The sequence below is a fragment of the Eublepharis macularius genome, chromosome 3 (genome assembly GCF_028583425.1).
Source record: "Eublepharis macularius isolate TG4126 chromosome 3, MPM_Emac_v1.0, whole genome shotgun sequence".
NCBI classification, from domain to species: domain Eukaryota; kingdom Metazoa; phylum Chordata; class Lepidosauria; order Squamata; family Eublepharidae; genus Eublepharis; species Eublepharis macularius.
In genome coordinates this window covers 158,581,114-158,725,292 of record NC_072792.1, presented here as the reverse complement: position 1 = coordinate 158,725,292, position 144,179 = coordinate 158,581,114, and the positions used below count along the sequence as shown (strand labels likewise).

The 144,179-nt window shown below is 42.9% G+C and overlaps 2 protein-coding genes across 2 annotated transcripts; one reads left to right on the top strand and one right to left on the bottom strand.

Moving 5' to 3' along the window:
* Positions 1-31,807: 31,807 nt before the first annotated feature.
* Positions 31,808-119,421, top strand: RNF17 (ring finger protein 17). The gene is made up of 34 exons (XM_054974446.1): positions 31,808-31,908; positions 33,081-33,252; positions 35,921-35,997; positions 37,536-37,610; positions 38,669-38,943; positions 41,252-41,320; positions 42,223-42,378; positions 42,794-42,983; positions 43,584-43,755; positions 45,943-46,133; positions 46,739-46,877; positions 48,986-49,139; positions 52,887-53,002; positions 53,555-53,675; positions 54,404-54,524; positions 58,224-58,352; positions 65,171-65,389; positions 68,272-68,422; positions 68,888-69,006; positions 69,420-69,510; positions 77,416-77,425; positions 81,036-81,135; positions 89,704-90,002; positions 93,817-93,980; positions 96,133-96,252; positions 105,010-105,090; positions 105,943-106,071; positions 112,281-112,337; positions 112,808-112,924; positions 113,989-114,148; positions 115,181-115,316; positions 115,901-116,090; positions 117,508-117,608; positions 119,342-119,421. The coding sequence occupies exons 1-33, from the start codon at positions 31,808-31,810 to the stop codon at positions 117,601-117,603; spliced, it is 4,497 nt and encodes a 1,498-aa protein (XP_054830421.1). The 3' UTR covers positions 117,604-117,608; positions 119,342-119,421.
* A 1,282-nt stretch (positions 119,422-120,703) lies between these two features.
* Positions 120,704-143,928, bottom strand: CENPJ (centromere protein J). The gene is made up of 17 exons (XM_054974069.1): positions 143,852-143,928; positions 142,871-143,354; positions 141,208-141,334; positions 139,250-139,513; positions 137,457-137,595; positions 137,128-137,233; positions 134,991-136,557; positions 133,525-133,654; positions 132,286-132,451; positions 130,517-130,753; positions 127,299-127,398; positions 125,349-125,458; positions 124,304-124,408; positions 123,158-123,298; positions 122,988-123,072; positions 122,525-122,645; positions 120,704-120,999 (listed from the first exon to the last, which is right to left on the bottom strand). Exons 2-17 carry the CDS (start codon positions 143,279-143,281, stop codon positions 120,789-120,791), a joined length of 4,020 nt encoding a protein of 1,339 aa, XP_054830044.1. The 5' UTR covers positions 143,282-143,354; positions 143,852-143,928; the 3' UTR covers positions 120,704-120,788.
* Between the last annotated feature and the right edge of the window lie 251 nt (positions 143,929-144,179).

The window sequence follows — 144,179 nt, the reverse complement described above, 5'->3', positions numbered from 1 at the left end:
GATCTCCCAGAATTACAACTGGTCTCCAGGCCACAGAGATCAGTTTACCTGGAGAAAATGGCTACTTTGGGGGTTGGACTCTATGGAATTATGGCATGCCAAGGTCCTTTCCCTCCCCAAACCCCACTTTCTCCAGGTTTCACCCCCCAGAGCTCCAGGAATTTCCCGACTTGGAGCTGGCAAGCCTAATAGCAAAAGGAAGAAAACCGTCCACCCACAGACAAGGGAGGGATCTTGAGGAAATATGAAGAAAAGTATGACCATATAACTTAACCAAAAGAAAAAAGTCTTCAAGAAGCTTGAAAATGGGCCAGAAGAAGCAAACATAGAGAGCCACTATGGTGCAGTCCTAAACAAGGCAACACTCTTCTGTCCACTGAAATAAAGTCAGTAAGCTAAGAAGTGTATAACTCTGCAATTACATCACTTAAAGGGAGAAGAGAGGAAGAAATCAAGCATTCTCTATAGGGATGCCAGTCCCCTGTTGGGGGCAGGGGATCCCCCACTCCCACCCTCAACCCCCACTTATCTGGCCGGTGGGGGGAACACGCCTCCCAGGGCATGCTCCCGGGCAGCACGGTGTGCTCCTGCGCACTGCAGCAGCCCAATTCAGCCCGAATAGGGACACCACGGAAGGTGGGAGCGCTTCGCAGCAGCCCAATCCAGCCCCAATTCAGGCCAACTTGGGCCACTGCAGAGCACAGCAGTGCTCCTGTGCTCCACAGCGGCCTGATTCAGGCCTGAATCGGGCCAAATTGGGTCCGATTCAGCCCCCCTGTGGAGCACAGGAGTGCTCCCAGGGTAGCATGTGGCCTGCGCACATGCACCTGTGCTCTGCACAAGAAAAGGATATCAAAAGGTAGGTGCCAAGCCTCCAACCTCCTACCCAGATGGCTGGGGGACCTGGCAACCCTAATTCTCAAGCCCCTTGAACATGCTTGAGAAGGAGAACTGGAGGTATTGATGGGATCAAGGGGGGGGAGAATTTCTAAATTGTTTTTCCTCCTGCAATTCCTCACTGACGCTCACCTTATAAAACTAAATAACAGCAATTTAAAGATCATCTAACAGTATAAACAATACAGTCAGATCAAGGTAAACCCAAGCACATACACGGTAAGCATATAATTTTTAACACATTAGCATAGGTACACAGAAATACTGGCAGTGAAGCACAGAAGAGGTTAGTAGCCATGTACATTCATACGCTTGAAGAAAGTAAAGGATATAATTTGCAAACTCTAGTATATTAATAAAACTATAGATGCAGCTAAACTGCTAGCTTTTGTTCACTTGTTGAAGATCCTAGTACTACCTGGGTACCGGACTGTGTACACCCATAATTTCAAGAAATGACAATGAGTACTATGAGGCACACACACACAAATTTAATACATTTCTATGCTGCCTTTCCTCCCAACTCAGGGTCCCCAAGGTGGTGGTGTGAACATTAAAACATTTCAAATGTTAAACATTTCAGGCACTAAAACATTCCAGACATTAAAACAATGTTTAAAACACAAATATATATAAATAACTTAAAGCAATTAAATAAAACATATAAACACATATGGATAGACAAACAGGGAGAGCTAATAAGAGCTAGTGAGTGAATGCTAAACAAAACAACGTCTTCACCCACTGGCAGAAGAAAACGATAGGGGGAGACAGATGAATCTCCCTTAAGGAGGAGTTCCAAAGTTTCAGTGCCACAACTGAGAAAGCCCTTTCTTGGGGAGCTGGCTACCCTTTCAGCTTCAGATAACAGTGACACCCCAAGCAGGGGCTCTGATAGTATTGCCAGCCTTCTCTACCTGAAAAGCAGGGGGTGGTAGACAGGTACGGGGCCCTGACTCATCTTCCTCACATTTTCACTATGTTTGGGGCTAATTTGGCCCCGCTGAGACTCCGTAGCTTCTGGTTTTCAACCGGAAGTGATGTCATCAGTACCTCTGGAGTGCACATGGCATTTTGCCACATGCTTTGATGGCTCCCAGGCTGCCTTCCCCTCACCATCTAGGTAAGCGAGGCCAGGAGGCAAAAGGTGGAGGACGGGAATTCCCCACCCCCACCAGGGGGCTGGCATCCTGAGGCTCTGAAGATGACTATATCAATTGGATAGATTCTTATGGGGGTAGGTGGTCTGTAAGGTGTACTGATTTTAAGTGGTATAGGGCTTTAAAAGTCAATACCAGTACTTTGTATTGAGGCTGAAAGTGGGATAAGGGGTTGAATGAGGTATATCCTTTGTCCACTTCAAAGGCTATGCTGGGACCTTAGGCTTGCCAACCTCCAGGTGAACACACTGACACATGAAGCAGCCTTATAATGAATCAGACCTTTTGGTCCACTGAGATCAGTATTGCCTACTTGGACTGGCAGCAGCTCTTTAGGGTCTTAGGCAGAGATCTTTCACATCATGTACTAACTGGTCCCTCCAACTAGAGATCCTGGGGATTGAAGCTGGGGCCTTCTGCACACCAACCAAATGGTCTACCACTGAGCCTCCCAAGGTGGAGCCTAGAGATCTCCTGGAATTACAACTGATCTCCAGACTAGAAGGCCAGGGCAGCTTCAGAGGGTGGACTCTATGGCATTATATCCTGTTGAGGCCACTCCCCTACTCAAACCTCACCCTCCCCAGGCTCCACCTCCAAAATCTTCAGGGATTTCCCAAGGCAACCGTAGGGGACCTGAGCAGACAAAAACTGTGTGGGACGGGTGCTTTAGTAAGAAGGAGCAAAAAAGCTGCGCGGATTTAATGCCGAGTTTGCAAGCAACTGCAAGGGAGAAGACTGACTCTCTACAGTACTGACACAGCTAGCCATCTTAGCGACTTAGTGGATTGAGAACCTGGGCCAAACAGCCAAGTGATCTATACACACTTTTCTGTTTGTTTGTTTTTTTTTGGAAAAGTTTGTATTAGGTGAGTACAAATTACAGATAAAGTTTTTATTTAAAAACCTAAATATCAATTTTCCCCCACCCTTTCCCTCCCCCCTTTTTCTCGGACTTCCAACAGCTTTCCAACCCATATCTTATTCTATTACTTACTTATCTATTCCCTTTATATATTATTATCCCATATTTCCTTAATAAACTAAATAATATCCATTAAAATCAAATCTATTCAAAACTTAAACTTAGCAATACTTAAAACTTCACTTTAAATGGTAAAGATTCCTATCTCTAATAATTCCCCCAATTAATAACTTTCAAATTGCCATAATTTCCCCTTCACGTCCCACTTTTTCTCCAAATACTCCTTCAATCTCCCCCAGTCATTGAAAAATTCTTCAGAATTCTGGTCTCTCAGCCTTCTTGTCATTTTGTCCATTTCTGCCATGTACAGCAACTTTTGTATCCACTCTCCAATAGATGGTGTTTCTTGCACTTTCCATTTCTGCGCATATAGTATTCTTGCCGCTGTTGTCATATAAAATAACAGTGTAGGAACATCTTCCATATTCAAGTTCAGTAGCAGGAGTTCTGGGTTCTTTATTATTGAAATCTGCAAAATCTCATTTATTGTTTCTAAAATATATCCCCAGTACTGCCTAGCAACCTCACAAGTCCACCACATGTGATACAATGATCCTTCATGACTTTTACATTTCCAACACTTATCAGACATCTTAGCATTTCCATAAGCTATTTTTTTTGGTGTCAAATACCACCTATATATCATCTTAAAAACATTTTCCTTAATACTGGTACAGGTTGAAATCTTCAAAGTATTTTTCCACAAATACTCCCATGCCTCCATTGCTATGTCTCTTTGACAATTTATAGCCCACTTCACCATCTGGACTTTAACAGTTTCAGCCTCTGTATACCACTTCAAAAGAATTTTATAAATTTTTGAAATTTTCTTCTTGCTTTCTTGTAGTATAGCTTCTTCCAGTTCTGAGTCTTTCCATTTAATTCCATCTTTTGAACGATCCGAGTTATATAAGTCCTTTATCTGCCTATATTGAAATCATCCATAACAAAAAGCTAGCTCTTCTTCTGTTTTAATTCTTATCATATTTTGTTCCTGGATAAGAATCTTTTTATAGGACAGACATTGGTCTCTATTATAAATAGCTCTCGGGTCGATAGTTTCAAATGGTACCACCCACGAGGGGATACCCTCACCCAAATGACTTTTATATTTTTTCCAGATTGTGAAGAGACTTCTTCTAACATAATGATGCAGAAACATAGAATCAGCTTTCAATTTATCGTGCCACAAGTAGGCATGCCATCCAAACAATTTTTTATAGCCTTCCAAAGTTAGTAGCTTACAATTCTCCAGTGACATCCAATCTTTAAGCCAAACCAAACAAACTGCTTCATAATATAATCTGATATTCGGCAATTGCAGTCCGCCTCTCTCTTTGGCATCACACAAAACTTTCATTTTTACTCCAAGTTTCTTGCCTGCCCATACAAAATCGGAAATCTTCCTCTGCCACTTTTCAAATTGCTTACTGTCTCTGATAATTGGAATTGTTTGTAATAAAAACATAATCCGTGGTAACATATTCATCTTGACTACCGCTATTCTTCCCAGCCATGACAGATTTAATTTATTCCATTTAATCAAGTCTCTATCAATCTGCTGCCATAGCTTTTCATAATTATTCTTGAACAAGTCAATATTCTTCGCTGTAAGCTCAATTCCTAAATATTTTACTTTATGCGTTACTTCACAATTTGTAATTTCCATCATTTCTTGTTGCTTTTGTTTGGTCATATTCTTACATAATATCTTTGACTTTCTCTTGTTGACATAAAATCCAGCCAGATCTCCGAATTCCTTTATTTTGTCTAGCAGCTTTGGCATATTTTGTATTGGATCCTCGACAATAACCATCACATCATCCGCAAAAGCTCTAACTTTGTAGGTAAAATCTGTAATCTTTATGCCTCTTATAGCATCATCCTCTCGAATCTGAATCAATAGCATTTCCAAAATCAAGACAAACAACAATGGAGATAATGGGCAACCCTGCCTTGTACCCTTTCTGATTTCCAGTTTTTTAGTTAAATCATTGTTGACTACAATTGCTGCACATTGGTCTTTATAAATCGCTCTTACCGCTTCAATAAAACCTTTTCCCATTTGCAGTTTCTCCATTGTGGCGAACATAAAACTCCAATTTAGATTATCAAAAGCTTTCTCTGCGTCTACAAAAAAGAAACCAACTTCTTTTTCACAGTGTTTGTCATAATATTCTATCGCATTTAAAACAGTTCTCAATTTGTCTTTGATTTGCCTATTTGGAAGGAAACCTGCTTGTTCTTCTGCAATAAATTCCACAAGCCCTTCCTTTAATCTCTCCGCCAAAATTTTTGCAAAAATTTTATAATCATTATTCAGCAACAAAATAGGTCGATAATTTTTAACATTACATAAGTCCTGGTCTTCCTTTGGTATCAATGATATAATGGCCTCATTCCAAGATTCTGGAACCTTTTGTCCTCTTAAAATTTCATTCATTACCACCTTCAAAAAGGGTACCAATTCATTTGCCAATGATTTATAAAATTTAGCCGTAATTCCATCTGGACCTGGTGCCTTACCTAATTTAGTCGACTGAATAGCTTCTTTTATCTCTGTCTCTGTAATTTCTGCATTCAGCTTTTCCTTCCATTTTTCTGATATCAATGGTAATTTAATTTTATCTAAATATTGTTCAATAGCATCCAAATTAACTTCTTTCCTTTGATAGTTTTGCATAAAATTTAAAAAAATTTAAAAGTGTGTATACACACTTTTCTGTTTATGCCATTTGCCTCTGTGTTCCTTCCGTCTCTTTTGGAGGTTGGAAAGGTTGCAATGAACATGCATCGTATGTCTATTTGTATACATGTACACTTGGGTCCTACATATATTGGTGCATGTCCACAAACCAGCGCTCAGTCTAGGGCTGCCAGGCCTCTGCCTGCAACCTTTGGGAGATTTCTGTGAAAATACTGGCAAAGAGGAAGAAAAAGAGAGCAATGCAAAGGGCAGAGGAGGCTGTTACGGAGACTCATTTCTGAGTCTTGACTCACAAGTTAGGAAATGCTGGTCTACAGATCTTGTCCATTTACTGGGGTACCTCTCTGAACCATTTCTTACAGCACAGCCCTATTGCATATGTGTTCTGTGCCATAAAGTAAACAGGAGACTTTTTATATAAGATTACTCTTAAATGAGTTTATGCTCAGTTTACTTGGCAAATTCAAACAGCGAGTAATTTCTGGTTAACCAAAGTTTAGATAATATAGGGGTTTACTGTACCATGTATTCACCGTGATGTACCTATTTATTTTGTGTTGTTCAAAAGCAAAATTTTCCTAACTTGGAAGGGGCGGGGGATGCATTAAACACTCTTTTGCTTGCTTTGGTAAGAGTATGTTTTCTTTCTCAATAACTATGCATTGTTTGTGATAAAGAGAACAATATACCAAATCCAGAAAATAAGATGTCAGATCACATTTATAAATATAAAGTAACATTTCAGCCATCCATTCAATCTAATGGTAACACCATTTTTTAAAAAAACCCTGACAATATTAGCCCTGTTGTTATTATACATTTTTTATTACTACCTCGCATAAAGAGAGAGTGTGCTACCTACCTGTGAACCTCTCAACATACATGGGCCCATTTTGTGTGACTAGAACAATGTGCGTATTTTTTAGTTTTGGTACATGCAAAAGTATACCCTAAAAAATCTTTGTTTCCCATCATGTGTACTGAGGTTGGAAACTACTTTGTCCTGTTCGCAAAAAATGGTGAACATATATACCAATTAAAGTTGCCATTTGCCTGCTCATAGCTGGCAAACCCCACTAGCATTCGCCACCCCCCACTGGTGCTCAATGGAGTGGCAGCGGAAATGGGGGGGACAGTGTTATGCAATGCGGTGATGTCACTTCTGGCTGGAATGGAGTTGTGCAGTGCTCTAGGAATTTCCCCAACCTCTCTGTCTTTTTACCATAAAGACTGGGTAAAATCCTAGAATGACACAGTGATGTTGCTTGTGGGTTTCTAACTGGAAGGTATGTAACAGCATTGCACACCACCATTTTGCCAGTTTCCAACCCCTAAATGCTCCTACCACTGTTACAGCAGGGCTGGCAACCCCACATAGCACAATCTCCCCGTATGCATGGTTGGATCACCAAAATCATAACGACTGTACAAGGCTAATACTATAAACTCAGAGGGAATCAGAAAACATTTTGTCCCCACCCAGCCAACATATATCTGCACTGCTGCATAGGCAAATGTCAACATGAGTACATTCTGGGGCTAAGAACCAGATGTGCCATGTGCATGATTATAAAGCTTAATGTGACCACTGGGGGCCGGGGGAAATCCCCAGCCCCAATGTATTTATGCTTTGTCACACACAGACAAATCAATTATCTAATAATATTTATCTTAAATTTATTTATTTTTAGAATTTCCAGTCTACATTACAATCTATTAGATTTAAAAAGTACCTTCTGACTCAGGTGGAGGATTCTTCTCTGAAGAGAAAGAGCTGGACTTCTTTAGGCACCTTTCTTTGAATTAAAAATCAGGGGAGTATTCAAATACAAGAAAAAAGAAACAGACACGGAATTTAAAACATGCACACTCAGTTTAAAAACAGTACATCAGTGAAAATGTATAAACTTCTGGTGTCTTCCAACTTTGGGTTTTTATGCAAAAAAAGGATGCACAGCTGTATGGTGTGGATGTCCTTAATAGTATTTTATAAGTATAAGCAGCAGTTCTGATGTGGCCTTACCATCTGTGGGATAGCTTTTTGAATGCTTACACTGGATGTATAAATGTGAACTTTTTTTGCATCTGTATGTGTCATCCACAGAACTCCCTCAGATTAGCTCACAAGTTATAGCAAATTCTTGGACAATTCAGATTCAAGCGCTTGTCTTCCAATAAATTACATGGGTAAGCCATTTTATAAAACATCTACACCTTGATAGGAATCTTTCCCACAAAATTATTATTATCATTATTGTTGTTGTTGTTATTAAATCTTATATTCCACTCTCCTCACTTACATGGGCACAGAGCAGATAACAACCATGAATAAAATCACATATAAGACCATAAATAAAAAATATACAAATTGGTAAACATCTCTTGACGACAGACCCACATTACCCAGCCCCAAACCAGACATCTTACGGGAGAGGGGGATGGAGAATTAAAGATAATCAACTGGTGGAAAAACCCAGGGTGGGGGGGGCACAGTACCCCCTCCCCAACAGGAGAATGGCAGGAAGAATTAGAGGTTGCTTTGAATAATGTACTGTTTTTAAAAGGACACCTATTTTTTAAAGTAAAATGAACAAACATTGCAACTAACACAGCGCCAACAATACAGCATGGATGCTTAACAGAGACAAGACCAACAAATTACTGGGAAGTGTTAACAGGTATTACCTATTGGGCCACAAACCTGACTATAGCTGTACCATGCTGCCATCTTGAGGCTGAAGTCTTCAACAGCCTCTTTAGATACTTCCCAATATGCTCCTAAAGGCTGGTTGTAACAGTCCTAAGAACACTTACCTGGAAGTAACAAAGTAATGAGACTTACTGCATGGCACACGAGGTATTTATAAGGGTTGCCAGGCTGCAGCCTGTAACCTCTAGGAGCACTTTGAGGTAAGGTGTGCTGGTATCACGTCCAGCGAAAACCAGAAGTGACATCATGATGTCAGGGGAAGAGGCTGTAGGATTGGCAAAACTCTATGGTTTAACCACAGAGTTCTACCAAATCCTAGATCCTCCCTCCCCAACATCATGATGTCACTTGTTTCACTGGAAGTCATGTCAGTGCGCCATCATGATGCAGGCATGCACCCCCCCCAATTTGTTTCCACTGGCCTTTCAAGCACCGGAGGACAATGAACAGATTTGCCAGGAGGTCTCCCCTCTCCCACTATACTGGGAGACCCGACAAGCCTATGTATTTGTTAGCTTTGTGAGGTAAACAAAAACAACGGGAGCAATCCTAAGCACGTCTATTCAGAAGTAAGCCCCATGTTATTGAATGGGGCTTACAGGAAAGCGTTCTTAGAATTGCACTTAAAAGACAAGGATGGCTCTAGGGGATGACCCCAAGAAAAGAACAGAGGAGTACAGCTGAAGGGCCCAGGTGGATGCTCCCAGAGACAGCTGAGGTTGTGGAAGAGGTTTCTAGCACTCAAGAGCAAAGGCAAAGGGCAGCATTCTCCAGGCAGATCAAGCCCAGAAGAATATTCTGTTCACAGCCCATCACCAACAAACACACAGCCCACCACCTCCCATTTCTTTTTGAAATTTGGTTTAGCCTGGATGCAATGATCCATACAGCTAGTCTTGTATGCCCAAGGCAGTTTTGAAATGGTGTTTCCCAAATAGCAGCCTTTCTGCTTCCATTCTCCATTGCAAATCTTGTCTCAGAAACAATTATAACAAATAAATTCAAAGGGGAAAAAAATGGAAAGGCCCAGTAGGCATATCCAAGTTCTTGAGAATCCTGTCCAAAAGTAACTTTTTGGATACTGGTCATTAGAAAAAATGATTCCATGTGCACAGCTTGCATAGTGAAGCATACTTCTTATAAAATTTAAGAAAACAAAAAGAGAGAGGAAAGTTGCAGTTGGACAAACACCCACTTAAGGCAACCATCCAACTGGGGTTGGCACAAATGGAGTAATGTGCAAATAAATTCACTTCCATGCAAGCTATATGTATGCAGCAGTAAAGATACATGCTTCATGTGATTTGGCAGAAAATCTGCTTTACCCTGACCATAGATGCAATAAAAGGGAAACATTGTCACACAGGAATGGATTCACCACCACATCTCCCAATGTGTAAGTCAGCTTGAAAAATCAGCCGTGGTGATGGTGGTAGTGAATACAGAAGGATGCCCCACTGGAGGACTGAATCCAGCGGCCAGCTCCATTCTGTGACAAACAAAACGTGGCCTCAATCTCACTCCAGAAACTATTGGGGGGGGGGGGCTGGATTGGACTGAAGCTGGAGTGTTGGTGTGGGAATTTTAACAATACACATACCAGGCAAAGTTGTTTCTGTTTTTAAAGAACGAGTAAGGGGACAGTAAAGTATGTAGCTCATTAACGTTTATATAGAAAGTAGACACATGCATACTAAATATTCAGTTGAGCTTTACAGAATCCAACCTTGTTTGAAAATCTATAGGGACTGCCGGGTTTTCCAACATTAGGCAACAGTTGAGGTGGCAAATAGGGTGATAAGTATGCTAAATAATGTATTAAAACCCAGAATGTACTTGGTGGTAAGTGCTTGAGTCATATAAGGTTATATTTAAATACAGGGAGAAGGACTTTCTGGGTTTTATGTTATTGTTTAATTTATAGCTCGCCCTCCCCACGAGCGGGCTCAAGGCGGGTTACAGCAAAAGATAAAATTACAGAAAATAGAACAATAAAATCACAAACTCATTCATCACAAGCATAATTTCCAGAATCCTAGATGGGGCCCCCTTCCCTTCCCTGCACATCAGACACATAAGGGTGGAGGTGTGAGTTAATAAACTCTAACTCCTCATGCATGGGAGGGGCGGGGGCAGATGATCATATGGCTCTCTGCTGGTAGGAGACCGGCAGGGAGGCTGATTAGATGGAACCAGTGCTGGCCTCAACCATATGCTTGGTGGAACATCTTAGTTTTACACGCCTGGCGAAAAGATACAAGATGTTGGCAGGCCCGAGTGTCTTCCAACAGAGAGTTTTGCCAGGTCAGGGCCAGGACAGAGAATGCCCTGGGCCAGGGACCACCAGTAGGTGTTTACCTGCAGATCTAAGCGCTCTCCTGGGTACATACGGGGAGAGGTGGTCCCTCAGGTATGCTGGTCCCAGTCCATTTAGGGCTTTATAGGTCAAGATCAAAACCTTGAACCTGATCTAGAACTCCACGGGCAGCCAGTGTAGCTACTGCAGAGTTGGAGTCACATGTGCCCTGAATGGAATTCTCATCAGGACACGTGCAGCAGCATTCTAGACCCGCTGCAATTATATGCATATACAGCCAGAACTATAAAAATTGTCTACACCTGGTACAAATTTGTTACTTGGTCTTTCTCACCTTCCCACCCCATTTCCGTCTCATAAGTCCTGAAAGAAAACTTATTATCTCTGCAACGGCATAAATACTGTATCAAATCGGCTTTCCACTTGGGCCACAGATCCCTGAAACCTGGCAAAGCGGGCTTATTGTTCCTCCCTATGTCTGGGTTCTGGTTAAAACAACAATACATAGTATCGCTTTATAGTTATAGCTGACTTATGACAAGCCCTGGCAGGGTTTTCACAGCAACAGAGGTGATTTGTCATTGCCTGCCTCTGCAACCCCGGTCTTCGTTGGAGATCTCCCATTCAATTACTAACCAAGGCCAACCTTGCTTAGCTTCTAAGATCTGATGAGATCAGGCTCACCTGGGCTATACAGGTGAGGGCACAGCTTTATTAGGGCCACTCAAAGTTTATCCTCACTGGAAAAATAGCCTTTTATTTTAGCTTTTGGTACATTTTGAAACCTGTTTTGCATTCTGCACCATTTTATCTAATTAGGGTTGCAACACATTCTATATATATACAAACTAGACTAAGGACTTCCCCAATTATATCATGAACTTTCTTTTTCTCTCCCTCTTTTTTTTTTTGTTTGAACTGAACATCTATATATTAGTTCTAACAGTTGGGGGACGGGTACTTCTTTTATGTACCAAAGCAATTATCTGCTATAGCTAGACTTTTTGCATGTTTATCTTTGGACTCTAATTGACCCTGTTAGTTTGCAATAGAACAGCAGGATTTTAATCCCGTGGCGCCTTAGAAACCACCAAGATTTTCGGGGTGTGAGCTTTTTTTAAAAGTCAAACTTTTTTCTTCCTCTAACTGTTGATCCCAACTAGATTTACATAAACACCCATTTGCTTTGTCCGTATCAGGAGTCAGGACTGGTAATCACTAGCGTTGACATTTAATATCTAATTAAAAAAAATCACAATTCATGTATGACAGTTTTACTACAACAACTATGAACCCCAAAACTGAAAAGCCATTCAATACTAACTCAAACAAGGAAAACCCAACAGCGTTCCTTACTAATGAAGCGTTCTAGAGATCGCGAAAGATTTACACGCTTTTTGCGCTAGGTTGGTTTCGTCTGTAATAAAGAGAGACGATACGCCTTTTGGTTTTCGAGTTGCCTTTGGACCAACCCGGCGACCTCGTTTATTTATTTTGAAAATAAAACCTTCGCAAACTCCCACCTCTTCCATTCGGCACGACTCAAGGCAAGAGCCCTTCTCATTGGCGGAAGAGCACGACTCAGACACGCGAGAGCAAAGACACGCTAACGTGGAGAGGGAGGCGTGTTAGCGGGGTAACTAGCTAGACGGGCTGTTTGTGCTGCGTTCGCCAGTGCGAAGGCGCAACTGCAGCCATGGCTTCGCTTTGGAGCGCGGCACCCAATAGAGGGTGCAGGCGTCGGCGGGAAGTTGCATTTCAGCGGTGTCGGCAGCGTGGAGTGCCAATCCGGCGGGCGCCAGCAGAGGCTTCTGCGGGTGAGAATTAACGCGTTGGTTCGCCCGGGAAGTTCCCTTACAAGCAAGCGGGGGGAGGGGCGGGTAATTGTATTTATTTACGTTACTTATTTTCTGGGGTGACGTTTAAAGTCCCCGCACCGCCCTTTCCACTGCTTACACTGACATAAGTCCTGCTGAGGTCGACAAGAGTGCCTAGGGGTAGGAGTCTAAGGGTGCGCATTGCGCTCGGTAAGTAGATACGGGTAGGGCAGCGCTGTTTCTTGACAATAAGCCCAGCGGACCGTGCTTTGTCGCTTCGGGGGGAAATTTCAGGTTTGCTTTGGAGTAAACTTGTATGGGCTCTGGCTGCAAAGTTCCAGCCCTGTGCACGCCTGGCTGCCGGCCTCTGCACGTGTTTTTTTCTCCCACGCAAACGAGCGCATGTGGCGTTGTAGCCTAAGATTACGCACGCTTATTTGAGCCCAATAACACCTTAAAGCAAGACCAACTAGATTCCCAACGTATGAGCTTTCAAGAGGCGACGCTGAGGAAGGGAGCTCAGACTCTCGAAATGTTATACCTTGGCAATCTAGTTCGCCTTTAAGGCGGTACTGGCCCCGGGTCTCTTTTGGAAGTATACCTAAACTTCTGCAAGGCATTGCATTTCTGCAAGGCAAACCCAGTGTATCTTGAATAGGATCCAGTGTCCTGCCGTCTGTGGGTGGAAGCGACTCTACCCCTAGGCGTTGCCCCTATGAGTTTAGGCTGCAGTCTTAATACGCGGTTTCCTGGAAAGTCTCATTGGAATAAAATGGGGACTTCCTTCTGAGTAGACTTGCCTAGGCTTGCACCCTAAACGGCCCTGGGGCAGTCTCCGAAATCAGCGCGTGTAGGACTGTGACTGGCCTCCCCCTGCCCCCCTCCCCGTTCGGATTCCGCTGCAGGCGACTATGGGTGGCTGGAGGTTGCCCGTATCCTTCCTCGTGGTGAGAAGAAGGGAAGAGCGTCGCCTGCCGTCTGGTTCCATACACCGTCCTAAATTGGCGGCGGAAAGAAAAGTCCATTTTTCTGGCCCCACCCCGTCCGCCTGCCCCGCGCCCTTCAGCTTTGCGCCTCAGTAGATCGCCCGGAAGCGACGTCATTTGTGAGGGGCCGGTAGCCATCTTGTCAGTTGAGTTCTCATTGAAAGGGGTCTTTTGGAGCTTTTCAAATTGGCACAGGAGGAAAGGACTCTGGTTGTAAATTGCTCAGGGTTGGAGACCTCATTCCACCCACCCTGTCCAACGTCTTTGTCACCTTCAAAGTTAAGAATTTCCTCCCCCACTTTGGTTTTGGCACATTTTTTTTCATTCTTAAGATGCTATAAAAATACAGAAATGTAGTTAGGTCCTGGTCTGTTAAATGATTATTTGTAATTTTTTTTCAGTGCAGTGTAATTCTTGAAAGGGGGGGGGCGTTATTTTTGTCTGTTTAACATGAGAGATCTGTTTGTACTCTTTCATTCTCCGCAACATTTATGACATTTTTACCCTGAGCTTTTGCCAAGGAATATATCCTCATATGAATAGGCCAAGCTAATGTGATGGGCCCAAGGTCACCCAATGAGCTGCATTGACTACTGGGGATTGGGGCCCAAGTTATACTAGTGAAACATCTTAACCGTTATATGATATTGGCTCTCAAAGTTGAGAGGACAGCATAACCCTATTTTGTGCATGCTACCTAGAATTGCGTCCCACTGACTCTTGTATACGCAAGTAAGTTTGCAAAAGATTGCGTCCTCAACATTTTGGCGTTACTCAGTGGAACACATGGACTGTGTTGGGGGATTGTCAGGCACTTTAGGAGTGCAAAGTTTTTTCAAAAACCGAGATTACTTTTTTCCTTTCAAAAGCATCAAAACCAGCCAGAATCCTAGAACTGCTTTTTATAGAATAATTAAAATCATTTTAAAATGGTGTGCAGCCCTACTGCTGTGTGGTACGTAGCACACTCAACACTTTACAATATTTAATATTAACTTATTCTTTGCCTTTTAGATGAGGATTTTGAAAACTGCAGCAGCGTCAGTCAAAATGACACCATTTCAAAAGTAATTGAATAGCTTTCTATAAAGATACATACAATATTCTTTTTTTAATTTATGTATGTTATTTGTAGTCTACCATACTTGCTGAGATTTTCCTTCCCAAGTAAATGGGGGTATATTTAGACCCCAGAAATCATGAGGGGAAATTGGTTTACCCATTTAAAACTTCCTACAGACACCAAATGTCTGCTATGCTTTCTTCCCAATGAACTGCAGTGCCCTGAAGTCCCTCTTTTCCTTCCCCATAGTCCTTCTTTAAGTTTAAAGTTTATCAACACAATAAGGGGTGTCATTCTGATCCCAATAGATTTGTCTTGAAACAAAGTACTATGCATAATCATATTTGGGGCTTCTGGTGACCCCGACAAATACTGAAAAGTGATTTAGAACTGTTTTCGTGTATAGCTAGATGGACCAACACCTATTATCTCCATTTTATAGGAAGGTGAAGCAAATAGTGAAAACTAAAATTTCTCTCCATAATTTATATCTCTAGATATTTGTTGCGCAAAAATACTACACTTTTGGATTCAGGGATTTACACCACTTTTGAATTTGGGTATTGAAAATACCCCACAGGGAAAACCCATATTTGCAACCTGAATTGTATATATAGTAGGAGTGGAGCAGGTAAAAGCCCTGTGTCTGTGCTCTATCAAAGCATCTCTTAAGTCCTATAGCCACATGGAAAAGCTCAAATTGAACTGTATTGCAATTTTGGGAAATGGGGTCGTTTGGTTCCCTGCAACACAAGCCTGGGCATGTTTGCAGGCATCCTTTTAATATCTTCACATTTTACAGATCTGAAGGAACCTTTCAGCCTGGAACTTTAGATGACCCCTGGTCATCAGTTCACTGAACTGATAATTTCCCTTTGTTGTTCAGGAAGAGCTGTTAATTGTAAGAATCCAGCAGGTGCAGACTGAGGGCAGGTTACAAGAAGGCTAGCAGAATGAATGCAGATATTTTCTCTTCGTTTTGTTAACCCTTTAACTGGTAGGAATGGAATCCTCCTTTCTATTGCAAGGGTCTGTTATGTTCCTTTTTTTCTTGTCTGTATCGTAGACTTTAAAAATGGTGGAAACAATTTGACCCAAATTCCATTTGTGGGGTTATTATATTTTAATCTGGGGATAAATGGACTGGGAATATATTGATATAATAGGTTGCAGTCCATCTTGGAAAACCAAGTTCAGCCTTCTAATTTTGGAAGCGTATACTATTTTGGAAGCGTATACAGCAAGGTCAAAACATTTCCATTTCCATAGATCCAGTAGCTGCAGCAAAGCTACCTAGTTCAGGTAGCCCTTTCCTGTAGTAGTCAAGCAGATTTACATCTTCAGAAAAACAGGAACAAGCATTAGAACTCATTATCCCACAGTGGTTATTCAGGGATGTGACATAGGCACATTTGCCCCTCACCCAGCGGCAGGCGGCAGTCACCCAGTTTCAGTATAGTAACAGTTAAAACTGGTTGCTGGGTTAAACATAAACAGTTTTACAGATTCCCAAGATCCAGAAGAGTTAGCTGTGTTAGTCTGTATTAGCTAAATAGTAAAGAGTCCAGTGGCACCTTTAAGACTAACCAACTTTACTGTAGCATAAGCTTTACTGATGCATCTGATGAAGAGAACTGTGGTTCTCAAAAGCTTATGCTACAGTAAAGTTGTAGTCTTAAAGGTGCTACTGGACTCTTTACAGATTCCCAACTGTCTTATGCTAAATAGTAGGGTCCGTTTGATCTCATTTATGATTCTGTGGGGTTTTTCAATGAGGGGTCTTTGACCCTGATTATGAATTTTACTCTTGCTTGTCTTGCATTGCTCAAAAAAGTTATTGAGTCCTGATTTTTTTTCTTAGTAGCTAATGCCATGATTGAGAGAGATCAGGTTTACTTTATTTTATGCTGTAACACGGCACCATTTTGACCCCTATTCCACAGCAGTGTTGTCAAGGGTTTTTTCCTTGGGAGAGATCTATTGTAAAAGAAGTATTAAAAAGTTGTATTAAAAAGTTGTAGGAAGGCTAAATGTATGGGACAAAAAGACTGGTATTGTGAGACCAATCCACCAAGTCTAAATACAAGTATTCTGACATGCTTAAAGTTATCATTTCTTCTTTTGATAAACTTGCCTCTCTGTAGGGTAGTGAAATGTAGCCCATTTTTATACAAGATCTGGGTTCCTGCATGTTTAGAGGGACTCTCCAGGTAGACAAACATTACTTGGTAGTTTTTTTAAAAAACTCATTGAGTAGTTGGATAGAGTGTTGCCTGTATGCTCAATCTTCTATATCTGTGTTAATAGCTAAAAGACTTCTTTTTTAAAAAATAAAAAAAACAGATTTGAAGGTTCCTAGGTAGCCAGGCTCGGCTCTCCATATACCCGCTGTGGTTACAGGTCCCATGTTCTATTGCTTTGAATATATTAAAACAAGCTGTATGTATCGAAGTAGCAAGCCTTAAACTGATTATGAAACACTCAGAAGAGCAGAGAGCGTGAAGGTTATATAGAAGGTACTGCTTTGTTTTGTAATGAGCGTAATTAATAAACCTTTTCATGTAAAAAGATGTTTTGGAAATTCTGTTAACTTGTAGCATTTCTCCCACAGTCCTTAAATAGAAATGAACTTTGGAATGTTTTCCACTAACTACATTTGTCAAATAAAGCCTATCTAATCATCTGAACATTTTGGAGTTGCAATCCTAATAAAGAGGCCAGTAATTTTTATTGTGAAAATGCTTGACTATGAACACTGCTTTTCCAATTTTTAACAGCCAGCTGTAGACATTGAAAAAAACCTTCGCCCTTGGAATTTGCAAAGATTTAAAAGGTATTTAAATTTATTTTGCTCATTAGAGGGATGAGAGTTCACATGTGGGTTAGAACTTTCTGTTCACCTGTTACTGGTAGCTGTTCTTATACACAGGCTGAATTAAAGTTCTCATTTTCATCCTTCAGGTTTTAGAGTTCTTGTTTACATGAAAATCCAATAGAAGCTTGCTCAGCTGCATACACTGAAGTACCTGTTCAGTTTTGATTGCTGTAGAAGCAATGAAAAGGGTATTTTAAGGTCGCTGTAGTTAGTACAAGTCCTCCTTGTGTGCCAGAGTTACAGTCATCACTATTAACTTGTGATGCTAATCAGCATAAAAGTATAATATCACTAAAAACTTGAAAGGGAGAAAAAGTTTGGGTATAATTGATAGGGAGGTTTTTTTGAAAGAGAATACATTCTTTAAATTGACTGCTTTCTTTAAAAAAATTACTTGATAGGGTTCCTTATCAAAACATCAGTGAAAAGAGGAAGCAGACACCTGACTGGGAGTTTGTTCGCACGTTAATCTTGAAAGTTACTGCAGCGAACATGGTATGTATGTTTTTGCTTTTGTCTCTGCTTAGAACAGCATTTGTGCTCATAGTACAGCTAGAAAATACTGAGTTTGTTCTCATTGGGTTTTGGCATAGATAATTGCAACACATTTAATAACAAAAATTTGACAGATTCTGCTTTTCTTGTAGAGTGGCGGTGAAGAGCATGAGTTGAGACAACCGTGGGTCATACCTTGCCTCAGCTATGAATCCTTGGGAGTGGCCTTAAGCAAGGCAGTGTCTAGAGATGTGAAGGCCCCAGGGGACTTTGAGGGAGTGGTTTTTCCTGAGAGTTTCAGTTTTTCTTATGGAAATTTTTGGAAATGTTGGGGAGCCTGTTCCCCCCCCCCCAAAAAAACAACAACTTGGAACCAGCCTTGGATCTTCTATTATACTGTTGTAAGAATTACCGAGAGATTGCGTGAAATGCTTGGGGCGCTCTAGACACCTACAAAGATCCTCACATTGAGGACAGTGTGATGTAATGGTAATCCTTGCTCTGCTATGGAAGCTTGCTGGATTCTCAGTCACATGATGTCAGCCTCACCTATCTCACATAGTTGTTGTGAGGATAAAAATGGAGGAAAATGATGTAAGCTGCTCCCCACTGGAGGAAAAGACAGGGTATAAACAGGCAAGGTTTTAAACAGAGTAAATAAAATCGTTGTCTTATTAGTGTTTAATGGATACATGAGGTTTCTGGAGATATTTCTTGCCTCATTTATTAAAGCATACACCATTTTTTCCTTTTGGATCAAGATGGGTGTCTTGAGCTTTAAGCTTCTCTCTGGCTTACTTGCATCATGGTCAGAGCTTAGTTGAAGAAAGCTAACTGGGTGAGCTGAGAAGCCATCTTTTCAGGACTCAATGAATCATGTGGCAACTCAAGAGCCAGTCAGGGTTGAGCTGTTAATGAGTGTTTCAGCTGTGTGAAAATCTAGGGAGTGAACATAGTTTCTCTGAGAATAGTCTCCCAAGGTTGAGTCTCTGGAGAGCTCAGAGCCTGCTCCACAGGTGGTGTTAATCAGCCCAGCAACTATATATCTGAGGTAGGCCACAACCTGACAACACTTGCCATTCTGAACCTAAGACCACCCATCTTTATCAAAGGCCTAGTTTTGGGCTAACAGTTTCCTTTCAGTAGGTTTAATATTCTTGTTTTTAATCCACTTGCCTAAACTGGGTAGAGGAGGCAAACACAAGTTTTAAATAGTAATCCAGTCCCATTTCTTTTAATATAACTGTGATCAGATCAATATGACATAGTGATGATTATTTGTTCAAGTTGGAGCTTAAGGTGCTGTTGCTCGTGGAAGAGGGACTTCACAACTTCTTGCAGACTCAGACTACGTACCTTGTACTACATACTATACTTTTTCTCATGTGTTCTCTGTCGTGGGTCCATCTGCATTGAAAGGGACTCCTTATCTAAATTTTGGCAAGCTGTCTGCTGATCCATGCTTTTAACTTAATATAATATGTTCTACATGAGGTTTTCCTTGAAGATCCTCTGGAAGCCCTCCTGAATAATTCAGTTTTGCAGAAAGCCAGGAGAGTGGGAGCTTTTCTCACCTGCTCTGGCAGGCCATTCCATAAGGTGGGGGCTACCACAAAGAAAGTGCATCCATAGGCAGCTGTTGATTTTTTCCCACCAACTGCAGGGTTGGGAAAACTGCGAGGGGACTGCAGAAGTCCCTGTTCAGATGTTCTGTGGGTGGAGCATAGGAGGCGAGGTCGTCCTGCAGATACGAGAGGCCAAGGCCACGAAGTGCTTTGTGATAGTCAGAATCTTGAATTGAGCATAGTAACTGAGGGGTAGCCAGTGGAGTGACTGCAGAATGGGAGAAGGCAGCTGCTAATTTATTGACTGCAGCTCAGAGTTTTGAACTTAACCACTTTGATTATTTGTAGTCTACTGGGTTGCCTGTTTGCTTCTGGGTTGGATTTAAGGTGCTGTTTCTTAGTCATAATGCCTTGCATGGCTTGGGTTCAACATGCCCGAAGGACGGTTTCTCCTGGCATGAGTCTGTGTGCCCACCTAGATCATTTCAGGGCTTTCTCTTAAGGGTCCCATCCCTGAAGTCTGTTAGATCTGCCAGGGCTCAAACAAATTTGTTCCTGGCTATGGCACCTGTTTGTTGGAACAGCCTTCAAGGGGAGATGAGGATTTCCACTTTGGCCAACTTCTGAGGCACTGTAAAGTCTTTGTTTTGGGAGGCATTTGAATGTGACTGAACCAAGTATGGGGCCAAGATTCTCAAAGCTATTTTCTGTCTTGTGTTGTATTGATAATATTTTAATACTTTTTTGTGTTGTGGCATTAGCAAATCATGAATTGTTGCTTACCCTAATTTGCTTTAATTTGACTTTGCCTCTTTGTTTTCCTTCCGTTAGGTATTGGTGTATGGTTAGGTCCCAGGGATATGGTGCAGGATATATAAATTGTGCTGAAGCAAAGAAAGTATAGGTTTGTTTGTTGCCTGTATGGGAAACATCAGAAGCCTTTGCTGGCTTTGAGTTCCAGATCTGATAGGTGGGGAAGAAGGGATATAAATGTAATAAACCAGTCTTGCAGTATGTCAGAAACAACTTAGTACAGATGAATAGTTTATTGAACTACAGCACATCTTGATAGGGTTCTTATTTTTAAATAGCATTGTATTAACTTTGCTGATACCCTTTTGACTTATTTCCGCAGGACCGAAGAACTTCACAAGAAATAGACAGAGCTTTGGAAGTAGCCAAAAATAATCTTGAGCATTTAAAGACTGCAGAAGAGGTAGGCCAGCAAATTTGTATTTGCATTTCTTTTCCATTGAAGACCTTTCCCAGAAATCCTTTCTCTAGCAATAATAGCAAGTGACCATAATGCGTTGGTATGCCCAGAGTTGTGCAGCAGATGGTAGTTGTGCCAGCTACTATGCTATTTTTTGCTAGTCCAAATGTACTAGGATGCACAAAGTGGAAGAAACAAAACATTGGCCAAACTAGCTAAGGTAACTCCAACTGCTAATAGTTTACCTTTTTGACACATTTCAAATTGTTTCTCAGTTTTTAGTTACCATGGCCTATGTAACGGCTGACTGCTACAGGGCTTAATGTTCTATTTATATTGCACTTCTTGGGCTGAAAGGATTTTTTTAGTAGCTAAAGATACTGCCTGCAGTATGTGGGCAGCCATAAAGAAAAACTGGTTAGCAAAACCTGTCTTGAGCCATTGATCCAGCTGGATAGTTTGCTGGTATACTATGAGGCTTCAGTCAGTGCTGCATTTATTGTTTCCTTGTTGTAGGACGACACCAATGGTGCCACCCTAAGCAGAGTTACTCTTCTAAACCCATTTACTTCAATGGAGTTAAATAGGTGGAGCTCAATTTAGGATGATACTGAGTCACTCTGTATCTGGGAAATGGAAGCACAAATATTTCAGATGTTCAAAACAGGAAGTGGATCTGTAGGGTAGGATTGTTGCTACGTGCTAACCATAAGAGAAGCATATATTCTTGGTTGGCAAAAAGTTTGTTCGTCTTCGTTCTTCTGTTCAGCCCCACATTGGGAACTGTGCATGTGTAGGCCTGCATCGGAGAGAGATTTCTAGCTCTAAAAACCTTGATGGGGGCGCTCTGTCAGCGACACGCATGCATGGAAGTTTCTCGTCCGAACGCTGTGCCATTTAACAGAGCACCCCCGTAGTCCCTCATTTCTCTCTTCACTGCCGGTGAGAGAGGCCTTCTTGCTCTTTCTCCTTGCTCTGTTTACCTTGATAGTTGTTAGTAGAGATGGGCACAGACTGGGAAAATGGCATGGATTGTTGGTCCGTGGTCCGTTGATTTTCATGGACCATGGTCCACGGACCAACCTGGTTCATGGACCAGTTCGTCAGTCTGTGGTCCATCACTCCCAGTGGCCCTGGCTCCGCCCCCTTGGCACTCAGAGAGCCCAAACTCAGAGAGAATCTCCAGCAGCCTCTCCTCTGGCCACCCTCCAAGTTTCGTCAAGATTGCATTTTGGATGTCTCAAGTTACAAGCCCCCAAAACGGCCTCCCCCCAGGAAACTTCCAGTACATACTAGGAGTTGCAAATGTCAATTGACTTGCTTTGGCTAGCAGCACCAAAAAGTTGTAATGAAAACATGGGATGGAGTAGGAGAACCTTTCTCTGAGAATGGAAGGTCAGCCCGCGCAGTGGAATGATGCTTCCTGGGAGCACAAAACCTGCTCTGGGGCTGGAATGGGGAGAGAGAAAAGTACTCTTTGAGGGGACAGTCAAGAGATGTTTTGGGGGTGACAGCAGGAGGAAGACTCTTTGAAAGGACACGAGGACAGAGACAATCTAGGAGAAGAGGTTAAATCTGTGGGGAGGGAGTGGGTTTCTTTGGGCAGACGAGACTTATCCCTGGACAGGACAGGACAGGACAGGCGATCCTGGGGGGAATAGAAGGAGTGTCTCCTGGGGGGAGTAGAAATCTCCCCATCGGGCTGCCCGAGGGGAGGCTGGAAGCGCTGATACTGGGAGGGAGAACAAGCGTCACGAGGAGGCAAATCTGGGCATGGGGAGACTAAAACGCAGGACTCTGGTGGGGGGGGGGGACATCTTGAGGGGACACACATGGAAAGGAGGATGAAAGTGAGGATTCGGTAGGGTACAGACCAAAATTGGCAGGAGGCAGAATTGGACATCTAGGCATTGGCAGGTCTGCATTGCAAGTTGGGATTGCATTCCATAATGAGGACCTCCTTCAACCGAGCAAGCCAGAATACTGTGAGGAGAAATGGAGGCTGCACTGGTGGGGGGCAGGGCAGGGGCTGCCTCTAGGAGCAAGAGGCCTGTAGAAGACTTTTGAGACGGGGAGCAACCTGTGCATTGCAACCAGATAACCACCAGAGCAGTCACCCTTTCCCATCCTAAGAGGGAGCGGGTCATAGAGGAAACCCGTGTGGAAGTGGTGCCCGCAAGGGGAAGAAAAAGTTGACCTGTTGCCCCAGTGGCAATGGGATCCTGAACCGGTGGTGCGGGGAGCCCACAACACCTCCCCTAAGATGAGTGCAGCCTCCTTCTAGGGCCGGGAGCCTTTTTTAAAAAACACTTTTCATTTAATACTTTTCCAAATACTTATACAAACCACAATTCGAACATCTTATTAACAAGATCACTTAGTAAAGTACCAAAGCTGACTATGTTATGACTGGGTGCGGCCTCCTCCTGGGGGAGGGAGATTTCTTCCCCCCTATTCTGTGGCACCCCTCCCTATGCTTGGGGGACAGGAATGCAATATATGGATAGCCTCCCCAGGGTCAGGGAGACTAAGTCCCCAAGATGGGGAGTGACTGGACGAGTTCGTGTGAAAGCCACCTCAGCAACAGGAGGCCATGTAGTGATTCTAAGGCCCCTTGTGGGAATGGAAGGGATGCCTTCCCCACCATGGGGGAAGGAGACTTATGCTCCCCTATTTGGAAGGAGCCCATTTGGGTGGTTGCCGATGAATCTCACCTCACCGACGTGGTGTGCCGGATGGGAAGGTGCCTGCTTGCTTGGGTTGGGGGCAGGGCTCTGACCTTCATAAAGATCGACCGCCACCTGCTGTCCTACCAGTCAATGGACCTTGAGGATTGAAGATTCAGTTTCCCTCAAATGCAAGTTAACTTCAGCCCCCCCCCCACACAACTGTCTTGTTGAACAGAACACCGTACTGCATTGACCTACTTCAAAGGATTGTTGTGAGGATAAAATGGAGAAGAGTTGCGGTCATACCACCACAGAGAAATCTCCTGCACGTGGTTTCTCCAGTCTAAGCAAGGGAAAGCTCAGCTGACAAACGGGTGGCCAGTACTCTGTGGATGATTCATGCTATTTTAGGTCCCCTTGCTGGGGTGGAAGGGAAACCTTCCTCATATTCGGGGAGAGTGATTCTAAGTTCCCTCGGGGGGGGCACCTCCCCCCAAGGGAATGCGACTTCAAGGAAAGGTCGGTGACGGTCACCAACAAAAGACACCTTGCCAATGGGGTAGCTGTGAGAAAGGAGGAGGTTGGTGGTGTCATGATGAAACGTCGTCATGAGCGGAAGACAGTGAAAAAGAAGCAGCCAAAGAGGGAGGCCTATGGGATGTTGTTGAAGAGAAAGCAGTTCTTGGGTGCGCGTACACCCAAGAACTGCTGGCCCACAGTCCCTCCATCTTTCTGAACTTTGCATTCATCTTCTTTGTGTGTGTGTAGCTTTTCACATAAGCTGTCCAGCTCCTGGGAAGACTGCACTCTTATCTAAGATGGCTCACCACAGCGACCTTGGGACAGCTCCTTCCTACTCTCCCACTGACTATGCCCAGCTGGTCGGGCACCGAGGGTGGGGGGCTTACAGAGAGGGACTGAAACCTTGTAGCAAACATTCCATATGTCATTCTCAACAAGAGCCCTATGTACAGCCAGATGCTTTTATTGCTTCTGTGTGTAACCTGTGGACGTATATACGCTGTAGTGATTTCTCATTAAAAAACCTTGATTCAAGAGAGCTTGGATTTCTTGCTGCCAGGGGGGAGTCAGCTCCAACGTATCCTGTTCTCCATAGACTGACAGGCAAGGACAGGAAACAGAAGGGGACGTCTGTGAAAGTACTCAACCACATCCTCATTGCTGTGGAGACTTGGATGCACAGTTCCCGGCCCAAGAGCATCCCTCACATGACCAGGTGCAGCGGTGACAGGAGACCACCCCCTCTAGGGATGAGTGGCGGCAGCAATCTGCCTAACACAGCTCTCCAACAGAGAGGGATGGGAGGCACGGAAGCCTGTGAGGAGAAGCCCACTGAGGTGGAAATCAAACCTAGGCTGCAAGCCTTCGGAGCCCAGACTAGAACCCACCTCGCCGAACATGGTGTCAGCGAGGGAATGAAACGTTTGCCTGGGGGGAAGGCAGCCGACATGGTTAACCTTAACACTGGGGGAAGGAAGCAGACTTGGGCTCCCCTATTCTGAAGGTTACCTTGAAGGATGGGAGCCTTGAAGGAAACTTGGGCTCCCGTATTCGGAAGGGAGCCTTGAGGGAAGCTTGGGCACCCCTGTTCCTTGGGCGGTCCATGGCAAAACTCACCTCCCCAACTTGGCGCCATGGTTGAAAGGCCCCGGGGGGGGGGGGGGTTGCATTAATAAAAGGCCAGTGCTCACTAATCCGCAGCACTTGATGGGCTCCTGTAAGTGTGGATGTGTTGCCCCTATACCCGCCTTCTGATGGGGGGCTGGCCATCACATTGGTGAGGTAGATTTTGCTGGTGGAAGTCTCCATCTCACAGGCCCTGGAAGGTGCCTTCTCATGCCTGGGGGAAGGAGAGTTTGGTGCTGGGCACTGAGGAAACCGACCTCGGCAACGTGACAGAAGATGCCTTCTCCACCGTCGGGGAAGGAGGTTAGAAAGCCCCGGGGGGAGGGCTTGCCTTGACAAGGCCAGTGCTCCCCAACCTGCAGCACTTCCTGTCACTGGGGGTAATGGGCTCCTTTAGTGGGGGTGGAGGCCCCCAACACACCCCTTTCTTCCGCCGGGCCTTTGGCTGAGTGCCAGTGGGTGTCCTCCTCCTTCCATCTAAGACCACTTCTTCTGGGGCTGCCCTCAGCCATTTGCTATGCCCGTATACAGACTCCCAATATTTGTCTAAATAGCCTGCTCCTGGACCATTTTAAAGATTTTCTAAAAATTATTGTTGATTTTGTTTTTGTGATTTTAATGTATTTTTAATGTTGTTAGCCACCCTGAGCCCATTTGTGGGGAGGGCGGGGTATAAATCGAATTAAATAAATAAATAATAAATCTGATTGGGAAGCAGCCACTGTGTCTGTGAGGTGGGTTTTGACAGTAACCCACTTTTCCTGGACACACCACTTGGTGAAAGGGTTAATGTTGAGCTAATGCGGAGCCAGTGTGCATGAGGTTGCACTTTCAGGGATGTACCTCTTGGACCCCAGAACCTACCACCACAACAAGGTGGCCAACCTAGAAGTCTTCCCCCGGCAGACCCAAGGGCAGCGCTGAAATTGCTCCTGCTCTGCAAGTACTACTGTGGCAGACCATCTCTACAATGCAGTGGAACTGCCTGCAATGTTCCCCTACCCCACCTTGGGGGAAAGTGATTCCTCCTTGGGGGCATGGGATCCGGTTGGGGGGTAGCCAGCTGGGTGTGGGCCATTGTTGACTACGGTCTAATTCCATTCCCTGTATGACTGCATCCCAATCCAAGACATATTTACTCAGAAGTAAGTTGCACCACACTAGACAGGATGCATTTCCCAGCAAGTGTGATCCAGAATGCAAGTGGCATCCTATTACCATCTGTGATTCTAGTCTGAAGTGCTTCAAGGCTTCATTCCTGAATTGACTTCACAGGATACTAAACTTGGGGTACAGTATGTTTTGTCCCCATAGCAATAGGGGAACAGTAAGAGCCACGACTCTGACCATAAGATCCCAGAAAATTGGTGCCCAGAGCCAAGTGGGAGTCCTGAGAGGGGGGGTTAAGAGCCATTGCCTGCCACAGGAACACCTCCGCAGGTGGGAGAGGTGCACAAAGCATGTATAACCCCCCCCCCAAGAAATTTTAAAAGGGAGGAACAAGTCAGGAACCCTCAGATATCCCCACCGATATCTGTCCCCAACAGTCACTTTGGGCAGAACCAAGCTCTGGGGCCTAGCCAAGCATCTTTCAATGGCAAGGGGCAGTCGCTCCAAAAAGGAAGCCCTCCAGCCTCCTGCGCAGCAAAACCCACCTCAGCAACACGACAGAAAACACCAATGTGTGTTCCCATCAGTCTCCGTGGCAGCGCCAACCTCTCAGGCCAAGCCTGACATGTCTTTCAGTGGCGAAGTACAGTCGCTCAAAATAAATTTTCACGCTTTCCGTGCACCAAAACCCACCTCAGCAGCATGATGGAAAAGGGAAGGAATGGATGCCTCCTCTCCCCCACCCCCCCAACTTTGGGGAAGGCAACCTTAATTCCCCGCTCAGGGAGGTCTTCTTATCTCACCAAAAACACAATTTAGACCTAAGGAAGCTCCACCTATAGAGAGGTGTACAACAGCAGGACCACTGTTGGAATGACAGCCTTCCAACAGCAAGAAATTCAGCACCCTAACCCACAGAGTGGCCACAAGGGGATGTGCCTGGGGCCGCACTTTCGGGGATGTACCTGTTGGTCCCCAGGTGGCCAACCTGGAAGCCTTCTCGTTCAGCACCCAAGCTTAGTGCTGAGGTTGCTCTGGCTCTGCAACTACTGCTGGAGCAGACCGCTCCACAACAGGGTGGTCCCGGTTGGGGTCTGACTGACTTTTAAACAGAACAGCTCTCAGGCAAGGACGCTTGCCTTGCACCCAGAGAGACTGAATGCAGCTCAGAGAATGGAATGGAGCAGAGCCTTAGGATGGCCCACCACCTCAGAAGCAAACAGACTTCAACCCTGAAACTGGTGTAGGTCAGAGCCAGTATATAACTATTGAAATTAGATGCATAAATTAGATGCAGAGAGGCTTGCCCTCCATGCATCTGACGAAGAGAACTGTGATTCTCGAAAGCTTATGCTACAATAAAGTTGGTTAGTCTTAAAGGTGCTACTGGACTCTTTTTGATTTTACTATTGAAATTATAACTGTACAATTCCATAATGACTCTACAATTTTATGTTGTGTACAGGAATGAAATTTGTCAGTGGAAAGGTTTGAAAAAAAAATATATGGAAAATATATTTTCCTTAAAAAAAAAAAAATCCTATACGGGCCCACTGCCCAAGAAGCAAATAAGAATGGTAAGACATTTTTTTTTAAACAGAACAAGCCTCAGCTGAGGAAGCTTGCCTTGCACCCAGGGATACTGTGACTGTAACTCAAGAGACTGGAATGGAGCACAGCCCTAGGCTGGCCCACCGCCCCCAAAGCAAAGAAGAATGGAAAGAAAAAAATTTTAAACAGAAGATTGGGCCCCCTTAAGATGAAACAATATAACTAAGCTTGCTCCCCAGTCCTCGCTGTAGCACAAACCCCAAACTTTCCTCTCACGCTGCACAATCCAAAAAACTCCAGCAGTGAGCAGTTCCTCGCTTGGTAACTGCAAGCTGGAATGGTCTGTATGGCCCCTTCCAACTCTATGATTTTCCATGTTGTCATTACTAAAATCTAGTATCAAAATGCTCGGTTACGATACTGTCTGTCAATCAGGTCACTGCCAAGTAATAAAAAAAGAGTAGGGAGATACTGAAACTTCTGTGTATTGTCGAAGGCTTTCACGGCCGGAGAACGATGGTTGTTGGGGGTTTTCCGGGCTGTATTGCCGTGGTCTTGGCATTGTAGTTCCTGACGTTTCGCCAGCAGCTGTGGCTGGCATCTTCAGAGGTGTAGCACCAAAAGACAGAGATCTCTCAGTGTCACAGTGTGGAAAAGATGTAGGTCATTTGTATCTACTCAGGAGGGGTGGGGTTGAGCTGAGTCATCCTGTAAGAGTTTCCCAGGGTGTGGAATGCTAATGGCGGGAGGCTTCACTGTATCCTGAGGAGGTTCTTTTGCATATGGATTGGTGCTTGATGTGCTAATCTTCTCTGCAGGGCTATTGTCGGGTGTGGAGTGTTTTGTTGGCCTGGTGTTTTTCAGAACTGGAGCCCATGCTCTGTTCATTCTTAAGGTTTCTTCTTTCCTGTTGAAGTTTTGCTTATGCTTGTGAATTTCAATGGCTTCCCTGTGCAGTCTGACAAAGTAGTTGGAAGTGTTGTCCAGTATTTTGGTGTCCTGGAATAAGATACTGTGCCCTGTTTGAGTTAGGCTATGTTCAGCCACTGCTGATTTTTCAGGCTGTCCAAGTCTGCAGTGTCTTTCATGTTCTTTTATTCTTGTCTGGATGCTACGCTTTGTGGTCCCGATGTAAACTTGTCCACAGCTGCAGGGTATACGGTATACTCCTGCAGAGGTGAGGGGGTCTCTGCTGTCTTTTGCTGATCGTAGCATCTGTTGTATTTTTCGGGTGGGTCTGAATACTGCTTGAAGGTTATGCTTTTCCATAAGCTTTCCCATCTGATCAGTAATTCCTTTGATATATGGCAAAAACACTTTTCCTGTAGGTGACTGTTTTTCCTTGGTTGTTTGATTCATCCTGGGTTTGATTGCTCTTCGGATTTCATTTCTGGAGTAGCCATTTGCCTGAAGTGCGTGGTTTAGATGATTAATTTCCTCATTGAGAAAGCGCGGCTCACATATCCGTCTTGCACGATCCACTAATGTTTTCATTATGCCTCTTTTCTGTCGGGGGTGGTGATTGGAGTTTTTGTGCAAGTACCGATCAGTGTGAGTTGGTTTCCTGTAGACCTTGTGACCTAACTGAGAGTTTGCTTTGCGGATGACCAAGGTATCCAGGAATGAGAGTTTTCCCTCACTTTCTTTCTCCATTGTGAATTGTATGTTCAGGTGGATGTTGTTGAGATGATTCAAAAACTCCATCAATTCTTCCTCCCCATGGCTCCAAATGATGAATGTATCATCCACAAACCGGAACCATACACTGGGTTTGTGGGGTGCTGATTCTAGAGCTGTTTTTTCAAAATGTTCCATGTAGAAGTTTGCTATAACTGGGCTGAGTGGGCTCCCCATGGCCACCCCATCCATCTGTTCATAGAATTCGTTGTCCCATTGGAAGTAACTGGTTGTCAGACAATGATGGAATAAGGCTGTTACATCCTCTGGGAAAATCTGATTAATCAGTGCAATAGTGTCTTTTACTGGAACCTTGGTAAACAGGGATACAACATCAAAACTGACAAGTATGTCTTGTGGATTGAGTTTCAGAGAACTGATTTTGTTGATGAAATCTGCTGAATCTTTGATGTAAGACGAGGTTTTCCCGATGTGGTCCTGCAGGAGATCTGCCAGATGTCTAGCTAATTCATATGTCGGTGAACCAATGGCACTCACAATGGGTCGGAATGGGACTGAATCTTTATGTATTTTGGGGAGTCCATATAGTCTAGGTGGCTGTGCTTCAGTCTTGCATAGTTTTCTGTCCATTGTTGCCATTGGTTCACCGACATATGAATTAGCTAGACATCTGGCAGATCTCCTGCAGGACCACATCGGGAAAACCTCGTCTTACATCAAAGATTCAGCAGATTTCATCAACAAAATCAGTTCTCTGAAACTCAATCCACAAGACATACTTGTCAGTTTTGATGTTGTATCCCTGTTTACCAAGGTTCCAGTAAAAGACACTATTGCACTGATTAATCAGATTTTCCCAGAGGATGTAACAGCCTTATTCCATCATTGTCTGACAACCAGTTACTTCCAATGGGACAACGAATTCTATGAACAGATGGATGGGGTGGCCATGGGGAGCCCACTCAGCCCAGTTATAGCAAACTTCTACATGGAACATTTTGAAAAAACAGCTCTAGAATCAGCACCCCACAAACCCAGTGTATGGTTCCGGTTTGTGGATGATACATTCATCATTTGGAGCCATGGGGAGGAAGAATTGATGGAGTTTTTGAATCATCTCAACAACATCCACCTGAACATACAATTCACAATGGAGAAAGAAAGTGAGGGAAAACTCTCATTCCTGGATACCTTGGTCATCCGCAAAGCAAACTCTCAGTTAGGTCACAAGGTCTACAGGAAACCAACTCACACTGATCGGTACTTGCACAAAAACTCCAATCACCACCCCCGACAGAAAAGAGGCATAATGAAAACATTAGTGGATCGTGCAAGACGGATATGTGAGCCGCGCTTTCTCAATGAGGAAATTAATCATCTAAACCACGCACTTCAGGCAAATGGCTACTCCAGAAATGAAATCCGAAGAGCAATCAAACCCAGGATGAATCAAACAACCAAGGAAAAACAGTCACCTACAGGAAAAGTGTTTTTGCCATATATCAAAGGAATTACTGATCAGATGGGAAAGCTTATGGAAAAGCATAACCTTCAAGCAGTATTCAGACCCACCCGAAAAATACAACAGATGCTACGATCAGCAAAAGACAGCAGAGACCCCCTCACCTCTGCAGGAGTATACCGTATACCCTGCAGCTGTGGACAAGTTTACATCGGGACCACAAAGCGTAGCATCCAGACAAGAATAAAAGAACATGAAAGACACTGCAGACTTGGACAGCCTGAAAAATCAGCAGTGGCTGAACATAGCCTAACTCAAACAGGGCACAGTATCTTATTCCAGGACACCAAAATACTGGACAACACTTCCAACTACTTTGTCAGACTGCACAGGGAAGCCATTGAAATTCACAAGCATAAGCAAAACTTCAACAGGAAAGAAGAAACCTTAAGAATGAACAGAGCATGGGCTCCAGTTCTGAAAAACACCAGGCCAACAAAACACTCCACACCCGACAATAGCCCTGCAGAGAAGATTAGCACATCAAGCACCAATCCATATGCAAAAGAACCTCCTCAGGATACAGTGAAGCCTCCCGCCATTAGCATTCCACACCCTGGGAAACTCTTACAGGATGACTCAGCTCAACCCCACCCCTCCTGAGTAGATACAAATGACCTACATCTTTTCCACACTGTGACACTGAGAGATCTCTGTCTTCTGGTGCTACACCTCTGAAGATGCCAGCCACAGCTGCTGGCGAAACGTCAGGAACTACAATGCCAAGACCACGGCAATACAGCCCGGAAAACCCCCAACAACCATGAAACTTCTGTGCTTTTATCACTGATTCTAAATCTCAGTATTAAACAGTTCTGCTGATCAGTAAGAGTACATATTGTAGATCTGGCTTAAATCAATTGTTTCTCCAAAAATATAGATGCTTGAACAACTGGTTACTGAAGCAAAGCAAGAAGAAGGCAAGACTGCACATATTATTGATACCATGTTTACAGACTTGATTGCTGCACTGAATTCAAGGTAAAATGATTTATTTTTTTTAAAAAAAATTTGGAGTTATATGTAGTTGTATGGCTTCATTTCTGTTATAAATATAGTGAAATGCCTGTCTGCCTTTATGATGTATGGTACATGACAGAGGGTCTGTATCTAGTAGGAACTCTTGAAAGGCCCAAGAAGAATGTCTTATATGACAGGTGTGCTATGTGCTCCACACCTTATAATATTTGTCAGTAGAGGCCTAGCCTTCAGCTGTGGGGATTAGACTTCTTATTTCTACCATAACAATGATCCTGTCCAGCTTTTATACCCAGAGAAGTGAAATGGTAGGCATTGATTTTTTTAAAAGGTATAAAAACCTCCATTTTGTAACTTGGTACTTCTCTCTTCTTTTTCTTTCCTTTCTGATGTTTACGTATTACTGTTTCTAGCATTCTCTTCGCTTTCTGGTTTGAAACATATGAGCAAATCTTGAGCATTTTATAAAGGAATCAGCTTATTTTAAAGGACTTCCTTCTATAAATGCAGTTAGAGTCACTTTGGTATAGTGGTTAAGAGTGGCAGGACTCTAATCTGGAGAACTGGGTTTGATTCCCCACTCCTCCACTTGAAGCCAGCTGAGTGACCTTGGGTCAGTCACAGCTCTTCCAGACCTCTCTCAGCCCCCCACGTCACGGGGTGATAGTTGTGGGGATAATAATAACGTACTTTGTAAACAACTCTGAATGGGTGTTAAGTTGGCCTGAAGGGAGGTATATAAATCAAATGTTTTTATTGTTGTTGTACATATGTGGTACTTGTAATGTACATACAGTGTATATCTACTTCCACACACACTGAATAGCATACTTGCAAATAATTGCTAAAGTGGTTTGAAAATGGATTCTCGTGTTTCACTCACATCCAGTCGCAAAGTGAGTTGAAAGTGCGTTATTCAGTGTTTTTGAAAGCAGTTGGCAGTGTGTGCCATTGTACACACGCTAAATTGTTTTGGGATCAGTTGCTTGTTTTGAGGACTGTAATTATTGGTTGGTAGAAAAAGGAAATTCCTGTAGGCTGTGAAAGTTAATAATGTAGTTGGCTTTTGTTGGTCGAAAGCAATCAAAATGTTTAGTCTTTGTGTAATGTCATAACCTGTTTTGCATTACATGGCCAGCTTTTTCAGAAGCTGCATCTTTTTCATTTCTAATTAGGAAAAGGAAATTACAGACAGAGTTGGTAGTGAACACCAGTAACTACATAACTGATGTACATAAAGTTCAGGTGTCTGTTATACAGAAGAAAAGCAGCTTGGATGCAGCCATAAAGACAGCAGGAGGGTTGAAAGCAAAGCAGCCTTTTAAAAGTTGCCATAGTTTAAATCAGGTAAGCAACATTTTAAATTCTTCCACTCAGCTTCCTTTTGGATGTTTTCTCTGTTCTCTCTTTTAAAAAATTCTCCATCTGTAATATTCAAACAAATTACTGCAGGCTTCCTAAGAGTCCTTTCCTTCTATCTTCCTTTTGTATAGAGCTACCTATTTGAAGTAATTTTTCAAGGAAATTAGTTGGTGGTGGAAAGTGCAGTCAAGTTGCAGGTGACTTATGGCAAACCCTTAGGGTTTTATAGGGACTGAAGTCAGTTCCTTAATGTAACTTGCAAGTTTATGAAATATTAATACAGTCATTTCTCTTTAAAACCAGGAAAGTGAGGAAAGAAGGGTGTGATCTTCCCGGAGTCGAGGGCAAGACTAGGCAATGGATCAGAAGAGCTTGGGATAGGAGCAAAGCACCAGGAATTCTGTCTTAGTGAGGAACAAGCCAAGGGTCAGAGCCATGGGGGAGATTTCTCCACATATGTTGCTCTACTTGTCATGCAGACAAAAAGAGGCTGTAGGCACGGTATCACTGCTTTCTATGCAGCAGCGGCACCAGGGTTTTCGGCGGACCAGGCGCCCGCCCATGCACGCACATGCACCGGCCTGCGTGATGACGTCATGTGTGATACCATCACGGGCGTGCACGTGCCGCCGGCCCAATTGCTGCGGTGGGTGGCTGGGATGGCACGCAGGTGGCCTCCCAGCTCTCCCACTCGGTTGCCCTGCGCCACCACAGACTCCTGCCCACAGCTGCTGTGCCTGGCCAGGGGCATGTGCTGGCAGTGGCAGCAGCGCAGGGCGGGAGGGCTAGGAGGCTGCAGCTCTGTGGTGTGTGCTCCCACCCACCCCGCACCTCCTCCAGCACCCCCTCTGGCATCCCGCACACTGAGGCCACTGTCTACCTGGCCTCAATGGGCACGCCGGCTCTGTTTCTACGTAGCAATGCTAGCAAAAAGCAGTAACCAATAGCAGTTCTATCAGAGTTTGCTACTTAGTAGGAAGAATCTTGTGATCCAACTAGGACTGTCAATTCCAGGTGAAATTCATTGTGATTTGGGAGGTGGAGCTAGGGGAGTATGGGGATTGAAGAATGCTCAGCTGAGATCTGATGCCTCCAAAGCAGCCATTTTCTCCAGGTGAATGCATTGCTGTAGACTGGGGATCAGTTGCAATTCCAAGGGAACTCCAGCTGCCACCTGGAGGTTGGCAGCTCTAGTCCCAACTCATAGGTTGAAGACTACTGAGAGTCAAGCCACAAGAGACAAATTACACGAGGACATGCACGTGAAGAGAGTCGCAAGATTACCTGGGAAGCTGTTTTAAAAGAGATCCGAAGGCTTTGTTGATTTCTTCTCTCTACAGAGCCAGGGAAGATGGCTCCTCAGAGGGTTTATTAATTTCCTCTGCCTCAGGAAGGCTCTGTCAGTTTCACCTCCCCTTCTAGGAGGCAAATTGGAAATTAACAAACGCTCTGAGGAGCCATCTTCCCTGGCTTTGTAGAGAGGGGAAATTGTGACAAAGCCTTCTGATCTCTTTTTAAACTCAGCTTCCCGGCATTTGTGACTCCCTTTACATGTATGTATGTTCTCATGTAAGTCATCTCTTGTAGCTTGGCTCTCAATTAGGGTACAAGTGATGCAAAAGCCAGTGCAGACTAGTCGCCTTATTGTAGCTCAAGGTTTTGGACTAGGAAGAGGCCATGGCATTTGCTTTACACACAGAAGATTCCAGGTTCATTCCTCAGCGCCTCCAGCTAAAAGGATGAGACATTGGGTGATATGAAACACACCCGCAGATCCATTGTCAGAGTAGACGGTGCTGACCTTGTGAGATCAATGGCTGATGCTGTATAAGAGAGCTTCGTGTATGTTCACTGGGAACTGGTGGGGTCTGGGTTCAAGTCACTCAGCCCGAAGATTGCAAAGTGATCTTGGTACAGCCATGAATTCTAGGCTTGACTGATCTCAAGGGGTTATTGTGGGGATAAAATTGAGGAGGAGCTATATACACCACCTGGATCTCGTTGAGGGAAGGGGCAGGATAAAAATGCACAGGTTAATACTAGAAGCCACATACAACACTTTAAAATGCAGTTCAAAACAAAACAATACTATTATTACTATCTTGATGACTGGGGATAACCTAGCAGAATATTTGCCAAAAGCAGTAGCACAGAGGTACCATAATAAAGTAAATAGTTTGCAAGAAGTCAATATATATTATATAGCTCCATGGACATTTGAAACTTGCGCCTCAAGTGTTGTTTCAGCTTTACTAAGAACTTGAGTAACAAGCATGGTTCCCCCAAGTAGGTTATTTGTATTTATTTATTGTGCATAACTAATTAAAAATAGTTTTAGGTGGGTAGCTGTGTTGGTCTGTAGTAGAACATCAGGATTTGAGTCCAGTGGCACCTTTAGAGGCCAACAAGGTTTTCAGTGCGTAAGCTGTTGAGAGTCAGAGCTCCCTTCTTCAGACATGTATTTGTCTTGAAAGCTTTACACTCTCAAAATCTTTAAGGTCTCTAAGGTGCCTCTGGACTTAAATCCTATAATTCAAGAGAAAATCACTATAATTTTGGATTAGATTTTGTTAGCTTTCCATCACTACAAGTCAAGTTCTTTTTCCACCACAAATTGCTATTTGTACTTTAAATTGGGATTTTTTGATTCCAGGTTCTTTGCAATTTAAAAATGACAATTGAGGATGAAATTTCAAAATTGGATAATCTGAAAAAAAGAACACTTCCCAGGTAAATACTGGAACGTTGGCTGCTTTAGGAAATTAATATTTGTGTTTTTAAAATAAAAGTGTATTAAATCACTAAGAATAATGAAGTTCTTGTAGGTAAGATGGAGGTGATGCTGCCTGGGCCTTTAAAGGGGGTTGTGCTTTCTCCCATTGACAGCGTGCTGCTGTTATTGAAAGACTTTTACAGGAGCTTGGAAGTCTTGCTAGTCCCTGGGCTCCTGTCCATGATGACAAAAAAAATGCTTTTTTCCAGCTACGTCTGGTTAAGAAGCTGGGTCCCTGTGTGCAGACAACTGAACAGGATGCGCTGATTCATACTTCCGTAACCTTGAGGCTATATTACTGCAATGCACTCTTTGTGGGGCTTCCCTCAAAGATGGTCCAGAAACTAGAGTTGTTACAAAATATGGCAACCCATATGTTACCTGGTGGGACTGTGGGACTGTTAACTCATGTTACAAGGTCGTTTCCTTGGCTGTTAACTAGTTTCCAGGTCCAGTTTAAGATGCTGGTGCATACTGGTGCAAAGCAGTGCATGAGCTGGGGTCCACAGACGTGAAGGACCACTTCTCCTTACACATTCCTGTGTGGTTTCATTTTCCACAGCAGGGTGTGCTATCAGTACCCCCCCTCTTTTTTTTGGGCTCAAGCCTTTTCGGTGGCTGCCCCATGCCTCTGGAAGAGCCTCCAAGAGGAGGTCGGGGTTTCTGGTAAAGCTGCTAAACAGAGCCATTCCAGAGAGCTTTGGGGTAGTCTGAGTCTGGACACCGGGGGAAGAACACCTGTGGGCAGATGGCATAAGGTGACTTTTAGGCTGGTTTAAATGTTTTTATATCTGTTGTTTAAAATAAAATTTCTGCTAAAAAAAAAAAGTAACTTGAATTTATTTAGACCAAAAACTTCAACTGTTTGTAGTTCTAAAAGCTTCCTGTGGTTATAAAAGTGTATCCAGACTGCCCATGATCTGCTATTATGCTTGCTCTGGTTCCAAAAAGATAAAATCATATTTCTGTTTATAGGTGTGACATACGGAGCATGGATGGAATATTCTTTACCAATATAAAAATGAGATCTTAAGTATATTGTATCAAATAGCTCTTGATCTCTTCCCCCCCCCCCCCCCCAAAACCTATTGACAGTCTTGGAAAATTCTGGAATAGCATTAGGTGGCTGTCAAGGCTCCAGCATGATGGGGATTGGCAGGAATCACCTTAATTTGCATGAGCAATATTATGGGAAGGTGCTTATTAAGAGAACCAGAGTGGTATAGTGGTTTGTGTCAGACAAGAATTTGGAGGAACCAGGTTTGATTCCTCACTCTGCTATGGAAGTTTGCTAGAACTTGAACATGTCAAACATTCTTAGCCTATCCTACTTCGCAGAGTTGTTTTGAAGATAAAAGTGGAGAAAGGGAGAATGTTGTAAGCCGCTTTGCGTCTCCATCGAGGGGAATAGTGAGGTATAAATGAAGTAAATAAAACAAATGCAGAGAATTTCAGCACCTTATAAAATGTAATCAGTATGTTTTTTCTAACCCAGATTTTACATAGATGGTGATAAAAGTACCTCCATGTTTGAAAAGATGGGGAAAATTCATTTTGATAAGACTGATATGTAAGTTCCTTTTTATCTTTGTTGTATAAGCCTTTTTAATAAGAAAACTGGTGTCTGGTGTGCTTCTGTGCAGTAACTTAAATGTGTGGCACTTCTACTCAAGCATTTTTTGGAATAAACACAAGAACAGTTAAGTGAATAATGGACTAGAAAGATGTAAACAGAAGAATATATGTTAGTCTTTAAGGTGCCACTGGGTTTTTGTTTTGCTATGGCAGACTAACATGGCTGCCCCTTTGGAATAGTTTGCTCTCAAACTGTCCACAGATTTTTATCACATGATTTTTCAGCGCAGTCAATACTTAAATCGTTTAGAAAATGTTAAGTTAGTGTTGTATAGTATTTTTTTTTTTAGAAAAAACTGGTCTTTGTTGATGTCTTAGAGCAGGGGTCCCCAACCTTTTTAGACTGCAGGCATCTTTGGAATTCTGTCACAGTGTAATGGGCAGAGCCATTCACAAAATGATTGCCATAGCTTGCTTTCACACAGCGAAGATCCTTCTGTTGTGGTGGCTGCTGCTGCCAAAGCAATATTTTTAAAAAATTGCATAGCAATCAAATCTCCAGTGACCAATTGGAAGCCTTGCCGGGTAAGAGCCCTACCAGGCCCCACCAACTTGGTGGGTGCTACAGCGCCCAGGGAGACCATGTTGGATACCCCTGGCTTCAAGTCTAAAGAAAAGGTAAAAAACTGAATATTTTGTTGTGCTTTCAGTCAGACAAATTTGAAGTAGGATTTAAGGCCATATGTGGTGCCTTCTTAACATCTGCTGCTCACACCTACATGGTTCCCAGCACAGGGCATCATTCTACTGAAGCCTAACCATAATAAGTTGATCTTTCATTAACTATTTCACCTTTCCATAATAGCTATGTATATTAATGTGCGTATGTAGCTTTTTCAAGTTTGGTGTTGTTGCATATCTTTAGGGTTCTGTTAAGAGGACGTTAAGTGTGCACCTTAAAATGCCCAAATCACTTCACTATTTCTGTAGTGCGTTTCATCCTCTATATTTTTTGTCAAGATCAGCCTTTTCTGGATACATTTCTTAATTTAGATACAGCTTTGGAGATAGTTCTTTGAAACAAAGCAGTATGGAACAAGGCGTCAAAAGTGGCACTTCACCTAGAGCAAAAACAGACCATGATCTTTTGGTTGAAACAAATGATACAGAGATCATTGCAGAAGAATATGATGTCCCTCTTGATGACAGTGGTACCCAAATCCAGAAAACAGCTCTGTTACCAACTCAGAAGTGTCTTGCTGACTTGCCTCAGACAGTATGTACACCAGATGTCATAATTGAAGAAATTATTGAAGATGATCCTGGAAGTGAGTAGCACTCTTACCATACAGCTTGCAACGTAATGGCAAGGCCAGTTTCCTTGCACTTTTAAAAAAATAGATACAGTGCCAATTCCAGGGTTGAGGAGAGAGACCATGAGTAGCCCTCTTCTGTCCACCAACAGGATAATAACAACATTCGATTTATATACCACCCTTCAGAACAACTTAACGCCCGCTCAGAGCGGTTTAAAAAGTATGTTGTTATTATCCCCACAACAAATTGACTTAACCACTGCACCAAACTGGAGCCCCCTTACGCCTTCCTTTCCACCCTCCCAGTACCTCCCATGCACCGTATTCATGCCTTTTCCTTGGCTGATGTGTGCAGCTGGTAACTGGGGCAGCCAGGAGTTCCATTGCTGTGTATCACTTGTGTGCACGTGAAGTTGGAAGTATGGGTGGTGAAGGCATGCTTGCAAGTTAATGGGCAGGAAAAGGCGCACAAACAAGTGGCAGGAAAGTGGATGGATGTGAGTCCATGATATTGAGCCCTACTAACCAGAAGCTCTGGGCCCTAGCATCCCTACCTCATGGTATACTGATACCAGCATGGTTTAATGTTCCTAATTTATAATTGCTTTCTGAAGATGCAGTCTGGCTTTTTGGTACAGTCTGCTTCTGCACTGTTTAGGGTAAGGTTTTATGTTGGCCAGTAGTTGGATACGTCATCACAAGTATAATGTACTTGAAAATAATTTCCATTGAACACACATGAAGCTGCCTTGTACTGAATTGGACTATTGGTCTGTCAGGGTTAGTCTTGTCCACTCAGACTGGCAGTAGCTCTCCAGGCTCTCAGGTGGAGAGAGGTCTTTAACATCTGCTATCTGATTCTTTTAACTGGAGACACGAAGGACTGAACCTGGAGCCTTCTGCATGCAAAGCAGACACAGTAGCAATGAGCTATGGCTCCTTCTCATTAAATAACAAGATGCACATGAAGCTTTTCATCAACTAATGAACTGTGTTCTTCCAAGCATATTCTGTATTAATGCAAATATTCGAAAAAAGTGACTACACTTTTTCAAAAACTCGCATTTCATGAAATGTTGAGTCTGTAGTGATGTGGCTGACGTGAGTGTGTTCATGCTTGTTAGGTCTCCCTCTATTTACATTGCACAAATCTTCCCAAACCGAAATCTTCCCTGTCGTTAAGTCGGCTTTATTTCACTCAGAAAGAGATGCACTGCTAGACTTTTGCATAATGCACTCAGGCGGGGTATGTGTGTATTTTTGAAGACTGGAAACTTCTGCCTGGTCCAGAATGTGGAAGCCAAGTGGCTAACAGGCTGGCCGTAGGGAACATATTTCCTAGGGTTAAAAAAGAAAATCCACACGCTCTTAAATTGAGCTCTTTCAGGCTCAATTTAACATGATGACATGGCTACTGGAGGGAAGTTTCGCTATGGTGGTGTCCCACCTATGGAATTCCTTTCTATGTAACTGCATAAAGGTACCCTGGATTGGCTAACAATTATACATTTACCTGCTAAGAAGTGAGGATCTTTTCAGTGTATCTGCCTTGTAATATGAATTACTTTTAGCTTCTTGCCAGATCTTCATGCTTCATCTACCATGTAGACCTAACTGTTTTATGGATAGATGGTTAAACTACATTAACATCTGCTAGGGTAGATGTCTCCTAATATGTTTATCCATGCATCTTTTAGTTCTGTTTAGTGTTGCTGCTACCTTTCTTTATCTGAATAATTATAGTCCTAATGCTAGCTTTGTGTTATCTCTTGTATAGTGGATTTTAGAAAGTGGGTTTGTGTACTTTTAAGTAGAAAAGTGCCTTGACCTGGATAGCCCAGGCAAGCTTGGTCTCGTCAGATCTCAAGCTAATCAGGGTTGGCCTTGGTTGGTAGTTGGATGGGCAGTCTCCAGCAAAGAACAGGGTCATAGAGACAGGCAGTGGCAAACCACCTCTGCTAATCTCTTGCCATGAAAACCTTACCAGGGGTTGCCATAAGTCAGCTATGACTTAATGGCATTCTCCACCACCCCAAGTAGAAAAGTATAGTGGAAATGTTCTAAAATACAACAAGTAATACAGGCAACACAGCAACTCTTTGAGATGTAAACTTCTCTGGATGACAGTGTTACCAGTTGCCAGGTGTTGTTTCTTGGCAGTCTTGACTCCTGGTATTTCTGAGAAACTATCTCTTGCTTTGCTATTGTGGTTTGTTGGTGGGTAGTACTTACGCCAATTGATTTGATAGCATGGGAATTATTCTATTTAATTTTGGACTGATGAGTGATGACCTCTTTTTTTAAAAAGCATGTTCTGCAGAATATCCTGAAGATACACATCAGAGGAAACTTGTCCATAAACGGCCAGTACCATTTGGAATGAAAGCAGGTATTTAATTAGCCTCGTTAAAAACTAATTACATTTTGAACACGCATAATGGTTAAGTGATAGAAATCAGCAAGGTTTGCATAATGAAAAAAAGTTACTGGGCTGGGGATCACCAGTCGGGTGCATCTTCAAGTATCAGTGTTTGAATACCTCTGACCGAGGCTGTTTCCACACACCCTTAAAGGGACAGCTCACTCATGGAAAGCTGGCAGCATCTCACTTTGTAAAATGTTTGTGGGCTGTTTGGCTTCCGTTTTTCGGCGCCTTTTTTGTGACCACAGAAAGTGCATTCCCAGAAAGGCACCAAAAAACGGGAAGCCAAACGTCCCGCAACTGTTTTGCAAATGGAGACCTCTGGATTCCTGGGGGGAAGCCACCAGCGTTTGGTGAGTGGGCCATCCCTTTAAGGGCATGTAGAAATGGCCTGAGTTTTTAAACAACGGTGATGTATGTTTGCATGTGTTCACAGAAGTAAGAAATAATTACTGTTAGAGATACAGGCTTGCTTAGATTGAACATCTCTGTTTTCCTTTTTGCTGGGAAATGTTCTAGCTGTACATACATACCTGTGAAGTTAATCGTGGATGAAGATAGCATTCGCAATAGGATGCTGTCTTTTAAAAAGCCACGTGCAGCTCCATGAAATTGAAATGAAGAATCTGCATAAGTGGTCTGAGCGTGCTGTCTGTAATAGTATAAAATTCGTCACACAGAATTTCTAGAAATAGCATTTTGGATCTGTAGTAGAACAGCTATGTAAGCTCATTCCTTAGTGTCACTTCTTCATATATTGCTACGAAAGGAAGAATTTTACATACGTGCTTGGCAGTGTTCTCTCAAACTTAAGCCTTGTTTTCAAGATGGTTTATAATAGATTTTTCAATTTGCTTTATCCTGTACAGACGCACCAGAATTGGTTTTTGTCAGTTGTGTAGTAAATCCTTGTCACTTCTATGTCCGGATGCTTTCACAAAAGAAAATGCTAGTTCATTTGGAAAAAATCCTGAAGCAGTTTTGTAATACTAAGAATACATCCCCTACAGATATCTTGGAATTAGGTAATGTCTCTTAAAAGTTTCTAAGTAACTGTTCATGTTTCAGTGCTCACTAGAAACAGTGTGATAAATTGTTCATTTCAGTATAGTCAATATTCAGTCCTGTACTAAGAAGTTTGTATTGCAGTTAAAACTGGAGCGGAAGTTAGTGAGGTGTGTCAAGTTCCAATTTTGCACGTCAGCATTTAGATGGATTCTGAAGCTAAAGCACATTTTGTGCTGAAGCATTTTAATCTCTCCATTTGCTATGCAGTAAGTAAGCTTGCCCTTTTGGATGCAGTGTCTTGTAAAATCCACAACTAGCTTTCATTCTTCAGTGCTTGAACTTTAAATATGGCAGCTGTTCAAGGAAAGCCGTGTCTTGAAAGTGCTTGATGTTTTTAATCCTTTTTTTAAAAAAAAAACCCCTTTATTTCAGGTGCAAGGGTCTTTGTTAAAAGTAAAGAGCATGGAATGTGGTGCCGTGCAACAATTATTGAACTAATTCCGAAGCAGAATACAAACGAGGGGAAACCCTGTGGTCCAACAAAATACAAAATTTGTGACGTTGCGATGATGCGTGTATTCTTTATTGACTTTGGACATTCTGAAGCATTAACTATTTCAGGGTATGAATAATTTTCTACTTCTTTAAAATTAATGCAGAGTATTTGCAGTATCACTAGATTCAGTGGGAAAACTGGGTTCCCCCTGTATGGATGACAAGGCTGGAAAACCATAGGTTGCAGTAGGAGTTTCCCCCACATGAGCAGAAAAATATAACTTTGTAAACACCCCCACCCCCCAATGGCCTGGTCAGAAAATGCTCATGCAAGGATGGGATGCTGAGAGCAGCTTTGTGTCCATTAATGGAAAAGGTGTGGATGAGAAAATCTGCCAGATGAGGTCCTGGAGGCTTGGATCTTGGAGTGTGACGGGATTTTCAAATTGTCATGTTCTCCCTCTGGGTCTCCAAAGTTGGTAACCTCTGACTAGTGTAGGCTGCTGAGAAGCAATGCCAGTTTCAAGCCTTCTACAAATTTGCAGGCATGAAGAGTGGAATAATGCATTAGTAGGTGGGTTTAAACATCGTTGATCCCACGGGCTGGAAAACGCATTGTTGCATCATATTGTTGGTATGTATGGCAGGGTGCAAGTTTATATTAAAATATATACCCTGGTGATAAAGTGAGAAATAACTTTTCCCACCCCCCCACCCCCATTCACAGGTTTGCCAGTGAAGTTGCATTGAATCCAGAGCATGCTGCTCTAGAATATGTAGTGACAGAAGACTTGTGCTCAGTCGTAAGGATACCTGATTTTCTTATAGAAGCACAACTTAGAGGTGTAAATAAGTTAGCGCTGAAGTGCTCCTTGAAGGACATTGTTCCCAAGCATTCAGTAAGTAAGAAGTATAATCTGAAAACATGTCATACCTATCAGATTTACATTGTTTTGCTTGGTGCCTCTTTGCACAAGAAGAAAAGGATTAACCGGTATATCAGATTGATGCCCAAGTATATAATTAGTTCTTTCATCAAGAGGCAGACTGGTTGTAGGTCAGAGATTTGGTCTTTCCAGTTGGTATGAATTCAAAACATTCCTCCTTGTGGTTCCTGTAGAGTAGTCCGTTCACCTAATGGTCTTCTGATCTAAAGTGAGCTAGCTAATTTACTTATGTATGGGATTACTTGGAACCTACAAAGAATAAAACAGAGTTCCTTACTTGTTCTCTGAGTGATCTGTGCAGTTATACATTCCTCTCTCTAACTCAGAACTAGTAACTCTATTACTAGAACGTATCTTTGGTTATCCTGCCTGCAAGTAGGTGGAATTGAGAACAAGGCACGAGTCATCATCTCAGTCCATGGACGGAGTGATAAGGGTGAAGATGCCAGAGTTCTTCAGTTTTTAAAAAAATTCTATTGTGCCACTTTTCAGGTCTGTGCAAGTTCTATATATGTCAGCACTGAATGCACACTCAAAAGAATAATGCTTTTAGAGCAAACAGTCCTATTTCTTGGGGGTGGTGGGGAAAATGGTTTAGATTCAATGAAGGATTACCATGGGCAAAGGGATTTGTGCTAAAGGAGCTACCTTTCTTGCCTCCCTCTCCCATTGCAGCCAAAATGGCCCCTGAAATTGAAGGCCCTCCAACATCACTGATGTTTCACTTGTCTTGTTGCACTTTGGGAGCTAGTGTGACTAAGAGATGTTGATATTGGGGTTTTAAAGATGCTTCTTTCATTTAGTATTCTGATAGACCTCTCCCCGGGGGTGTACGATTTGGGTTTCCGATTTGGGACAAATACCCGAATCGGACCCAATTTGCAAAGATTCGAGATTTCCAAAACAGCCCCAGCATGCCGGGCCTGTTTCAGAAACCTCGAATCAAAGCTTCTCAAAGCGATTTGTATTGCTTCGGGAAGCTTCGGGTCAAGGAGTTAAAATGCCTCTTTCTGTGCCACTGCGGAGCAGCAGGGAAAGGGCATTTAAACTCAAGCTTCAGCTGCTTGGTGGGGACTTCCCAGCCACGCAGGTGAAGCAAGCCGGCCAGGGTTTAAATGCTTATTTCCGTGCCGCTGTGCAGCTTCAGCTGCTTGGCAGTGACTTCCCCGCCACACAGGTGAAGCAAGCTGGTTGGGGGTTTAAACCCCCCCCCCGGCTGCTTATTTCACCTGATGGGAGGGGGAGGAGGGAACCCCCTTCTCCCCCTCCAATGGGGTGAAATAAGCAGCTGGGTGGGAAGTTAAATCTTCTACACGTTTCTTGCTGCTTGCAAGCAGCTAGAAAAGTGTAGGTTTACCTACCGCCCCGCTACTCATTCACCCGATGCTGGGGAGATGGAGGATTTCCCGTCTCCTCCATTGGGTGAAGAAGGCAGTGGCGGCCCGGCAAGTTTAAACTTGCTGCACAGCCACTCATTCACCTGATGCTGGGGACATGGAGGAATTCCCCCTTCTCCCCGCCATTAGTTGAAGGAGGCAGCGGCGGCCCAGCAAGTTTAAACTTGCCATCCTGCTTCACATTCACCTAATGTTGGCTAGACAGGGGGACCTCCCCCCTCTCCCTGGCATCGGGTGAAGAGGCGGCAGTGGCGGCGGGGCAAGTTTAAACTTGCCACACCACCTCTCACTGACCCAGTGCCGGGGAGATGAGGGAATTCCCCCCCTCTCCCCAGCATCAGGTGAAGAGGTAGCTGCAGGGGCAGGGAAGCTTCAGTGTGCTCTGAATCTTTACGGAGCATATTGAAGCGGCCCGATAAGCAATTTCCAAAGCGTCTTGCTGCTTCAGAAATTGCTTATTTCTAACTCTTTTTCCCGCTTCGTAAATTATGAATCGGGAAAACCAAATCTTTTTTTGCTGCACACCCCTATTCTTCTGAACTACTAGCTTGTCAATCTTTCATATGTATGTAATGCTTGCAGATTTGAAAGAAACAGGTTTGTTTGCTTGCTACTGTTCAAGAGAGATCTGCACACTTTCCTCCTCTATATTGAGTATGGTTGCTGTGTTCAGTTTTTCAGTTCTTCTAGCCATTGGTAGTTTGGATACCAAAAATGTGCTTTTTTTCTCTCTCTATAACAGAGCGGAGGTTGGAGTAGTACGGCAAGAACAGAATTTCTGAAAATGGTAAATAATAAAATTGTGCAAATGAGAGTGTTCAAGGAAGAGGAAGGTGTTCTTGTTGTAGATCTGATGAAACCTCCAGCTAACAAAATAAGCAGTGACATGCCAGTATCCCTCAGAGATGCATTGGTTTTTATGGATTTAGCCAGGTATGTGTCATTAAAAGCTTTGAATATTTTTCTAATCCAGGAAGGCTGTTCTGAGCACACGTAAAATAAGTATGCTCCTACTAAAAGTATCCAAATAGAGAAATGCACTGTAACCCCCAATACATTCCTTATCCTTCTAACATAATGTTACTTTAAAAGGATGCGAGGAGCGCATTCATAAATACATCTGACTTGATGCTAGCATCAGGACAGACAGACTGTGTTAAGCCTTTTTGTGTGTTCCTTTATATTCATCAGGGCAGGGTTTTTTCAGGGAAGAAATGGTTGACTAGTAGCCAAGGAGGCACCTCTGGCTCCAAGATGGTGAGGTACATTTTGCCTCTACCCTTGGCTGTGGAGCTGCTGTGGGAGAGTCAGATGGCGCGCTGCTTCCCTGTTCTGTTTCTGGTTTTTGATTCTCTGCTCTGCTTGCTACTGTTCTCTGTTTTTTTAAAATTCTCGATTATCCTAAAATGCAGTGGTATGTTGGTGGTTTCTTTTTATACTTCAAAACATTCCTGCTAGAGTTTGGTTAGACACTTCAGTTGAAGGTTGCTTTCTTCCACACCTGTCTTCAGTGTTTTAATCTTGAACTCTTTTGATAGCTTTCGCACTGAACTTGCTGACCAGTCAGAAAATTCTGTGCCACTGCAGTACTGCCCACCTGTGATGCCCGAAGAAAATACAGAAGCTGCCATTGTTGTTAGTTACGTCCATAGCCCTGGTGACTTTTACCTTCAGATAGTAAGTGTTCAATCAATTTAATCTGTTTGCTAATTCTTTTGTTCAAGTGCTTTGAAAAACTTCTTACTTGGAATGAACCTGTTATAAAAGGTAGGTGACTGTAAAGTTTGATTAATTGGACTTCTCAGTTGTATAAGGGTCCATCTTGTGGAATCAAATCCTAACTTCCAGTTCAGTAGGCTGACCTGTTTCAGGTTCTATTTGCCTTTTTAAAAATTTCTCCCAAGCTACAGAGACTACAGACACCTCTCTACTCGTGGTGTTCTGCTTTGTCAGTTCATAAGCTATCAAGTGCCTTTGCCTTGAATTCCCAAAAGTGAGGAGTTATGGAGCCTAAAACACAGTAGAACTGCAGAAATCCACTCATCCTTACTATAAAGTATAAGGACTTAAAGAAACATGGGGAAAAGCAAGTTCACAATTGCTGCCCCAGCCCAGTGAAGATCTAGAAAATTGCAGAAATACTAACAACACTTTACATTAATTTAACCAGGACAGAAATTAAGCTAAAGACCAAATTGCTTAAATGCATAAAAGAGTAAGTCATGATGAAAGGTTTCAGCGTGGCTTCTGCAAAGGGACATCCTGCCTTACCAACCAACCTCTTAACATTCTTGAGCATCAGCAAGAATGTAGAGAGGGGCAAGTTGGGCATTTTATACGTACTCCTAAAAAGTGTTTGACAAAGTGTCATGGGGTAAAAGGATGTGTTCTTTCACAGAATGGTAATTCTTTTAAAAAGAGGAAGCACAGAATGAGAATTGTTTTTTTTTGCTTTTGAGGAAGGAGAGCATTGGTGTCTCCCAGGACTTCACATTGAGATTGGTGCTGTTTTATTTATCTGTAAACAATGCGAGTGTCCCCAGAGATAGGAGAAAGAACTTTGCCTTGCTAAAGAAGCACAAGACCTTTGTGCTGTCTGTCATAGCTTTTCTCCAATTCTACCTTCTCTAGAGCTTTGGATAGATGAGTCCTCTGTGATTGCAATACCACTCCAGCAAGAATACCATGTAATCTTTAAAATTAAGAGGGTATCAGCTTTCATATGATACTTCAATTGAGATGCTATGCAGTTTGGGACTGCTGTATGGCAGCCAATGTAGTAGTCAATTTCTTGCTCAAACATTGGAATATAGACCTTCGTTCAATTCCGGATAAGGAAACTTTGGAGGTGTCACTTTCAGAGATCATTTATTGAAACAAAAGGTAATAGGAAGGTTATGCCCGTGGCCTCTAGAAAGGTATACCGTCAGTTCATCTGACCTGGATTTGGTTTTTTTGTCCCTTTTTAGAGCTTCGTTCAGTTCAGGTTTAGAGAGTCCTGTGATGCCAAGTTCCGCAGACTATTCTGAAGTAGGCCCATATTCCCATCTGGTTACCTACAGTACTGTTCTCCTGTGGCTCACAAGTCAGAGGGGAAACCCAGCAAAACTATAGCGAGCGGGTACCTTCAAAACTTCTTCCCAGCTTGGGCAGCTGTCACATCTGGTTGGTGCATGTTTCAAACCATCTGTCACTACTTGTCATCTGTGTCATTCAGTCATTATTAGACAAGATTCACCTGTGCAAGACCTCTGGAGTTTTCATCTTGTCATCTCTTGGAGGCCTACTTCCCAGATACCCAGTTTAGCTACAGATCCCAACCTGTCCATTACAAGACTGTTAGGTCTTGTTGCCACTCTTGCTATGCAACCTTATCAGCTTTGCTAACTTTTCCACCGTTCACTCTAGTCTTATACAGACCTAGTTTCACAATCTGTTAGCCACTTGATTAGATGATTGGGATGATATATCATTATGCTTTTATTTCCCCTTAAACCAGTCCTATTTGCCCGAGGATTCCCTTCAGTTAATATCCGTGGCTTGACTTAAAGGAGTAGAACAGTGATACATACATTTCTACCTCTCCCTTCCCACTAAAACTTAACTTTGGTTGCCTTGCCAGCTGATCTTCATGTGCCAAACCCATCCCCCTGCTTGGTGCCCCTTCTCTCCCCTTACCCTTCGTTTCACAGATGTAAAGGATTGCATAAGTTTGTTCTGTGCAGCAGATAGAATGCTAAACAAAATGTTAACATTCATAAGAATGAATTTTTCCAACATGATAGGTAGAAGGCCCAGAATTTGCATTTTTTCTGAAAAAGATTGAAGAGGTTTATAAAAGTGAAAGTGGAGACAACTTGGAAATCCTGTGTCCGGTTCAGGGTCAACCCTGCATCGCAAAATTTGAAGATGGAATTTGGTACAGAGCCCAAGTCATTGGTAAGTATGCTGTTTGTGTCATGTTAGAACCATTTCCAGAAAAAGAAGCTACAAAAATAGACTTTTCCCTAGTATCTGGTAGTTATGACTGAAGTGTGTATGCATTGGGTAGAAGCGCACACAACTATTTTGTAGATTTATTGCAGTTTGGCAGCTGTTGTATCATAAAATGCTCAATGTGGATGGTGGCTTAAGCTTTCCTATCTTGCCCTATTTTAGGCTGTTGTCACTAACTCTGCCTCCATGACCTAGCAGTCAGCTGGCTCCCTTCCGCCTACTCCTTGGCTCAGCACCTGAGCTAAATTCACCAAGGAGCTGGTAGTTCAGGGAAAACTTTATCTAGTTTTTGCTTTTGTTGCCCAACTGGATCAGAACAAGAGTAGCCGTCACCACTAGAGAAGTTCCAGTTACTGAAATTGTACCTATACAGTATGGTAAAACCTTGGCGTGTGTGTGTGTGTGAACGCAAGAAGTTGAGCTCCCCTCCCTATCTGTCTCCCCTTCTTCTTTCTGGATCTCCTCCTGTAGGAATGGTTCTGTCGTTGCATAGCTTAGTTGTCTGTGATCTCATATGGGCTGGAATAGTTTGAATAAGACGAGTGTCTCTGGGTGGAAATACGCGTTAAAAAGTATCTAGGGATACTCAAATGAACTTCATTTTATGTGTTCCCCCCTCCAACTTCCCATGCACTTGCTTGCATAGTCACACTTCAATTTGTTCCACATGAGTACATTCACATGATCGATACCAGTTCTTCCTCAGTTGCTAAAAGTATCCCAGGCTGTTTACAACTGCCAAATTCCCAGCGTCTCCCACCTCCCACATCCATTCATTGAAATGCAGATCTTTGACACAGTGAGGTCTCACAGCGAAAACAGCTGAATTGGAGCTCTGCCCTCCTGATTGGGCACTCTTACCCACTTGCAAATGCAATCACACAAAGGGAGCTCCTGTGAAAGCAGCATGCACGAGTGCCAAGCAAGACACAGCCTCCATGTGAATTGAAGACCACGTCATCATCATCATCATCATCATTGCGCTTATAAACCGCTCTTCTAGACAGATCAGTGCTCCACTCAGAGCAATGAACAAGTTAGTGTTATCCCCGTAGTACAGCTGGGGAGCTGGAGCTGAGAGTGGCTTACCCAAGTCCACTTACTGAGTTCATGGCAGTAGTGGGATTCAAACCAGTAGAGTGCTGATTCACAGCCAAACCACTTAATTCTGTACTTGAGCATTCCCAAGCAATTTGCAATGTGTATTTCCACTCACATTCCCCAAGGATCAAATGTTTCTTGTTTGTATTGACTTAATCTGTAGCTCACTTAAGACTGTTGTACAGGCGTAGCAATGTGGCGTACAAATTGGTCTGAATTTGTCAGTTTCCTTTTTTTGTCAGAGTGCCAGGGTTTTGTTGAAAGAACTTTGTTGGTAGAAGGGCATTGATTAAAAAAGACATGCAAGCTCAAGTGTTTGGACTACTTGACCTTCTCATGTACATCCCTGGCCCTGTGGTCCCTCTTTCCCCAAGGATCAAACACTTTTTGTTTGTACTGACTTAGTCTGTATAATTCACCTAGAGTTCAAATAAGAAAGGTGGACTATAAATAATGTAAATAAATAAATGAATGTCTAATTAAGGAGGAAAAATAGATAGTTAAGCTTACTGAGGCTCATTGCCTCCAGGGTTTCAGGACTGAATAAAGGGGCATACCACAGTTAGGATCGCAGTCTGGAGATTATTCCCTGGTTAGGACCAGTGACAATTTGGGGCTTTTAATCTACAGTTCTCACAAAACCCAGTGTTTCCAGTTACAGATCAGAGGCTACCCCACCCACCCACCCCACACGCACTGGGTTTTAAGTAGCTTCTTCCTCAGTGTCTCTGAGGCAAAATACTGATCTAGCAGAGAAAAGATTTAACAGAGGCGTGCCGCCTGCCTGGATTTTCCCATGGATCACCCTATAACTGCCTCTCTGCCCTTTCAGTGCAGCTGGAGATCTGATTGCCCCTTCCAGCAAATAAGTTTGTAACAGCTGTAACCTTTTTCTTTCTTGCATCTTGCTGTCTTCTTTTCTGAGCCTCTTGTATATGATCTTCCATTTCAGTATAGCAAATAGAAGTAACATTTAGTGATGTATTGCAGTACTTTACAGCCTTGCATCAAGACCATTCATTTCAATTATGATAACTTAATCATCAGCACTTGGCAGATCATGAAATTTGTTTAGATTAGAGTTCCTACAGTTTAATTCACAGCGTACTTCCTTGGGGACTGCTGGTTGGGTTGACTCCCAATCCATTAAGTTTATGATAAGTGGGGGTGACAACATTTTTGTTGGACTATGTGATGCACCAAAGCATCATGAGTTAATAAAACAGCTAAGAACTCGGTTCTACTAATTCAGTGCACCTAATTAAAAGACATTTTTTTCCAATTAACAACTCAAGGCCATTTCCGCCAGAGATACAGCCTGCTTTTAGTGTTGGAAGGGGGGAGTAAAGAGCAGATATGTCGGTGTTCTGGAAATTTACCAGAAACTAGCTTCCTGATTGGTCAATGCGAGCCTGAAGCCTATAACTGGCCTGAGATCTAACCAGGATAGCATAGCATAAGATAACAATAGCAACAATAAGAGAGCTTTGTCACCTCGCTTGTAAGTTGCCTGGCTGCTACTCAGACTATCTGTGCAAAGGCGCTAAAGAACAATTCAGCTCCAGGTAATAGCTATAACATCTAGCAAAGTTTGTTTTATTGTTTTATGCTTCAGAAATGCTGAGATTTGCACTGGAATTGTTTTAATTGATTATTGAATTAAATTGTTTAGTAAAATACTTACTTTTCCAAACTTAATTGCTTTACTTGTGAGTATCCCACCCCTTTAACCCGCAAGAGGATAACTGGTGGCCTTGCCAGGGTTTACTCGGAGTAAAAGGTTCTTCTGACTTCCAGGGAGTCAGAAGGAGCAACAGTGAATGAGCCTTCCTTGTTTATCGCAGAGCTTAGGCCCTGTGGTGGGGGGTGGGGGTGAGGGAATGCAGAGAGAGTACCCGGCAAGAGGCACTCGTGTGTTACAGACTGTTCACAATTACTTAGAAACAAACCTTGTTAAAATCTGAGAGATTTAACTTGAGTAAACTTAAGAGGGATGCAAAACTGTAAAATATTAGTGATATCTCTGTAATCTGTCTTTGGACACCGAAAAGTTGATCTGGTTCTAAGTGGAATGACTCAGTTACACAGATATTTATAGCCCTTCTTTCTACTTAGAAATGCCCTAAAATGCTTTAAAAACTACTACACTTTGTAGGTTTTAATGCCTACTCCGTTTCTTTTTTTTAGTAAAACGGGCAATACAAGCTTGTTGGAAATTGATGAAAAATTCCTAACTAATGTGTAAATGAATCAGAACTCTTGAGATGAACCTCTCAAATGCTCTCTTGTTATTTCATGCTCAGTATTGTCTGCTATTGAATATGACTTCTGCCTATATCAGCATCTTGGATAGAGGTTACTGGAAAAAGAATAAGAAATGCTGCATGTTAATATGATGCAGTTTGAGAGGAATACTGAGACATAAAAAACGTTGCCTTAAATATTTTGGTTTTGCTAGCCTTAAGCACTTGGCATGTCTGTAATACCTTAAAAGCAATACCTGTTGGTGTGGGATGCACACAAACATCGTTCATAATCATCTACTCTTTTACATTTCAACTTCCCCATACCTCATCATATTTTCTGAAGGACTTCCGGGCCATCGAAAAGCTGAAGTAAAATATGTAGATTATGGAAATACTGCCAAAATAAATGTGAAAGACATGCGCAAGATAAAAGATGAGTTTTTAGCCACCCCAGCAAAGGTATGTTAGAGATTCTGGTATCAGTAGATAAGTCCTTTTAAAAATCTTACAGGTTTTTGACAAAGCTCCTTCTGTTTAAGCTTGTGATGGATGTTGGGTTGATTTACAATTCTTACAAAGTACCTTACAACGTTCAGTATTTTCTCAAAATGTTATGGATGATATCTGTGATCCCCCTGAGAAGCCTTTCCCAGGAACACTAGAATGGATTGTTGTAATTCTACATGAAAGACCCGAACAAGGTGCTTTTGATGGATGTTAAAGTGCAGTAGGGCCTGGTGATGGAGTACTTAATCCTTTAGCAAGATTGAAGCTCCTTGGAAGTGAAAGTGATTGTCACTTACATTGTAGACCTCTGGAAGTCCAATGTAAATAGTTTCAGGTGGGTGCTGTGTTAGTCTGCCATAGAACAGTCCAGTAGCACCTTAAAGAGCAACAAGATTTCCAGGGTATAAGCTTCCAAGAGTCAAAGCTCCCTTTATCAGATTACGAGTCCAGTGAGTAAGCAATTCCCTGAAGTTCCCTAAAAGTTACCATAAATTAATCATTCAGGCCATCAGGTGCAAGCTGGCCCATATAGAACCATGTAAAGGAACAAACGAGTGGAGTACCGAGTCAAAGTACAGGTTTGAAGAAATGACTCAAGAAAAACTTCTGGTGTGCTTTTTTATTGGTAAGTGACTTACCTCTTTCCTCCTTTGTTCAGTGGGATAATTAATTAAGTTGTGGGGGGCGGGCAGAGAAAAGCTCATCTATACTCAGTTTAGTAGAACTTGATCCCCATCCAGCTGGCAATGCCACAAATCCTGCAGTGTGACTCCAAGGCATAGTTGCTTGACCTAAACTGTTTAAAACATTTCTATACTGCCTTTCCACCTAAATTGAGCCCCCAAAGCAGGGAACATTTCAAACATTACAGCCTTCTCTCCCCCCCCCCCATCTCTAGTATTTAAAGCAATTAAAAGTACACAAACAGTGAGAAGGGCTAATAAGAGAACTATTGTAAAGACAACTTGAGATAAGCATTCATGTGAATTTCAAACCTTCTAAACATTGGTTTTCAGATAAATTATTTGAAATCATTCTTCTGAATTTAAGAGATTTGTTTCTTAAAGGATTAGTTAAGTGTTCAGATTTGAGTTAAAATTCCGTTTGAACAGCAAAGGTCTTCATAAATTATAATAATGTTAAATTCAGTAAATCAAAAATGCATTGAGCTTGGCCTTCTAAAATTCAAGCAAAAATCTTGAAATGGGAATAGAAGAAACACTTACTAATGATAGCAATAATGATCCGGTAGTGATAGCTGCCCTCTGGTCTTCTCCCTCTTGTTCTGGGTGTAAGGATGACTAGTCTTGTTTTCTTGGGCATTTGAATTTCAGCCTCTTTCATCTCTTTTAGAGAAATCACCTGACAATGTATTATCTGTTGAGCTGTATGAAAGTGTCCCAGCATTACCAAATGTGTCTTGTAGCATTAATCGCCTATTGGTTAATGAAGGCCTAGCATCATGTGAAACAAGGCAAGTATGGTGTCCTGATCAACTATCATAACTAGAGATGGGCGCGAACCGGGAAAATGGCAGGTTGTGGTGCGTTGCATTTCACGAACATGCCCGGTTTGCAAACTAGTTTGTGCGGTTCGTCACTTCCTGAGGCCCTAGAATGGTCCCCTTGAAAGTCAGATACGCCAAATTCACAGGGAGTTTTCAACAGGCTCTCTCCTCCAGCAATCCTCCAAGTTTGGTGAAGATTGGATTTTGGATGTCTGAGTTATAGCCCCCCAAAACGGGTGCCCACAGGCAAGTTCCATTAGATGTAATGGGAGCCATGAATACCAATTGACGTGCATTGGCTCCATTGGAATACATTGCAGCACCAAAAAGTTGCAATGAAAATGTGTTATGGAGATACAGATAGACTGCTCTGGGGCAGTAATGACGGCCACCAGAGTAGAATGGTGGTCTCTAGGACCAGCTAAACTGCTCTGGGGCTGGAACGATGCTCTCCCAGAGTGGAATGATGGTTCCTGGGAGCAGAAAAACTGCTCTGGGGCTAGTCTCCAGAGTGGAATGATGGTCCCTGGGAGCAGCTAAACTGCTCTGGGGGCGGAATGACAGTCCCCAGAATAAAATGACGATCTCTGGGACCAGATAAACTGTTCTGTGACTGGAATGACAGCTCCCCGGAACAGAATCTGTGCTCTGGTACTGGAATGACAGGTTGCAGAGTAGAATGAGAGCCTCTGGGAGTAGCAGAAGTGTTTGTGGAATGGAATGGCAGCCCCGAGTGGAATGGCAGCCTCTTGGAGTAGCAGATGTGTTCTTGGACTGGAATGACCGTCCCTCAAATGCAATGACAGCCCCCGGGAGTAGCAGAAGTGTTCTGGAACTAGAATGACAGCCCCCAGAGTGGCTGCCCCGGTCATAGCAGAAGCATTCTAGGATTAGAATAACAGCTGTCAGAGTGGAATGAGAGCCACTGGCCATAGCAGAAATGTTCTGAAACTGGAATGACATGCCCCAGAATGGAATAATAGCCCCTAGGAGTAGGAGGAGGCCTTTGGGACTTGATTGAAAGCCCCCTGAGTGCAATGACAGCCCCTCAGAACAGAATCTGTGCTCTGGTACTGGAATGACAGGTTACAGAGTAGAATGACAGCCCCTGGGAGTAACAGAAGTGTTCTGGGACTAGAATGACAGTCCCCAGAGTGGAATGAGAGCCCCTGGCAATAGCAGAAGCGTTCTGGGACTGGAATAACAGCTGGCAGAGTAGAATGAGAGCTCCTGGGGGGATATACTCAAACGAATGACAAGAAGGCCCATTGAAAACAATGGGAGAGGCTTGGAGCTCCATTAGATATAATGGGAATCACAAATGCCAATTGACTTGTATTGGCTCCATTGAAATACATTGCAGCACCAAAAAGTTCCATTGAAAACGGGATGGAGTTAGAGAATCTTCCTTTGAGAACGGAATGGCGACCCCCATTCTGGAATGGGGACGGAAGTACTCTTTGAGGGAACAGTCAAGGAGATGTTATTGGGGAGATAGGAATATTCTTGTACAGGAAAGGACAGAGGCAGTCCATGAGGGGAGGTTAATCCTGGGGGGAAAGAGACCTTGGGGGAACAGAAATCTTCCCAATGGGGTGGGCAAGGGACGGGACGCTTGGAAGCTAGAGCCTTTTAATGTGGAAACAGACCCTGAGTGGGAGTCGCCACAATAGCTAGAATTCATCTTCCAAATGAGGTGGCTAAGAGGTAAGCCTTTCACCAGCAGAATCCATCTCCCCAGCGGGGTAGACGGGGGGAGGATGGATGCAAGGAAGGCCTTGGAAGGTAGGAGCAGCTAGCCACACCCAGAAACCATCTTCCCAACGGGATGGGTGAGGGACGGGGAGCATGGAAGCCAGAAAGGAAAAATCCTTTTAATGTTGAAACGGATCCTGGGTAAGAGTTGCCCCAACCGGACTCTGTCTCCCCATCTGAGGGGGGAGGGGCGGCTGGAGGCACTGATTCTTAGTAGGAGAGGTCCTCATGAGGAGACAGACATGGCCATGGGGAGACAAAGACAGGATTCTTGGAGGACAGATATCTTGAGGGGATAGATGGAGAAAGGAGGGTGAAAGTAAGGGTTTTGTGGGGGACAAAAATTTGATGGAGGTAGATGTAGACAGCCAGGCATCAGCAGGTCTCCATTGCACGTCAGCATTGCATTCCATAATGAGGAGCTCCACCAATGGAGGCAAGACCTCTGCAAGGTGGTTTGGAGGCTGCAGGCCGACCACAGTGGGCGGAGGAGACAGAAGGTGGAAGAGGAGGGAGGAGACGGAGAGTGGCAGCTCCCGGCACCTCAGCCCCCAAAAGCCCAACCCTTCAAGACACCTACTGGTCCTCAGTCAAGACCCCCCTGGTGCCTGGGAGGCGGTCACTCACACACCTCCCCGTTGGAGACATAAATTCTGGGGGTGGCCATTCCTTGTTCATGGGCATTGGAGGCAGTCGCCTGCCTGCCTCCTCATTCGGGGCATTGTTGTTGTAGTTGGGGAAACAATGAGTGCAGCAGTCAAACAAGCGTGTTTGTATGGGTGGATTTTGGAGGAGGTAAGGTTGCTTAGGTGGATGCCTGTCCATGAGGTAGGTGTTGTGCTAAGAAGTAGATGTTCGTCTATGTCAGGAAGTTGGCATCTACTTTCCTCCTTCCTTTTTTCGGGGGATAAGACAGCGGCAGTTTCTTTTCCCTTACAGAGGATGTTTAGCCTGAAGCACTGACAAGTTGACCTTGAGTGCCTAGGTTCTCACAGGCCGAATGCCCAACCCTCAGAAAGGGGGGCCAGTACTTTGAACTACATGTACTACTGTTTGTTGATAATGTGTCATTCCTAACAAAGTCTTCATTATACCTTTAACTGGATTTTTATAATAAATCATTAAAGCAACCAGTGGAATTTTTAAAAAATATCTTGGCAGGGTCCTTACAGTCTGTGAGGTAGATGATGAGGTAGATGTGTTGTGCCGTGGGGTAGATGTTGTTTCATGAAGTGGGTGTTGCTGTTGCACTGTGAGATCGATTTTGTGCTATGAGGTGGATCTTGGGTCATGCAGGGACACAGCTCATGAGGAGGCAGACATGGACAGGAAGGGTGGAAATGACGATTCCTGGGGTGAGGCAAAGTCATGGGCGGGAGGTATTCATATGTGTGAGAGAAGCAGCCACAGCCAAAATCCCACTATCCCTGAGAGAGAGTGGATTCCGGGTGTCAATGCCCAGACTCCATCTCCCCTATGGATGGGTGAGTCTTGGGGGAACGGATATGGTGAGGGCATGTATGTGGGTGGGAGGCTGGAAGCGCTGATGCTGGGGGGAACAGAAATCTTGGGAGGGGGAATGTTCCTCGGAGGAGGGGGGGTCTTCTTGGGGAGACAGTCTTTGTGGGATAGAAGTATTCTTCGAGGGGACAATCGTGATGTTCTTGGGAAGACAGGAACATTCTTTTAAAGGAAAAGACAGAGACAATCTATGAGAGGAGATTAATCTTGCGGGGGAAGGAGTAGATGTTTTTTGAGGAGACAGCAGTGTTCTTGTACGGGAAAGGACAGAGGCGATCCATGAGGGAAGGTCAGTCCTGGGGGAAAGGAGACCTTGGGGGGAAAGACATAGTCTTTGAGGAGAAATGTTCTTTGAAAGGACGGAAAGAAAAGACAAAAATCTTCTTTTAGAGGAAAGAAAGTTCTTGGGGGAAACAGAAAAAGAGCCCTGGGTGAGAGTTGCATCGACCAGAGTCCATCTCCCCAACAGGGTGGCCGAGAGGGAAGCCTTCCACAAGCAAAATCCATCTCCGTAACAAGGTGGGTGATTGTTGAGGGGACTCATGAGTAGGGGATGGGATGTGGGGGGTTATATGGGTGGCTGCATCTGCAAGCGATTGAGATGTAGAGGCCCTTGATAGTCTAGTGGCAAGGAATTCCCAAAGGCGGGTGGGGGTTCAGCTATGGATTACTGAGTTCCTCTGCTGGAATACAGCTGGGGGGGGGAGTACTGGTGGACTAGGGGACAGGAGGACCCATGGGGAATGAAGTTAAAATTCCCCTTTTGGGGGTGGGGGTTGCATTCACATTTGGAAAGGACAGGGAGTGATCCAGAGCCCTGACCCACCCAGACACCTTCCTATCCAGGACAAGTGCTCTAAATAATAATGATACTGATAAGAAGTATAATATTATAGTATTCTGTGAGTCCTCACAGGAACCCACTAGGGTTGGCCTCTGAGGCTGCCAGTGGCACAGAGATTGGGGTGGGGTCAGGGCTCTGACCCACCACCCAGGCACCTTCCCAGCCGGGACAGGTGTTCTAAATAATAATACTGTTAATAACTGTAGTATATATTACAGTATTTTGTGAGTCCTCACAGGAACCGACTAGGCTTGGTCCCTGAGGATGGTAGTGGCACAAAGACTGGGGTGGGGTCAGAGACCTGACCCACCACCCAGGCACCTTTACAGCAGAGACAGGTGCTCTAAATAATAATGATACTATTAATAAGTATAATATATAACAGTATTCTGTGAGTCCGTACAGGAACACACTAGACTTGGCCCCTGAGGTTGGCACCGAGAGAGGTGCTCAAAATAATAAGACTCCTCAGATGAGTAACCCACTAGGCTCAGCTCCGGAGTCTGGCTGTGGAACAGAAGCAGGTGGTTCTGAGCGCTGAAGCACCAGAATCTCGAGCACAAGCTTCAGATACTGCCCTCTGTGACTGACAACCCAACAACAGTTTCTAACCGCCTGCTGGAAACGGAAATCATTTGCCTGGGAGCTGGGGATTATATACTCCTGTTCTCTGAGAGCAGAATGGGAGCTCTCTGGTTGGCAGCCAGAGCTGCCTATGAAGCTTTGGAGGGCTGACATTGGTGTTCCCAGGGTTGCAGAAAGCCTGCAGAAGTCCATCGTCCTGTTGCCCAGGGAATAGATTGATTGGCTCCAGGATGTCTGCAGAGAAATGAACCAAACGAACTGCCCTAAAAATTATAGTGGTAAAGTGGTTCTCCCTCTGAGGCGGAGGACATCTTGGGTGATTCCCACCATCCAATCAGGGAGGCAGGAACTAACTTTCTTCCTCTTCCTGTCTAGCCTGTGGGACCACCCTCTCTTCAGTTCTGTTCCTGCCTCCAGGGAGAGCAGTTCTGCAGCAGACTAGCTCTGCTTCCTTTTTTCTCTCTATCTCTTATTTATCTTTCTTCTTCCTCAAATCATTCTTTACCTTACTCCTTACTTACTTCATTACCTTACTCTCCTATTTCCTCTTCTTTTACTCCTCTTGCCAAAGAAAGAAAAGAAGAGGACGAGATGGTCTCTAGAGAGTCATCGGACTCTGAGGAAAGCTTCATGGAGAAGAATTTGGGCTGTTCCCACGGAGAGCCGTCCTACCGGCGGCGGGAACAGGCCCAGCCAGCACCAGCATGCCTCTGAGGCTGTATGGGTTCCCTGGCAAGGAGAATATGGGCTGTTCCCATGGAGTGCCGTCCTACTGATGGCGGGAACAGGCCCAGCCGGCACCAGCATGCCTCTGAGGCTGTATGGGTCGCCCGGCAAGGAAATGGCCTTGGAAGAGACGCAGGCCTCTCAACAGCTCCATCTTCCACAGAGGGAGCTTGTTAAAACAACGTGCCTCAGCCAGCCAGCTAAGAACAGCGCCACCTGGTGGAGCTCAATTTTGGCGGGAAACAATGCAACGCACTTGCCAATCTCCTGGCAGGAGAAACATGGCTGAAACATAATCCAGACACCCAGAGCTCCAGCCGACAAGCCCAGGAGGGCCATGTAAGTGTTCCCCCAAGCGTGTTATACCTCCAGAATTCCTGTCAGCAATTAGACTGACTGTGAGGGAGGAAATCCTGTTACTTTACCAGTCAGAAGCACTTTGGCCCTATAAAGATTCCAGAAGTCTCCTCAGCCCTGGCTCCATGTGAATGTGCCCATGCCAATCTCCTGGCTGGAGATTTTACAGCAGGCCTTTCCCCTTTGGATTTAGCCCTGCTTTTACAACAGGATCTAGCCCTGCCTTTCCCTGTCAGATGGGTAATGTATAAAGGGCGCAGTTTTGCCGGTGTCTTTGAACCTTTTAACTCTTAAGACTAACCAGGAGAGAGGAAATAGTGGTGTGGTGTCTACCTCCTCCTCCCTCCATGAGTAAGGCTGTAGCTCTGTGGAAGAGCTTCTGCTTTGTATGCAAAAGATCCAGGTTTGTTCCCCATTAACTCCAGTTTAAGAGATTAGGTAGATGAGGAGAAAAACCTCTTCCTGAGACCCTGGTGTCCTGCTGCCAGTCTGAGGAGATAACACTGACCAATGGTCTGAGTCAGAATAAGGCAATTTGTAACGTTTATCAGTCAGGGATCCCCACGGAGCAGGGGGATCGCCCTCAGATAGAGTTTGTAATGACAGGGAGAAGGATGAAGTCCTTCAGATGTGGAAAAGGAAGAAATATCCCTACCAGAACAGTCAGTCCAGCTGTCAGAATCTGAGGTCTTGCCAGTATTTACACCTAAGACATTCTCAGCCTTAGATCTGTAAAAATTAGCCTTGGGGGAGTAGGACCCTTAGACTGGGAATACCAAATCCAACCCAGGGAAACGAGTCACTTCCTAGTGAAGGTTCCTCAGAAAAGGTCCTCCCATTTCCAGAATATTTGTGGAGAAGGTTCAAGGCTGAGTTTTCTACACCATAAGCCAATTAATAATCCCCAAACTTGGTCCCCCCAAAAAACAAACTGTACTCACTACCTTTCTTTGCTATGAGTTGTTGCAGGTACCTGCAGTGGAACCTCCAGTGGCTAGTCTTCAGTCATCTGGGCTCTGGTCAGAAGATGGGTAAGGATCAGTCAGAGACCACTTAAACAAGAAGAGAGAGGCCATGCTAACAAGAGCTCACGAGGCCGTGACCATGGCTATTAAGGCTACAGCAATTGCCTCAAGAGTGTCAGGAGTATGGATCTGGAAACTGATCCAACTCCTCCTGTACAACAATAGCTGCCCCCATTGAAGGGGCAAACAGAAATGTAAGGGCCAATACCTTCATGGCAGACATCATCCTGGATACATTTACCTTTTTCTTCTAGGATTATGGTCTTGACAGCAGTGACAAGCTGGCGCACTTGAGTAAGAGCATGGCCAGCAGATTCACACTCTAAAAATATCGTCCTGGCTTACCTCTTTTAGAGAGACAAGCTATTTGGGGGTGTCCTGGGAAAGATCTAGATTGAGACCTAGGACAGAAGAATGTGTTGCCAAAAACACTCAAACAATCTGAGAGGAGATCCATTGGCCCTCAGCCTTTTATTCATAACACACACTACTAAGGTCCAGACAAGATTCCAAATGGCCATCCTGAGGTTAATCTAGGCAACCCTTTAATAAGGGGGGTCTTTTCAAGACCGCACTTGTAGTACAGTGGTTAAATAACTGAACAGTGATGCAGTACTCTGCAGGTTCAATTCTCACTGCTGCCATGAACTTGCTGCATGGCTTTGAATAAACCAGTCCTCTCAGTCCCAGCTCTCCAGCTGTATTGTGGGGATAATGCTTACCTTTTCCCAAGATCAAACAGACAGTTCTCCACACGGGGAAAGAGATCGACCTTAATACCCAGATCTCTAAGACAGAACTTGCTAGCTGTCCCGTGAGAGGCCAACTACTCTTTACCATCAAGCTTAGGTTGACAAGCAGGCAGGCCTTACACATAGTCTCACAAGGCTATTCCATACAATTTGAAAGCTGCCCTCCAGAAAGGGGTCTACTCAATCTTCTTCTCAGTCCCTAAAAAGAATAGGGACTGGAGGGTGTTATTAGATGTCAAGTTTTTTGAACAAGTTTATCAAATTATATCACTTCTGAATGGAGACTCTGTGCTCAGTCGCAGTGACAAATCAATCAGAAGAACACATGACATCTACAGATCTCACAGAGAGATACCTCCATGTACCAATTCTGACAGCCCATCAAAAATACCTTAAGATTTTATGTTTTAAAAAAAAAATTAAAAATTGGCAGTTCTGAGCCATCCTGTTTTGGCCTGTCCATCACACCAAGAGTATTTACAAAATTCATGATCAACCCCATCATACGTTTCAGAGACAGGGGGTATTCATGTTCACTTGTACCCAGATGATCTCCTGATTGGTTCACGAGAAAATCTCACCACAACGTTCAATTCACCATTCAGTTCCTACAAGCTTGAACACCTGGGTTAGATCACAGTCACCAAAAGGGTTTTTTCTATCCCTCACCAAAGAAAAGGTCAGGAAGACCAAACTGCTGACTGAGACTGTCATCAGAGTGCAAAATCACTTCTCACAACACTGCTGAAACTGATGGGTTTGCTAGTTGCTACCTACAGTGCAATACCCTTTGAGGTCGTCTATAGGCAAGACCACTTCAGACCTTTCTTAGATCTCATTAACAACAGATCATGGAGAAGACAGATCTTCCCATTCAGATACCACTTCAGATCAAAACCCATCTGAGCTAAGGTCACCAACCCAATGCAAAGCAAAAGATTCATGATCCCTCGAGAACAACAAATATTTACAGGTGTAAGAATCAGGTTAGGCATGTCTTCCTATCAATGACGTAGAAAGGGGAGCAATTTGTCTGGCCCTGTTCCAGTTCAGAGCTCTGTATGGACAAGGTTGCAGACAAAATATATATAAACAAGCAGGGAGGATTCAAGACCTTGAAGTGACACAGGTGGCAGCAAGGATACTTACCTGGGAGGATGGTCACCTAGCTTCGATCAGAACTGTACACATCAAAGGCATATCCAATGCCCAGGCAGACTGGCTGAGGGGACAACGGGAATAGTCCCTTAAGAAACATCTTATAACATTGCACTTCACAACACCTCATGAACCTGTGTGCGCCCCAACACAGCCATCAACTACCGGGGTACATGACAAGATTTGTTCTTCTCACAAGCAGATGCCCTGACATTGCAGTGGCCATTAGGCCTCCTCTATGTATTACTACCCTTACCATGCCTTTCCGCCCTCCAACAGATGGTGATATTTCCACCTTTCATCCTACTGACCTCTCCGGTCAAGTTACAGCAGGGACCAATTTGGCTCCCTCATTTAGACTTACTCTGCTTAACCGTGTGGAAATAGAAAGGAACACCTTCCTAAGATGGGGATATTTCTGAGAGGTGGCCAACACTCTCCTAGCATTCAGAAAACAGTTTATGCTCAGAATTTACAACTCTTTATTGGGAAGCCCTCGCTCAGTAGACATTTTACACAGCCCTGACCAAGCATCCATTTGAACCAGTCAAGGATGTTCCCCTGAGAAGGCCGAGAATGAAGACTATCTTCCTTATTATGTTTGCGTCTGCCAGAAGATTTAGTCAGACCTGAACTCTGTATCTTTCCCAATAGTAAGGTGATGCCTCGTACTGTCTTCCAAAACCGTATTCCAAACTGCATAGTTTGCAAGAGATAAGGCTACCATATCTATACCTGTACCCTAAATAGACGAGGGAGAGGCTCTGACACAACCTAGATGTCAGAAGGAGGATTAAGGCCTCTGCTCCGAATAGTACAAATTAGAAAGTCAGTCTTACTATTCTTAAATATATCTCATCTCAGTTTAGGGAAGAAAATGTCTTCAGCAGCAGTAGGTGCCAATAGCAAAACATACACTATCGAAACTCCTAAAAACTCTCTTCGCAGAGGTTCCTTGTGGAATACCAGCTCACTCTTTGAGGAATGCTACTACCAGTGCAGCGTTACACAGGAACGCTGTAGAAGAAGGCTGCAAGTTTGTCAGTCTTGACCTTATTAAGATGCTACAAATCGAATCTATATGATTCAGGGGACACCGACTGTAGTAGAAAAGTACTGCAGTGCATGATCATGGACGAAGACCACATCCCACCCAGAAACTGGAAACTGCTTTGGGAGCACCCAAGATGTCCTCCGCCTCAGAGGGAGAACGGACCTTTGGACACTTACCGTGAAGGGACCTTCTCTTCTGAGGAAAGAAGGACATCTTGCCCTCCCCGGGTCTCCGTCCTCTACCTTGCTGCCTCATTCTTCTACCTTCTCCGGGTTATGCTTTATTTACAGTACATGTTAATGCAGCAAGTGTTTTTTCTCTCAGTATTAACAGTTGCTGAATGATAAATTCAATGTTACTGCTTTGTGGAGTGACCTGAACTGAAGAGAGGGTGGTCCCACAGGCTAGACAGGAAGAGGAAGAAAGTTAGTTCCTGCCTCCCTGATTGGATGGTGGGAATCACCCAAGATGTCCTCCTTTCCTCAGAGGAGAAGGACCCTTCACGGTAAGTGTCCAAAGGTCCGTTCTTCATAGTTTGTGAGAAATGCACACCGACGAACCACTGGTTCGCAAACCATGACCGGCCCGGTTCATGATGAACTTTGGTTTGTGTTTTGGTTCAGTCATAAGCACTGTAATGCCAGAGATACTCTGGTCATAACAGGAGGTGAGATGTGTGCAGAGAGCAAGTAGTCTAATAATTCCAATTTAGGATTTGTTTGTGCTATTAAACTTTTCAAAAGTGGAATATTTACCCTTGCATGGGAAGATAGCTTCTATTCATATACTTGTCTATTACCAGAAATGGCTGAAAGCGAACCTTACACTTTTTATAGGAATCCTCAGATCACTACTGTTGCTTACAAGGAAGTGTGGGATCCCCCTCCAGAAGCAACCTTCACAAATGAGGTGGATGTTTTAAATCCTGAAAGTGTAGACCTTTCACAAGATTTGGTGTTAGATTGTAACCAAGAACTGCAAGTACGGATTTGTTATGTTGTGTCTCCAAGCAAAATCTTTGTGCATTTACCATCATCAGAAAAACTACTGAACATGTAAGTGTATTTAGTTAAAATTTTGATGTTATTTTCATTACGGTACGGGGATATACTTCATGATCTCTATGCAGAGCTGTGATTTGAAAACTTAACAGGTACTTTCTAGGCATGAAAATCTCCTTCCCTCAGAAACTCAGCCTTGGACTGTGCATGCCCAAATGAGAAGGGCTGCACCTTCCTGCTGAGTTATGTTTACTCCACAGGCAACAGCATTTGGGAATTTCTTTGAGAGTTGTTTCTCTCGAGAACCATTTTTTTTTCTGTTTATATAAAAGGTTAATTAGCAGGTAACTGTTAGTATCCCAGTTTTTCTCCATCCTTAGTGGGCACTGGTTGCCTGTGTTTCTGTTGTCTATATTTAGTGTTATAACAATAATGAGAAACATCCTCACCTTGCTTGAATTTGCTGTTGCATTGAATGACATCCCTATCTGAGGGACAGCTGGAAGACTCAACAAAACCCTCTACTTTCACATGCAAAATCATCTGCACCTATTCCTCCATGTTTGCAAGTTCAAACAACTGCAGCCTTTCTCTAACTGAGATTTTGATATCAATCCTCTTGTAGGCCTATTTAGGTCTTGGTCTTGAGGAACATCTTGTGTATCTTTTGAATCCTTTGCTGCTACTTATAGGAGTTAGAGGAACTGTAGTTACCTGAATGGTTGTTGCTCCTTTCAGCTGATCTTGTCCAGATATCCCACTCATTACTGAGAGGACTGTAGACCGTACTCTCACAACTGTCGGTTTCCAATTCAGTTTTACCAGAGTCACAATGTCTATTTCAACCCTCATGGGTGGATCTGACTTCCATGATGCCTCAACAAGGTTTGTTTTTAATGTCAATCACACACATCTGTCTCCACCTAGGCAGGATCCTTATGATCCCAGGAAAGGAAGCTCCATATCAACCACCTGTAGTTCCTAGCATAGTACAAGTCATTTTGTGCCTTGCTTCCCAGACTGCAAGCTGAAGTAGCACAGGTGGCCACAGATAATATGATCTCCACATGTTACATCAATGAACAGGGTGGCATAGCATCTAATACCCTTGGCATCCTTCCCTACTGCCTGTGGGGAGGTGCATCAAGTACAACACTACACCACCATTCATGTTGCAAGTGATGACATCCAGGCGAAAGCTTGACAGTAAGGGCACAATGATGCATGATGGAGCTGTCTGTTTCCTGAATCCTGCGTATTTCTCCACTGGGGCTAACTGAATATAGACCTCTTTGCTACACACCATGACACCAAGTGCCATCAGTAGTACTCCTAGGCAGGCATTTGGAAAATCTCTTCCAGCAGACATGATTGGAATGCCAGTTCTGTGCTTTTCCTCATGATGACCTTGTCTCTAAAGTTACAGAAAGAGGTGGCAGCTGTGGTTCACCAAGGCAACATCAACTTTCTACACCAACACCACAGTACAGTTCTTCACCCTCTTCTTCTTGCCTGGAACTTGCAGTGGGTCCTTACCTAGCTTCTAATTGTGAGGCACCTGCTGTCAAAGGCTGCTTTTAATGTTGCTTTCCTCACAACAAGAAGCCATCTGAAAGCTGTGTTCTGAGACATCATCATCCCTATAACTGTTTTCACAATGACATCATGGTTTTCTAGCTAGATAACTCCTTTTTACTTAAGGTGGCTTTGAACTTCTACCTAAACAAAGCCTTTGTCCTTACTTTCTTTTCATTCGAGGCTATGAGAGCCCTGCATTCTTTAGATTTGAGGCAAGCTGTCTCTTTCTACTTAGACAGGATGGCTGTTTTCAGACTAGCCTGTTTTATTGTTAATCTAGATTTAACAAGGAGAAACTGTTTTTAGAGGTTCAGCACATATCAAATTGCTATGAACTGCTTCCTAAGGCTTTGCCTCAGAAAACCTAGGCTTGTTCCCACCTGAGCTGTGGCTGCATCTTCATCTTTCTCCAGAAATACCCCACTTCAAGAACTGTGCAGAGCTACCACCTGTACCTAGCTGTCTTCATTCATCAAACACTGTGCCCTCAGTTTGCACACTAGGCTAGATGCCTCATTTGGAGAGCTGTACTCTATACTCTTTCCAGTTGAAGCACTTTTACCCACCTACTGCCTGGTCGCTAGTATACCCATCAGCAGGGCTTTTTTTCAGCTGGAACACGGTGGAACGGAGTTCCGAAGCCTCTTGAAAATGGTCACCTGGCTGGTGGCCCCGCCCCCTGATCTCCAGACAGAGGGCAATCTAAACTCTCCTCTGTCTGAAGATCAGGGGACAGGGCCACCAGCCAGGTGACCATTTTCTCTGAGGGCAACCCACTGAGTTCCACCACCTCTTTTCCCAGAAAAAAAGCCCTGCCCATCAGTGTAATGCACAGAGACTGAAGAAGTAAAAATAGGTTGCTGCTTTAGGTGTTTATTTTTGTGGTCACACCACCCACATATTTTCCCTGTGACAGGTTCTTTTTTTAACTTGCTGAAGCATACTCTTGCATGTTTGGAAAGTACTGAGTAGGGAGGCATTTCTGAGGGGAAAGGGTTTTAGCACCCAAGTGCTCTAAAACCTTCCTAATTTGTAGCTCTGTACAGAGGCAAAGCTCATCAGTATGATTTTTAAAAAATCTTTACATCTGTCACATAGCTTAGCCCTCTGAAAGTTTTACAGGAAGGATGGCTACACAACTAACTACATAATCATATAAAGTCGGTTTTTAATTTCAAATGAAGATAGTCACTTCATGACTACCAGTTTTCCTAGAGAAAGCAGTGCATTCTTTTTGTTACTCTAGGCTATCAGCTGGGCAAACATTACCATGCAAACCTTATACGTCTAAAGAAACAGCTCTTTAGAGCAGTGAGAAGATGCAGATTTGATGTCCTGTTTGACCTTTTAAAACTTAGGTTACAAGAAAAGATGTCTGCCGCTTACAACATATCTGAGGAAGAAACTATTCAGTGGGAAATAAATATGAACTGCGCTGCTGATGTATATGGTCTAAATCAGTGGCAAAGAGGCCGGATCTGTGAGATTGTTTCTGAAAATGTTGTGGAGGTAACTATTTATCAAAAATTGTTCTGTTTTTTATAGCAGGCTTTGTTTCGCTTAGTACAACTCAGAGGTACCTGTATAGTATTACATGAAAATGGAATTAAATCCTTTATTATTGTTAATTTTAAACACACTCTGGGATTATTTATGCTTTTGTTTACTCTGATCCATATCACTGCACTTAGTGCCAATCAGTAGCATTTTTCCATAGGGTTTATATAAAGTACACCACACCTTCCACTTTAAAAGAAAAAAATTGCAGTGTCAAAATATCCAGTTCTGTTCCTAGATTTGCTACCATTTGTCATATGAAGCTGGCCTTAAGATGGTACTCTGAGAATTGTGCCTTTATTCAGCATAGCCTTATTGAGGAATGTGTGGTCTCTCAAATTGAATTTTTTAAAGGCATCAATAAACGCTTCTGAGAACGTGATCTTTTTTTAACCCCTTATGGTCATACCGTTTCAGGTCTTCTTCTTCGATTTTGGCATAATCAAAACTGTTAATACCATCTGTCTAAGAAAAATTGATGAGCATCTGACGGCAGTTTTGCCTCTAGCAGTGGAATGCTCCCTAACAGACATAAGGTAACCTGTTCCTATGTAATAAAATTCTAAAATACAATTAATTTTCAGTCATTGGGTACACGGCTGAGGAGGGCTGTGAACGTGAGTCTTCCTGACTATGCCTTTCGTACCATGACAGATTCTTTTAAGGGAGAGAAAAGAGAAATAGGAGGTAAGCATTTATATCTACATTAGATACTGAGGGTTTGGAATTACTTAGATAAATACATAAAAATAAGACCTGTCTGCACAACTGAAGTATGGCTATACTACAAAGTGATTTTGTTACAGGTGAGCTGCCTGTAGAGCTTTTTTTTTTAAAAAAAAGTCTGAATTCTTACAAGTCTTCTTTTAAAGTCTGAATTCTTAAATTGAATTAAAGTCTTTTAAAAGTCTGAATTCTTACAAGAATTCTTACAACTTCTCATTTTCAGACCAGCTGGTGGGACTGACCAGTGGACAGCAACTGCATGTGATACTCTTGCCCATTACTTAAGTGGAGCTACTGTAAACATAATCATTCAGGTTTGTAGCACTTTCTTGATAATGTCTAATGGAAGACATACCTGAAGGAGCAGGTCTTGTTCCACCTAATACTGAGTAAAACTTTGATTCAGGCCTCATATCCTGTGTATCGTTCACAAGGCTTGTTTGCTGGGAAAGTACAGGCTCTGTTAATTAGCTGCTCCTGGGCTGCTTTCTTCTCCTGAGAGAGTGGCCTTGGGAAGACCAGTGCTTGGTGCTGATACCAGCTCTAGCTATATTCCCCAAATTTTCACAGGACTGTGATAATCCAATTATGAAATGAGCTCTGATTGGTTCCTTAAGTGGGCTGACGTCCCAGCAGATTTCAAGAAGCCTCTCTTTTTCTAGGCAGTTTACCAGTACTATACCACTCTTGAATAGCCTTACTACATTGTAGACATTGCTAACTACCTACAATCTGAGAAGAGAGCTCCTAAGCTGTAAGCCTCCAGGATGTCTAGAGTGAGCTGGCATATGGACTTTGGTAAGATCAACCAACTTTGGAACCAACTCAGAGAATGCCTAGTCAGTCAGCAAGTAGTATTTTAGATAGTTAGAACATATTTAGACCATCAAGCTGGTTTTTTTTTTGCCTTGTCTAAATGCTTTCTAAGAGCAGTTTCTGCCTTGCACACACTCCTGTGTTCTTTCTATAATAAACTCCAAATTTATATTTTACCAGCCTGTGTCTAGTCTAAGAAGGTACACACACTCAACCCAGGAAGCTGGAGTGCTTCAAACAAATGACCAGAGCTCTTAGAGGCTCCTAGGGGACCTGAGTGGCCAGGAAAGCCATCAGGGCTGGGGGATGAGAGTCTCTGAGTCAATCCAATGTCGCATCAAGCAAAGTGGTTTGATTATACAGTGTTAGCTAAGACATCAAAGCCTGCTCAGTTGTTTCTTGGACCTTGAGGTGCTAGTCAGATTGAGATTAAGAGCAGCCTTGGGTACTACGTCCTCCTTTTCTCAATGCTGGGGAAAAGTAACAAAATGTACTGTTGCATGTACAGAGTAGAGAAGGGCACGAACCGGGAAAATGGTGGTTCATGCTATTTCATGGTTTGTTGTGGTTTATGAACTTTGAAATGCTAACTTTCACGAACTTGCCCTTGTTTGTGAACCTGTTGGTTTGGTTTGTGGTTTGTAACTTCCAGAGGCCCTAGATCAGACATTTTCACACTCAGAGATGCCAAACTCGCAGAGAGTCTTTAGAATGCTCTCCTCCAGCCCCCTTCCAAGTTTGGCAAAGATTACATTTTTGATGTCTGAGTTATAGATCCACCAAAGTGGGACTCCAGGAAAGTTCCATTACATATAATGGGAGCCACAAATGCCAATTGACTTGCATTGGCTCCATTGGAGTACATTGCAGGCAGCACCAAAAAGTTGCAGGATGGAGTTAGAGAATCTTCCTCTGAGAATGGAATGACAGCCTCAGATGTGGGTTATAATGGTGGCCACCCCTCCACATGGGCTTGGGAGGCGCTCAACGGACCAACTCCCTCCCCCCGGGGGCAACAGGTTCCTGGGGATGGCGGTGGTCACATGGGCGATGCGGGTTTTGTCGGTGGCCACCCCCTCGTCAAGGGCCCAGGAGGTAATCAAGCGCCCGCCTCCCTTCCTCCCCCTGGAACCCACCTCACTGATGGGTTGGCCACCAGGGAGGCCTCCCCCACCACCGAGGAAGGAGAGTCCACTTCCCCTTGCAGGGGTGTGCATTCATACCGTGCAAGGAAGCTGCCAATGCAGTTCCAAGTCCCCTCTGAGGCAGTACGCGCCCAGTGGGACAATACTTATGGATCTGCCCATGTCTCTGACAGGAGCCTTCCAACAGGAAGGAAGTTGGCAACCGCCAAAACCCACCTCACTGATGCAGTGCCTGCGAAGGAATGGATGCTTTCCCCTTCTTCGGGGAAGGCTATTCAAAGTCCCCAGTAACGTGAAGGAGACGAAAAGATGTCCGCCGGCAAAACCCACCTCACCGATGACCGGACATAATGGATGCCTTCCCCTCCTTCAGGGAAGGCTATTCTAAGTCCGCTTGTGGGAAGGGGGCCACCGCCCCCCCCCCCCCCAGGAACAGAACGGATTTCTTCCCCTCCTTCAGGGAAGGTATTTGAAATCCTCTTGCGGGGGGGGGGGGGCATATCCTCCCCTCCCCCCCGAACATGATGGAGATGAAAAGACATCCACTGGTAAAACCCATCTCACCAATGATGGAACAGATGCCTTTCCCTCTTTTGGGGAAAGCTATTCCAAATCCCCCTGCAGGGGGGCCAGTCACCCTGGAACGGATGATTTCCCCACCTACAGGGAAGGCTATTCGAAGTCCCCTTGGGGGGAAGTCTCCACCTGTAGAGAACACGACATTAATGAAAGGCCATCCCCCCTACTGAAGAGCGGTGCCACCAGCGAAACTCACCGACGGGGTGCCCTCGACAGCACGGAACAGATGCCTTCCTCACCTATGGGGAAGGTTATTCAAAGTCCCCTTGTGGGGGAGTGCTTCCCCCCCCCCCAGGGAATGCAGCATCAACGAATGGCCGTCCCCCATATTGAGGAGGGTTGCTGCCAGCAAAACCCACCTCACCAATGGGGTTCCCTCAATAGAATGGAATCATAGAATCACAGAGTTGGAAGGGGCCATACAGACCTTCTAGTCCAACCCCCTGCCCAATGCAGGATGAGCTTAAAGCATCCCTGACAAATATTCATCCAGCCTTTTCTTGAAAACTGCCAGTGAAGGGAGCTCACCACCTCCCTAGGCAGCTGATTCCACCTTTGAACTATGACCTCTAAAAAGTTTTTCCTAATATCCCGCCGATACCTTTCTGCATGTAATTTAACCCCACTGCTTTGAGTCCTATCCTCAGCTGCCAACTGGAACAACTCCTTGCCCTCCTACAAATGACAGCCTTTCAAATATTTAAAGAGAGCAATTATGTCCCCCCTCAATCTCCTCCAAACTAAACATTCCCAAGGCCCTCAGCCTTTCCTCTCAGGGCTCAGTCGCCAGACCCCTGATCATTCTTGTCGCTCTCTTATGCACCATCTCAATTTTGTCCACATCCTTTTTGAAGTGAGGCTTCCAGAACTGCACACAGTACTCCAGGTGCGGCCTGACAAAGGCAGTATAGAGAGGGACTATGACCTCCTGCGATTTCGATGCAATGGCCCTTTTGATACAGCCCAAGACTGAGTTTGCCTTTTTTGCCAGCGCATCACATTGACTGCTCATATTTAGTTTAGATCTCTTTCGCATACACCACTACGCAGAAGTGTATTCCCCCATCCTCTATTTGTGCTTCACATTTTTGTGGCCCAGATGTAATACTGTGCGCTTATCTATATTGAATTGCATCCTGTTCACAACCACCCACTTCCCCATAGTATTCAGGTCTTGTTGAATTTTAACTCTATCTTCTTGGGTGTTTGCCACTCCTCCCAATTTGATATCATCAGCAAATTTAATGAGTAGCCCGTTTACCCCTTCATCCAGATCATCGATAAAAATATTGAAAAGTACCAGGCCCAAAACCGAGCCTGTGGCACTCCACTGGACATCTCCCTCCAATCTGACAAAACGCCATTGACCACCACTCTTTGGGTGCAGTCCTCTAACCAGTTCCCTATCCACCGAACTATCCTATAGTTCAGTCCGCAGTCTTCCAGTTTACCCATTAGAATGTCATGGGGGACCTTATCAAAAGCTTTACTGAAATCCAGGTAAATCACGTCGACAGAGTTCCCATGATCCAGTAAGCTTGTCACTCAGTCAAAGAAGGAAACCAGGTTGGTCTGACAAGATCTGTGGGGGATAAAACCATGTTGACTTCCCTGGATCACTAAGCGATCCTTCAGATGCTTACAGATCAATCTCTTTAAAATCTGCTCTAATATCCCCCCCAGCAACAGAAGTCAGACTGACCAGCCTGCAGTTTCCTGGGTCTTCCTTCTTCCCTTTCTTAAAGATTGGGATTACATTAGCTCTTCTCCAATCTTGTGGCATATCCCCAGTCCTCCAGGAGGCCTTGAAGATGATGGACAGAGGCTCTGCAAGTTCTCTAGAAAGTTCTTTCAGCACTCTTGGGTGCACACCATCCGGCCCAGAGGATTTGTATTCGTCCAGTGCAGCCAGGTGCCTCTCCACAATCTCTCTGTCAATGTCAACTAGCCACCCAGGTGTCCTTTCTTATTGTAGCGAGCCCCCCTGGCCAGACCCAGCTCGTACTGAGCTTTGGCTTCTCCGATGGCAGATCTGCAGTACCTAGTAACCCTCATATATTCTTCTTTAAAGGTCTGTCCTTTTCTACATTTCCTGAACATTTCCTTTTTCTCCCTTAGCTTATTTTGGAGCTCTTTGTTCATTCACATCGATTTCTTGGTGCCCTTAGCATGTTTCCATCTTGCTGGAATTGTGAGGGCTTGAGCTTGCGAAAGCTTCTGTTTGAGAAGAGCCTGCCCTTCACTCGCTCCTTCCCCTTCCAGCACACTCTCCCATGGAATGACACTCATTAAAGCCTCTGAGTTTATTGAAGTTGGCACTACGAAAATCTAACCTACGAGTCTGACTACGAACTTCTCTTGCCCCCCACAGCAACTGGAATTCAAGGAGTACGTGGAACAGATGGAACGGATACCTTCCCCATCTTCGGGGACTTGAAGTCCTCTTGCAGGGGGGCATCTCCCCCTGGGAACATGAACGAGACAAAAAGACATCCAATGGTAAAACCCACCTCACTGATGACAGAACGGGACGAAGCCTCCCCCCCCCCCCGTTGGGGAAGGTGGTTAAAAGTTCCCTCATGGGGGGGCCCTCCCCCCGGAATCATGGTGGCGATGGAAGACCATTCCCCTGTACAGAGGAGTGGTGGACACCTACATGACCAGCCTCATCGACGAGGTGGCCACAGTGGAAGCCTTTCCCACACTGATGGTGTCATTGTAACAGCCGGTAGTTCTGCTGATGTTACAAAATGGCAGAAGCTCAAGAGATGATGTTGTGTAGAAGATCAAATAATTAGGGGCTGCGTTTTGGCAAGGATGGGACAAAATGAGAAGCCCACCGCGTCAAGGTGAAAGCGTGAACGCCAAAAGCCACCTCACTGAGGGGGTGGCTGCAATGGAAGCTTTCCCCAAGGAAGGTAAAATTCCCTGTTGTTATCTGAATGGAACTCCTTGCAAGTAAGAGAGGGGAATTTGTGGCAAGGAGTAGGCTACGTAGGAGGGATAACAAGAGGGACCTCCGCCAATTTTTATGGGGTCTCCTCCCCACGGAAACTGACGAGACTGATGTTCTTCAAAGTAAAGGAGTAACTTTTATTTAAAGGGGAAAGTAGCAAATAGAGTACACAAGGACTCAGAGTCCTAGGAAATTAGCCAGAAGTTGGAATGGAGTGAGGGATTTGGGATATATTTGCCTATCTACGAAGAGGAGTAGAGCAGTCCATGGAGGAAAAAAGTTTCAAATGACCCGCGTTCTCAACTGGGAGAGTCGTAGGAAAAGTGACCCCAAGGGTACGGCACTTGGATCCAGGAAAGCGTGTACAATTTGAATGGGGCAAGAGCCCTGGTTTTTATAGGGCAAAACGTGCCCTGAGGCTGGGGAGCCCCCTCAGCCGTTGGAAAAAAGACCGTAAAGATTAGTTCCTGGGAATGACATAAGGTTTTGATTACCTTTGATTGTTGCTACCAGGGTGTGACAAAAGAGTAAGATTTGGGTTTTCCTGTTGTTTGATAAAGAAACAATTGCTCATTAATGTCCCCGGAGCTGGGCTAAATGAATTTACATATCCCCAGGAAGAAATTACAAATATCAATGCTGATTAATAGCCCATCAATCAGAGGATGGGATGTAAGTCATGGAAACGAGGCATGATTGGAATGCATTGGGGGGGGGGTGACTCAGCAAGAACCTTTGTTGTCAACCACTGCACATCCACAGCTTGGGGGGTGGGTAGGAACTAATCATGCCCAGTCCTAGGCATTTGCATTCCATTTATGCTTCATTCTCTCGGACGAGACTCAGCAATGTTCTGACCCACCAGTCCTCTTCTCCCGAGTCTGGAAGTGGCACAGAGACCGGGACGGGGTTGGAGTCCGGCTCTGAACAACTGACTCCAGATGTTGGAATGCAGCCGGTGACGGTTGGCATCGGTGGTCTAGGAGGAAGGAGACTTAAATTCCCCTTGCAGGGAACTCCCTGCCACCCATCAACCAAAACCCATATCATGGATGGGTTGGCCGCTGGGGGAGCCTTCCCCACCCCGTGGTGCAGAAGAGGTAGTAGACTTAAATTCCCCTTGTGGTGGGACGGGCTTCGCTCCTAAGTAAACAAGCGTGGCCACAGCACAGACCCATGAAGACACTAAGGCACTGGCACAGAGACTGGGGGGAGGGGACGGCAGCCAGCTCTGGAGGACCAACTTTCTCTGCTGGAAGAGGAGGCAGAAAGGCACAAATGGGAAAGCATATCACCTCTAGGTAAGAGTGTCGACCGCCAGCAGCCAGAATCCACCTCACCGACAGGGTGGCCGCCAGGGAGACTGTCCCCCATTGAACTCCATCTCCCCAACTGGGGGCCAGGGAAGGCTGGGTGCACGGAATGCCTTGGAATGTGGGAGCAGCTAGCTATACCCAGAAGCATCTTCCAAATGGGGCGGGAGAGGGATGGGTTGCATGGAAGCCTGAAAGGAGAACCCAGCTGATGTTGAAACAGACCCTGGGTAGAAGCTCCTACAACACCCAGAAGAAACCATCTCACCAGAGGGGTAGATGCAAGGGATGCCTTCCCCCAGCTGAATCATAGGGAACGTGGTTGAAATTCCCCTTGCGGGGGCGGGAGGCACATTTGCAACTGGCAGTGATTTTGTATAGCTTGAATGCATTGCCCCAACGGGATGGCCACGAGGGATGTTGAAACAGAACTTGGGTGGGAGTTGCCACAGCATCCTGGAACCCATCTCCCCTATGGGGTGTCCTCGAGGGAAGCTTTCCCCAAGGCAGTTAAAATTCCCCTTGGGGGCGTGTTTCACACCTAAGTAAACAGGAGGTGGGACACAACCCAGACCCTCCGAGACACTTGGAACTAGGGGGAAGGAGACTTAAATTGGCCTTGCAGGTAGTTCCCCGCCTCCCATCAGCCAAAACCCACTTCACCGATGGGGTGGCTGCCGGGTAGGCCTTCCCCATCCCTGGAGAAGGAGACTTAAATCCCACTCACCATAATATGGAATTGGACCCAGGGCTAGAATTGCCACAACAGAGGCAATTCTAAACCCATCTCACCAGTGGGGTGGCCATCAGAGCCTTCCACCAGCGGACTCGTAGGGAAGGAGGTTGAAATGCCCCCTGCTCTGTTACTGGGCTCTTGCTCTTTTCTGCTGCTGCAGAAAGACTAACATAGCCTTCCTCCACAAGGAGGTGGGACTGGCCCAGAGCCTGAGGGTGTAGTTGACTGAGTGGCAGCGGCAGCGAGATGGGGAAGGTGTTGGACCATGAGTGAGGGAGCCGCTAACCCACAACCTAGTCACATTCCCAGATAGGAGAGGTGCTCAAAATAATAAAAATAAAAAAGAATTACTGTAAGCTCTCAGCAGAGAAACCCAATAGGCTAGTCCCCAGAGCTTGGCACTGGCCCTGAGACTGGTGTGTGTGTGTGGGGGGGGGGGAAGCACCCTAACCCACCACGCAAGGACCTTCCTAGCTGGGACGTGCTCTAAATAAGAGACTGTTGTTATTCAGTCTATTTTTAAACAGAAACTCAATCACAAGCTCCACATTGCTCCCTCTCTCACTCCAAATTCCAGCAGCAGTCTCCCTCCCTGTCTCTCACCTGCTGGAAAGTTAAACGATGAGGCTGAGAGCTAGGAGTTGTATACTCCTTGCTCTCGTAGAGCAGAATAGGAGCTCTCTGGTTGGCAGCCAGATCTGCCTTATCAAGGTTTGGCGGGCTAAAATTGGTGTTCCCAGGACTGCAGAAGGCCTGCAGATAACTATCCCCTCAGTTGCCTAGAGATTTGAGTGATTGGTGTGAGGCTGTCTGGAATCCCGAACCGAAAACAAACCAGCCTAAAAGTCATTGCGGTTCATGAAAAATGAGGTCCCTCGAACCACCTGTTAGTGAACGCCAAACCGTCCTTGTTCATGCTGAACTTTGGTTTGTATTTCGGTTTGTGCCCATCTCTAGTACAGAGCTATCTTCCATCATACAGTTCTCCATTAATCATTTCCTCAGATCACTATGCCAGTAATTGATCCCAGGCTGTGTACCAATATGTTGATATGTCCATATTGAAACAGATGTGATTCTCCCTAAATATGTCATACTCTAAAGGGATAATTGATTTTTTACAGTGGGTATCACAGAAAGGTACCCTGCATGATTTTTAATTATTAATCCTAATATATGTTGGTGAAATACCTGGGAGCATATTTAGGAGTACAAATTACTGTTCATCGTGCTTGATGAATGAGTATGGCTTTCTAATCAGTCATCCCGTAATGGGGAGTTTCAGAGTCTCATCACAGAATTGCTCTGTATGGTGAAGGGAAGCACATTTTATTATTTGAAAGTTATCTGCAGAGAACATAATGTTGATTATGATAAACAACTATACAGCTAAGTATCATATTACTAAAAAGAACATTAAAAGGCCAGGAAAAAGTTTGTGTTTAATGCTGAGCAGCAAAAATAAAAGAAAAAAAGATAATAGATCACAGCTAAACTAATAGTGAAGGGAACGCATTTTAAAATGGAAGCATTTCATTTCTATATACCACTTGGCCATGAAATCTTCTTTTACTCATTTGCAACACTGTCAAAGATTTTTTCCATAGACAAGTATACTTACTGAAAGTCTCATTGACTCCAAAGAAGTTTAATTCTGAATGCTTATTTTTGTTGATAGCTGTAGAGTATAGAGCAAGTTGATATATCAGGAAGTGAAATTTCATGAATAGAGATGGGTATGAACTCGGAAAATAGTGGTTTGTGGTTCATTATGAACCACAAACGTTCATGAACTTACCCGGTTTGTGAACCGGTTTGTTGGTTTGTAGTACGGCCTCCTTGAGAGTCGGAGGCCGTAGAACGGCCGCTTGACAGTCAGAGATGCCAAATTCACAGGGAGTCTTCAGCAGGCTTTCCTCCAGCCGTCCTCCAAGTTTGGAGAAGATTCAATTTTGGATGACCCGAGTTATAGACCCTCAAAGCGGGTACCCCCAGGAAAGTTTCATTAGATATAACGGGAACCACAAATGCCAGTTAACTTATACTGGCTCCATTGAAATACATTGCAGCACCAAAAAGTTGCAATGAAAACGTGGCATGGAGTTAGAGAATCTTCCTCTGAGAACGGAACAGTGGCCTCCAGAGTGGAATGACGGTCCCGGGAATCAGCTATGACGGTCCCTGGGATCAGCTAAACTGCTCTGGGGCTGGAATGAAGGCCCCCAGAGTGGAATGATGATCCCTGGGACCAGCTAAACTGCTCTGGGGCTGGAATGAAGGCCCCCAGAGTGGAATGATGATCCCTGGGACCAGCTAAACTGTTCTGGGCCTGGAATGACAGTCTCTAGGAACAGATAAACCGCTCTGAGCCTGGAATGATGGCTCCTAGAGTGGAATGACAATCCCCGGGACAAGCAAAACTGTTCTGTGACTGGAATGACAGCTCCCTGAGTGCAATAACAGCCCCTCGGAACAATCTCTGCTTTGGTACTGGAATGACAGGTTGCAGAATAGAATGAGAGCCCCTCGGAGTAGCAGAAGTATTCGAGAAATGAAATGACAGCCCCCAGAATGAAACGACAAGCCGCTTGAAGTAGCAGATGTGTTCTTGGACTGGCATGACCGTCCCCCAAGTGCAACAGCAGCCCCTGGGAATAGAAGTGTTGAGGAACTAGAATGACAGCCCCCAGAGTGGAATGACTGCCCTTGCCTATAGCAGGAGCATTCTAGGATTGGAATAACAGCTGCCAGAGTGGAATGAGAACCGTTGGCCATAGCAGAAGTGTTCTGGGACTGGAATGACAAGCCCCAGAATGGAATGATAGACCCTGGGAGTAGGAGGAGGCGTCTGGGTCTGGATTGAAAGCCCTCCGAGTGCAATGACAGCCCCTCAGAACCAGAATCTGTGCTCTGGTACTGGAATGACAGGTTACAGAGTAGAATGGCAGACCCTAGGAGTAGCAGAAGTGTGTTGGGACTAGGATGACAGTGGGCATAGTGGACCGGGGGGAAGAGGAGGGAGGGGATGGGGAATGGCACCATACAATTTTTATGTCCTTTGGACTATAAGTGAATTTATAAGCAGCAATTCTTAAACTGATTTTATGATATATATATTTGCCAACTAAGGATAAATTTTATACATCTAACAAAATGGGTTCTGTTACTGTATCACAAAAACTAGGTTACAATAAGAGCTCCCAAGAGCCGACCCTTGCAGGACGCCTACTGGTCCTCGGTCATAACCTGGGAGGTTGGTTGGGAGTCTTCACAGGAACCCACTAGGCTTGACCCCTGAGGCTGGCACCGGGAGAGATGCTCAAAATAATAATAGATGAGTAACCCACTAGGCTCAGCCCCTGAGTCTGGCTGTGGAACAGAAGAAGCAGGTGCTTCTACACCCTGAAGCACCAGAATCTCAAGCACAAGCTTCAAATACCTTTCTCTGTGACTGAAAATCTAACAGCAGTTTTCCCTCTCTAAGTGCCTGGTGGAAAATGAAACCACTCGCCTGGGAGCTGGGGGTTATATAGCCTTCTGCTCCCATAGAGCAGAATAGGAGCTCTCTGGTTGGCAGCCAGAGTTGCCTATCAAGGGCTGGCATTGGTGTTCCCTTGGTTGTCCTACGATAATATGCCAAATAGTAGATTTGCAGTACTCATGCTATCAGTTTTACAAAAGTATCTATTTAACACTTTGGATGTTGGAGTAGACATAATGTTTTTGATAGTAAAATTTACAAAAAACATTTTAGAAAGGGAAAATGTAAGTGTAAATTACTAATACTTTAGAAAAAACTATATAGGTTGTAAATCTTTGATCAGTGCAAACATAATGAGGATATCCTAGTTAGAATTCAGGGATCTGGAGTGAGTGTCTTCAAAGTGAATTTTTCCCACCTGCTTAAACCAGGAGCAGAAGTCCATTCCCCCCCCCCCCCCCCCGGTTGCCTAGGGAATAGATTGATTGGTGCCAGGCTATCTGCAGTGACAAACCAAAAAATGAACCTCCCTAAAAATCATAGTTCGTTGCAGTTCATCAGAAATACTCTCTGATGAACCGCTGGTTCACAAACAAAAAACCCAGCTCGGTTCGTGACAAACTTTGGTTTGTATTTTGGATTGTGCCCATCCCTTTACATGATACAACGTTTGTGGTTTGGTAAGTTGTTGCACAGTGAATAACTCTTGGAAAGCAACACAATATCTGAAGAACAGGAATATGGTCTCCTCTGCCCCCACCCACCCCCACCCCCAGTTACCCTAACAGTTCATTTTTTTCTCCCAGGGGAAAGAAGCACCATTTCCTGTAAAAATGTTTCACAGAGCTGATGGATTACATACTGACATTTCGGAATACATGATTAAAGAAGGTTTGGCATTTAGAAAAAGAAGGTATGCATCTTTCAAATTACTGTGTTGAAGCATTTAATCCTATAGAATGCATAATTAGCTGCTAGTATTCTTTGGTTTCTGAGAGTACAGAAGAAGTTTTTGTTGTACCTTCTCACATATTGGTTATGATGTACAATAGAACTGTGCATGTCAAGTCTGATTTATTTTAAATACATACCCACCTTCCTCCCAGTATTTGTTGTCTAGATGCTTTTGTTGTAGTCTGGATAGAATTATAATAGTAATACATTAAGAATACTGAATCACGGTGATGATTTATTCAGATGGATTTCCTGTCTTAGGTAGATTTTATCTTCCTATGGGGGCATTTTAAGTGGTAAAATGATCACCTTATTTAGGTGATCAAAGAGAAGGTGCAAAGAATTGAACTGTTGTGAGAAGTCAAGATGATTAACTAGATATTTACTGAATATACCTTCTTTCAAAGAACCAAGGGTGACTGTGTTGTTCATCTATGGTCTTCAGTGCAGTCCCACATTGTGAACTGTGCTTGTACGGGCCAGCTGCTCAGAACAGGATTCCTTTAGCTTACGTTCTATTAACGGGGGGCGACCTCCTTTGTAGACTGCTCCGAGCTGGTTTTTCCCGCTGAAATGGTCACATGATTGGAGAGGTCGCCCCCTTCTTTCTCTTGTTTGTTTTTTGCTGTCGTGAGAAACAAATGTTCATTTCTTAGTCTCTCTCGTTTTGCCTTTTTCTGAATAGTTGTTAATAATTGTTGAAGTAGTTAAAATAGTTTTGTAGTTGATAGTTATTAGTGTGTTTCGAGTTACATCATTTAAAAAAGTTTTTTTTTTCCCCTTTCCATACGGATGGTGGAAGCAGTGAGTTACAATTGCGTTAGATTGAAATCTCCCCTCCCTCCCCAGCATGCTCCATGTTTGGGAATCAGCCAAGATGGTGGATAAATCCTTATTCAAAAGGTGTGCAGAGTGTGGCACTAAAATGGCCAAGATTGATAGCTATTCGTTGTGCTTGGCATTCTTGGAAGAAGTTCATGGAGAAGTTCAAGCATTGCCAGTTATTCTCCCTGAAAGCAAGAGGGGATCAGGCTTCCCAATTAAAAGCGATGCTTTGGGAAAAAGCCATGTCCAGTGCCAGTAGCCCGGCTGCTAAAGTATCTGCCCCAGCAGCAGATACAGCACCGCGTATCTGAACCAGTGCCAATTGCACCTTTGGACCTGATGTCTAACAGTGTCTCATTGGATCTGAGAGCTCACCCTTGAGGTCAGATTCAGCAACTCTCGCAATCTCGAGAAATGTTAGCGTCCATCTGGTCTACAGCAAGCCGTCCGGTCGACAGCAAGTACAACTGGAGAGTATTTAATTTAATTTATTATATTTATATTCCGCCCTCCCCGCTTTCGCAGGCTCAGGGCGGAGCCCACTTTCGCAGGCTCAGGGCGGAGTACTACCTGGTACCGACTGGAACTGAGGAGGCTCCTTTGGATCCACAGCTAGAGAACAGAAAGATAAATCTTAACATTTGGAAAAGCCTCAGCGCAAACCCCGGGACTGCACTAAGTCACCGACTCCAATTCTTACTACCGACTTTACGGCAGAGGTGTCATCGGCAATCTTACCCATAGAAGGTCAAGTTCAGGGTCCCAAGCATCCTATGTTGAAACCAGAATGAAGAAGGGGCAATGCAGGGAAATGTATTCATCTGCTGAAAAGCACATTATTTGTATCAGTGCCCACCGTGGTATCCTCCATACCCACTAGCCAATTGTCCCCATGATTGGGATCAATACCTGACTTACCCTTACATGCCCTTGGTTTTGGAACACTTGGTTCAAATGAAGTCAACTCATCTCTCAGACCTGAGTTGGCACTCCCGAGCTCATGCTATCACTTTGGATCCTAGGTTGGAGTCAGAGTCTGAACCAGAGCTTGTGGAGGCCAAACATAGTCCGAGTTTAACTTCGGACCTGTCACCAGAAGAGACTATGGGTGACTTGGAACAGAACTCACCCAATATTGATTTCAAACTATACTCTGAGCAGATGCTGGTGAAGTCTCTCAATATAGATGTGTGAACTGCAACAGAAGCCAAGAGACAGTATCTTGAAATATATTTATTTAGATACTCCAGATACAGTAGCCTTTCCCATGATCGATGGATTCGTGGAAATCATGGACAGCTTATGCTAGCAGCCTGCCTCCATTCTTGCAACAATAAAGAAGGTGGAAACCTTATACAAGATTAAATAGGATAAACTTCCTTACATTTTTATGCACTCATTTGCTTCTATGATTGCAGAAGAACTCCACGTCAAACACAGGCAGGGCAATTTCTCAACACCTGTGGATAAAGAAGGGAAGAAGCTAGATGCGGTGGGTAGGAAGATCTATTCAGGATCTGCCCTAACTGTTAAGATGGCAAATTACCACACTATTATGAGCAGATAGCAAATATTCTTGTGGCAGAGGATGGCCACTTTTGTGGACACCTTACCAGAGGAGAAAAAAATCATTGGCCAAATTGATTACGACAGAGCAATGATTCTTTCAAAACAATAAATCAGCACCAGCAGGCACGTTCTGGATGTTTTGGCAAGAGGTCTGAATACCATGATGGTCTTACGCAGACATGTGTGGCTTAGGTCAACGGCACTGCCCCTTGAAACATGTACGAAGGTAGAGGACATGACATTTGAGGGCGCCTCCTTGTTTTCAGAAAAAAACAGAAGAAAACCTGTCCAAGAAGAAGGACTGACAGACAGCTAAATCCTATGGCATCCTGCCATCTGGATCTGGAGGATCTGCCTATAGATGTGAGGGGAGACAAGGTTACCAATGGAGGCATGATTATCATCCATATAGGTTCCAGCCCTTACTGGCCACAGTATCCAAATAGAGCACCTTACTTGAGCCAGTCTTGTTCCAGAAGAAAACAGTCTGGACATTCCAAGTCAGCTCATCAAGATCAGCCGAATAAAAATTCTTCACAGAATCAGAAGGGCTAGTTCTGACTAGAAGGTCAGAGATGAGTGGTCTCATTGCTGAGGGCATATCATTGAAGTTCCTCCAGGCTTGGCAGGCCATTTCCTCTGATATTTGGGTTCTGTCTATCATTAAAATAGATTACGGGTTGGAATTCTGTATCTTGCTTCCTACTTGTTTGCCATCTTTGGCCCCCAGTAATACAATACCTGAACTACAAGAAGAGATACAGACATTATTAGACAAAGGGGCTCTTCAGAGAGAACTGGAATCAGATATGCCCTCTGGGTTCTTCTCCCGTTTCTTTTTAGCGGATAAGAAGGACAGGGATAAGAGACCCATCCTAGATTTAAGAGGTTTAAATGACCACTTGAGAATTTCAAAATTTAGAATGGTCACACTCCCTTGGGTTATTAACATGGTATCATGTGATGCATGGTTTGCGGCCTTAGGCCTACAAGATGGTTATTTCCACATCTCAATATACTGAAAACATAAGAAATACCTCAGGTTTGTCTTCCGTGACCAGGTGTTTCAATACACAGCTTTACCTTTTGGGCTAGCTACAGCACCTCAAGTGTTTATGAAGTATATGGCAGTAGTGATCGCTCCCTTGAGGAGGTTGGGTTGTTCTATTTACCCCTACCTCAATGATTGGTTGATCACAGCAAGTTCCCCAGCAGAATTGAAGGGACATATAAACTTAATCTTGACTACTTGCAAGTTACTGGGACTAGTAATAAACTGGAAAAAATTGGATTTGTTACCTAGTCAAACTATAAAATTCTTCGTGGCAATACTAGACTCCAGGGTGAATAGGGCATACTTACCTTCAGACAGACTGACCTGACTGACTAATTTGCCCCAGCATTTCCAATCAAGTAGGTTTCAGTTTGCACATTCTATCCAAGTATTATTGGGGTTGATGGCCTCAACTATGGTCGTAGTTCTGTTAGTACATTTGAGAATGAGAACCTTACAGCTGTAGTTTATCAGACATTTCCAGCCAGGAATCCAGTCCCCACAAACAGTGCCTAGAAAGGTCTTAAGTTATTTGAGGTGGTGTTCAGACTGTAGTAAGTTGTCTAAGGGACACCCAGTCATGAAGTACCCTCACTTCAGACACCTTCCTACAGGGATGAGGAGGTCACTGTGGGGAGGTATCGGTTAATGGAGTTTGATCTGCCCTTGAAAAAGGGAATCATATTAACTTTTAGAGTTACGAGCAGTTTACTATGTACTTAACTCTCTCTCAGATATACTTTCGAACAAAAAGCTCCAGATCCTGTCAGACAATACAACCACAGTATTTTACATAAATAAGCAAAGTAGAACCACGACAAGGAAACTCTGCAAATAAATTATTTGTCTATGGAACTGGGCTATCACCCATGGTATTATGCTCTCGGCCTGAGTTGCCAGCTCCAAGCTGGGAAATTCCTGGAGATTTTGGGGGCGCAGTCTGGAGAGGATGTTGGGGGGGGGACCTCAGCAGGGAATCATGCTCTAGAGTCTACTTTCCAAAGCAGCCATTTTCTCCAGGGGAACTGACCTCTATGGCCTGGAGATCAGTTGAAATTCTGTAAGATCTCCAGCCACCACCTGGAGGCAGGCAACCCTACTCTCGACCCTACACATTGCAGGAGTACACAACACCAGGGCAGACCATCTCAGCAGGATGGGAAAATGGGTCCTGAAGGACAAATATATTCACCACATTTTCCTACTGTGGGGTTTCCCTCAGGTGGCTCTTTTCGCTACACAACTCAATATAAAGGCCCCCATGTTGGGCAGGGCAAGCGGGGGGGGGGGGAGAGGAAGCATTCCCTAGAGGATGTGTTTCAAATTCAGTGGACAGAGGAGCTATTTTATGCATTCCCTCCCATTCCACTGATACACAAAGTAGTCTGCAAGATACAGACAGACAGAAACACTAGCATACTCATAGCTCCCTTTTGCCACATCAGCTTTGGTTCCATAAGGTCAAACGTCTGCCCAGGGGGTCTTAAGTCCATCTACCACTAGCACAGGACTTACTTATGGATTCACACAGCACCACGATTTAGGCATATTACATCTGACAACGTGGTTCCTAGGACAGTAGACTTGCAGTTCTCTGGAGAGAGAGCAAATGTATTACTTGATGTCCACAGACTCTCTACCAGGAAGTTGTATGCAGCTAAATGGAATAGATTTGTACTATGGACTGTCACTAAAGGGATTTACCCAGATACCTGCTCGTTGCCTGGAGTTTTCAACTATTTAGTATCTCTGCAAGTAGCGGAATTGTCTTCCTCATCCGTGAAAATCCACCTAGCTGCTATCTCAGCATTTCACAAGGGTATTGATGTGAAGACAGTCTTCTTTCATTGTTTATAAAAATTGTTTTTAAAAGGTTTATATAATCTATACCCATCAAGAACTCCTTTAGTGCCACAATGGCCCTTTCGTTGGTTCTAGCTAAGTTATGCTGAAGCCATTCATGCCAATGGCGACTTGTCTTTTGTCCCTTCTGTCATCAAAAGTGGCCTTTTTGCTGGCTCTCACTTTAGCCAGGATTAATGAGATTAGGGCACTCAGTGTAGAACCTCTTTTCCTGCAAGTTTGCCCTAATAGAGTAGGGGAGTCAGTTTAGTGTAGTGGTTAAGAGCAGCAGGACTCTTCTGGAGAACCAGGTTTGATTCCTTACTCCTCCACTTGAAGCCAGCTGGGTGACCTTGAGTCTCTCCGCCCCACCCACCTCATAGGGTGACTGTTGTGGAGATAATAACATACTTTGTAAACTGCTCTGAGTGGATATTAAGTTGTCCTGAAGGGTGATACAGAAATCAATTGTTGTTACAGTGATGTATACCAGTTTGCGATTTTTGCCTAAGGTGGTCTCCAAGTTCCAAGTGTCTTAAAACATCTCTCTCCCGGTGTTTTTCCCCCAACCCTAAATCCCCCCCATAATGTACACGGCATGCACTAGAAAGAAGGGCCATTTTATTTTACAAGGACAGAACTCAGTCTTTTCGCAAAGACTCCATGTTTTTTGTTTGCCATTCAGATCTCAATAAGGGCAAGGCAGCATCCTCTCAAATGATACTGAGATGGGTGGTGTCAGCTCTTAGGCTTTGTTATAAAGCCATCAAAGTTTCTTGCCCTTTTTTCCTTCGAGCTCACTCAACAAGAGCACAAGCCACATCAGCTGTGTGCCTGTGAGGAGTTCCACATGCGGACATCTGTCAAGCAGCTACTTGGTCATCAGAGGAGACCTTTGTGAAACATTATGCGATGGATATCAACTCCAGGAGGGTATCAGCAGTGGGTCAGGCAGTCTTGCAGTCTCTCTTTGCCTGAGAGCATCACCCCATCACCTGGTGAGTCGCTTGCTATTCTCCCAATGTGGTACTGCACTGAACACCATAGATGAAAACATGGTCGCACTTTATCTGTAACTTGTTCATCTAGGTCTTCATGCAGACACACATTTTCCACCCATCCCCGTCCCACTGTGAGCTCTCTGAATTGATTGGAAAGGGGTTATGGTGGCACAGAAGAACTGGGGAAAGGGGAGACCTTTCCAATCGTGACCATGTCGGCAGGAAAAACCGTCTTGGAGGTTGCTCCCCCCTCCTTAATAGCCTATAAGCTAAAGAAATCCTATTCCAAGCGGCTGGCCTGCACAAACGCAGTTCCCAGTGTGTGCCTGCACAAAGACCTAGATGAACAACAGTTACAGGTAAGTGCAACCCTGTTTTCCTACATTCTGGTTTGGGAACATTGCCAGTTTTGTTTGCAATAGCAATTTTTACTAGGCTTTTTACCTCTTACAATACTCCAGGTAAGGAAATATTAGCACATGCAAAAACTCCTAGGCTCTTCCACCAGAAGAGTTGATCATGCTCTCCCTTTTAAGCATCCTACAACTTTGCAGGTTTTTGATCCCCCTTCCCTGTCCTCTGCACCATAGTAGAGGAGAAAAATTGTGCCTACTTATGTGAACCCCAGACACTGTTTAGAAGCTGCTTTTACTTCTGAGTAGGAAACGGGAAGTAGTTTGCCAAAGTGCCATGCCACAATGGGTCACTTGGTTAAAGGCCTGCAAATGGGAAGGATCAGAACAAGCTCTGAATAGGTGCCACCTCTCTCTTCAGACAGAACAGACCCACCTTCTCAGTATCTATGGGATCCCAGCAGGTCATGATGGGGGGGGGGGCTGAGTTGTATTTACTTCGAACTCAAACCCCATAGTTAATTCTGCACTAAATCAGTGATTAGCAAAGAGAGGCAGCTCACGGGTAAGAAGAACAAATTCACCGTGCACAGCCTTCCATGGAGGTAGGAAACTTACGTTCTTAGTCTCTTTGTTCCCTCTGGAATACTCTGACTACTGCAGTAACAAGTCCTTGATCTGTAGTTTATGCCAAGGCTTCTAATCCCTGTTTCAGGGAACAAGCTGTTGGGGAAACCTGTATCAGCCTGATGTCTGGTCTCTTTTATTCGAAGGACAGGTTCAGTTTTCCTGCCATGAATGGGAATCCCCAGATAGTTCAAGCATAAGTGCCAAGAATTGCACTGTCAAAGACAGATTTCCCTCTCTTCCCTGGCACAGGGATTAACCACCATCATTCATTCTCCTTACACCTGACCCATAGATAGGGCTCCTCATCCTGGCAGATCACCAGTATATGCCCTGCAGATAACAGTTCTTTTTTTCTTTGACAGATCCCTTTAGGAATGGAGTTCTTAACTGGGGCATTGCACTCAAAATGGTGCTTCAGTGGTTGTAATGGAGGGGTTTGGTAGGGTATTTCTGAATTACTACAGATGTACAGTGCGTTTGATCTAGGAATGAGTTCAGATACTATCTCAGCAATGAACTTGCCAGGTATTCATAGACAACATTCTGCCTCACCCCTATAGGAATGGTAGTACTCTTTGTATGAAATAGATAATGGTTTGATAATTTGTGGATTTATGGATTAAGGGATTTTGATATAAGAAAAAAGAATTTTTAATAATTACCTAGAGAAAGTACAGATTTGACATGATATGAATATTTGATTTGGAGAAAATTGGAAACCTTTTAGGTTTTTTTTCTGTGTTATGCATGTATGTTTTTGTATGTTGATTAGTTGTTTTTGTTTGTTTTATTATTTTGTGCATAATCGTAGCATTTTTATATTTATTTTTAAGTGTAAAAAAACTCTTAATTTTTTAAAAAAGGAATAGTAGTACTGATCTGTCTTTGGAGATTTTTAGCCATGTAACTCTTTGGAATAGAAAAATGCTGTTGTAGCCAATCATCTTCAAAGGCCAGTTACCTTGTTCACAATCTAAAATTTCCAGATGAGAAAACTTTTATAATTTTCACCTTCTGTGCATGATCTTTTTGATAATTTGTCAAGCTGAATTCTGCTTAAAGAATGGTAATAACACTTGAGGTATCTAGGTATTACAAAAGCCCTTGTGCAATAAAGAAATACAAAATCATTCAGAATGCATCCTATACTGAGAAATGGAGTGAAGAATTTTTGGAGTTAAAAAGACTAGAAATATAAATACAATTAAAAGAATGTATTGACATATTTTTGTTGAATCTTTGTGTGTATGCAGAATGGATTTAATTAGAGCATTACCTGAGAAATCACAGGAAATTCCTTTAAAGCAAGAGAATACTGACATAAACAACTCTGATGCACAAGCAGGAAGTATACCAAGATCTTCTGCACCAGAGAAAGAAGCTGATCCTCCTGGTACTGATCAGGAAGATAAAGAATATGTAAGATCTGTGAATCTAACTGAAACAGTTGTAGCCTATAAACCACCAGCTATTCCCTGTTCGAACCACTTCAGTGCTGTAGTCAGCTGCGTTGCAGACAATGGAACTATTAACGTTATACCGAAGTCACAAGGTAAATAGAAAATCTAATGATAAAATAACTGTGTTAAGAGTTCCGACACTAGAATATTCTGTATCATGGGGTGTGGCAGCTTTTTATAATAAAAAATTGGCAGGTCATTCATCTACACTGATTCTCAATTTTCATTTTAGTATTAAATTTAGAACGTGACCCAGTTCCTCCTCAGATAATACATACGGTGTACAAATTTGAATGGTATCTGGAGAAGACAGTAAAAGTCCAGAATATCAAGGTGGTCTTATAGTTTTCTTCCCCAGTTCTCAAATTAACTTGCTGTATTTGGTTAAGCATGTTTGCTGAGGTACAGTATCTTTTGAATTCAGGGCCAAACTACATGGTCATCTTTTGCTGTTCTTCCCCTTCCATGCCTCGATCACTCTCTCTTTCCCCATTCTCCTGTTAGCATCCTATGCAGCAAAGTGGACTTACAGCTGCTGATAAAGCTGTGTTGTTTCTAACCTTCCCCTTCCAAACGTCAGCATCCTTAGTGTTGACTGCTTCTTCCCTCCCACAAGCCTTAGTTTATGATGTGAAGATCCAGAAAGAAACCAGAAATTTGGGGGGGAAATAGAGGACTTGTTCCGTCTTTCTGATAGGAAAAAATGGGAAATTCTGAGGGAATGCTAAAAAATCCACCTTGATCTTAAAGAATGAAGGAAATGCTTTTTTTCAGACAAAATTTACTCACTTGGAATGTACAGTATAAAGATTTTTTTAATGCAATGTAATCCAGACTATTAAGGATTCTTACTAGAGATGTGGAAGGGGGATTTCCAAAGGACTTGGAGGAGTACTGGGGGGAAATTGGAATGGGTGAAATGCTTCTCAGGACATGGTTTTAGTGAGAACATGAATATTTTTATGTTAAACAACTACAATATTGAACAATAATTCCTAGAGATATATAATACATATTTTCATATTGTTTAAATGTGAATAATTTTGGCAAGTATCTGTGTTTGGGTAATGCATTATTTTAGTTGAGTGTTTTAGTATTGGGTGTCATATTTCTACATGATATCAGCCTGATTGCAACTCTTATGATACAGCTTGCCTCTGTCTATATAATATATAATATAATATATATATAATATATATATACTATATAATATATAATAAAAGATTTTGTAGTAAACTTCTTTTTCTTTCCTACCTCCCAGATGGCCAAGATTAAGATACAGGTGCAAAGACAGCAGTAGGGTGCAACAGTTTGTGGTCTTGCTTGTAGAAAACTTAAGACATGCATACTTTTGAATTCAATTAATATGCCAAAGAGCACAGCTTTATATGCTAAGTAAATTATAAGTGATGCATTTTATTTTGTTCAAGTAATAAAATAAGTCTAGGTTGATGGTCCGGTGTGAATGAGTGAGTTTCTGAGGGTTTTTTTCTCACTGACTTTAGTGGGGTATTGCAAACCAGTTCCTGCTGGAGTTAACGGTGTGTAGTTTGGATTCAAATACCTAATTTTGGCTGATCCAGTAAAATTTGGATAATCTGAATCAAAAACCAGTCATTCCAAATTTTTACTGACTTTTCAGTAATAATTTGGTAAAATTCAGCCATGGTTTTCTATGGGAAAATCACTCTGGGGCCCTATCTGGTGAGCTGAGGGTGTCATTTTGCAACCAAACTTCACCATACTTCTGACTGCCCTCTAAAGTCTCCCCAAATTTCATGAAGATTGGACCCTGGGGGCTAGTTCTCTGGGCCCCTGAACAAGGTGCCCCAGCTGCTCCATTGTTTCCTTTGGGGGGAAAGCTGACTGCCATTGCAGAAACATACTGGGACAAGGCTACCATGGCCAAGGCACACTCCCAAATGCAAGCTGAATTCATCCCAGAGAAAGCCCAGCAGAACCAAACTGAAGCACAGGAATGGAATCCACCCCGCCCCCTCCCCGAACCAAAGTGAAGCAAGGGGACCAACATCGCATCAGAGAATCACATCCATTCTACCCAAATCAAATTGAAGCAAGGGACACGTTGCAACTTAGCCCAACAGAAGCAAAGTGAAGCAGAGGAATAGAATCCCCCCTCCCAGCACCAAAGTGAAGCAAGGGAACTAACATCACAGAAGAGCATCACACCTACCCAAACCAAACCGAAGCAAGCAACAAACAAGCAAACAACCAACAGAACCAGTATCATTCACAGCAGCCAGACGCTGGGTTCAGCCAGTGGGGAAACATCACAGAACAGAGCCAAGCAGTGCCCAGCCACAAGCACAAGGCATTCCCTTGCTTCAGTTTTTTTTTCCTACTTGTATGGGCAACTGAGCTGCATCCTTTCCCAGCAAAGAATATGCAAATGTCTATCGAACCTTCAGATCCCATGTCGTATAATAGTCTTGTAAAAGGGCCATATCCTCCTAGCATAGAGAATGCTCATCCTTTCCTCACATCTTGAGGGCAAGAAACTTCTCCCAGAACTACTACACTGGATTAAGAATCTTCTGCAAAACTGCCCAGTAAAAAGGGCAGTCTTTCCTGCAAGAAAAGGGAGACACAACAGAATCACAGAGCTAAAAGGGATCCCAACGGTCATCTAGTCCCCCCTTGCACAGTGCAAGAAGTTTCCAGCTAAAAAACCTCCAGGATCCTTGGTCAATCTGACACGAAAATTCCTTCCTGACCCCTAAATGGCTATCAGCATTACCATGAGTACACAAGAAAGAGCCACAACAGCTGAGCACTGGCTGTTCCTGCCCTCCCTTGCATGATCTGCCTAAGTTCATACTGAAATCAGCATTGCTGACAGATGGCTATCTAGCTTTTTAAAAAAAACCAAAGGAGAGTCCACCACCTCCACTGAGGAATCATTTCAACTGTAAGGAAGTTCTTAAAGTTTAGCCAAAAACTCTTGATTTATTTTTAACCTGTTGTTTCCAGTCTGACTCTTTGGAGCAATAGAAATCAATTCCCCTCCCTCCTCTCTGTGACAGCCCTTCAGATATTTGAAGTTGGTTATCATATTGCCTCTCAGTTGTTTCTTGCCCACGCAAAACGTATCTTAACTCCTTCAACCTTTCCTCGTAGGACAGTCTTCAGACACCTCACCATCTTTGTAGCCCTCTTCTAGACACTTTTTTGTCTTTCTTTTTGAAATGTGTCTTGAAACTTGTAGCTAAAAAAGAAAAGATAATACATGCAGAAGTCACCATCTTCCTCAGATGGCAGTCTCTCACTTTGGCTGGGAAGCTTTTGGACAGACAGAAGTCTCCAATAGAATACTTCTAGAAAAAGAAGTTCCTGACACTCCAGGACTTCTATCCCAGAGAGACAAAAACATCCCCCATTTGATCTTCCTCAGATCTGAACATTTCCTCTTCCTCCCCAGTGGCTCATGGATAAAGAATTAGTTTGACCGCGTTTTATTTCTGATAGAACTGTTGCAGATCTGGCTTCAAACACTGGTACCTGTTTCTCAGAATACTGCTGATGTGCTGTTATTGAAGGCTTGATAAAGTGAGAGTCTGTCAGCTAGAAAGTTTGAATAAAACATAATTGGCAGGCTCATTGGTGCTAGGTGTACTGTATGATGGGTCGCTTCTCATTTGCTCCAAACAGACTGTACTGATCAAATTAGGCTTTAGAATGTTACCTGTGGAAGGAGGAAAGCCTTCTCAGTTTTCTACCTGCTTCTGGACACACATTAATCCAGAACTGCTGCTTGTAGTTTACTTGTAATAGAATTATGTTCTATAAAATACTCAGTAAGCCATTGTACAAATTGCAGTTGAGTTGAACATAATGATTTGGATGTGTGAATAATTAATGTTCTGTCTTCATGATGCTTTCCACTAGAACAACAGTTATCCAAGCTGATGAGTGATATACAGAATAACGTGAAATGTCTGGGTCTTCTGGAACCCTACAGTTGGAAACAGGGAGAGTCTTGTGTTGTAAGAGGTCCAGATACTTTGTGGTATCGAGGTGAAGTTATAGAAGTTGGTAGCGGCACTATCAGGGTAAGAGCTGTGTGTTTAAGGGCATGCTTGTTTATGTAATTCATGAGGTGGTGGGTTTTTTATTTAGGATATTGGCACAAAGTTATGTTCCCTTTTAGTAGTGGTGGCCCTGCATTATGCTTCTTGGTAAGAGATGAAGGGTATTTCTGTCGTTCTATTTAAAATTCTGCCTGAAGTACAGGCTAGGAGTGCACAAGCAATATATCAGAGTATTGGGGGAGGCATTTATGGAATACATTTTATATTTCATCATCCTGTCTTACTTTGAATGCCATTGTTTAAGAAAAGAGAAGGAAATTAGGCAAAGAGGGTGCTGGGGAACATGCTAAAGTATTTAATGGACATGCCTAACCAATTCATTCTCTGATCTCAGATGATGCTCTTTTTATAAAAATCCTTGTGCCAGTCTGCTGGCAAGGCTGTACGATCCATTTGTTTCCTTGTGGGAGGTGGATACCCAATATATTTGGGTTTATCCAGCATTAAGGTATTCTGTATTCTTAAATATATTTGGGATTTTCTAATGATATTTGGTATGCCCAGATATTATCCGAGTATATATTCAGTATACAAATACTAAATCTCACACTCCTAAAACCAGGCCAACTCTGATTCTGGCCAGTGGAAGTTCCTTCCACAATCTTTTCTGTCAAGTCCAGAAACTGTTGCCCTCTTTTTATTCTTGTATTTAGAAAAATATTCCCAGACGTTATTAGTAGTGTCCAACCAAAAAGCAGCCCTAACTGCACGACTTGAGTACTGATACACGTGTTGCTCTTCGGGTGGTGAGACATACATTTATGAGTACAGGTGGTCCATCAGCCCCTGAGGAAGTCATGAGGAAGAAATCTGCCGCTTAGCTGGTTGCAGTTAGGGCTGCTTTTTGATTGGACACTACAAATAACATCTGGGAAGACACCTGTGTGGAAAGAAAAGAGAAGAAAAGACATCAAATATATTAAGGATCATAAGTGATTCATACTTACCATCTCTTCTACCCATGGAGTACTTGCCTTGTTCCTAAGAGGATTGGAGCGGGGCATGTAGTTCCCTGCATGGTTTGGACTATGAGATACGGACATTCTTTGAGATAATTAGAGTATAGGAATGCACTGTTTGCACATCATATGAATTTTTCACATAGTGATTGTCCTTTTGTTAAATAATAACAACTGAATATTTTTCTAAATACCTGGGTGATTTTTCATTGTGTAGTCTTTATTCTGTACCGGGTATTGCCTTGTTATATTGTATTTCTTTTTATTCTTGCCAGACCAGTGATATTTGGATGATACCACATTTTTCAGTCCTCCACTACTGGAGAATGAAACAGTAGATTTAATTATGAGAGTTTCTTCTCACTGCTGATTTAGAGGTTGCCCTTATCCACCTGTGTTGTGTCTGGGACCTTGTTCGGAATCAAGAACCTTTTCCCAAACAACCCCATAGTTTTATGAATTGTAGAGTCCAGGGAATTGCTCATATTTTGTGCATGGTGAACTCCTACCCCTTTGTTTAGTTGTTTGGGGGACAAACTAGACATTCATTATTTAAGAGAGAGGACCCAACTTGGGTTCTCTGCCCTTTCCCCACTGTTTTCTGTGCTGCCGCAGTAGTGAGAGAGAAGTTATTTCCTCCATTTCTGCTGTTCCACATGGAGTGTTCTGTGCATGTGGAGCAGCAAAAATGGGGAAACTTGAGATCCAACTCTCTTTTTTTTAAGTAAGAGTATAGTTTGGCTTGCAGTTTATTAAGTTTGAGGTTCCTTGTTATTCTGTACTACTGCAAGCTATGAACTAGGAGATACACCTGTCACTGGGAATGGAGGGACCCTGCAGATCTGCAACCTAGCCTTGCCTTAGGAGTATTGGGGGGGCGGGTAGGAATAGCCTGTTCAAGGATGCCTTCCCATCTATTAGGGACAAGAAATCCTCATGGTAAGTCCAGGACTTCACTTTTGTAGGGTTTTTTTTTTCATCTTAAAGATGCTGGCATTTTAAAATAAAGCTGTGTCAGGATAGTTCTGGGAAGCAGCCACACAAAAAATGATAAACAGGCACTGCCTTGACTGTGGCTGAAGTGCTTTTCAGAGGAATGCAAATATGCCATCAAAATATGTTGATCTAGCATTTACATTTTTTTCTTTTTATAGGTACGATACTTAGACTTTGGATACATTGAAAAGATTCCTCAGTGTCATCTCTATCCAACTGTCTTGTATGCTGACATACCACCTTTTTCCATACTCTGTCAGCTGCATAAAACTAAACCAGTGAGTAGACACTACCCTTTGAAATATACTCACTACTCAGCAGTGTTCCCACTAACATGAGCACGTGAGCAGTTGCCGTTGACGAGGCCTCCTTTTTGAGGGCTCTTCCAAAGTGGCTTTTACAGCTGAAATGCAGACGCGGCCAAGAACTGGATCTGGCCCCTGGCTTGGCAACCTGAGCATCTCCATCTAAAATGAAATCAGTTGACATAAACCAGAGTAACTCTGCATAGGATCGTGCTGTTGAGGGTTTATTTTAGCACAGCCGCTTTAGGGCTGGCTCCGGCTTGGCTCTCTTGTTTTGTTGTTGTTGTTGTTGTTGTTGTTGTTTTAATTTTTATTGGATGGGTTCACAAACATACACAGAAATCAATAACATTATCTACCTCATAACATTTTCCCCATCCTCCCCCCCCCCCTTTTCTGGTGACTCCCAGCCGTTTTCCATACCCAACTTAATCTAAAAAGTATATCATATAGATTCTTAAAGTCTATACTATATATCTATATTATGCATACTAATAAAATCTCTTTACTCATCTTAACTATCTACACTTACTATATTACTTATCTTAATTAAAAATATAAAAATTATATAAGTACATAATAAGTATTACTAAATATACTAACTAAAAAAGATACATATATATGTGTAACATTCTGTTCCTTAAGTACCTATTACTATAACACTATAACTCCATACTAATCCAATAAAATACAATAAAATAAAATATACCCCTTTTTGACCTTAAGTAAGTTTCTATCTCCCCTTTAATTCTCCAAAGACCACAGTTTCCCCTTCATGTCCCACTTTTTCTCCACATATTTCTTGAATTTTTCCCAACTTAATGTATAATCCAATTCTTCTTGTTCTTTCAATTTCCTTGTTAATTTGTCCATTTCTGCCATATTCAAAACTTTCAAAATCCAATCTTTCATAGATGGTATCTCCTGAGTCTTCCACAACTGTGCATAACACATTCTGGCCACCGTGATCATATAAAACACCATAACTCTGTCCATTTTATCAAAATCTTCTAGGTTCATACATAATAACAGCAATTCTGGGGGTTTATTTATATTCCTTTGTAAAATATCTGACATAACTTTTACTATATCCCCCCAGAACTGCTTAGCCTTATCACAAGTCCACCACATATGATAGAATGAACCTTCATGCTGCTTACATTTCCAACATTTATCAGACATCTGGCTATTACCATTGGCCAACTTCTTCGGTGTTAAATACCATCTATACAACATTTTATATACATTTTCACGCACAGTGGTACATGCTGAAATTTTAACTACATTTTTCCACACCTTTTCCCAAGCTTCCATTGAAATTTCCTTACTACAATTTATTGCCCATTTGACCATCTGAACTTTAACTTCTTCCTCTGTAAACCATTTCAGTAATACCTTATATATTTTAGAAATTATTTTCTTCCCCCCCTGAAGCAAACAGTTCTCAATCTCAGAATTTTGTAATCTAAAACCATTTTTCCTTTTGTCTTTCTCATATGTCTTTTATCTGCATATATTGAAACCATCCATATTGGAATGGCAATTCATCATTACCTTTAAGCAAATAATTGTTCTGCTTTATCTCAAGAATCTCTTTATATGTCAACCAATCTTCCCCCGCATATTCTGTTCTTGGATTTACTACTTCCGCAGGGATAATCCACATTGGTATAGACTCTTCCATATATTTCTTATATTTGTTCCATACAGCAAACAAACTTCTTCTTACGTAATGATGTAAAAACATAGAGTCTGCTTTTACTTTGTCATACCATAGATATGCATGCCATCCGAATAGTTTATTGTATCCTTCCAGTGCTAATAACTTCAAATGCTTCAATGACAACCATTCCCTTAACCAGTCCAAACATACCGCATCATGGTATAATTTAAAATTTGGTAATTGTAGACCTTTCTTTTGCATCATAAAGTACTTTCATTTTAACTCTGGGTTTTTTTCCAGCCCAAACAAAATTTAAAATCATTCTCTGCCACTTTTCAAATTGTTTACTATCCTTAACAACAGGTATTGTCTGTAATAAAAACATCATTCTTGGAAGAACATTCATCTTAATTACTGCAATGCGACCTAACCATGACAAGTTCATTTTGTTCCATCTGATCATATCTTTATCTATTTGTTGCCATAACTTGTCATAATTATTCTTATATAAATCAATATTTTTCGCAGTAACTTCCACTCCCAAGTATTTGACTTTGTTCACTACTTCACATTCCACCTTATCCATCAACTCCTTTTGTTGTTGTTTAGTCATATTTTTACACAGTATTTTGGACTTCACCTTATTTATTACAAATCCCGCTAAATCTCCAAAGTCTTTCATTTTCTTCATCAATTTTGGCATGCACTCTATTGGATCCTCCACTATCACCATTATATCATCAGCAAAAGCTCTCACTTTATATTCAAATCCTTTTGTCCTCAGTCCTCTTATTGAATTATCTTCTCTTATTTGCCTAAGTAAGATCTCCAATACCATTACAAACAGAAGTGGGGAAAGCGGACAGCCTTGTCTTGTTCCTTTCCTTATTTCCAACTTTTTCGTCACATCTGAGTTGACAACTATATTTGCAGATTGGTTTTTATATATTGCCTTTATTGCTTGTATAAACTTCTCTCCCATCTGCATCTTCTCCATTGTTACAAACATAAAATCCCAGTTCAAATTGTCAAACGCTTTCTCCGCATCCACAAAGAAAAAGCCAACCTGCTTCCCTGGATTTATATCATAATACTCAATGGCATTCAGTAACACTCGTAGGTTATTTTTTTTTTGCCTTTCCGGTAAAAAGCCAGCTTGGTCTTCATCTATGAATTCCACTAACCAAGCCTTAAGTCTTTCTGCTAATATCTTTGCAAATATTTTATAGTCATTATTAGTTAGAGATACTGGTCTGTAATTCTTAACGTTACTTAAGTCTAATGTCTCCTTTGGTATCAATGTAATATTAGCCTCATTCCATGTATCTGGCATCTCAACCCCTTCCAATATCTCATTCATTACTTTTTGTATCATTTGTTTCAAATCCTCCGCCATCACTTTATAAAATTTTGCTGTAATTCCATCTGGTCCCGGAGCTTTGCCAACTGTAGTAGCTTGTATTGCTTGTAACACTTCCATTATTGTTATCTCAGCACTAAGCTTCTCTTTCAGCTTCTCCGTCACCTTTGGTAAATCAATCATATCAAAGTAGTCTCTTATCTTTTCATAATCCACTATTTTTTTCTGATATAGCTTGGCATAGTATTTATAGAATGCTCTCTCAATCAACCCTTGATCATATAATTCCTTCCCCTCTTCTATAATTCTGCTTATTGTCCTTTTCTCTCTCTTTTTCTTTAATTGCCACGCCAAATATCTCCCTGGTTTATTAGCTCCTTCAAATGATTTTTGCTTCATTTTCTTCAACTCCCACTCCACTTCTTTATTTTCCATAGCCCTAATTTGTTCTTGCAGTAACTTTATTTTTACAACAGTTCCTTTTTACCTGGCCTCTTTTTCAGTTGTTCTACTTGAATAATTTTTTCCTGGATCTCTTTTAATTTCACTTCTTTTTTCCTCTTCTCTCTACCATTTAAGTCCATCAACACACCTCTAATTACAGCTTTATAAGTGTCCCAGACCATATGCATTGACACCCCTTTATCCACATTACCCTGAATAAAGAACTTCGGTCACTCAAAAGATCCTCATTAATTCTCCATCTCCGTTTCTTATGTCTCATTCCAAATCTCCACATCACAGGATTATGATCCGAGCTAACTTTCGGTAATATATCAGTCTCTTTTGTAAACACTACCAGTTCTTTAGACGCCCAGATCATATCTATTCTGGAAAAAGATTGGTGACTAGTTGAAAAAAACGTATACTGCTTCGCTTTAGGATTATATTTTCTCCAAACATCTAAATTTTCTTGTTCCTGAATTTCAGAAAAGGACTTTGGTAATTTCCCCATCCTTGCTTTACTTGTTGATGAACTTTTATCCAATTGCAAATCTAACACTCCATTAAAGTCTCCAGCTATAATTACCTGATCATAAGTCCATTGCTCCATTTGTTCTCGTAAATCTTTAAAGAATATATCCTTAGAGCCATTTGGCGCATATAGTCCAAGTACCAAAGTTTTTTTTGCATTAGATGAAAATTCCACAGCCAGGTATCTTCCATTTTTATCAGACACTATTAATTTAGTGTCTTCTTTTATATATATAACAATTCCCCTCTTTTTTTGCTTTGTTGCCGAAACAAATTGCTTTCCTAACTTTTTGTTAATTAAATATTTAACATCTTGATCCCTGATATGAGTCTCTTGTAGACAAATCAAATTACTTCTTTGTTTAGATAACCAATGTAACACAGCTTTTCATTTAGAGGGTGAATTAAGTCCATTAACATTCCATGAAATTAATTTGTACTCCATAATTATAATCTGGATGAGCTAGGAAAGTCTTTTTCATTCTCCATCAGAAATACATCCATTGCATATTTCGATTTAATCACTTGTCTCCCTGACTGGAATTCAAAAGTCACTCCTTCTGGCAGCTCCCATCTGCATCTAATTTCAGCTGCCCTCAGCTTCTGTGTCAAATCTCTATACTTTTTCCGATCCTGGAGCACTTTATGTGGTACTTCTTTCATGATTCGAATCCGAGTCCCGGCTATTTCCAGCGGAGTTTCAAAATGTCTTATAATAATTTCCTCCTTCATTCTCCTTGTGGTCAATTGGACATTAATATCTCTTGGTAGGTTCTTTTGTTCTGCATATTTTGAATTGACTCTATACACGATATCCAAATGGGTCATCATTTCCTCCTCTGTTTGTCCCAAAAATTTTGCCAATATTTCAGCTACTTGTTTAAGAGCAGATCCGTCCATTTTTTCTGGGACCGACCTCATACGAATTCGTCTATCCTTTGCTTTGCATTCCATCATCACCATTCTTTTGCCCATAGCCACAGTATCTGTCTGTATAGCCTCCGTTTTTTTCTCCCCATCCTGCACCATCTGTTGCATTTCTTGCACTTTTTGTTGGGTATTCTGTAAATCTGTTTTTATTGCTTCCATCTCTTTTTTAACTTCCGTAATCTCAGACTTAATCGCTTCTTTCATTTCCGTCATTAAGTTTTGCTGTAATTGTTGTATCATCTCCCAAATCTCTTTATTTCTCTCTGTTATTTTCTTATCCAAATTCTCAATGGCAACCTGCCAGTCCTTTCCTTTTTTGGAGGCCATCGGACTTGCCTTGGGTCCCCACGAATCAGCTCTCTTTCTTAACTCCGTCTTCTTTTTAATTCAAGTCTCTATTTTTATATATCAAAATTTTTAAACGTTTGCCCTCAGTTAAAATGGCGATTGAGGCTTCCCTTACCCTTAAAATGTCGGGCGATGTTTCTCTATGATATAAAATGTCGGGCGATCTTTCTCTATGGTAATACTGTCACATCAATGGTCTTCCCTTACTTTCAATGGTGAATCCTTTGCTTCCGGTTCCTTTCCCTTACTTCCAATGGTGTGTACTTCACTTCCTCTTCCAACTTTATTTTTCTTCCGGGTCTTCCTGGTCTTCCTGACCTCCCTCGCCGCGCTCTCTCTATCTCCTCTCCTCTACTTCCTGTCTCACGTCCTGCCTTCCGATTCCCACGATCCGCCCACCACGTCGCTATCTCTCCAACCACAGGTATGCAAAACAATATTCTTCTTAGCTCTTTTTAACTTTTTCTCACTGTCACAACTCAAATTAAACTGCTCAGTCTTTTAGTATACTTTTTCATCTTGGTAACTCAGTCTTTTGTTCTTTTAAAAGTTCGGTCTTTATTCAGTAAAACAGTCCGTTGGTGGAGATAGTAATCTTAACTTAACATAAACTTCTTGGGATGTACTCACTGCTTCAAACGTCCAATTCTGTTCAATTCCATTCCCGAGGCTTAGGGAACAACGAGCCTATGTCAATTTAATGACTCTCAAGGCTGCTGCAGAGATTTTGGCCGCCCTTCTCCGAGGAGGATCTCAAGGCTTGGGAGGAAAGCCCTTAATTCAGAGCCTCCCACCCACCGAGACCCTTCACTCTCAGGGCTACAAGCGTTCCTGTCGGATTTCTAACTGAAATCCAGAGGCTGTGGGCAATCTGGGTGCCCCACCAGCCCGAAAAACAGCACCTCGGTTGATCCGGAGTTCCGAATCACGTCGGTCTTGCCAAGTCTCCCACGTTTTCTTTTTTTTAAGCTGCCTTCTTTGCAGGCTCAGCCCTTCTTTGCCCCCCACCGCAAATCTGGATCTGAAGCTAAAGTGAGCCTCCAAGGGCAGCTGTGCCTGACTTGCCTTCTCTCCTGCAGCAGAAGCTGAGGGAAGGCCTCCTTGTTCACAGAGGAGTCTGTAGGTGCAGAATTAAACAGGAAGCCTCGAAGATTTTGCAAGGTTTGAGTCCAGTGGCACCTTAGAGACCAACAAGATTTTCAGTATATGAGCTTTCCTGAGTCAAAGCTCTCTTCTTCAGATACAATGAGAAAGGGAACTTTCATTCTCATAAGCGTATACCCTGAACATCTTGTTGGTATCTAAGGTGCTACTGGACTCTGATCCTGCTGTTCTACTGCAGAGCAAAACTGCTACCAAACTGACTTTTTTGGTGCCACAGTCTCCTCTTTCACTTTGTCCAAAACCAGCGGTTACTGGCCAATTCCAGAGGTTTAGGTTTTGATCCTGGTCATGTTAACTGGCTTGCAGCCTGCTGACAGGCCCATTTTTAGGGTATCCTAATGATGATAGATCAAAACATTCTGGAAATGTTTTCTCCTGTCATCCTGACTTCTTAAAAATTACATTGTTTTCTGTTTGTGAGCCATTTCAAGCAGCTCTCTGTACAGGTGGTACATAAATATTCTAAAGAAAAATCAAAAGTTTGCAATTCTGTATTTGTACGTCCTATCCCTCTGAGCTGCAACACTGTGCAGATCTTGTTTATTTGCCCCAGAAAACTGGCAAATGGTCTTCAGGCTATTGAAAGTGCATGCACGAAGTCACTAAGGTGCCAGGTTTGCCATTCCTCAGAAAGGGGTAGATGAGCCACATTTTCTTTGTGACATAGAGAAGAATAGAATTCTATGAGAGAGATACTGCATTTGGACAACTTTTAAAGCACAATTGTTCCAAATGTTGTATGGTGTCAGATTTCCAGATGCTTCTATAGGGTAATGGCTAACTGCCTGAGCTGAGAAATCCACAGTCAGAATCGCACCTGAGTCAGCAGGAATGTAAAACAAAAGTCCAGTGGCACCTTAAAGACTAATTTTTATTTCAGTATGAGCTTTTGTGAGTCACTGCTCACTTCTTCAGATGTAGAAATCAAACTTAGAGTGCTTCTTATGGGGCAGGTTGGGCGGGATGGGGATTAAGATCAAGGATGAATTCTGTCATGAGTCTTTCAAGTGCAGATTCGTTATGTGGAAAAAGAAAACATGAGAATGATTCTCAGGTTGATCTCCATACATACCTAAAGAAGTCAGCACTGACTCACAAAAGCTCATCTTGAAATAAATGTGCTAGTCTTTAAGCTGCCACTGGGTGTCTGCTTTATTTTGCAGCAACAGACTAGCACAGCTACCCTTTTGCAATCAGCATGAACATAATCCATTTTTATACAGAAGTATACTCTGATTTTTGTGGCCCTTTCACCTAATGGGACTAGATGGTCTTGGACAACTGGTTTTTATTGTTAATTTGTTTTGATTGTAATCAAAATGTATTACATGATTTTTGTTTTTGGATTCTACAGAGGCTAGAAATCAATGAGTTTAGACTGGAGTAACTTTGTACAGGATTATACTGTATATCTCTCCGCCTACCTGCTGCAATCTTGTTGGAATAGAGAAGGCTAACATGTGACCAGGATGGGATGCAGACCTTAGCACATGTTCTCAGATATATTTATATTTGTTTATCAAATAGTTAGGAAGGAGAAGTATTAATAACGTTACCTGCAGAGTAATTTAGTTTGATATTTAGAATCCATGTTTGACTGCTTGAATTGTTGCTTCTAAGCGAGAAACAATACAAATTAAAGTAGTTTGTAGTTCGTTTGTAGACTGAATTTAAAAAAAAAAAGATGCGCACTCATAAATAGTTATGGAGACCGGTGTTTCTTGGGAAATGTGCTGAGCTATCTTTACCCTACCACTATACAGCTGTGCACACTTTTGGTCTTTGTGTTGTTCTGTTTACTTGTACTTATCTACAGCTGTTGGGAATCTACATGTGCTGGTGATGAGAAGATTGAGATCTTGCCTACCATGCTCACCTCATGTCTCCGATGTTAAAAAAATACAGACAAACTGGTATATAGGTCCTATCTGTATGCCTTTCAGTAGCAAAAATGGTGGTTAAAAATTGGGCAGGTAGGATGCACAGAAACCCTGTTTGTATGATCTCACTTGGCTTCCTTAACATCATGGTTGTGGTATGAGCAGACTGGATAGTGATATTAGTTGGGGGCTGGGGTGAGGGAATAAGTGGCCATAACCAGCCCAGGCCTGGGATCAGTGAGGCACTTGGCTAGCTCAGGATGCTTTGGTTCACGAGGTGGAAAATGCAATTTATATGCCAAAACAATTCTGCCTTTTTGATCGTCAGCCCCACTTGAGGTGGCTTGACTTGGTTTCCTGAATTCTGATGTGGGTCATGTTTGTCTCCCCTCCCCCCCTTCATTGTGCAGGTTGGAGGTACTTGGCAGCAAGATGCAGTTGAGCTCCTCCAAGAACTTCTTACAAAGAGACAAGTGGAAATACATATTGAGGTAATCATTAAGACTAAACCATGTTGGTGCTCCTCTTGCAGGCAGCTGCTGGTTACACATACAAGGGGCCAGGCACTAAAGATAGCGGTAAAAAGTTGTTTCCAAACTCTCTTTTTCCCTTCAACTGTCTGCCAGTGTGGTCTTTCACTTACCCAAGGTAAACAATATAACCAAACCTCAAACTCTCAAGAATGGGCGACAAATAGTTGCTCTTCAGGGATGTGATGGAGCAGTTATAATTTGAGCCTGTTCTACTTGCATTTCAAGTATGAGCAGGGGAATCGAGCTTTAATTTGAAAGGGGGGCATGCAGATGATGGAAGCTGAATGTTTCCTTCCTCTTCTGCCTCCCCTCCCTGCTCTCCATTTCACCAGCCACTTTTCTCCCATGTCCTATCCGGTCCTAGTATCTTATCCAGGCTGTGCCCAGAAATACCTGTGGCAAAGAAGGGGAATTTAGTTCATCTCATCTGTGCCTCCCTAAGACTCCATCCTATTTTGTACACATAGAGGGCATATACATGGGTGTGTATGCCTGTCCTTGTTTTCCAGTGTCTCTCTTCTTGGTAACTGTGTTCATATAGCCCCTCTCACCCCCTGAAGCCAATGTTAGCTTCTGTTCCTTGCCACAGAATTGTAGCGCAGGACATACTTTTTTGAGGGCAGTTATTCAGTGCTTCTAGTTCATAGTCCTCAGAACTAGGAATCCCAGGCATTCTCTGGGTCTGTCCTTGTTGTGTCTGCTGCCTTGGCTCTTTAGGTCTGTGTGAATGTTTGTGTTCTTTATAGCAGTGTACATAATTATAATAGAAAAGAAGGTAACCGCCGTATAATTTTGCCTGCCTTTTAACAGGAACGATCAGATAGGCCATGGGGAAGTATATCTGTTAAGCTGTTCTTTAGTGGGATGTCACTTTCTTCATTCATGGCATACCACAAACATTGCATCAGTGAAGAGGAGGATGGGGATATACCCAAACTGGTAATTATTTTTGTCACCTTATGTGTAGAATCTAATACAGGAATGTTCCTTTGTTGTGGCCTTTCCCCTTGAATTACAATTGTCCCATCTCAATTTTTTTCAATGAATGCTCTATTTACTTAATCTGTAAGCCACCTTTCAGCCTAATGGGAACCCAGAATGGCTTACACGATTCTCTTCTCCTCCGTTTCATCTTCACAAAAAGTCTGTGAGGTAGGTTAGGCTGAGAAGGTGTGACAGGCCAAGGTCACCCCACAAGCTTCCGTGGCAAAGTGGGGATTCTAACCTGGATCTCCCAGATCCTAGTCCAGCACGAACAGCACTACGCTACACTTGGTCTCACGCAACAGGTGGCAAATCAGAGAGATTATCAGAAATCTGGATATGGCCTAGTGTTGCACTAGGACGGGAGAGACCTGGGTTCAAATCCCCACTTGGGCATTACGCTCACATTTTCTCATCTTTACCTGTCTAGCAAGGTGGTTGTGAGGAGAAATGTGTATGCTGCCGGAAGCTCTTGGAGGATGGGTGGGATAAAACTCAAATAATTCCTTACTAAATCTAGAGCATCTTTTAACCAAATTTTACAAATGTCTCGTGAAAGTGAGGAAACTCTTGACTGTAGTGGAATGTACTACTTACTATAGCCTGCTTTAGGGGGACTAGTCTAATTTAAACTTTCCATTGTGAGTCGCTATTACGATTTCTGACTCAGGTGAGAAGACAACGTTAGCTTTCGATTAACAAGAGCTGTGGTTAAGGAGGGAGGGATGGTGATTGGTGTAAATGAATCCATTCAACCTACTATGTTTATTTGAAAGAGAAAATCTCAGCCCCTTAGTAGGCCACTCAGTTTGCTTGGAGTGAAACTTAACTTTCTGCTTCTAAAGCCAGGTGATAGACCCAATCACCCCATCACTTGTATGGATTTTAGACAGAGGATCCTTAGTTTATCTTCGGTCTTCTGTGCAGTCCCCATGGAACTGTGCATGCACAGGCCTGCCGATTCCCGAGGTTTTCTAGCCAAAACTTCCAGCAATGGACGCTCCTGCCTCCCAGAGCGCCCGCGCAGCTGTTTTCTTGCTGAAGTAGCCCTAGGGAAGGCAGGGCGTCCCCTGCTACCCTCAGTTCCTCTTTCGCCACTGTGCTGAGATGGTCTAGATCATCGTCGGGAGATAAGTAATCTCTGCTTATTCTCATCTTTGTGATTTTCTTTGCTCTACAATGTCTGAAAAAGCATTATTCAAGCATTGCAGGAGAAGTTCAACATCCCTAGGTTAGTGATTAGATCCCTTCAGTGGTGGGTGGATTAGTCACATCTTCTGACAGGGATTCCCTTTGACCATGTACAGACCGATCTGTCCATCACCACAGACGCCTCCAACTTAGGATGGGGAGCACATTGTGGGGAGTTATATGTGCACGGTTTGTGGGAAGACAGTGACAGGGAGGGGTGGGGGCTCATATTAACCTCCTTGAATTGAAGGCTGTATGTTATGCCTTAACATCCTTTTCAGATGTGGCATGACACAAATCTGTTAATTCTCACAGACAATTCCACAACAGTATTCTACCTGAACAAACAAGGGGGGACCACATCCCAAAGCCTCTGCAGAGAGGCTACGTCCATATGGACGTGGGCTATACAGCACGGAGTCCACCTATCAGCAGTACACATACCAGGGGCGGACAATGTCATAGCAGACCATTTGAGCAGGTTGGAGGAGAATCCACATGAGTGGTCCATAAAGGACGAGTGTCTAGAAATGGTCTTCCATCGGTGGGGGCACCCTGAAATAGATTTGTTTGCCACCAGGGAAAATCAGAAGGTATACATCTTCTGTTCAAGAGGAGGTCTAGGGTTAGGTTCCTTGGGAGATGCCTTCCAGTTGTCCTGGTCTGGTCACTTCTTGTATGCTTTTCTGCCCATCCTGCTGTTAGGCAGGGTGGTGAGCAGACTTAAGGGGGAGAATGTGAGGGCAATCCTGATAGCTCCCTACTGGCCGAGACAGCTATGGTTCCACGGGTTACTGAGATTAGCGAGCAAGGTCCACCGCTTTCTCCTGTCTTGGGATGGGGTCTTTCATCATGGGAGAGAGAGGCTCAGACTGACCATGTGGCTGATTCTACCACAGAGATGCTATTGGAAGGTGTAGCTCAAGTGATCTTAAATGCTAGGTGTCTTTCCACCAGACACTCCTACAAGATGAAGTGGGACAAATTTATGTTGTGGGCATCAGGACATGGTCTGGACCCTGTGAACTGTTCCTTGAGTAAAGTCCTAGAATACTTACTGGAACTGAAACAGAAGGGTCTCTCGAACTCTTTGGTCAAGGTGTATCTGGCAGCGATATCGGCCTTTCATGCCCCTGTGGACAATAAAACTGTCTTTTCACATTTTACGTCCAAAATGTTTCTGAAAGTGCTCAACAATATGTTTCTTATTGTACATAGGGTTGTACCACAATGGTCTCTGAACGTAGTACTCAGGAGACTAATCAGCAGGCCCTTTGATCCACTAGATACGTGCCAGCTGTGATATTTGTCTTTGAAGGTGGCCCTTCTGGTGGTGCTCACATCACCTAGGAGGGTTAGTGAGGTAGCTGCACTCAGTTGTGAACCACCGTTCCTTAAGATCCACTCGGAAAAGGTGGTATTATGGACTAAACTAGAGGTTTTGCCCAAGGTCGTTTACAAGTTTCACGTCACAAGACATAGTGCTACCTGCTTTCTTTGAGGACCAATGCAGCCCTGCAGAATGCTCCTTAAATACACTCGGGTCATTTCCTGTAAAAAGAACTACAGGAACTCATTAGCATAACTCATTAGCATATGCCACACCCCCTGACATCACCAGAAGTGTGTCAGAAGGCAACATCCACCCCTCAGGCCCTTTCTGCAAAAGTCTCCAGGTATTTCCTTAAAGCAGAATGAACTCAAAGCAGCTTACCCTCCTCTGGAGAGCCAGCCCTGCTTGCACCCACTCACTCACTCTCTCAAGTCAAATAAAAATAAAGCAGCATGAATTCCAAGCAGCTTGTGTTCCTTTGGAGCTCAGCACCACTCGGCTTGCACTCACTCATTTTCTCTCCCCCCCCCCCCGGTCACAAATGAAAGTAAAGGAGCAGAGCAGAATGAATCCAAGCAGCTTGCATTCCTTTGGAGCCCAGCACCACTCGGCTTGCACTCATTTCCCCCCCCCCCCCCCGGTCACAAATGAAAGTAAAAATTGCAGAGCAGAATGAATCCAAGCAGCTTGCGTTCCTTTGGAGCCCAGCACCACTCAGCATTTCTGTCCCCCCTCCCCCCAAAGTAAAAGAGCAGAAGGAATCCAAGCAGCTTACTGTTCCTTTGGAGCCCAGCACCACTCAGCCTGCACTCGGAGGAAATCACATGGGCGGGGCCAAAACCCACATGACCTCTTTTTAGACCTACCGGAACGTTCCGGCTCCAAATGAGCCCTGCATACACTAGATGTTAGGAGGGCACTCCTTTTCTACCTAGACAGGATAGAAGGAAGCTCCACCACCCAGGTAAATAGCTTGTTAAACTCGCATATGGGACTGCACAGAAGACTGAAGATGAAAAACTGTGCTGCACTTACCTGTAACTGTTGTTCATTGAGGTCTTCTGTGCAGGCACACACAGGGTGTGTGTGCCTGCACAGAAGACCTCAATGAACATCTTTTTAGACCTACCGGAACGCCATTCCTCTGCGTTCTGGCTCCAAATGAGCCCTGCATACACTAGATGTTAGGAGGGCACTCCTTTTCTACCTAGACAGGACTAAACCCTTTTGAGTGGATTCTCAACTTTTTTGTTTGTTTTGCGGGCCCTAATAAGGGGAGGAAAGCAAATTCACAAGACTATAGCCAGGTGGGTGGTACAGGCCATCAGATCCTGCTACGATACCGCTAACCTGCCTTGCCCCTTGGAAGTCCATGCGCATTCCACCAGGTCGCAGGCATCCTCTGCAGCCCTTTTGAAGGGGGTCCTGATACAGGACGTCTCCCGTGCAGCTCTGGTTCGTTAAGCGCTACGTGCTGGATATCTTGGACAGAAGAGAGACCGCAGTGGGTACAGCCGTGCTCCAGTCGAACTTCCTGTGAATAGAAGGAAGCTCCACCACCCAGGTAAATAGCTTGTTAAACTCGCATATGGGACTGCACAGAAGACTGAAGATGAAAAACAGTGTTGCACTTACCTGTAACTGTTGTTCATTGAGGTCTTCTGTACAGGCACACACACCCTCCCTCGCTCTTCTTGGCATTGGAGAGAGCGGTGGCAATAGAGGACTGAGGGTAGAGGGAGGTATACGAACAGAAAACTCGGAACTAGAGCAGACCCTTCTCAAAGAGGACAAGAAAAGAATATCTAAGGTATACCAAGCACTGCTGAAATGGTATACTGAGGATGAAATAGTTAAAGGACAAATGGTGAAATGGGCCATAAATCTCAACAAAGAAATAACAATGGAGGCATGGGAATACTTGTGGAAGACTACAATGAAAACGACATGCACTAGTATTAAAGAGAACATTTACAAAATGATTTACCGTTGGTACATGACACCAAAGAAGATTGCGCTAGGGAATTTGAACACTTCTAATAAATGCTGGAAATGCAGGAAGCATGAGGGCTCCCTCTACCACATGTGGTGGACGTGTGAGGTAGCTAGGCAGTACTGGGGGGAAATAATAAGAGAAATGAGTGAGATTTTACAATTTCAAATTAATAAGAACCCAGAACTCCTGCTACTAAACTTGGGAATGGAGGGAATTCCAGCCCATCATAGGACGTTGATATTTTACATGACGGCAGCAGCTAGACTTTTGTATGCGCAAAAATGGAAAATACAAGAAGTGCCAACCATTGAAGATTGGATCCATAAATTGCTGTATATGGCAGAAATGGACAAAATGACAAGAAAATTGAGAAACCTGGACTCAGGACAGTTTAACACAGACTGGGAGAAGCTGAAACAATATTTGGAGAAGAAATGGGAGGTGGGAGGAGAACTGTGGCAGTTTGAGAACTACTGAAGTACAATAAAATGTAGAGGGGGGTGACTTTACCGGGGAGGAGAAGAGGTAAAAGAGAATTTCTAAGCAGTTATGATATTAGATTGATATATATAGAATAATAAATAGAATATTGATAGAAAATAATTAATCATAAGGGTTAACTATAAGGATTAACTAATAATATTTTCTTTTTGATTCCGTATAGTGTACCAAACTGAATATGTTTGTTTGAAGTTGTATATGAGTCAAATTGATTGATATCATATATAGACTTATGACTGAAGGGGAATAGAAATATTAACGTAAACAAATATAACTAAAATAGAAAGAAGAAGATAGAATGAATAACATATAGAGTATAAGTTAAACTGGTTGATTTATATGAATGTATGGTTTACATCGTTTATGATATATAGAAATAATTGAAAGTGAAATAATGAAAAATGGGATAAATTGTTTATCCATTATGGAAAAAGGGACTCATAGTCAGGGTACAGAGTATTAAAAATAGTTAAAGAAGTATTGCTTAGAATAAAGGGAGAATATATATTTGTTAGATAGAGGAATATATAAAGAGTAAGGGAAAAGGGATAAAGGGTTGGAAAACTGTTGGAAGTCAACAAAATGGGGGGGGAAGGGAGGGGGTTAGAAATTGGGAAATGGGAATATTGATTGTAATGTGTAAACATTTGACCCTAACCCAATAAAAATCTTTTCAAAAAAAAAAAAAGAGGACTGAGGGTAGCAGGGGACACCCCGCCTTCCCTAGGGCTGTTTCGGTGGGAAAACAGCCACGCAGGCGCTCTGGGAGGTAGGAGCGCCTCCTGCTGGAAGTTTTAGCTAGAAAACCTCCAGAATCAGCAGGCCTGAGCAAGCGCAGTCCCATGTGTGCTTGCACAGAAAACCTCAATGAACAACAGTTACAGGTAAGCGCAACACTGTTTCTCTGTATATTAGACTAGTTTTGACTCCTTTGGACCTTGCAAGCCATGTACAGTAGATTGATCTTAAGAGATTTGTTGGTACTAATTTTAGAGTGTTTTTCAGAACACAAGGCCACTATACTGAAAAGATGGAAAAGACGCATCCTGAAGGAACTGATCTCTGTTTTATGAGTTAATTTGAAAATGCTCATATAAATTTTAAGCAATAACGTAAGGTTAACTTGAACTTTGCTTATTTTAGAATTTAGAAGAATGCATCAACGAGCCTTTGGAAGAAAACTGTGAAATTAGTTATGAGGTAATGTTTAATATTCAGTGGACTCTTTATTTCTTAAGCAGCTTATTACATCAGTCATTTGAATCTTATTTATGCCAGGTGCCTGTTTTCTTTCTGGAGCTATTTAACAGCATTATTGTCTTTAGTTAATTTCTATGCCGGTGGCAGTGATCTGGCCCTGCAGGCTTTTCTGTTTGGGCAGGTGTAAAATGGGCAAGTGCCTTTTTGCCCAGGCGGCAAAGCGGCATGTATAATGATGACTAGTTAGGAAGAATCCAGACATCGTTTCTCATGGTAACATTTCTGCCTCAGTGGAATAACATTTCATTAAAAAAATTCCTGTCTTAAAAGCTGAGGAAAATGTCATGTTCTGCCTAGGTAATTGATTCCCGTAGTGACTGTTCCAGGCAATAGGGCCCATCTTAATCATTACGCTGCTGCTTAAGTGTTTCGAAGCCCTGAAGATTTCCTCGGTTTGTCTTTTGTTCTAGGAACTGCTGTTGTCTGAAGTAGACACTCCTGTTCTTCCCCCATATATTTTACCATCCCTGCCTGTTCTTGGAGCACTCTTTCCTGTTAAAGTAACACACATTGTGTCTCCGAATGAGGTACTATTAATAAATACATTAAGTGAATATTTTTGTGTTAGGCCAACTTTACAGAAATGCATTGGAAGACACATAAATAAAAAGGGTTATTTGATGTTATGAAAGGCATGTAAAGAAACATGTAAGGTGGGTGTTAATCATGCCTGAAGAAAATGACACATGCTGCACGCTGTAATGCTAAGATGTCTCTCTCACAGAATTGTGCACAGTTCTGTGTATCCAGTGTGTGAGATCAGCTATAAATGAGAGCATGAGGCTGACCAGAATAGGTAACACAAAAGAATCAAGTAGTAACCAGAGTAAATGTAATGACTTGTTTGGACATAGTGATATTTGCAGGGGCAGCAGAAGCCCACGTTCAGCTTCTAAATCCTCTTCCTTCTCCTGTGCTGCATTCTAGCAAGGGTGGGACATAATGGTTTCCTGGGGTAGAGATCAGAAGAACCTAACAGGCAGCTGATCCTGTGATCAGCTGCATTAGCTTCTAATTCTCTCCCACCCCATTCTGAGCTGATAGGGGATCAGCTGGGCATCAGCTCATATCCCTGCTGTACAGGGGCCATGGCTCAGTGGTAGAGTGTGTGCTTTGAATGCAGAAGGGCCTGGGTTCATTCCCCAGCATCTCCAGTTACAAGGACCAGGTAGTAGGTAATGTGAAAGAGCTCACCCCGAGACCCTGGAAGGCAGCTGCATTCTGAGTAGACAGTTCTGACCCTGATGAAAGCAGTGGGTCGGATTCAATATAAGGCAGCTTCGTATTTTTGTATGTCCACCTAGTCTTTTTGTGTCAAAACAGGTTGCAAACAGCCCGTTGATAAGTTAGCTGGCCAGTCACGTGGCAAACAGGATGTGAGCCACTGGTGGAACTACAAGCATCCCTAGCTAGGTTCAGATCAGGAGTCTGCCAAACTCCACCCACCTTCTGTTAGTGAAGTACAGGAAACATTGTGGCCTGTTCCACCTGTGCATGAGGGCAAAGGGACAATGCTCTGTCATTCCCCAGGTGCATGCTTCCCTATGAAATGACAAATTAAGTGTAGGTTTTGGGTGTTTTTTCGTCCTAGGTATACATTTCACTTCTTCAGCCAGAGAATTCCAGCCATCATAATGAAAGAGAAGAGAGTGGAACCAGTTTGAAGTCGTCCTGCAAAACTCTTGATGAAGCCTTGGCTTGGTGGAATCAGAACATCGAGTCCTGTCCCTGTCTAACTGATTTTCGAAAAGGTGTCTCATTTCTTAGAAACTGCATTTATACATTTGCATTTATACATTCTGTATCATCTGCATTTATACATTCTGCAACCTGGCAGAAATGGGCCCGAAATGGCCATTTTGAGCCTGTTTAGCCCCGGATCGGGGCCTAAACGGCCGAGACCAAGTCAGTGCCAGGCACGGGAACCCTCTCCTGCCCGGTACCGACCCAATACCGGCGGAAATGGGCCGAAAATGGCCATTTTGGGCCCGGATCAGGGCCTAAACAGCCGGGAGCTAGTCAGTGGGGGAGGGTTCCCCCGCCTGGCAACAACCCAATCCGGGCCATTTTGGGCACAATCCAGGCTGTTTCGCCCCTGATCCAGTCCCAAACTGGCCCAAAATGGCAATTTTGGGCCCGTTTCGGCCTGGATTGGGGTCAAAAACGGCTGGAGTCAGGTAGGGGCCAGGCAAGGGAGGGCTCCCCCGCCCGGCCCTGACCCGATCTGGGCCGTTTCGGGCCCATTTCAGCTCAGATTGGAGCCAAAACGGCAGGGATCGAATTGGTGCAAGACCCAATCCGGGCTGTTTAAGCTCCAATCAATGCCTAAACAGCCCAAAATGTCCAAAAGTCAGGTGGGCAGGGCCATCTGACTTTTGGGGAAACTGCCAGAACGGCATTCCCCCTGGAAATGACCCCTGGATAGGGATAAACTACTTTTCTGTGTTTTTATGCCTAATACTTCATATTGCAGAAAGAAGCAAGAAACGTGGTACTCCTCTGCAGTGTACTCCAGTCTGACACTTAATTCCTGATATGTTGTTGGGAACGGGAGAATGTTAGTAGTTTCTGTGGCTTTGCAGATACTAAATGAATACTTGTACAAAATTGCATATGGAGCAAAAGTACCATTCAGACTCGGTCTGGAAAATTTATGTCCTTTTCCCTTCCCATCTTGCTTAAAGCTCTTCAACAGAATGTAAATTTGCTTTAGAGTTTAGATGTTGAATTAAGTCAACCTGTAAATGAAGTAAAAAAAAAATTGATTGACTTCTTCTTTGTAGAAATGCCTTGCCTTGCACAGTATGTTGATGGCTGTTGGTATAGAGCAAAACTCCTTTCTGTTAAGGAATTTAACCCTGTCCAGATTATGGTTCTGTTTGTTGACTATGGAGCAACAGAAAAGTTGCCAACAGCCAGGTAAGCTTAGCTATACTACTACCAGCAAATTTGAATATGAATGCGGCATTTTTCAGTAACCTTTTTGGATACAGTTTGAGACTTAGGCTAGGTCTGCGTGATGCAACTTGCCATGTCCCAAGTGGATGTGATGTCTGACAAGAGTCCTTGTCATGTGTTGATCTTCACAAATGTTAATCTGACATGTTTCCCCTCTCTGAGGTTCCATATCCTGTAAGTCATTGCAGGGTTCCTAAAGGAAGTTCTGCAAGCCAGAACTTTGAAAGGAGAACTGTAGATATGGAGGTAGCTAGATGGTCTTCATTCTTTCAGGCGGTTTGCAATTGGAACTCTGTGGCCCGATGAGCTTGAAAGCTTCCTTTCCTGGGAGTATAATGAGAGCGTTCTAATTGTCAAAGCTTGCAGGAAATTAAAAAAAATTACATGAAATAATCATGGAATAGTTGAAGTTTTTAAAGCGGTGGTCTGTCACTTCAAGATGCTAAATGTCAATTGAAACAAAGTACTCTATGGTCTAAAGTTGCCTTTATTTGTAGATTATCACCATGTGTATATTCATTCCCCAACCTTTAATTTTGTCTCAGGTTACGTCAGATCCCTCCTAAGCTTATGCAGTATCCTGCTCAAGCATTCAAAGTTTTGCTGGCTGGATTTAAACCTTCTGTATATGATGCAGAAAATGATAGAATTCCTTACTGTCCTGAATGGAGCATAGAGGCACTGTGGGCTATGATAGATTGTGTTGATGGGAAACATCTTCAAGCTTCGTTGCTGGTAAGCTTATTTTTGTACTCATTTTATCACATTCTGATCTGAAGTTTTCCTCATCCTATTAACAGATGCCTCAGTGTGCTCTCCTAAGCTTTATAGACACCACTCACCCAACCTTACCTGCACTGCTCTGACCATCTGGCAAGCTTCAGATGGATCCCACAGCCAGCTAAGGCCTGGTTGCGTCCCCATTCCCAGTATCTTCAGAGTAGGTGAACCATCACCTGACTTGCATTCAGTCGAGCCGTGGGAGAAAAAAATTCCTATTTGGCCTCAAACATACAGAAGCCAACTGTGCCTACTCTGAATTATAGGGAGGGAGGGTGATTTGAAAGTGTAGCCAGATGAGGGGTGATTCCGCACTAGTGGTTTTCCGCTGTTCAGCTTCCAAATGACCTCGATTTTTCTTTGTGTTTCCACACGTGGGAAGGCAATCCTAGCAGCAGCTTAGAAGTCACTGCAGGGTTTGTCCGTTTTTTTTCCATCCTGCTTTTCCCCGACTTATTTGTCAATTCGCAGCAGATTAGGGATTTTAATCATGCAAAATTCTTTATCCGATGTTCTCCCCACCCTTGCCCTTTTCTCTCGCCCTTCGAATCAACTTAATTTGATTGGCCAATCACGTTTTCTAAGCCACACCCACTATCTTTCCCTTCCTCTCATTTTTTAAAAAAAATTATAAAAAACGTTGCAACGTTTCTACAAGTCTATGCAGAAACATATCCTATGTCATGTAACGACAGCTGACCAATAATGGGTCCCTTTTTCAAAGCGCCAAATTTGTTACTCGTTGCTCGCTGACAGCTGACAACTTCTGAGGCAGAAGGAAAGCGGGGTCATCGGTAACAATTTTCCCTCCAAATGTCAATAACCAAAAGTCATTCCATGATATCGGGAAGTGCTCTGACCTGTCAGATGTGTTTGTTTGATGCAATGTTTATATGCAGCAATGTTTTGGTGGGGAAATTTTTTTTAAAAAAATGAAGAAGACGCACGTCTGTCGACACTTCCCCCGGAAAAAGCAATGAGGAATTGATTTTTATACTGGCAAATTCCACACGATGGACTTTGAGCATGATGAAATGAAATGTCAATGCAAAACAAAAGCCTTAATGTGGAATCGGGGAGCGGTGGGTTCATACGACTCCACTGCAGCATGACTGCCCAGAAAGTCCGATCTAAATCGATCATGCGGAATCCCCCGAGGACAAAGAGGACATGGGCACGTGTGCTGCTGGTCCTTCTAAGCCCTCTCCTCACACACTAGCATTGGGTCAGATGGCTGTCCATGAACCCCACCAGCATCAGCTCCCCTGATTCTGCATCTGCCTGCAGTCAGTAGTTTTGGAAATTCAAATGTTGCTTTTGTATCTGATGGTCTGTTTCCGCCTTTTGACATTGCCCCATACCTTGCTTTCAGACTCACTCACCAGATTATACTGTGTTTTTGTACGAAGATGGGTGTCTGGTTCACATGAAGCTGGTAGAAATGGGATTTGCTGTTTTAAGTCAGTGATGTTAGTAAGTATGGTAAACTAAAAGTATTAAGAGGTTTTGCTAAGCTGGAAGACTTTTTTGTGTGTTTACATTAAATAGATGGCTTCATCTTCATTGTAGCATTTATTGCAGAACTTTCATGATCTTTCTGTGTAAACACTGTGGTTTTTCACAAGGAGACTTTTAAAATTCTGTTCAACAGATGCATTTAACACTTAGCAGTTGGGAATGTGTTGGAGAAAATGTGTGGAGTTGTGACGAACCTAGGTGGTTTTAATCAAACCTTAAACTACAAATATGGCTATCCTGCACTGATCAGCTAGTATTCTTGTATGCCTATAGAAGGAAGTAAGAATTGATAGCATTGTAATAGTGTAGCATGGCCTTAAATCTTGGTCACAGATTAAGCAATAAAGTGACCAAGAGCCACTTTGGAGGGAAGGACAGACAGATCTGAACATGCAGTTAGGAGGGTTCTGTTTTCACTAGAGCCGTCCGGCTCGCCTTCCTGCATCTTCCAGGGAGTGCTTAATTAGCAGGTGCAGGATCAAGCCTACCTGCAAATTCTCATCTCTTGATGGGGGAAGCGTTTTGACCTGTGAGTGTCTGTTGACGTGTGGTTACTTAAACTGGAAGGGGAGGCTCATCGTTTTTCTCTGAATTGTCTTCAGTGTGTAGGCCTAGTGATGAAAGTTCAACTTTGTGGCTTCTGTGCACACACTGGGATTGCGTGCGCACAGGCCAGCCACAGAGAAGATTTCCACAACTTTCTAGGAGATTAGAAGTGCCCCTCCTCCCTTTGGCGCTTTCCTGCCAAAACATCACATGACCAGGAAGGAGGGGTGCTGTTCCCTCCGTTCTCTCCATGCCACTGTGGAGAGAGGATCTCTGACGCTGTTCTCCGCTTTTCCTTCACCTCATCTGTGTGGCTGAGGAGAATTATCTCTTTAAATTTTTAAACTATCAATAGACATTCTAGTGAAGAGTAAAACTACATTTAAAAAAGAAAAGTTTCTGTCTTTCCCATCGTTGTTATGGCTCAAGATGCTGGAAAATGCCAGCTTGATTAACGTCAGTGAGATGCTAAGCAACCGTTGGGAAGTTGGCCCTCCATAGTCTGCTTTGAAAGCTTCATACTCGCTTTAGTAAGTGAGCTTGCTACTCTCCCGATGTGGGACTGCACAGAAGCCACAAAGATGAAAACGAGGTTGCATTTACCTGTAACTGTTGTTCGTTGAGTGGCCTTCTGTGCAGGTGCACCTCCCTCCTGGCCCACTATGAACTCTCTGGAACCTTAATTACTGTGGGGTCTCTGGTGGCAGCATGAACTGAGGGAGTAGCGCCCTTTCTCCTGATCATCTGATGTTTTGGGCGGGAAAGCACCAAAGGAGGAGAGGCATCTTGTTGAAAACTCTGGAAATCTCTGTGGTTGGCTTGTGCATGCGCAGTCCCCAGTGTGTGTCTGCACAGAAGACTACTCAACAAGTTACAGGTAAGTGCAACCTTGTTTTTCTGAAGCTGTGCTTTTAGAAGCCCTGGCTCAGATTAAGTGCTGCTTTTAGAGTAAGAGTATGTAAAAACAGAAGAACAGGGCACTTAGTGAACATTAGAGGAACAGGATAGGGAAGTTTTATTCAATAGGGTTTTTATTCAAGGAAGATACCTTTTTTTTTTTAAGGATTGTTTCACTTTGGAGAAAAACTGGTCACATTTCAGTAAATTGATTTGAGGGATTTAAACTTTATTTTACGTTTCAGATAACTGACACAGTGATTAAAACAAGAATCTTACCTCAAGAGAGAGCAGCTGTTGTGTTGTTTATATTTATTTTCCTGACTTTTCTGTAGCACAGGAGTGCTTGAAGATCTTTTTTGTTTGTTTACAAATACTGAAGGAAGTTAATAAAAAAACCCTACTTGTTGCATTAAAAAATTAAATTGTGTTGAAATTCATGTATGTTTACAGTCCTCCTGCTTTGTCAATTGTAATTCCTAATAACACTGCCAGGTGGAAGATGAGTAAGAAAGCTTAGAGCACATCCTTTTTTGATGAGGTGAAGAAATTGAGGACTTACAGTTCCTTAGTGTAAAACAAAATGGGAACACTCTTCAAAATAAATAGTACATTCCTGTGTGTGTGCGGTGCTTCCTGAATTACACATGCCAGCTTCTGTCTATCAGTGCTGTTGGTGCTGGGGCTTTTGCACAAGTGGAATGCAAGAAGAATACTACATTAGTCACTTCTGCTCAGTCAAACTTACTGTATCCCCACCTTTCAAAGATGCTGCATAACCAACAGCACTTCTTTTTCCTGGAACCAGGCCCTGCTCCCCAGTGAGGATTGTCAGGTACTGTAGGCCTAGGGCTGTGGCAAACAGAGATAATACCAATCTCCTATGGCTGTAAAGGTGAATGAGTCATTGAAGCACTCTAAATGGTTCACTAAGCTTATATACAAATAGAGTCAATATAGCAGACCCACCTACTCGACCTACATGTATCACAGAACATGCCACCCTTAGAAATATTGCCTTACAGTCAATGCAAATAACAGTTTTTAGAAAGTTGTTGGATAGCAGAGGGAACAGGTCAGGACTGAGGCTGTGCCACATCTCTCACTTCTGTTTACAATGACAGCACAGCTGGCCCTGTTTATTCACATTAGTTTTCAGCTCCACCCAACCAGTCCTGCAGATCAGTGTATGATGGAGGATGAGGTGGTATCCCCCCATAGAAAAAGGCTAGAAAGTTCACACGTGCCAGGTCAAAGGCACTATCTAGAGTCAGTTCATGTTCTGCAAGGGATTTTGATTATGTGGCTTTCTTGACAGCTGCAACATCTAGATGATGAACTAAAATGGGTAGCCATGTTTGTCTATCTGTAGCAGTATAAAAGAGCAAGAGTCCAGTAGCACCTATAAGACTTAACAAAATTTGTGGTCAGGTGTGAGCTTTTATGAATCACGGCTCACTTCAGATATCTGTTAGTCTTATTTTGTTAGTCTTACTGGACTCTTGCTCTTTTCTAGATGATGAACTGTACGTGCCTGCTCCAGTGATGGGTTCTGAATTAACTTACAGGGCTCATCCAAAAGATGGCTGAGAAATAAATTTATTTTATAATGCTTATGTACAAATGCAGAATTTTTACAATTTTTTTCAGCAAATAGGTTTGGGATTGCTAGCAAGAAAAGATAGAACATAATCAACATGCAAGTGTCATTTGTGGGAGGGTGTCCATTATAACTTTGCCATCCTTGTCCTTAACTCTTACTCGACCAGAGGCATATTTTGTTTCTTGGCATCCATTAGCATATACAGTCTTGGTGGTGCCATCAGGATACTTGCGCCTCTTGAAGTGTGCTGTATGCAATTCTTCTTGACCATTGTTGAATTCTATAGTCTTGCTTCCATCCCTTAATAAAAATACATGAGCAGTCTTAAATTTTAACACAATTTCTTGCTAAATTCTACTGATCGCAGATGACCTGAGGATAGGTGAGCAGAAAGCAGCCACCACGTGACTATTCCTTATCTGAATACCTGAACCTTCTAAGTTTTTTTAAATTAAGGGCTACTGACTAGTACAGGCAGGCATTTTTAATATTTGAGGCCAACTTTTCTGCACGCTTGGCTTACTCCTGATTTTCTTAGGAATTGGTTTGAGTGTGGTTCTTCCACATATCTGCTCTCCCTTCGCATTTTTACAGTTGTGGAGCCAGCTTATTTTGATCTGCATGTGCCTTAAATAATCAGGATCTTTCAAGTGAGGGTGTTGTCATTGGTGGTATCACAGCACATGCCCCCTTTAAAAAAAATTTCTGTGTGCTTATAATGTTATTGATACATGGCTAAATTCCTTTTTTTTAAGACTGAAAATGAATAGATGGGGAAGTCTAAAAGAGGAGCAGCCCCCCCCCCCCCCCGGTCCAAACCAGAGAGCCTCGCCCATGCTGACCCAGAGCTGGGAGGCAGAGGCCAGCACCAGCAGGACAAACTGACCTCTGTAGGGATAGAGCCCAGAACAGTAGTTATGTGGTTTTTAAAATCTTGCTGCTTTTTCTGGCCCCAGAAGAGGCCACCCCTCCTCCCCAGGGTCCCTAGGTCTTTCACAATTGTTTTCCATTGTTATTTTCATAACATATTAACAATACATGCTGCAGATTCTCTGAATTCTCAGCTTACATTTTTTTAAAAAGTATCTAGCCCTTTCTCTTTCAGAGGCAAGGAAAAAGTCATCTCTACAATGGAATAGGGTAGAGACTTTTTTTAAAAAAAGCACGAAGTTCAGAGAACCTGCTGCATTTATTGTTACAACGGTAGATTGATATAACACTAAGAAAAATACAATTCAAAAACTGGGGTGGGGGTGGGAGGTGTGGTTTGATGATGATGAAACCTCCATTCATTGAAAAGTGGGTTGGAGGTGGGAGGGACAAACCAAACCTAAAGAAACATTTTACACAAGGGAAAAACTCAAAATTGGTTTCCAGAAAAAAATCAAAGGTAAAAGTGGTTTCAAAAGAACTGGCCAAAAATAAATGGGGGGAAAACAAAAAAAAAATGAAATAAAAACTCAAGGCAAAAAAATGCATGCAGAAATTGGGATGAATTGAAGCAGTATGGGGCCAGAACCTACAGAAAAAACCCATGTGGAAAACCACCTAATGAGCATAGAGATTTCTGTATTTTGATCACATCTAAAGATTTAATCACGGTGTGTAACAAGCAGTCCTGCCTTATTGGGGAGCTCAAGCGCCTACATTTTGATTCTCAGCTAGCTCAGGAGCCAGTGGAAAGGTGACAAGACAGCTGTTGCCAGAAAGGCTGCGCCTCAGTCTGGTTCCTCCTCAAAAATACTGTAAACGAATCTTCTTACGTATTATATTGATACAACTAGAAGCAATCTAAAATTTTAAGTTTCTTAAAGTAAAACCTTACTGCTGAAAACGGATAATGGTGCCATCAGGAAAAATGTTTTCTTCTTGACCGTCTGGGAATATGTTTTTTATAGTTTGGTCAGGGAACACAATCTCCTTCCTTCCATCTGGAAAGTACTTTTCTGCAATAATGATCACATGGAATGTCAGTGTTCAAACATACATTGTTTTTGGTTTATGTAGCATCAGTTGCACACAGCACTTTGCAGTTTAACAAAAAGTAAGAGTGAGTGTTGTACAGCGGTTAAACTATCATACTAGGATTTGGGAAGCCCAGGTTCAAAACCCCCCTCTGCCATGGAATCTTGTGGGACCTTGAGCCAGTCACACACACTCAGCCTAACCTACCTCGCAGGGTTGTTGAGGATAAAATGCAGGAGAGGAGAATGATGTAAGCTGCTTTGGGTCACCATGGGAAGAAAAACAAGGTATAAATGAAGCAAATGAAAAGTCATACTGTTTACCTATTTGGCCATTTGAGAAGTGTAGGACCTCTAAACCAGTGGGGTAGGTGGTGTGGGTAGTTTTCGCCTCAGCATAATAGTATATCTATGGAGAGTTCAGAAGATTGCCATTAATAGAACCATTTTACCATATATAATTCCTTGCTTATAATGAGTTGTTTGATACGTACCACTCTTTGGTCTTCTAGAACTTGTTTTATATCCCCATTGAAGAAGGTTACAGTGGTGGTCTTGCCATCACAGCTCACTTCTTTCCGTGTACCATTAGGGAAGAAAATAAGGTGGCTACCATCCTTCAAAATCTTTTCAACCTATTTTTTTTTTAAAAAAGGTAAAATAAAAGTGCGTTTCATAACACTCCTGCCTGATAGGTTGAAGTGTTTGAATGGGTTCCCCCACAGAACAGATAGTTCACTTGCTAAGTTATAATCTACAGCCAAAGGAAACATAAAGGGGCACATACACTTCCAGAGCCTTTAGCCAGTTTTGATGAAGAAAATTCACCTATTGAGATCCAGACCATGAAGCACAACTGAGGTCAGCATAGATATGGCTAAGGCATGTAGGTTACACACCAAGTGTGCAGTGTGAGCCTTGGGCTTGCACCCTCCCTTCCACACTTCAATAGTATTCACGGCTTCCATGAACAGGCCACAACAGCTATCCAAAAATCCTTTTTTCAGCATATAGATTTGTGTGTTCTCTGCTCATAACTCTCAGTTCACAATGTTTCTTACACAATAGGGAAAGGTTCAGAAACCCAAGACTCACGCACTCTGCTGGTAAAACCACAGACAAGGGTGGTTGTTTGTACCTGAACATTTAACAATGTATTGCAGTGTATGGGAAACTGCTGAGACTAAAAAAAAAAAAAAAGAATCCCCATTCTTTTTTTTTCTTTTTTTCTTTTACTTTTTTTTTTAATTTATTAATCCCCATTCTTTGTAGCTTAATAGGAACTCAATAATTTCAGTACAGAAGTTTAGGACTGAATGGAACTTGAAGAAACTGTCTACAATTTGGGGGTATGGTTTAAGCCACAATGGAAAGTCTATATTGAAATGGTATATAAACAGCTTTTGAAAGCCTGTATACTTTTAAGTTATGAAGATTATGCAAAACTATAAATGGTCCAAAAAGGACCTTCCCCACCTTCCTAGCACAAGTACAGCAATGTACTTTTTGTAAGTGTGCATGGTTATTGGCCGTTTCTAGGTGACCATTCTTTGTGAAAAAGGAAAAGGCGAGCCGCTCTGTTCTACAGTGCTGCCACTTACTGTGTTCCGGATTCACTTGAACGGAAAGGGTTATCTTACCTTTCCATCAGGATGACCGGCTTCTCTTTCTATTTCTTCTTCAGAATCTACGTAGACGGGAGTTGCTGTTGTTGAGGGTTCAACAGCTGTATTGCCAGGAAAATTCTGAAGTGGGAAAATAATCCATTTTCAGTACCTGGAGAAGCACCAAGTGACCACAGTATACCTGGAAATGCTCTGTCTGTCTAGATGAGGCATTACAAGAGCATATTGCTCTACCGTGGTGGTGTCTAAGCTCTCTCCTTTTCCTTTCAGCTTGTCTACCACAGAGCCCTGAGCACTGCAGTGTCTTATGGGACAGGTGCAAGATTTATAGCCAGTTCACATACAGCATTTGCTGACAGGAAAAAAATGTGCATGCTGGAGTATTCCCGTGTAGTTGTCTTAAGAAACCTGAAAGTTGCCTTTCAAGGAGGTCCATCTGTTATTGGTGATATTTTCACTAAGGAACCTCCAAGAAGCTCCAAGCTTCCTCTCAGAACACTGAAAACTACACCTCAACTATATAGCCAGATGTTTCCTTGACATCAGCTTAGTGCTTCTCACCTCAACAAATACAATGTAAACTATTGTACAGAAGAGGAGTAACATTCATAAATAATTTATTCTGTATGTTTAGATCAACTATTAGTAACAGACCGATACAGAGTAACTAGAAATCACTGGTTTCCCCTTCCAATGGAAAACAAGCTATCCTTGTCCATGTTCTGCATATGAGTAAGATAAACCAGTAGCATAATGTACAGTAGCTAAACTCTAGCCCCCACCATTCTTTAACAAAGAACAACTTACGACAGTTCCTATAACCTTATTGATATGAAAAATGATTGCACAGCTATCTCTCTACATATTTTTTATGTATCTCAGCTAAAAGAAGGTCTGTGCAGAGATAAAGGCAAACTCGGTACCAATACAAAGCATTGAGCTATTCTTTCAACACTGCAGTAATAATACAGTTACTTAGTACTTTGATGATACAATAGTCCCTTCAAAGTGGCCCAAATACCCTCTCAAATCACAAAAGGGGAACATGACAGTAACTTACTTTACTTGTTACCATAAAGGTCTTAGAAGAGTCTTCATGGGTAAATGTTGGGTTGTCCAAGCAACTCTCATTAGGTACAGCTGCTAATCTAGATCTTGCAGAGTGCCTGCCTGTTTCAAAAAGAGTTCAAAACATACTGGAGTTCTTAGGACTACAGGACAAAGATTATATAGACAGTGACCTAAACACGCTGCTTTTATTAGAAGGACCTTGTCCTGCCATATGAACCTACCCTGCCTCTTAGACCCTTGGGGTCTTGGCTGTGGTGCCACTACTTGTGTCGCCCTCCTTGGGGAAATCTGCTCATCATGGCCTCTGCTAGCATTTAGATGATCAGTAGAGGCCTGGTTGTGTAGAAACTTTCAGGTTTTTGAAGCCTGAAAGTTTCTGTGGCCAGGCTGATTTAGCTTTTACCTTTCTTCCTCGGATGTTAACAATTGCAATTTTAAAGAATCAGCTACTGGGGTTGTAATTAATCTGTTGTTGCTTAATTGGTTAAGACTTTTATTGCTTTCAGTAATTGTTGTTACCTAGTTTGTTAATTTTTTTACAGTAAAAAACAACTCTCCAATTTCCTGCAATTTGAAGCAAATTCATAATTTAAATACATTAAGTAATTTGAGCCCTACAAACAGTACCTGAGGTGTTAATGCCACATGCAGTACAGGTTTACACAAGCATTCCAACTGTGCTGGGAATGTAAGTGGAAAACATTTATTTAAAACCAATGGAAATCTGGAACAAGTAACTTTATTTTAGGTTGTGGATTCAGCCAGGAAGCTCTTGAACTCATAGACTGAATTAAAGAGAAAGAACCTTATAGTAAAAAGCCATTTTTATTTCTTGCGCCGTAACTCTATTGGATATGCTGTATTACAAATTGCACTGCAATTTAGGGCAGAGCTACAGATCAGTGGTTGAGCATCTGCTTTGCAAGCAGAAGGTCCCAAGTTCACCTAGAAAGATGAGGAATCAGTGATGTGAAATAATTGTACTGGAGAGCTGCTGCCTATCAGAGTAGACAGTTTTAACCTTGACTAACCAATGGCTGACTTAGTATTAGGCAGACACATGTAAAAATGCAACCGAAGGAAAGAGTCTGCCTGAAACCCTCAAAAGTCACTGATGGATTATATGGATCACTGATTTCACTAGTAGGCAGTCTGTAATTTCCCATATCAGGAAGCTAGTGAAAAGCTACTAGTTTTACATCTGCACTCGTGCATGAGAGACTGTCTCCTTAAAATGAAAAAAAAAATCACTAGTTCCCATGATAACTTTTTTCAAAACACTATCTGTAGCATCTTCCAGCTCTGGGTCACTAAGGAAAAGCTAGAAGCCAAGTTGGAAAGATAACTACTTTTTCAAGCAAGTAATGATGATTTCTCAATGAAAACATCAATTAGCACTTCAAGAGATTAATGCTGAATGCCTTAAGAAGGCCTCATTATTAAAGAGAGAATTTAATTCACAGCTTTCCTTGAGTGAAGCAGCATATCAAAACTAAGACATAACATTCAAAACTCCTGACCAAGGATTTGTTACAATGCAAAAGTAAAAATACAAAAACTATAAAACATACTACAGAAAACAGCCCCTCCCTCAGGATCTGCTTTAGCCTTCCAAACTAATGGTGAACTTGTCAATGTTCCCATTTAAAAATAATTTTGTAGCATTTCAGTCTTTAATTAGCATCTAAAATAAATCACCATGAGACCATCAACAAATCCAGTAAAGAGGGGACCCCTCAAAGATAAAAAATATTTCAATACATTTTGAGCATTAGACTGATTTTTAATCTTGTAACATTTAGATCAGTTTGTTTACAAAGTTGCAGTCTTAAATTTAGAGAGGAATAACTGCTTTCTACTACAATGCCGTACTAAAGATGGAGAGGTGGAGCATGTAAGACAGAAAATGAACCCATTTCCCATAAACAAGTCTTTGTACCTTCCGGAGGCAAATCATTTTTCCCATTTGTTTTGCTGCTCTTCTCCACTTGAGGAACTGAAGATGTAGTCTGAGTTTTTTGCAATACGGTTGGTATATGCTGAAAAAGAAGCAGCCCATTCATAACTTCTTAAAAATATTTATATCATCCTTTCTAAACCGCCCAATCTTGACCAATTTCTTGGAATGTGGGACTGGCCATGTGCTTTTCCTTAGGCAGAGAATTCTAGAGGAACAGCACCCTATGCTCCTCCTAATCTCTTAAAGCAGCCAAATCTTTAAAACAGAGTTCTCTGTTAAGGCGTTTAAATTATTCAGGCGACAGCCAAGAAAGAAGTTACCAGCGATAAAAGAAATTAGACAACCCTTCCCTGTTTTCCAGGCTGCTTTCATATCATAGTGGATGCAGTGTTGCACCCTTTACGAAATCCACCCTTTATAAGCAAAGCCTATGTAGACGGGGGGAAGGAAGGCAGCATTAGTGTAGCCTGATCTTGCCAGATCTTGGAAGCTAGGAAAAAACAACAACACCAGGGAACCAATTCACAATAGTTGTATATTCTGTATATCATATAAAAGTGCAAAAGTGCAGTAGTGCAATTGTACAGTTAATAAATTCACAATACAAAAATACACAATATGGTCATATTCAGTACACCTATCATTGAAAAGTCTTTGTCGTCCGTACAGTTCATTACATTCATTTAAAGTGCCAAGTGTCTTATTTTGATGGAAAGCCGAAGGTGGAGAGTCATAGAGAGGTGTTGTTATCATTCACAGTCCAATAATTTAAATTATTCAAAAAACGCCGACGGGGATGTGCAGGCAAGTACCATTAACCCGTTTCGTGAGTAAAAACTCACTTTATAACTAGGGGTTGCAGGAAAAAATCCAGATAACGCGATAGAGGTTCCAGGACTGAATTAGAGCCGGAAATTATAGGACGTCCGGGGGGAGGGTGTCCTGACTTGTGGATTTTAGGTAATGTATAAAAGACAGGTATTCTGGGGCTGGGGTTAATCAGGGCATCTCTGGTCTTTTTGTCTATCTCATTTTCCACCAACCCCTCATCCAAAACAATCTTGATGATCCGTTGGATGTGTGAAGTCGGGTTGATGGACACCCGCTTGTATTCTGTCTCAATATTAAGTTGTCTGGTACATTCCTGAACATAGTCACTTGTATTCTGTATGACAATGCCCCCACCTTTGTCCGCGGTCTTGATGACTATGTCTTTGTCATATTTAAGCCCCTGCAAAGCCTCCCACTCCAATTTGGAGAGGTTGTATCTTTTATGAACCCTTCCAGATTCCAATTTAGTCACGTCCCTTAGCACCACCCTTTCAAAACTATCTATCATAGGATCAGATACATTGGGACAAAACATCGATTTGTAAGTAACGCCCGTGGATGTTGGGGGGTCCCCCTGCCCAAAGAGGCACCCAAGTTTAATCAGCCGTATTAATTTGAAAAGATCCACCCTTGTCCGAAAAGCATTGTATTGGGGGGTGGGCACGAAGTGTAAACACTCACATCATGACTTTAAAGTCTCTGTCATTGAACATCTAGACCGTCCATACGCTTCGGATACAGGTAAAACACTCATGCAGTTGGAATCCAAATGGATTTTCCAACTTAACACTCTTTCACCGCATGGATTAAACTTAGAGATTGTCTACTCTTGTTTCCTATGAGAATTGTGATTCATTGTAAGTAGTGGAGTTCCCCCGGACCTTCCTCCAGCTGTAATTGGTTTAGATAGAACATTGATTGATTCGGCCCCAAATGAGAGATATATACACAGTCATTACCTAATCAATTATCTGTCCGTTAGCACCACCTCTTCATAAGCCATAGGAGAGCATAACTGGAGATTGTAACACATTGTAAGTGAACATGTATTTGATTTTTAAATGTATCTTTATATGTAATATTATGTATGTATTTGCTGATTGCATTTTATTTTTACAGTGTGTCCAGTCCGAATTCTTTCATGCCCAGGATGAAGTGAGTTTTTACTCACGAAACGGGTTAATGGTACTTGCCTGCACAGCCCCATCGGCGTTTTTTGAATAATTTAAATTATTGGACTGTGAATGATAACAACACCTCTCTATGACTCTCCACCTTCGGCTTTCCATCAAAATAAGACACTTGGCACTTTAAATGAATGTAATGAACTGTACGGACGACAAAGACTTTTCAATGATAGGTGTACTGAATATGACCATATTGTGTATTTTTGTATTGTGAATTTATTAACTGTACAATTGCACTACTGCACTTTTGCACTTTTATATGATATACAGAATATACAACTATTGTGAATTGGTTCCCTGGTGTTGTTGTTTTTTCCCTGCATTTGACGTTCCAGGGTTGCCCGTATTTTTCCTCCAGATCTTGGAAGCTAAGCAGGGTCAGTACTTGGATGGGTGACCACCAAGAAAGACTCTGCAGAGAAAGGCAGTGGCAAACCAGCTCTGCATCTCACGTGCCTTGAAAACCCCTTGCTGGGGTTACCATAAGTTGATTGCGAATTGACGGCACGTACACTCTCAGAGACTGGGCCAAAACAAAAGACAAACAAAAAAAGATCCCAGAAACAGAAGCCGCAGCCAGCACTGTGCTGTTACATTAGGAAAACCAAAAGAAATTGGAGAGTATAATCACATTTGAGAATTAGTTCATGAACTCTTAATTGCCTCAAAATAACCTATAATCAATTTTCCCTTGAAAAGCCGGAGCAATTTGCAGCGGAGTGAATCTCCTCCCCTTTGCCCATCTAGATAACAGCAGGACATATGTGAACAGATTGGTAGGTAACCTTAGAACACAACTGCAAGTACACCACCACAGTGATAATCACAGAGCAATATAAAAATCATAGAAACTGAAATGTGAGAAGTTGTTAATCTAGACTCTGAAGTCATAAAGCTCTGTTCTTTCGGCTTTACTCTTCAGGATACTCCCACATTCACTTATCTGCTCATACACCCCCTCTCCCCAACCAGCCAGTCTGGCAATGGCATTGCATATGAGGAGCCAAGAGTCTTTTAAATTTAAGCCAGCTTGGATCACAACAGAACTAAGATGTGCGGTTGGTTTGCATCAGGTTATCCCTCTGAGGCAAGTTTCAAGTGCCTGTAAAGGTTCAAAGAAGTGAAATGTAGCATATTTATTCCCCAGTCAATTAGAAATGATCAGAAAAGAGAACTTACTGCAGTCTCTGTTGTTTTTGAATAGACCCCACAGCTGTCAACTTTCCTATTGTTTGCAGATTCCCTCTTCCAGGCTTCTAAACGAAATCTTTCCATAATTTTGATCTCTTCTCGTAGCTGCCTATTCTCTCCGGTTAATGCTTCTATCTGGTCTCTAAGACGCATGTGGGTGGTTGACCATTTTGTTTCTCTCCGTTTTAAATCTTCCTGCAAGGTTGCAACCTGCTGTTTCAGAGCCTTAACAAAAAAAAGTTAGCATATGAGCTAATTATTTTCCTATTTCATTAAAATATACAAACTGGAAGGGGGTGACCCTCTATGGCAGTGCATGCTTTAGGACTCGGAACACCGTGTGCTTTGTGCCCCTTCTGAAAAAGTCAAGGGTTGGAAGACAGAGGGGACCAGGGCTCTACTTAGTTTGAATCTGTCACTCCTCCCTCGCCTTCTGAAGCTAGAAGTTTCCCAGGAAGAGAGACAGGGCAGAAAAATCCACTTGCGGTGCTCTTCTGTGTCACCTGCAGTAAGGTAAAGGGATCCCTTTGTGATTCTGATGGCATGCTGCTATTGCATGTCTTGAAAAGTTTAGCAGGAGGAAGTTCAGCAGGATTCTATCCAACTCCAGGAAGCAGTCTACACTATCATACTTCTCAAGACTGACTTCATTCAGACATCGCAATCAACTCTGGTTTGACCAAATCCCAGCCAGTTGTAATGCCTGAATGCAAGACAGTCCAATAAATAGAGTTGTTCAGTTGTCACCAAACCAGGATTATAGGCTAGGGTCTGTAGCTTGACAGGTACTGTAATTACCTATAATACTGATGTTTATCTGTAGGGTTTTATATTACAGGGCTGGGATTAATGTGGTTTTATGTATTATATATTATGTAAGTTTTGTTTGGATTTTATTTGATTTTTATTGTTTTGTTGATTTTAACTGATACAATGGCAAACCACCCCGTAACAAAGTCTGCCAAGAAGACATCGTGATGTGATGTCCCCCCATAGGTCAATAATCATTCAGTGCTTGCACAGGGGACTACCCTTACCTTTTAATTGACTGATGTGAACCGCTTTGAGTTTTTGACCAGAGAGAAGTGGTATAAAAAATAAATAAATAGCTGGTTTGTTAACCACAGTTTGTAGTAGTGGAAGTGTCTGAATTCACAAACAAGATTTCCCTGAGCCACTCTGCCTTTTGCAGCTGCCTGGCCACAGGGGCAGCACTGTAGGGGCAGAGCACTCCCTGCAGGGAGGAAGAAAGGAGAGAACAACTGGGGATTTACGCATAAACCAGGATTTGTTACTGATATCTGGTAGGTTAACCAGAACTGGTTGCATAAATCAGGATTTAAACTCTGGTCTGCTATGTCTGGAGTGATCTCCCACTTTCCTGCTCCATAAATCTTTGACTCGGGGGCAAGGCAGGCGGACAGTCAGCATGATACAGGGATTGTTATAAGCTAATACGTTAACGTTTACTTTTAATGAAATAAATTACTACTACTGGTGGTTGGGTGACCAAAAACAGACCACCTCTGACAGAACTGAATCCAGTAGTTCTGTACAATAGCAGTCAACAATTTTTTTCAAATTAAAAGCAAGCAAAAGGATGTTCAAGACTTTCTTTGTGCAGCTATCATTTTGCAATATATTATTTATTATTTTGCAGTTATGAAAAACATACCTCAGAACATCAAATTAACATTTGCTGAGTGTATTCCTGTGAGGTTCTCTTAATCAGGTGTAGGTTTTTCCCTTATAGTTACCTGAATTTCTTCACGCTCTTTTTTATCTGGAATGGCTCTGGCTGCCAGTGCATACTTCTCAAAAACTTTACGTTCTTTTTGCAGTTTTCTTGTTTCCTCTTTTTTCATTTCTTCTATTTCAGTCAGTTCCTTTGCTTTCTGTTGTTCAAAATTGGCAACTTCTTTCCTGAAATTTAACTGCATGTTAGCCTGTCTCACACATCTTCTAAGTTTAAAGGACTCGCCTTTCAAAACTTATGTGATGTAACTTATTACCCCTTAAAAATTTCACCAACCCAATATATTCAAAGAGAAAGCCTTCTAGGGCATAACCTACCAAACACTGTTTCTATGACTCCTCATGGGATGCAAGAATCATCTTTTGAATCAGTTAACCAAGAACAGGCAAAAATATCTTCAAAAGTTGTCTACAGTACACCTTGGCCAGAAAAAGCGGTAATTTCGATACTCATTAGTGCTCATGATATGGAAATTAAATCAGTTGTTGAAAGACCATTGCAGCTATCAGAAATAAGGAAATTGTCCTTAGAAAATGCTGCAATTCATCCCTAGCAATTCATCTCCAGGTTGGATTTGGGTACGACTGCCCTCAGCCCCAGCATGGTCCTGATTCTGTCCTGTATCCTATCATTCCACTAAGCAAAGTTTGAAAGCTTCATCCAACTTTAATGGCTCTTCCTTCAATGGAAGAGCCAGTAAGTCAGAAGAAGGGTCCTTAGGCCCAAGGGAGTGCCTGTAGCATAAGGCAGGATACCATCCACTATGTACTTGATAGTACAATAGCATGATAGCATATATTGTGTATAACCAAAGGCCATTACAAACATACAGGAAACATGAATCATAAATAATGCCGCTAAAATAATTAAATCTAAAAAACATTTCAGCATGTGGATACAATTTTGCTCATACTTTCTTGCCTGCCAAAGCAAACAGCAACACTCTGTATGAAATGAGCATCTATTATGCACTTGTTATGCACAGAGCGTCCATTATGCACTTCCTATGCACATAATGCACAGAGAGCTGCTGTAGCACAGTGGTTAAGTGGTTCGGCTGCAAATCAGCACCCTACTGGTTTGAATCCCACTTCTGCCATGAGCTCTGCAGGTGGCCTGGGTAAGCCACTCCTCTCAGCCCCAGCTCCTGGCTGTGTTGGGCTAGCTGAGTTTTAAGTAGCACAGCCTTGTTGTAAGCTAACCATCTTCAGACCAAGAACTCAGACTCCAGAGAAGTTACCTGAGGTTTTTCAAAGAATTCTCTTGTTCTTCTCGAAGTTTTGCTAGGGATGCATTTTCCATCCTGAACCTTTCAATTTCTGTTTCCAATTCAACAAGCTTCTCTCTCAAAAGCTGGGATCGAGCAGTGTCTAAGAGGGAAGAGATTCACCACGTTGGATACACATCAGACAGAGTCAAGCAGTAATATTTTGCCTACCATCTCTAAGCAGCCTGTAGACCAGTTTTATAACTGATTATGCACACCTTTGACTTTGGGTAAAGATGTATCATTGAGTCGCTGTGAAACTGGAAACAAATCCAATAAATGGGGTTCAACTAAAGATTTCTTGGGGTTAGTAAGCTCGAAGAACACTCCACAAAATGTTCCTATTGCTCCATTTTAATGAACAGGAATCACTTTAAAAACACAAAATGAATTCAATAGCCTGTGTGACTGAGGGGTTGACAATTTGCTTTGATTCAGTGGGCTGGATCTTATGATTCGCTTCAACTAAGCTGGATCCTAAGACTCTCTTCCATTAAGTCTAATGGGCAGCAAAGAAAAAAGGGAGGCCTGCCTTCCCCTCCCCAAGAACGGCAGCATTGAAATTGGCAAGTTCTGTAAGTGACACTCCCTCACCCACCCCACAACAGTACGGCAGAGGAAGGCAAGGCTAATTCTACCTCCAAGCATGACCTGTTAAAGTGAGGTGAATTTCACTGGTATTGAGTTCTGGGGATGAGATACTGGGGGGGGGGGGGGCAGGCAGCAATAAAATACCCAGAAGATAATGTAGTATCAGGAGAGGCAGATCCTATCAGGCTACGTTAACTCAAGTGCCGGGGGAACAGCATTGAGCCAGACTCTTCTGTAGTAGAGCAGCCATCAGAATCCTTGCTGAGCGAGGTAATTAGCAATGGATACAGTTTCTGGCAAAGCACATTGGGCTGATCACAGAAATGTCCTTCCTAAATCCATACATTTTGACAAAGATCACTATAAAAATCTTCCAATGAACCTAAGCTGAAATTACATGCAGCTGCATATATTGCTCCAATTACCCTCAACTGTCCCTCCTATGAGGTTGTAAGCTTTTTGAAGCATGAATCACCTTGCTTACTCTGCGCAAAAAAAAAAAAAGGAAACAGATGGTGAAACAATGAATCTGTTTTGTTTACATGTACTATTATCAATTCAACATACTAATCTCTTGACTTCAAGCCATTACATCATTTTACGTATTTAAAATCATATGCACATGTTTTTTTTAATGCTTAAAATTTTGAAGGGCAATAAATTGTCAGATTAAATGCTACCTAAAAATCCCAAACCAAATATAGGTTCCCATAATTGCCCCGTTCCATAAGAAATCGCAACTCAACATCAAAGCTCCCACTTGCAATGCATATTATTCATACAGTCTGTGGGGACATGTATGGGGGTGGTCACTATACACAATGCTCAGTTGGCTTACTCTCACTTACCTGTGGGTTCTCCCTGGCCCATGTTGGGTTTACTATCAGGCTTTTCATATGCATCGCCCTTCTGCTTGAGCCTCAGGGAAGGGAAGAGCTTCAGCATCAGATCTGTTGTAGGAGGTGCCGTTACCTCGCTATTTGTGATACTCTGCTTAGCCAAAACTTCCCCCTTCTTCACTGTAGCAATCTTCCTCTTTATCGCCTTATCCAGGAAGAACGCCTCACTCCAAGCAGAATGATCAGTGGATGGAGAAGCTTCGATAGCCACTTCGCTGCTTGGCGTTTGAGCACACAGTCTCCCATGCTCTTCAAAGTCAGACCACGATCTCTCGTCATCAAACTCAATCTTATTCCTATTTGCACTGCATACGCTTTGAGATTCAAGGGCTTCATCAGCAATTATTTCACTAGATAGGTTGTTGGTAAGATCTTTTTCCCGCAAATCAAGATTGGCACCCCTGCTTGTGCCTTTATCTTGTCCTTTGCACTCAGAGAATTCTGGACTATCACCTCTACTATTCAAAGCAAGTGCTTTGGCTTCCTCTCTTGCAGGTTTTATGGTAGTTTCAAATTCTTCCTCTGAGTCAGAAGTTGCCTCGCTGCTTCCATCAGAGTCATCTTCTTGAAACTGAGTGCTGGGGAAAGCCCAAAGTATTTTCGTATCAATTTTATTTAGATGATCCTTTAATGTGACTGTTGCCTGCGCTTCAGCAGCTGGGCCTCTATCCCTCTCCTTGCTCCCTTGTTGGGAAGCAAGCTCTTCTCTCTTATTCACTTCTGCCACACCCAGCACATCAGGCCTTTGCTGTGGCGGCCCTGATTTGATAGGAGTAGAAGACATTCTGTGGCCTGTGGAAATCTGCTGACCTTGATCCAAGATCTTTAGGATAAGTGAGGAATTGCTAGTGAAAGATATTTCATCAGCTGCTTGCTCTAGAAACAAAAATTCATCTAGTTCAATTTTTTCTTTTTCGTTTTCTGTATCCCAGTTTTCTAATTTCTTCTGGAAAGACAGTTCAAATGACAGCTCTGAGTCCTTTTCAGAGCAATCCGTATGATGTTTGGGATGAGAGAACGACCGGCTCGACTTGGTGGGTGACTTAGGAGTTTCCCCAGATAACTTGCTGCCTGCTTCGTTCAGCTTCACAAGTTCCATTATATCTTCTTTATTTTTCTCTGTCCCGAGAGAGTCCTTCAGTGGTCCGAGTTTCTTTTCAGTGGGGTTTTGTCTTGTTGACAGAGGGATAGCTTTCCCAACGCAATTCCTGTTTATTGTTGTTTTCTGAGCAAGAATTGCAGAAGCCTTCTTTGATTTAACACGCTGGTTACCCTTTTTAAGCACTGAGTTATCAGAAACAGTTTCTTTATTTAAAGGAGCAATTTTCCGGTGAAGCTGTGGCTTGTCAGCTTTAACCATGTTGCTCACTTCTGAAGTTTTGGGATGAAGAGCTGTTTTGTTTTCTTTTTGCTTAGCTACTTTAGACTTAGTGCCAGTAAACCTAGTTAAGCCTTCACCCCGTTTTAGAAAGGGCTGTTTAGGAACTGCTTGCTGACAAGCTGATCTTCCAACATCCTAAATTAAAGTTAAAAACATAGATTTCAGACTTTTTCCAAATAAAGCATATTTGGCTGGATCCAGTAATCTGCCAGTGCAAGGACAGAAGATCTCACCCATGTTCCCTGCCCTCTACCATCCTTCCCAACCCCAGGAAAGCTTATTGCTGGGGTTGCAGGGCCCACACAGCCATGCAGGTTGAGAGGTTGCAGTGGGGAGAAGGGAAATTGCAACAAGCATGTGTTTGTCTCTTTCCTCTTCCCACTGCAGCTTCTTGAGCCATATGACTATGCAGGTCCTGCAACCCCAGAAGTAAACTTTTGCTGGATCTGAAAAGACTGCCAGAACATGGGAAAGTTCCACAACCGTTGGCCCCTACCACTGACTGATTGCTGGGTCAATATAGAGGGAATGATGTACCACCCAAGTACTTTTAAGGCATTCTAGGTATGTGCAGTTTTATATATTGCATCAACTCAAAGTGAGACTCTGATAGATTAAAGCATAGACTTGACCTCACAATCATGAAACTAGAGAATTTCATATCGTGTAGAAAAACCAGAACAGTAGTATCTTTAACAACGTAACCTTTCTATTTCCTTTTTGGCTCAACCGCTGTTCTTCCAATCGTATCTGCTCTTCTAGCAATTCTTCAAATGTCAGTTTTCTCTCTTGAATACTAGTAGGAATAGGCCTGTTTCAAGAGATCAAAATTTTATTGTCAAATCTTGTCATGAAATGCATTAAAATAAAACCAATGCCTCTGTATCCAGAGAACTGTCCTGATAGTTTCATTTAGGACTAAGCCTTCAGTTTTCTAAAAGCATAACATCTTGCGCTACAGTAGTTTACTTTACTTGAGCCTACTGTATGCACGCAATATAAAGACACCATTTTGCATGCGAAACCTTTCTCACCTTTCCTCTGCATTAAGAGTTTCCAAGCACTTCCGTCCGGTCAGATTTCTAGATGTCTCTCTGTTCCCTGGGCTTTTGCTGTTATTGCTTCCATCTGTACTTCCTGCCAGATTTGGTTCTGGAGACCTACTGCTTCCTCCTGTGAAATAAAGAGAACTGCCATTTTCCAGGTGGTATGAAAGCTGCAAACATCCAGTGGAGAAATGACAAGTGAATGCAGAGGAAGGAAGAACTGAGTTGTGGGGAGAAAGATATACAAATGTCCTTCTTGAGCTAAGATAAGTAGTTGCCCTATAGCCAGGCTGTTACCAGTTTCTCTCCATTTTAGCTGTGTGGATACAGTGCCACATAATTTGTGTGTGTCAAGTGCTGTCAAGTCACAACTTATTTATGGCAACCCCACCAAGGGGCCTTCATGGCAAGTGCAAAGCAGAGGAGGTTTGCCATTGCCTTCCTCTGCAGAGTCATCCTTGGCAGTCTTTCATTCAAGTACCAACCTTGCTTCTCTTCTGAGATCTAATGAAATTGAACTATACCATGCTGCCTTCCCTCCCACCACATAATTTAAAGGTCCTCGAATTTTATTTATAGACAACCTATCTCACTGAGACTCAACATAGATTACACAGTGTAAGTCAATATGATCAGTGGTTGGGACTTCAATAAACAATACAACTGGGTAGGGCTAGCAGAAATTAGGAAAAAAAGAAGAAAACCAAATATAGAGCCGAAACAATGATGAAACACAACATAAGCAATTTGACATGACATGTTAAACAATGCACAAACTACCCAAAGCATCTCTCTGAGCCATTTCTTACAGCACAGCCCCATCACCATTATAAAAAGTCCTCCTGAATAATTCAGTTTTGTATGGTTTGTGAAAAACTAGGAAAGTGGGAGCTTTCCTGACCTCTCCTGGCAGGCCATCCCATAATATGGAGACCACAACAGAGTATGTATAATTATTGATGTTGCCCCTTTCCAGGGTGGCACCTGCAGAAGGCCACGTTCAGGTAAGTGAAGCTGCCATAGTGGACTACAGGGAGAGAGACGGTCCTGTAGATATGAGGGACCAAGGGCATGAAGGGCTTTGTACGTGATAGCTTGAATGAGCTGGTAACTGATAGGCAGCTAATGGAGTGGCTGCAGAATAGAAGCAATGTGTATGCTTTGCCTAGCTCCTGATAATAATCAAGCGGCAGAGTTCTGCACCAACCGGAGTCTCCAAGTTGACTTTGACTGTGTAGACTTCACTCTTGATGTTACCATGGTGTAGAGCCTGGTAGCCATATCAGCTGGCTGGCCTTCAGTTTGCAAGAGCTGGGCAAGGCTGTTAATGATGGGATGTTTTGGAGGTCATTAATTCATAGGTTCACCATAAGTCAGAAGCAACTTGATGACATATACACACACACACACGCACACACAATTTGCTTGCACCGTGGAGACAGTGGCTGCATGCTGAGGAGCCTGTAGGCTCCTCAGCATGAACTCCTCCCCTTTCTATACATACACACCCCTAAACACACAGCGCAGTGGCCCAGTATCAGAAAAAGAGATGTCTGTAACATGCCTGCCCTATCCTTGGAATGGATGAGGGGAACTGGATTGTGACCAATATAAATAATAATCATTTGTACTCTTTCTTTCCAAGTGCATTTTGTGTATATTCTCAGTAATCCTTTTCACCACCCTGTAAGGTAAATTCAGTAACCTGGTTAAGGAAAGGCCACAAAAGCAAAGCCACAAAGGTTTTTTAAAAATAAAAATTAAGATAGAAATTTGTGTACCTGAAATGGAAGTGTGGTCTAAAACTTCCAATTTGTTCTGCGTTTCTAATGGCCAGTTCTCATAGGAAGGATCTGCAGAGGATATTCCTTTTGGTATTTGGTCGTTTAACATTTGCAGAGAATCCGTTTGTCCAGCAGGAGAAACACAAGACCCAAGGTCCCGGGGAACACCATTTCCAACGCGACAAGGTGGGAAATAAGGCGTAGGAGACAAGCGAGCTGATTGACTATACTGTTGACTCATGTCATTTTCTGTAACGGCAATGCATTAAATGCAAAATAATTATTATAATAATATCTATTATATTTGCATGCCCCATCTCTGTGCATTTAGCTAATTATCTTTGATCAAGAAAAGCCTTAAACTCATAGCACTGTAAACATACACTTAAGACCATCAAAGCAACAAGAAACAGATGGAAAGGAAAGCTGGGCCTTGAGGTGAGGAGGATTTTGGTATTTTAATGGTATGCATTCAACTGCATAACTAGTAGCTATTTTGTTTAGCTTATAATAGCACAGTACACACCATTTTAAATATTTGCCATGTTATCTCATATTAATCAAGCTCAGGATTCTAATTGTAAGTACTACATCTCTTGTAGGAACAAGAATGCAAAGCTTGTAACTGACCAAAGAACAATCCACTAACGATGTATAAGTGGCCCACAAAGAGCTCAACAAGCCTGCTGTTTTAGCTGCCTGTCGGCACAGAGGAGGCAGGCCACAGTATATGGATAGAGGGCTGGCATAAAGTTTGATAGGTCACAGGCTGTGCAAGCCTGTTCCAGAAATATAACCCATCTCGAGGTATTTTACAATTTATTTTACAAAAAAGCTTTCCATAAAGCATTTTGAAGGCTCCTATCAATATTACAAAACAAATGATACAGGACAGATCAAGTGTGAATAAGCATCACCTTATTTATAAACATAAAACATGTTTTTAATGAAAATGCATCTCAAAAGCACAATAAAACTGTTATTAATATTATATCACACACACACCAATAGCCGTATCCTCCACAACATTTATTCCATGCCTAGAATGTAACTTGAGAGCAATAATGGGCTGCAATCTTAAGTATGCTTTCCTGGGACAAGCATACTTAAATATCTTAGATCTTAAGTATGCTTTCCTGGAACAAGTCCCCTTAAATAAAATGGGATTTACTTCCAAGCAGACCTGCTTAGAATTGCTCCCACTATATGGGAAAGGCAGTGCAGTGCGGTGGTTAGAGGGTCAATGAAATGACAGAGACTCGGATGCAAATCTACACTCAGCCATGAAGCTCAGTAGCAGTGCAGCCATGAGCAGAGCCACACCCTGGACTTCAATTGGCTTGGAAGAGAGTAACTCTGCACTGAATTTCATTGTAGGTAGGCTTGCCAACAGGCCTGGAGAAAAATGTCAAGTCTCTTTATTAGAAGCTTAAAGTGTGGGAATGAAGAGCGGAAACTTTTCATGGCATGAAAGTATATAACATCACTTGGTAAATACCATTCCATTAAGCCTCTGTTAAATACATGACATTTTTCTTCAGATCTGTTGACTGACTACCTTAACTGTAGACAACCTTGGGCCAGTCACTCACTCTCAGCTTGATTTACCTTACCCATACAGAGATAAAATAGAAGAGTGACTATGTGCATAGCCCTGAGCTCTTGGGTTAAGAAGCATATACCTAGGAGTTATTAGGTATAAAGCTATGCAGTCAGTATCCCAGTAAGTTCTAACTGAGAAGCGTAAGAGCAGTTTGCAAGAGCATTCTGGTATGGTAAACTGCAGTATGGAAATCAAGCCAATATTGAGTATTCAATATTCCTGATTGAATACTTTCATCCCAAAGTATCCTCATATACGTAAAAGCAATGAACACACAAAATATTTAACAAACTTATTCTCTGCCTATTGAAACTGTAATGAACTTCTAAAGGCTTTCCCCATCATTTCCACTCACCAGTGTGTGCTTGCTGCTCAGAAACCATAGAAAGTAGTTTCTGTTGCTCTTCCATTAGCCTTTGGATTTGCTCCATTTGTTGCCTTTTCAGCTCTTCTTGCTTGAGCTGCTGAAAGCCTTTCAGCTTTTCGAGCACAAAAAGGGAGGTATAATTTTGAAAATCAACATCAGCACAACCAGCATAATACAATACGCATAAGAAACAATTTACAAACAAGATTTAATTACACTGAAATCTTAATATATCCCAGGTCTACCATATACCATTTGAGCTACTTGATAAGATTATTAAGCAATCAGAATCAAGGTAGGCAAGGTATGGTCCAAGATCCTGGCACAGCTGGTATGTACTGAAATCTCAGCCCATATCAGGAATCACAGCCTCTACTTGCTGCCAGAGCCCAAGTTAGACGCAGTTGTTTTATAAATGTTTCCTTGACAAGGGACAGATCCAACTGCTTCTATTCACTGTATCAGGGACACTACTCTAAAGAAGCACGGACTATCAATATCACAGTTGCAGTTATCACTTCCAAAAGATCAGCCTGCAAGAAGCCTCCAGAAAATACAAAGTCAAAAAGAACAAGTTTCAGTTAGTGCTCCTTTTGTTTGGACAAACAAAATTCCTGAAAGAAGTGAATCCACTGCTAGTGTTGAACCAGATGCAGCAATACAACCCACAATCAAGAAGCATCTTTGAACTACCTTGCAAAGGGGGTGGCAATAAGAATCCACATAGTACAATACAAACGGGATATACCCCAAGTGCCTCATAAGCCTCCCCCCTTTCAACATAGATGTACATCCAACTGCATTCTGACCATGCAGTTCCCAATGCAGTGTCAGAATACACGTACAGAAGCTACTTCCTAGCATCTCTCCCCAACAGGGTAATTTTATTTGAACAAATCCAGTATTGGTACAACAAAATACATCTCAATCACAGGCACGTCAGTAGCATCAGTACTTGCTTGCAGTATTTTAAGCTCTTGGGCTTCTGATTTCTGCCTGCCAAAGTGCAAAAGTTACTCCTCACTGCCTGCTTCTGCTAAGTGAAAGAGATTGCATACCATATCTTTTCTGCACATGCAAGACATAGCATAAGATCTTTTTTCTGATAACATTTCAAAACCAAATAAAATCAAATAATGTGAATGTTGTGTTGTACATTCCACACTATCACTTTGCCCCAAAAATGTATTGAAGCGCACTGAATTGCTGCAGACACTACACCGATTGTACATAGAACTGTGCTAAATACGTTCTCCTTTCTGGAGATACATTATTGCATCTAACCCACTGAGATGACATTGGCAATGCCATCATTGATCATAGCAGAAGGATGTGTTAAGTAGGTCATTAAGCAAAACATTTTCCTAATTAAAAATAGGCCAAGACTCTTCAGCAGGCCTACACAGGCTGCAATACACCACATACATGCGCTTCACCAGTCACATACTAGCATCCTATCAGATACTCTAAAGATGCTGGGTTTTACAGTCCAGAGAGTCATCAAGAAACAAGCACTTGTATCAAAGCCCTTATGGACTGCATTCAGCTTAGTTGGTTACAAGTTCACCAGAGTGTCCTGTGAATTCACCAATGCTTTCTTCCTTGACAGAAGTGATACTAATGCTGCCCAACACAGGCAAGTTTTTACCTGCTCAAGCTTCTGCGTTAGTGGCTCATTGCAACATCCATCCTGCATATCATCCAATCGACTATATTCAAAATTATGTTGCAGGGCTTCACGCTGGGCTGAACCTTCTTTAACCATAAGCATTGATTCCTTCTTAGTCAATGAAAGCGGGAAAAGCATTTTAGCCCCATCCAACTTTTCTTCACAAGACTCCAAGACTTCTTCCCCATGGAGAGAGTCTGTAGTAAGAGAAGCACTGCTTGAACTATGTAGTGAGTTAACTGCAAAACTCGAGTCGTTTTCAACATTGATTGCACGAGTGGTTTTCAAACTAAGGAAAGGAGGATTTAATATGACTCCAGCCCGAGAAGCACTGGACATCCAATGAGCTGCTAAATTTTCTTCCCAACTGAGATCTGCAGAGGTGACCATCTGGAAAATCTGATTACAATCCAAATTGTAACTTCTGACAAATCCCAACAATTTGGTATCTGGCTTTTAGAACCTGCATGGGGTGGAGAAGAGAAAAGGAAAAAAAGGTGTCTCTCTCATACATATCAGAATCCACATTTTATAAAAGAGCAAGATTTGGGTACAGGATCACCTTAAAGACCAACCAGATTTCTAGGGTATGAGCTTTCAAGAGTCAAAGCTTCCTTCTTCAAATACGTGAAGTGGAAGTACATAGGGTTTTATGCAGCCAGAAGATGGGAAGGGTATTTAAAGTAAAGGTGTAAGGTATAATATTATTAGCTTTAACTCTCGAAACCTATACCCTGGAAGTTTAGTTGGTCTTTGAGGTCCTACTGAACCTGAATCTTGTAGACCAATATCTGAACCCACCTGAAACACGTTTTAGAGAAATATGTTGTGCATACAGTTTCTTTCTATACCTGGTCACGGGAAATTTTACATTTCCTCACAACTGCGTGAGAGGAAACGCGAAACATGATTCCTGCCTCCTCAGCGTGCCACATGTCCCTCACAGCCCCCCTCACTCACCTACTTATCGGCCCCATCTCTGTAGGGCGACAGCCGCCAGACCTTTTACAAACCTACCGCCGTCCTCCGAGCTCCCAGCGCCACAGGCTGAACAATACAGGTAGCAATGCACCTTGGGAGTTGTAGTTCAACATCGGCCACAGTCTTCGGTTACTGGCTCACTTAGAACTACAATTCCCAGAAACAGCAAGGGAACGAAAGGACGTTACATAGGCTTGGCTGGTAAATACAGCGCTGATCGCTCCAAAGCGGTGACGGTTGAAGGGCGTTTCCCTCAGGTTGTCAGTCGAGTGAGGCCGGTTTTGCCTCGAGGGTATTGGAGAAGGGG

What these genes read in the sequence shown, in the direction of transcription:
- RNF17 (XM_054974446.1), top strand. Translation starts at nt 31,808, where the DNA reads ATGCTTGAACAACTGGTTACTGAAGCAAAGCAAGAAGAAGGCAAGACT. An exon ending in TTTCTGAAAATGTTGTGGAG is followed by an intron (nt 68,423 to 68,887) that starts GTAACTATTTAT and finishes ATACCGTTTCAG; the next exon opens with GTCTTCTTCTTCGATTTTGG. An exon ending in CGTTATACCGAAGTCACAAG is followed by an intron (nt 90,003 to 93,816) that starts GTAAATAGAAAA and finishes GCTTTCCACTAG; the next exon opens with AACAACAGTTATCCAAGCTG.
- CENPJ (XM_054974069.1), bottom strand. Translation starts at nt 143,281, where the DNA reads ATGGTCACCTCTGCAGATCTCAGTTGGGAAGAAAATTTAGCAGCTCAT. An exon ending in GCAGCAAGCACACACTGGTG is followed by an intron (nt 139,514 to 141,207) that starts AGTGGAAATGAT and finishes GCATTTAATGCA; the next exon opens with TTGCCGTTACAGAAAATGAC. An exon ending in ACTCTTAATGCAGAGGAAAG is followed by an intron (nt 137,234 to 137,456) that starts GTGAGAAAGGTT and finishes CTCTTGAAACAG; the next exon opens with GCCTATTCCTACTAGTATTC.